General features: G+C 36.1%; 7 protein-coding genes across 8 annotated transcripts; 3 read left to right on the forward strand and 4 right to left on the reverse strand.

Annotated features, from left to right (window-relative positions):
• Positions 1-31056: 31056 nt before the first annotated feature.
• Positions 31057-36856, forward strand: LOC144434284 (UDP-glucuronosyltransferase 2C1-like). Its single transcript, XM_078122740.1, has 5 exons — positions 31057-31824; positions 32997-33216; positions 33906-34125; positions 34381-34527; positions 36610-36856. Exons 1-5 carry the CDS (start codon positions 31057-31059, stop codon positions 36854-36856), a joined length of 1602 nt encoding a protein of 533 aa, XP_077978866.1.
• Positions 36857-40567: 3711 nt separating this feature from the next.
• On the reverse strand, positions 40568-44952 carry LOC144434295 (UDP-glucuronosyltransferase 2C1-like). Its single transcript, XM_078122750.1, has 4 exons — positions 44098-44952; positions 43431-43650; positions 41592-41811; positions 40568-41172 (listed from the first exon to the last, which is right to left on the reverse strand). Exons 1-4 carry the CDS (start codon positions 44950-44952, stop codon positions 40890-40892), a joined length of 1578 nt encoding a protein of 525 aa, XP_077978876.1. The 3' UTR covers positions 40568-40889.
• A 2759-nt stretch (positions 44953-47711) lies between these two features.
• On the forward strand, positions 47712-52370 carry LOC144434306 (UDP-glucuronosyltransferase 2C1-like). The gene is made up of 4 exons (XM_078122761.1): positions 47712-48569; positions 48963-49182; positions 49720-49939; positions 50348-52370. Exons 1-4 carry the CDS (start codon positions 47712-47714, stop codon positions 50628-50630), a joined length of 1581 nt encoding a protein of 526 aa, XP_077978887.1. The 3' UTR covers positions 50631-52370.
• A 1740-nt stretch (positions 52371-54110) lies between these two features.
• LOC144440255 (uncharacterized) lies at positions 54111-62426 on the forward strand. 2 transcript variants are annotated; one of them, XM_078129593.1, is made up of 8 exons: positions 54111-54217; positions 57287-57442; positions 58089-58174; positions 58704-59123; positions 59675-60106; positions 60486-60899; positions 61617-61708; positions 61995-62426. In XM_078129593.1, the coding sequence occupies exons 2-7, from the start codon at positions 57438-57440 to the stop codon at positions 61688-61690; spliced, it is 1431 nt and encodes a 476-aa protein (XP_077985719.1). In that variant the 5' UTR covers positions 54111-54217; positions 57287-57437; the 3' UTR covers positions 61691-61708; positions 61995-62426. The 2 variants fall into 2 exon arrangements, with proteins under 2 accessions (XP_077985719.1, XP_077985728.1); XM_078129602.1 differs by having other exon boundaries at positions 59675-59791.
• A 3313-nt stretch (positions 62427-65739) lies between these two features.
• Positions 65740-110061, reverse strand: LOC144442487 (guanine nucleotide-binding protein G(i) subunit alpha). The gene is made up of 8 exons (XM_078131850.1): positions 109728-110061; positions 78034-78076; positions 75524-75665; positions 74009-74295; positions 73141-73270; positions 72565-72718; positions 71002-71200; positions 65740-70191 (listed from the first exon to the last, which is right to left on the reverse strand). The coding sequence occupies exons 1-7, from the start codon at positions 109843-109845 to the stop codon at positions 71010-71012; spliced, it is 1065 nt and encodes a 354-aa protein (XP_077987976.1). The 5' UTR covers positions 109846-110061; the 3' UTR covers positions 65740-70191; positions 71002-71009.
• Positions 110062-113684: 3623 nt separating this feature from the next.
• LOC144436552 (uncharacterized) lies at positions 113685-115476 on the reverse strand. Its single transcript, XM_078125409.1, has 4 exons — positions 115398-115476; positions 115068-115109; positions 114458-114619; positions 113685-114032 (listed from the first exon to the last, which is right to left on the reverse strand). Exons 2-4 carry the CDS (start codon positions 115099-115101, stop codon positions 113908-113910), a joined length of 321 nt encoding a protein of 106 aa, XP_077981535.1. The 5' UTR covers positions 115102-115109; positions 115398-115476; the 3' UTR covers positions 113685-113907.
• A 16148-nt stretch (positions 115477-131624) lies between these two features.
• LOC144438635 (L-arginine-binding protein-like) lies at positions 131625-140386 on the reverse strand. The gene is made up of 9 exons (XM_078127752.1): positions 140326-140386; positions 138123-138424; positions 137602-137674; positions 136899-136948; positions 135696-135824; positions 135044-135240; positions 134508-134585; positions 134018-134231; positions 131625-132958 (listed from the first exon to the last, which is right to left on the reverse strand). Exons 2-9 carry the CDS (start codon positions 138415-138417, stop codon positions 132924-132926), a joined length of 1071 nt encoding a protein of 356 aa, XP_077983878.1. The 5' UTR covers positions 138418-138424; positions 140326-140386; the 3' UTR covers positions 131625-132923.
• Positions 140387-144179: the final 3793 nt, after the last annotated feature.

Below are 144179 nucleotides of genomic sequence, written 5' to 3' on the forward strand. Positions count from 1 at the left end.
GCATTTTTGAGTCATACATTTATTTTCTTTTGACATTATATTGAACTAATTTACATCAAACAGGAACGGGATACATGGCAATGCATTTTATTAAGAGTTTTTTCAGTGTTTAATATTTAGACCAATTTGATTTCTTTTAGCACACATTTAGGAAACTGAACTGGAACAATACAGTATAAAACTCTCTTTAGATAACATGTGCATCACAATATTTGCAAATACAACTAAAATGACATTCAACTGTAACACTACTAGTATAATGTACTAAATACAATATTGAACAGAAAACAAAGACTCAGTTGGTCTGCTGATCATTTTACAAGAGTTATTCAAAGTGTAATTCATTTACAAGTATATGTTGTTTTTTTGGAAAGGCAATGCACTGGTTAACATAACATTTTGTTTTAACTGGTGTTTGTGTATATATATACACACAATATACAAATTGATTATATATATAATGGACAAAGTTGGTATTAAGTGTATTATGTACAGTTTTGTACTTGGTATGGAATGTTAACGCACAGGAAGAGTATTCCAAAAAGAATTTATTCGGGTGGGGGTACTTGAAAATATTCGGGTAGGGGGGGGGGGTACTTGAAATATTTGGGGCTTTGGCAAGGGGGGTACTTGAAAAAATTTGGAATATGGCAGGGGGGGTACTTGAAAAAAAATTAGGGTTTTACAAAAAGTCTCCCGACCCCCCCCCCCCCCCTAACAAGTTTTTGTGAAAGCAGCCTAATCGAATACAACATACGCTCTAAAGTCTACGTCAATCGTAGATAAATGTTCCTAAAATGAAATTCACAAAGTAAGAGAAATACTTTATCAAGTAATCGAAGGCTGAAAGTGTTATTTATCGGTCACCATATACTCACCCTAAGAGTTTTCACGGGTGTGTCAGGACTTTATAATAATAATAATAATAATAATTATAATTATAATAATAGTACATGTACATAGAAATCATAATTTTTATAATAATCGAGTTTATTCGAATATTAACCACCCTACCTGGGGTAGTTTTGTATGCTGAGTTCAAAAAAGGGGGTCATTTTATGAACATATGTTGCCATGGTAACCAAAATCACCATAATATGTTAATCATTTTTCCAAAAATTGACATAAAACATTGAAAAAAAAGATAATACAGTGAAAAAATGTCCTTGTATTAGACATGTATGAGTTAGTGATACCTGGTGTAACATAAATTGTATAAAATTGGATGGCTGTTTCCATGGAAACATAAGGTAGACGTGAAAATTATGTATTTCATGACATACACATACATCTCACAAATAACATTATAAATCTGATAAATATCTTTTTATTTGCACATTGACCCCACTACTAAGGGTAGTTTGTCATGCTGAATTCAAAAAAAGTGGTCATCTAATGAACATCAGTTGCCATGGTAACCAAAATAACCATATTATGTGGTTTTTTGAAAAATTAGACATAAAACACTTTAAAAATTTCAAATTTAGGAAAAAACATCATTGCTGTTTGAATGTATGGGTTGGTGATATATGTTGTAACAAGGTTTCATGAGTTTTGAAATTATCTGTATCAAACCTATGCAATTCTAAAACTCTAAAATCACCAGAATAAATTGTAAATACCTAAAATATACCAGCAGTCCTTGACAATTCCATTTACGCAGCTTGGTTCAGTCTTTTATCACAAAATCTTCAAAGTAAGTGTACACACACATTTGAGTACAAGTTGACATGATCGTTGACTCCAACTGTATATTATTGTTTGTACTTGGATTTTATCCAACAAAATATCGTCTGCTTTTAATTCTCAAACTCAACTGACAACATCATGATGTGCATATGCGTACGTACATATTTCCGGGTCCCAGTGACACATGCCAAATTCAAACGATAAGGACACAATATAGTTGGGATCGATCACAGTATCACTACATCGATTGTTACAGGAATATCAATATTATTATCCAGAATTTCTCAGTCGTGAAGCTTGCTGACATAAAGATGGCGACTGTTATATTTTGCGTGTGCAAGTCGACTGACGTCACTAGAATGTATTACAATGTAGCTATAGTTATCACGCGAATCACGCATGTCATGTGCACTGCATTTATGTGTGTATGCAACGGTATACGTGTGCCATACACAGCAGTGACCAGGTCACTACTTTATTGTTTACATGACTTTGCCGAACGACTAGGAATAATCAGTAATTTACAAGTTGCTAAAATTTACACGAAGTTGACTTAAAAACAGAAATGGGCATTGCAAATATTTTGTAATGCATGCGTAGTCCGGAATGTTTGTCTTGCCATTGTTGCGTCTACCTGGAAAATTACATACATCTCGGCGAACACACATTCATATGGACAAAGCACAGTGCAGTGCATATGCCACGCTCCCATGTCAAAAATCAAAACAAAATAAATAAATAAAACAAAAAATTGCACTGTAAGACATGATAATCAAAAAAAAAAGTGAGTACATAGTTATCAACAGAGATAGTACATCCGACCACATTTCCGATGACTTTGCTATTTGTGAGGCTAGCTAGCCACTTCGCTGTAACACTGTGAGTATTAATCTTAGTATATTGTACTGCGAGGACACATGATACGTCTAGATCAAAGGGGGACCTAGCGTTCGTTCGATACTGACGTGGTCATTGAAAACCAGACTGCCGTATTTTTTTCAAAAGTAACAAATCAAAGAGATGCAGCAACTTTCATCTGACATACACCTAGTACAAACGAAGCCCATCTTGACATATTCTTGTCCTTTTCAGTTGCGCTGACATTACAACCATGTACGTTAACGAAGTCATCAGCTCTACATACCTTTTGCTATGAACAAAGTTCAACTTTCCTTTCTTGACAGTGTAAATCATATATACATATATATATGCACACGTAGTACATAAACTTCAGTTGAATATATGACATGATCGTGATGGATAAGCGATGTAACATTCGATTACGTAGGTCTTTGAGTAATAAGGTCCGGTTTGACACAACATTGACAGTCGTGTACCAAAATATCCAACCAAAGTTGCGTTCAAGGAAACCGTTAGTTGTGTTATGATTGAACACAGTGCCGCTTTATATAGTTGAGGATGAGTAGCCTTCCATGCCTTCCATTTTTAAGGGAATATTGATAAATTATCCATGATTTCGCAGTTGTGTCACCATCAAGGTCGTGACCTTTTATTTGCGTTGTTTTAGTACACACACGCTGTGCAGATGCACACGTAAACACCTTGTGAATGTGATACAATGTTACACAGTGTAACAATATCATCATGCCTGGAATGACCTATATCACGTGCACTCCACATGTATGCCGTACATTTCATAATTATTACATGTTATCGGCTATTCATGAAAGTACAATTTGTAGTAAATGAAACAATATTCTACAACGTTTTACAGTAGCAGAAGACACAGGTCAAGTCAACTTTATGGCATGTCAGCACAATGACATTGCATTTTGCGATTTGCGATTGCGATCAAATCAAATCAAAACCATACGATTTTAGAAGAGATTCAAAAGACTAAAAATCTCAAAATTGTATCGCAGTAACGCAAAGATGAAAAAAATTAAATTAAACGATTGTAGGCTGAGTGCGAATTTGACATTTACTTCCGAATACTATGTCAGATTTCCCATAGAAAAACAATGGCCGTGTTCTTTTATGACAACTGAACTTTGCTCAGTTCAACTTTTTCAAATGCGCACCAATCGGTCTGAAAATTCATAAATAGAGACCAAAGGGGTTTTGTAAAAAATCTCTTGGTTTTAGATTTGTCATTTTTTAAATTCTTTTATGGAAAATGATGTGCTATCAATGACTATGTTGTTAAAACTCATTAAGAAAACCATAATGTTGTAATCTGTAAACCGGCACATTTTACCATGTACATCTACATAAATATAGACCTCTAACTTCGTTATTCTGTAAGTAAATTACACGTAATACATACAGACTGACCTAGCATTTTACTTTCACAAAAATCAGTCTTTAATTTCATGAAAGCTGTGTGGCAAATAAAATCGAGAGTTTCGAGTTATTCCGTATATTTTAGTTTAATACCCGTCAGCAAATACATGTAATGCTATCAACAGGTCAGCGATATGTGTTCCACGGACACTCACCACAGTCAGTACAGTACTACTGCGCTCATATCAGAAAAACTTGAAATCGATATTCTTTTCACTAAACTTTGCAACATTATTTTATGACAACTAAACTTCGCTCAGCTCATGTTCAACTTTTTCAAATGCACACCAATCTGTCTGAAAAATCCAAAGGGGATTTGTGAAAATCTGAGTCATCACTACCGCTACCGTAGCTGTCAATCAAATATTAGTGCCTAAATGCTTCGGGGAATACTGGACAATTGAGATCTTCGCTGGGCCGCAGTGCTCGTGCCAATTTAGTCATAAATAAAATAATATTGTCATACTTTTATTCATATACATGGCAAGTACCAAGCTCCCAATTGTTACGACTTGAAGCTTGAATGGGAAATGTTGAACAATTAGTTATGGGTATAAAACGTCAACCTTTACACCTCCTACGTATACACACCAACCATAAGTGATATTCCTCTAAAGTTCTCCCAACACTTTTCATTATTATGTACTATTTAAACCCATCCACTTGTAATAATAATAATAATAATAATAATAATAATGATAATAATAATAATAATAATAATTATAAAATAAGTATATAGTAATACTAATTTTTATAATAATCAAGTTTATTTTAATATTAACCACCCTACCTGGGGTAGTTTTGTATGCTGAGTTCAAAAAAGGGGGTCATTTTATGAACATCTGTTGCCATGGTAACCAAAACCATATGTTAACCATTTTTTCCAAAATTTGACATAAAACATTGAAAAAAAGATAATACAGTGAAAAAATGTCCTTGTATTAGACATGTATGAGTTAGTGCTACCTGGTGTAACATAAACTGTATAAAATTGGATGGCTGTTTCCATGGCAACATAAGGTAGACGTGAAAATTATGTTTTCATTACATACACATACATCTCACAAATAACATTATAAATCTGATAAATATCTTTTTATTTGCACATTGCCCCACTATCAAGGGTAGTTTGTCATGCTGAATTCAAAAAAGTGGTCATTTAATGAACATCAGTTGCCATGGTAACCAAAATAACCATATTATCTTATTTTTTGAAAAATTAGACATAAAAAAAATTTAAACATTTCAAATTTAGGAAAAAAACATCATTGCTGTTGGAATATATGGGTTGGTGATATCTGTTGTAACAAGGTTTCATGATTTTTGAAATTATCTGTATCAAACCTATGCAATTCTAAAAGTAAAACTCTAAAAATCACCAGAATAAATTGTAAATACCTAAATACCAGCAGTCCTTGAGAATTCGATCTACACAACTTGGTTCAGTCTTTCATCACAAAATCTCCAAATGTGTACATATACATTTGAGTACAAGTTGACATACGCGACTCGATGCTGTATATCATTTGTTTATGGATAGAAATTCAAAATCCGACAGTTTCAAAGATCGTCTGCTGCTCCAGCTGACACTGTAGTGTAGTATTGTGACAACTCGATGTGTATACATGCGTATGTACATATTTCTGGGTCCCAAATTCAGACGATAACAGACACCGATATCATTCATGTCATCGGGGACAAGTGACATCACGATAGCATTCATTGTTACAGGAATACTTATGAATTATCCAGAAATTCTCAATCATAAGGATTGCGAAGTGTCGAGTGTGAGAAATGGCGACGACTGTTAGTTACTGTTTGAGCGCGAGGTGAATGACGTCACTAGAATTAAATACAATGTAGCAATGTGCGTTACATTGTCGTATGTGTGCATGCGGTACCGCGGTACACACATCACATACAATTACTAGTACAAGTGAGATAGACAACGATAGAAACAAACTCGCCAGCTTACAAATGTATTGTTTACATGACTTTGCCGACGATGAGGAATAATCATCATTAATTTACATTAAACTTAGTTGCTAAAATTATGGATGAGTTAAAACAGCAAGGGACATTGCAAATATTTTTTCCGACATTTCATAGGCGAATGTTATGCAGTGTTTTTTCGGAGTGTCGGCTGATCGACGTATGTTACCAGCACATTGTGCTGGTGACAGGTGTGGGATATTTATGACATCAATTTGAGGAGTATTTCTAAGAATAATAAGCACTGGTTATCTTTGATAAATGGTTGCCTAATAAAGTACACTGAATCCACTGAACTTTAACGATGTCTATATCGCGAGCAAACGTGAAACTGAGATGACGTGGGAACGGTTATTTATGTATACTTTCTAGGGAATTGCATAACATACATGTATATCCATGGCCGATACATGTACTTGACCTAAAACCCGTTGTTCTGTATCTCTTTGTAGCGTCGTTATTGTTGTTGTTGTTGTTGTTGTTGTTGTAAAGATTCAGTTTGCTTCATCGTACATTACAGTATAGCAAGTATAGTATAGTATATTACAAGTTGAGAACTACACGTCTGTTTACATGTAATACAGGCTTCAACATGTGCCTTATGCACGAGTCAATGTCACCCCCCCCCCCCACCTCGGGGCATAGTGGGGGATTTGGAAATTAGTCTTATAAAATTTGTCAAATTCCCCACTCCCTGGGACAAGACATTCTGGAAAATCACCACCTAAAAGAACTAAAACTCCCAACATTTCCCCCACCCTAATGGGTGGGGCATTCAAAAATTCTGACTGACACACAACCACTCTTTTACGTCCGTGAAAATGACTAGGGGGTGAATATGAGGCAATTGCCCCACCCCCTCGGGCATTGTTTCATGGCAAGGAGTATGTTGCGTTAGACTGGTTAGTACCTTGCCTTTACCACGTTTCCTACCCCAACCCGAATTAGCAATTACGATTTTATGTGCATTTCACCCGTTTCTATTTCAATCTGCACAATGAACCAAGAAACACAACACTCTAAAAAATATACACACTATACTTGCCAATGGTCATCACAATAAACTTTGCCGATGCAACGTAACGAACGTTTTGAAGGCCAGCAGTAAATGTAACTGGTTCCCTGACCAATTTAGTAGTTCCCCGCTTGTGGCTCATGATCAAAGTGAAATCGAAAATTGTGTTTGAACTGATATAAAGAAGGCAAGTCAGCTTCATTATGATATTTTTTTTAACAATAATGCGTAGTCCGATTGTCTGAGCATGATTGTCAAGCAGACTACCGAGAGTTGATTGCTTTTATTTTGATACATAACATGTATCATTGTCGAAATCAACATAAAAAGACACAACGCTGTACTGATGTTGCAATTCAGTGTTGCCATTATATTGTTGTGTCTACCTGGATCATGGCAAACACAGGTTCATATAACATATATGGACACAACACAGTACAGTCAATACGTCAAAACAAAATGATAAATAGATAAAACAAACATAAGACATTCCTAGCCATAGTTCTCTTCAGCATGTTCAAATTTTATTTTACAAGACAAAAATAGTCGTAGACGATACACCATGCCACATGTACAGTGAGTCTTCAGTACACGCACGGGACGGGAAGTTTTTTGAAAGACAACGAAAATGCTTCGTGTCACTCTGTGGATAGTAATGAACGCAATCAAGAGAAAATCAAATAAAGTGAGTACATAGTTTTCAAGGTGGCTGGTTATCTGACAAAACTAAAAAGCCCAAAGTGTAAAATAAGATATCTAGAAAATATTTGACGAATACCCGGCAAAACAAGACTAGCAATGTTATCACTAGCGAAAGTGTTCTCGGTGAATTTAACCCTTGACCTATTTTCATAAGGACGTCGAAGGAAACGAGGTCAGTGTGACATCTCAAGCATGATCAACAACGTTTACATGAGTGAGTACAACTAAATGTTGTCTAAACTTTAGTGGAAGAGAAATTCTGTTGATCAGACACAGACTATTTTCAAATTCTTACAACATCTTGACGATAAGAAGCAAAATATGACACTGACAGACAGGCTAGCCCGTCCGTACACCGTACACATGTGCATCTGGTTGACTGGGATTGATTGTGATCACGTAATATTTAGCACTAACTTTATGCTGTTGCTTCCAAATATTATTGAACTGCAATCTTTCTAAACAAGTCATGGAAATTGCCAGAAACCTGATTATTTTATGACTGAATATGTTACGATCATAAATTCCCTTACTTTCAGTTAAATTTTCTGATGGGAAGCAACACATTTAGTGTGAAATCTGATGAGCGACATTGATGGGTACAGTGACGTAATTCGTAAACAAATCTAACGTTGGTAACTATTATTTTTGTAAATGGTCCTTAAATATCAAGTACACCTGTCTTCATAGCAAACAGAAATCTGAGGCCAAATTTTGCCACGAATGGATACATCATTTGACTCGACCACAATAAAATAAGCACGGCAATAGCTCAAAAACCTGGCTCTAAATTTTATAACACTCACACAGCTCAGAGCGCCTGCAGGGGGTCGGAAAAAATCGATTATCTTTTCAGTAAACTTTGCAACACTGTATAATCAAAATTTTGTACCTGTCAATGTACTGCTTCATAGTAGAAATACTACTACTAAACACTTCATGGAATATTTGTAACAGTATGTTGTGAAAGTCTACGATGATTTGAAAACAGCAGTAATTTCGGAATAATATTACAAATATTGTGAGGCCCATTGCAAATATTGTTTTCAGGGAATGTCATCAGCAACTTTATAAATCATTACAGAACAATGTATTTCAACTATTTGTCTATAACCTTGCTCGGTCGTGATGCGAGCTGTTCAGACAAATATCGGGGGGGGGGGGGCTAGTCCCTTATTTGAGTATACAGTCATGTTCCACACTTTTGGGTTCGTTTTCTAGCCATTTGGTCTAAAATGGGGTCGGGGTTTTTTTCGAACTCAAGAGTCTAAAACGGGTCCACTTTGCATTATATTTGATTTTGTTTGGTCTAAAATGTGGCCCTTTGTCCTTTGCCAAATCGTATTTGCCATTAGTTGCCCAAAAATGTTGCCCCCCAGGAAAATGTATTTTGTCTAAACTTTATGCTAAAAAAAACCCTGTAAATTAATGGTCTAAAATGGGATATTGTCAAAGTGGGTCTAAAATTGGGCCTATGACGACACACCCCTATTAGAGATGGCCACTGTTTTCGCCCCGGGAGAAATATTGGTAAAAGTCAAACTAGTCCGAAACATGTGAAGTCACAGTCAGTTACACTGGCATATAGAAATAAATAATTTAGGTTCGAACAAACTCTATAGATTCCTGAGGATATTTCACACTGATCTATGTTTTGTCATTGCACAGAGTTGCTAATAGTATATACAAACATTTAGACTTTTGTCGACAGGGCACACTCCACAGTATTATGACATACATTATATTTGAATTATTAAAAGTTCAGTTATTAAAGTGTGGAGTGTGCATAATTAGTAATACATTAAATAATACTTATATTTATATTCATATACAGAGGAGTAACCAAACTCCAAACTGTTATAACTTGAGCTTGAATGAGAAATGTCGCAAAATTAATTGAGTAGTAAACTTCAACTTCAGTGATATTCAACTAAAGTCCTCCCAGACATTTTCATTATGATATACTATTACACCCCATAACTTTTTCGTTTTCCTCACATGCAATTTTGAAATTACTTTTACTATATTTTAGACTCTCACAAATTGAATGCAGAAGTATGTACAGATAAAGTTGTGAAAGGGCGCCCTCAAACGTCAATCAGCATAGCAAATATGAGCCGGCATAGCAAATATATGCTCAAACTGATACATTTTATTGACAATAGGACCAAAAGGCACCATTCCTCTAAATTGTCTCTCACACAATGCTTTATTACTATATACTATTTAAACCCCTTCACTTGTAATAATAATAATAAAAATAATAATAATAATAATAATAATAATAATAATCTTTATTTTGCACTATAGGCCACCGGCCCTACGTGCCTTAAGTCAGAACAGAAAGGTACATTGACAGTCAAAGGTGTGTTATGTTACAGAGTGAGCATCATTGCGTAATATGAAAGCATAAAATAGAAATTTACTGACATTACGGGTAATTTCTGTCTTATTTGTGTTCAATAATTGTACAAATTTATCCATATTTGATTGGTAGTGGTAGAATTGGGGAATATATTTTTTTCTAAGCTCGTTGTACAAAGGACATACCAGCAGAAAGTGAAATTCATCCTCAATTGTTGCATTGTCACAGGAACATACCCTTCGTTCTCTTGGACAACCAGTATATCTCCCCTTTTCAATATTTAGTGTGTGAGATGATATGCGGAATGATGTCAGTACAATTTTGAATATGGGTTTCATTGAGATGTGGAAATAGCTTTCGATACATAGTGAAGTTTTAAATACAGAGTACGTTGAAAGCCTACAATAATTACTAATAAGATCGTGCCAATTTTGTGCATCTATATCTCTGCATTGCTGTTTGAATTGGGATAAAAAGATGTCTTCATTCCCTACTCCCTGGTTAAACCAACACTCAGCAAAACTATACGAAAAAGGTATGTTTTTAAGACTTGACGCCCAGCAGTTTTTACCATTTTCTGCCATTTCGTATTGTACATTATATGCATGGTAAATGTACCGCTCAGATTTCACTTTTAAAAGCCTTAGCCAATATTTGACCATTCTGGGCAGTCTTATCGATCTCAGTGGTGATCTCCCGAGTTCTCCTCTGGCAGCTGCATCTATGACATGTTTTCTTTGTCTAATTAATCTCTTACAAAATTTTACATGAACAGTTTCAATATTTCGGCCTTCAATGTGTCCCCAGATTTCACCATTGTAACTCAAAATAGGGAGAATCTTTGTGTCAAAAAGTTTAAAACATATGTCAATAGCTTCATCTCTAAAGAAATTGATCTTAGTACAAATCAAGAAAAGAGCTTTCGAGGCTTGATCTGCCAAGACCTCTTGAGCTTTACTCCATAAACCACTGCAAGAGAACACAACTCCTAGATATTTAAAATATGACACAACTGACACCCGTTTTCCCCTATAGAACCACTTTTCGTAATTACGTAGCGGTCCACGATTTCTGAAGACCACTATACTGGTTTTATCCAGATTGACTTTTTTGTTTTATATTTTCTACAATACAACTCAAGTTGGTTCAGAAGTCTCTGTAGTTTGATAGCACTTTCTGCTAATAGAACCAAATCATCAGCAAAGAGGATATAGAAAATTTCGATTTAACCCAACGAACACCCACCTACCCATGCATCTTTCCTAAACTCTTCATACAAGTCATCAGTAAAAAAGGAAAACAAAAAGGGTGACAGTATACATCCCTGTCTAATACCATATGGACAATTAAAGAAATCAGTCAAACTGTCATTAACGAGGACACACGATTTTACTTGCGCATAAATTGCCATCAAAGCTCTAAACATTTTACCTTTAAGACCCGCTTTACCCAATTTATAAAACATAGCAGTTCTGTGCACTCTGTCAAAGGCTTTTTCAAAGTCTATAAATGAGCAGTAAAATCTGCCCCCTGTTTGACCAATATATTTTTGTATAAGGGTGTGTAATATAAAAATGTTGTCCACTGTGCTGTATCCTTTTCTAAACCCGGCTTGCTCCTCACGGAGAGGGGCAGCAGTTTCCTCCCGGAATTGCAATCTATTATAAAGAACTCTTGTATATACTTTACTAATTATTGGTAGTAGCGTGATACCTCTATAGTTTTTTCCATGGTTTTTGTCCCCTGTTTTGAAAATTGGAAAAATTATACCTTCGCACCATGATTCAGGAAAAGTACCATTAGTGAAGATCTTATTGAATAACTTACACAATACTGAGAGGCGTGATTAAGTGACAACACTGCTTAAAAATTTCTGCGGGGATGCCATCAATACCAGGGGATTTGTTATTCTTCAAAAACTTAATACTCTGGACGATTTCAGCTTCAGTTATGGGCTGATCAATTATATCACTAGTTATATCATCAGGGTCGTTGGTTCGACAAGTTCCCGTCTCGTCGTTCATAATCTTGCTCACTTATGTTTCCATTTCCTCCCACAAATCGCTAAAGGGCTCACCATCGTTACTGTTTTCAGGGTTAAAAAGCGAATAGAAATAAGAAAACTAGTCGCTGCTTGAGATTGTTTTTGGGGGAGTACTACGAAAAGTTTTGAAAAAGGACCACAACTTGGAAGAATCGTTTGCCTCAAGCAGCAATTTAATTTCGGCAATTTTCATTGAATTCAGGCTTTGTCTTTTCTCTTTAATCAACTTTTTTGTACTCTACTGTCAGATTCTTGTAGGTTTGAAGGTCATGACGATTCTTAGTGGTTCTATAGACTTTCAGTTTGGCATACACTTTACTTCTGGTGCGACGGCATTCCTCGTCAAACCAACCTTTTTCTGACGAACAAACTTTTCTACGATGGTAAAATGGTTTCGAAATAGCATAAAATAATTCAATAAATTTACAAACAGAATTATCGACACCGTCGTCTGAGTTGACAGAAGCATGAAATGCTGCTACAAGGGATTCCATTTTTCTTGTTGAGTAAAATGATTTATAAACGTTTCAGCATTAAAGCTATGTTTTCTTATCTAATGTAGTCACATGTATAACTCTAGCATTGTTGCATGAAGTACATTCATTATTATCGTTGAAATCAACATTAATTGTAACTATCAATGGAAAATGGTCTGAGTCCAGCCGGTTGCCAATTTCTAAACGTATAATCTTATTGAACATTGAAATAGAAACAATTACATAGTCAACAACGCTTTGACCTGTTTCTGAAATGTAAGTAAATTCACCTGTTTGGTCTCCAGGAATTCTTCCGTTGACAATGCATAACGACGATGATTTACATAAATCAACCAGATGCTTGCCGTAAACATTACAATCAGTGTCGCAATTCATACGATTTATTTCGAGGTATTTGAATATATGGGTAGATGGTCAATGCTATCTAGTATGATTCTGTCATCCAAACCACCTGTTCTTGCATTGAAATCTCCTAGTAGCATAATTTGACAATCTGTGTACTGGCTATGAAAAGAAATCTGGAAATGTGATTTATAACTTGTCAAAAAAGAGTAATAAAGTTGATTGATTGATTGATTGATTGTTTGATTGATTGATTGATTGATTGACACTGTGACACTTTTTTCTTATTACTTGTTCTTGACAAGCCAAATTTTCTTAACAAGCTCTTTAGTTCAGGTAGTTTCAATTTTTAAATATCAACCAGTTTCTGATAGTATACCTTGCACCGATATGGATTGTTGTCTGTCTTTGAGATACGAAGAGAATCACTCTAATGGAATGCCTGCAATACCAAGCTTGGGTAATCTTGAAATTAGTACACCATGATCTATGTTATCGAAGGCGGTCGACAGATCTAAGGGGACCAGTAGTATGCATTTTCCTGAGTCTAGAGCTAGAGCCATGCAAATGTCATTGTTCACTTTGATAAGTGCTGTCTTGGTAGTGATATTGCCTATAAGCTGATTGAAAAGGTTCCAGTACTCCGTTGGATGATAGTTATGTATTGAGTTGTGCAGCTACCACTTTCTCCAGTATGTTTGATCGGAAGGGCAAGTTTGAAATGGGTCTTAGTTCTTGTACATGTCAGAGTCTAGTGACGACCTCTTGAGAATGGGTGTGACAATCGACATTTTAGTGATTCTCGAACTATTCCATGTGTGAGGGACAAGTTGAATATTGCGCATATAATCACCATCAGTTTTTAATTGCATTGTTTCCGCAGCAATATTGGAATTGGGTCAAGTAGACAGGTTTTGATAGTGATTTTGCGATAGTTTCTCTAATATCGTCTGCACTGACATGTTGGAAGGTAGAGAATGTTGCTGAAGTAGCGATTTCCAGATCATTGTAAGTTGACGAGGTGTCAATAGTATCATAAGGTTGGAGCGTATTGTTGTTATTGTGTTGATGAAATAGTGACTGAATTGCTCACTGAGCTCCTTGACAGATGTATGATTGGGGAGACACTTCTGTTGCTGCTTGCCGGATAAGCTAGAAAATATGCGAAATAGTGATCTCTGGTTATCCTTGTTGTCAGTGATTAAATTTGACTAACATTCCTTCTTCGCTTTCTTGATTACGCGGCTAACATTTCTGCATTCTTCTTGGAAAATCTGGCGATGTACTTCTAGCTTAGTGGGGCACCACAGACGTTTTGCTGTTCTCTTCTTCTTGGCCATATCAACTTTGAGTGTATACCTGAATGTATAGTGACAGTCCACCTTTTCAGAGGTCTGTATCGAGGTTAGAAAATAATTGTTGTTATGCTGTTGATGAAATAGTGACTGAATTGTTCACTGAGCTCCTTGACAGATGTATGATTAGGGAGATAACTTCTGTTTCCGAGCCCCTCAACCACATCAACATTGGATTGTCCTCTGTGCAGTTAGTGGATTCTGCACGTAACATTGGTGTAATATTTGATGACCGTCCTAATCTCAAGAAGCACATCTCTTTGACATGTAGATCAGTTCTTTTTCACCTCCGAAAATAAGGTCGCATACGACAATATAGGGAGTTTGTCAGAAACTTGTACATGCACTTATATCATCGAAACTAGATTACTGCAATGCCCTTCTGTGTGGGCTGCCAGCTAAAGACATTGTCCCTCTTCAACATGCCCAAAACACAGCAGTTAGGATTGTGTCACTACAAAGAAAACAGATCACATCACTTTTCATTCGGTGAGCGTGCGTTCTCGTGAGCAGCGCCAGTCTTATGGAACAGTATATACCACTTGAACATCGTTCTTCGTCAACTGTTGATAAAGTCCAGAAGGACATCAAGACACATCTGTTTGCAAGAGCTTTCTCTAACGTTTTACATTGATCTACTATTGTTCCTGTTCAGTGCCATAGAACATTGTGTCGTATTGGATTTTGGCGCTATACAAATACTTTTGATTGATAATGTATGAAGATTTAGTGATTTGTCGTTTCATCATACGATGTAGTACCATACAGTGGATAGCATAACATCTTCCTTTACGTAGTATGCACCTTGAAATAATAATGTTAACTATTTTGCTTACTTTGTTCAAGACATTCCTAACCATTCTAACTTAAAATCAAGAAGAACAAAATCAGAGGTCACCATGTAAATTTTCTAAAACATTATTTTAACAAATTTCAGTGAACAGACTGTGGTTGTCTGATCGAAAAATGATACTACAGTTACGAACTAATTCAGTTTTAATATGGCGAAAGGTTCGAAATCAAGTTTTCGTTCAACTTTTAAACTTGCCACTACACTACATACAGATAATGTTGACCATTGATTAACAGATACAATGTCTTTTTAGATGAAGGAGGTCCGTTAGTTTCATGTCAACCCTAGCTTTGAAACGAAACTTGCGTATAGAATATATAGCAGAGGAAAGAAAAATCATTCTGTTATTTGAGCGCGTAAGGGTGGCACGTGCCGTGATTGACCTTTGACCTTATTATGGGACCATAATGTAGGTCGTCTTTAATATGTTGTGCTAGTTTGGCAAGTTGCATCTCAATCGTACTGAAAATAAGTAGAATAATGTAAACTTTAACATGGCATACTCATTCATCGCAAAGAGTGAAATGATATATGAAAATCAGTAAACAATTTCCCATAAGGCATGGTGTTTGGAACTGGTGGCAGCAATGGGATGACCAAAAACCCAACAATTTTAGACAATACAATGAAGTAAAGTAAAATGGGACCCTCCCCTAATTTGCATTTTCTAAAATATAGCCCTCCCCTGTGAACCGATTTGTAAAAGTGACCACCTAATGCCGCCGCCCCCCCCAAAAAAAAACCCCCCCCCAACAACAACAACAACAACAACAACAACAACAACAACAACAACAACACACCAAACAAACTTGTAAATACTCAAGACTCCCTTATTTCCAAATGAATCCATGGTCTAGCTGTTATCCTGCAATTTATGTCGAGGCTATACGGCATTGACTTGAATTTAGTCCTCTCTAATCCAATTCGTTAGATTAGAATAGTACTATGCATGGGCTATCAAAATAACCAATAATATTAATTTTGATGTGATTTCGAGGATGTAATTATCCACTCACCTACATTTATTGGTTGATAGGGACAGAAAGATACAAGCTTTTCATTCTTTTTACAGGTATAAGCAGAACGCAGAGCGTTTGTCCAGTATCCATAGGGACAGACTCACGTCACCTGGTGATACAACCACATGTATTTTGGATTGAACACGTCACCAAACATGGCGGACAACATCTACGATCACAGGCTGGAAATGTGAACTTTGTTCAGTATTATTTAATTGATGTTATTCTGGGTTTTTTTTTGTTCTTGTGATATGTATAGTCGTTAAATGCGTCAGAAAGATGTGTTTGAGCATATGCATATGGTTATGGGTTCTTGAAGCAAAGGCTAATTTACGTATATAGTAATCCTTGTCTAGTACCCTCTCTCTTGATTGGCTAGAGTAATCTGTTCACCTGTCTAGCATTCTATCTTTGTTCGTAGTTTAGTGACCACATTTCAGGTCGACAACATCTCGAGTGCTAGTAACTGACACTGGTCCCTTGGGAGAATAATAGTTACTGGGAAAGTTGACTACATTTTCCTTCCCATAATTTGAAATTAATGACAAATTCAAAACTTTTGAAGATTATGAGACCAAACAAATATCTCCCAGTCTAGGAATCGGAAATAAATTCTTATTTACAGACGGACCTTAATTATGAATGTCCTCAAACTTTAATAAATACATGCACTGGAGTGTGAGAAAGGAGTAAATAGAATACGTGGGGAATGTCACCGTGTGTCTTCGAGTGCTTACTTTGTGAAGTTTAAGAATATTTATCATTCAATACTGCGAAATCTCTCCTTTTGAAAAGACACGCATAAGTATAAATGTCATGGTCACCAGTGGGGGCGCTTTGCTATGGTGTAGTTTGAATGACCTCGCTATTATAAAGATACACACACTATAAGAAAATGAGAACTCTGACAGGGTCACTACATATGTTCGCGCTAAGCTATCTTTACCTTACATTTTTGCCGATTGTTACAGAAGTATCATTTAACATACTTGTTGTCCCAAAAATGAGTACGGGAAGCACTATCATGTACATGAAGAAAATCGGTAGTCATTTGGCTGATCATGGACACAAGGTCACACTATTGGTCAACAGTGCCATTTATGTAAAATGGCTGACGGTACAACGTTCAATGTAGAAACGTATACGTATTACAAGGTCAGTGACAGAACTGCGACACTGAGCGATACGTTTAAGAAGTATCTGAATGGCAGTGCTTCATGGATGGATTGGTTACACGTTTGGACTACATATATGCCAGAATGCGACCATCTTCTCGGTGACCGAGTTCTCCTGAGTAAACTTAAGAAATCCAACTTTGACTAGGTAGTGGCTAATGGTAATGCAGTTGTAATGTGCCCTGTGTTGTTAGCGCATCATTTATCGTTACCATTTGTGTTGGTTAGTAGCAATAGAATCGATCCAATTCTGGATGGCGATATGTATAACATTCCCAGCAATCCAGCATACGTTCCAGCAACCGGAAGTGGTCTGACGTCACAAATGTCATTTCTCCAAAGACTCGAAAATGTTGGACAATACGTATTCTGGTATATACTTTACAATTTATACATGTTACCTCACTATAGAATCTTACAGCACAAATACAATATTTGACCTGATTTGACCTTGCATGATATTATGGAGGCTGCAGAACTGTTCATTTTCAATACAGATTTCGCATTTGATTATCCACGTCCGTTAATGCCCAATGTAATATTGATTGGTGGAATGATGGCAGGTCCCGCAGCACCTCTTCAGAAGATAGGTCATATATATTTACAGACCTTTCCACGAAAACATATCAATTTCGGATGCACTCCCTTGTCCATTGCCAGAAATCAAACTGGCCATATATGGATTAGCAATTGGTATTATTTCTTGGAATTTGTATTGTTAAATCAAATGTAATAGTCAGTAAATACCAATGAGACGTCGGTGGAAATTTGGGATTCCCCTCAGAGAAATTGTTTGACTCACTTCACAACAATACTTTCAATTTTACAATTTTATAGAAATTTTATGTTTTAATTAACAACGCATTTGCAAAATATACTATCAAATAACTGTTTAATCCGAAAACCAATCAATAAATAAATAATCTATGTACCGATTTCTTAAAATATGTATCAATATGTACCATACCCTTATGGGAGGTAAAAATCGACAGGCTGTCATCATCGCTCATTAGTATTCATTTGGTACAGCTATCGCGGGACTTTAGCATGAAGTAACAAGTTGTTGTTCATGTTTTCATTGGAATAATGCACTAGAAGCGCTCTAATCATCTTAGAATGTTGGTTTTGTTGATCTTGGAGGGGGAAACAACTTTTACCAACACATCCCATTATAGTGATAGTCATTTTGAGGTAGATGGAAAATTTTCAACTGCAGATCACTAAAATGTTATGGGTTGCTGGTTGTTGTTGTTGTTGTTGTTGTTGTTGTTGTTGTTGTTGTTGTTTTCGACCATGCACAACATCAGCACATGCCACTCTCCTTCCTTCCCTTTGACTTTCAGGCACTGTTTTAGTTTTAGTTTTGTTTAGTTTAGTTTTTTATCAAAAAATTGGAACGATATCTGCAGGAAATGAAGTAGCCAAATGATTTTGGCACCGATATACGATCAACAGTTTACTGTGAACCGTAAAAACGTAAAAACTGAACTCCACCTCCAGTCTGCTGAAACTAAAATCGTGTGGGGAGAAACTTTGAGAAACTTTGTGCACCTGAGTGCATCAGAGGGCACACTTAGACAATTGAATATATTCTCTGTAACATAAAAACGACCAGAATTATGCCACATGTTATGTTTTTTCGGGGAGACTAAACTACCACTGTGGTAGAAAACGCCAATGTAGGTCGCCCTGGCAACCATTGTCTGCTGTACAAGAACTCAGTGCCAGCTGATGCTTACTATAAATACCTGAAAATGTTAATGGGCGAAAGTATAGCCTAAATGATGTCCTTTCTTAGTCCCTGGTTTATGAATATTAATGTTTTCTTTAAAGTTTGAGGGCAGTAATCCCTTCTGAAGTCACTATTGTGATCTCACATCTGCAGCTGACCTGCCTCAGCAGGTCATATCCGAATGACAATAAACATATAGATGAACTGCACTAAAATTAGTATACATACTAAACTGTCATGTCAATGAAAGTAACTGAAATAATAATACTATCAAGTGGTTACACCAACCCCATCAAATGTACAGAAATTCTATTTATTTTAAAAGTAAATTTTGCACTTAAGCAACAAGTGAAAGATACATGTATTATATCAAATCATCCCAGAAAAGGAAAAGAGTAAAACAGGTTAAAAAGTACCAACATATTTTTTTACATATAGTAATTTACTGAGTATGTGAATTTTTTGCAACCATAATAGTTACAGCACTCAATCCAGTGTCCTTGAGAATAACAACTGACATACATCATAGACCAGCAATGTATATGCATTTGTCTGTCAAATGTCATAAACAACGTGAGAACAATACACCTGTACTCTATAGCCCCACTGAGATATCTCAAACAGTCTGCGAACAAACAAAAGGTGGCTGTGAAGCTGAAAAGACTGTATAAATTAGATATGCTTCACTGGTGTCGTGTTGGTGGTTGAATTCACTCAAAGGCCACTGAAATGGCCTTTTAACTCAAAGAAATAGTGAATGTTAGCAAACAATTTCAGAACTATTACATAGTATAGTGATTATTTTCAGATGTTCACATCTATTCATACAATTCATATTATTGTTTATCTGTACATGTACATGTATATGTATGGTTTGGTTTTAGGTCTTTCATTTTAGTAAGAACACAAATTAAATCATAATACTGTGTAATTTATCATATGACAACTTCATTGTTTCCAGTGAGGCAGGTGGTAAATGGAGTAAATTTTTCATAAATTTTCAACATAAATTATTGAACTGACAAGGGTATGTATGTATTATATACAATTTTAACACTTCATTGAACATCATTTGCACACCATGTTTAATTCTAATAATTTCAGCTGCAACAATAGTATTAAAGATAAATTACAAAAAAGTCAAGACGACTGTTGACAGGCTAACATCCATCCATCCATCCATTCATACACACACACGCATACATACATACATACATACATACATACATACATACATACATACACACACACACACACACACACATACATACATACATACATTGTACATACATACATACATACATACATACATACATACATTGTACATACATACATACACACATACATACATACACACATACATACACACACACACATACATACATACATACATACATACATACATACATACATACATACATACATGCATACTTGCATCCATCCATCCATCCATCCATCCATCCATCCATACATACATGCATCCATCCATCCATCCACCCATCCATCCATCCATCCATCCATCCATGTGCATGTGCGCTGGTGCACACACACACACAAACTGTATGTATACTTCTTGGTAATATTCTAATTTGACATTACAATTATAAATTTCTGCAAAATCTGGTCAAAATGAAATACAAATTAATTTTTAGACTTCCTACTTTTACAAAAAATCAACTAGTTTATGACTTTGAATTAAAAATTTAATTTTCAACATAATTAACTGATTTCAATTTTTACAAACTATAGATTCTAAGCAGACTTGAGCCATCAACATAATACCCCTGTCTCATAACAATCACATAACATGAATATATTAATTTGACCAATAAACATAACATTACAATTTTATATTGTGTACAATTCACTCTCACATCACTTTCATTTCACTCCCTGACATGAGGGGATACAGCCTCCCAAAATATAAAATGTACTGTTTCATCAATTTCAATAGTTTGTGCTACCAAATTATCTTGCCATAATCACTTTTCGATATAGTTCTGAATATGACACAAAAACACATTGTGCCCAAACCTTAAAATCAGCTTATTATGTAGATCCCAAGCACCATTTATGATTGGATTTAAATTGAACAGAAAAGACCTAAATGTGTAACAAAACCAAAACAAACCGATTTTGATTTCAACAAAACGTAGATTTCAATTACATTGAAGAACATAAAAAACCATATCATGAACAATTGCCTCAATTTGACATAAGAAACCTAGAAATCTGACAGAAACAAGTAATCATGAACACATTTGTATTCACGTATGAAATTTGCATGTGTGCTACAAGCTTGCAATGGTACTTTAGAAATGCTTATATCACTACTGAACCTAAGATGAGGACAAACAAGCAAAAAGGCAATTCATAACTTTATATACCATTTATACACGTCTCTGTACAAAGTTCATGCTCCGCATAATTTATCGTAATTCGCAAAAGTGTTGGTTTAAAGAAGTCAAATTTCAAGGGTTTATATCCTCTTTGACGACGAGTACGCTATGTGGGTGTGGCCAATTATGTGTTCATTAAGTCGAGTAACAGGGTCACGTCCGACATTACTGAATTTCGTTTCTTGTTAGCCACTGAGAAATGCTCATGGGAGCCACAGCTAATATTGACCTGGCTTGGACACTTCTTTGATAAGCATAAAGGGCGGCCGGTGCATGTTACCATGGGTCGAATCATTAAGCTAGTCAGCGTTCAGGGAGCCTTCAGTATTTTGAACGGTACACTAGGAATGAGACCAATGACGTCTGGTCACGGGTCGAGAGCGAACACATTTCGACATGAAGAGAGCTTGAAGCAGTTTATAGTGTACTGCAAAGTGTGAAAGCGAATATACAGGGTTCAACAGTGAACTCAAAAACTGCCATTCAGAACGAGACAAGCAGCTAGCAGTAGCAAAGTGCTCGAGAGTTGCACGAGGCGGCTTAGGGACTGGACAGAAATTACAAAGGGGTGGGCCGGTGTTTTTAATGTATGTTGGTTGTCCTCTACCTCTAAAAGCAAGACTGAAAAACGCCTTGCAGATCATATTGTGGTCGAAATGCTAGCATCTTTGTTTGATGAACAAAATTAAAAATTAAGCCAAACATATGCAGGAACAATGTCTTAGACGGAACCCAACAGCCGGTCCGAAATGTATTAAAACAAGGGTCAACTAAGTATCGACCAAGGGACGTAACGCCAATGTCTTCCCTGCAATAACCTTGACAAACTGGTCACTTGGCCAGCTGACTTTTAAACCAATTTATTATACCAAACAAGATAATCAAGTTTGAACCAGCTTTGGAAAATGCTTAAATTTATTAACAAACTTGATCTAACAACCAATAGTTGGTTATGGTAAACGCAATGTCATACACGTATTTAATATTGATGGTGTTTGGATTCCTTCCCTTTATTACTACTACACAAACACACACTTTAGTTTTGAGGTCATAAAAGATTTTTTTAAATTTGAAACCAACACATTTGCATAAAAATCAGTGACCCACCCCTACATGCATGCACAAAAATCAGTGACCCATCCCTTACACAAAAAATAGTGATCCACCCCCTAAAAATACCGCCACGCCCCCGTAATTTCTGTCCAGTCCCTTAGTCTTACTTGCATACGGAGTAATTCGGGACGCGATTCTGACTCTATTGTCCTTCCCTTATACGTCACCTATCACCAATCTCGCATTCTGATTGGTCGAGAGCCCTGCAGATATGCAGGTGAATTTTTCACCAACGGCCGTATTGTTGTTTGTTATATCATGTGATCACTGCACGTCCCCTTGTAAACAAAACCTAGCAGGCAACTAGAAATCCAGATATAACCAGCATTTCCAATTGTATGCCAAATTTGTTGTCAACCGAACAAAATATCACTTTTGTATACATTGTAACAAGTCTTTGAACTGTACTTTTCGTGTCGCAGGGAAATAGTAAAAAAAATGCACACAGAACGGTGAAAGTCCAGTGACAGCGAACGCACGTCACGCGATCGTAAACATGAATTCCTAAATTTATGAAGGATATCAAAATTACCGCCACAGAGGGTGCAATTTTTGCTTAACTAGAACAACAAAGCATATCACAAATGTTTCTGTACATTTAATGGAATACAGTACGCAAAACAAAGACGCACTCATTTTTCAGCTGAATGTTATAAGTTTGAAAATATAACTGAGTGATATGCAAATAGTAAACATTACGTCATACTACTGAGCAAACGCGCAATCTGATTAGATGTTAAAGTTAAGGCTAACATGTAAACAACCGCATTACAGTTATCACAGAGGTGCGTGATATACGCTAAACAGTATAACGCGGAAGTGATTTTTATTTTAAAATGAAACAGCATTTTTAGACATTCAAAAATGAATTCGTAGTCGCAAATGTCGTATACGTATACATGTATGTTATTTGCTCGAAGTAAATTTTCCGGTATAACGGCTCGCCTCCAGCTCTCTATTATTACCGGAAAAAAATTACCGCTCACAGCAAGATATGGAACGGTATTTGGCAAATAACATATACAGTACTTCTTCGTCCTTCGACGAACCAGCCATGAAACACGGGCTTACCAAAAATACCGGTAACTAAGGAATAAAATCACCCAGTGGTCAAATATTATCAATAAATCGATTATTTAGTCTGTTTACCTCGTCTTGACGGCAAAAGTCCTATTGCGGATGACCAAAACGCTTTAATCACAGCTCCTTACGTACGCCGCCATATTTGATCTAGAGAATGTGTTGCAATGCTTAAAGTGAAAGCGTTTGTATTGTCTTCACGATTTGTACGGTGACTGTGTTTTCTATTTACAGATCTAAAACTGGAAGAAGCGGTTATGAAAGCGGTCGGTGATGGCGCTGCTTCATTAGCAAACCTGAAACTATTGGCGCTTGCTAAGAAGTTATAGTCATCTTCTAGCCTCAAAGAGTGACAACACCATCAAAAAATATTATAATATTATTATTATATTATATAACTACAAGAAGTGCAGAAAGTTTATTCAATACCAGGGAGAATCTGCACTTCTAGCTAACACCATTCACGTTGCTGTTTTTATAACTTTTCTTGCTGAACAGAACAGTTCATCCAATGTCAGTCAAAGTTATATTCGTGCAATAAAGTGGGCTCATGAACCTGCAGGTCATGCTGACACAACCACCCATCCTTTCGTTTGAAACTTCAAAAAGCTAATGTAGTCCCTATCTTTAAATCAGGAGACAAACATAACGTGGTTAACTACAGACCAGTTTCTCTCTTGTCTTCCATAAGCAAAGTATTTGTAAAACCTGTTCATCATAATCTTTTTCTACATGTGAAACACTGTCTTTCTGTTCGTCAACACGGGTTTATGGAAACATGTTCTATCCAAACTAACCTAGTTGAATACACGGATTTCTTTCCATTTTAACTATGTGTTAGATGGTAATGGTCTTGAAAGAGTTTATAAAATCAAAGACCTTGGCATTTTACTTTTAGCTTTTAGAATGCAGGGTTTTATAAAAAGAAGTTATAATTATTTCTCTTGCATAAGTTCTCTTAAAACTCCCTAAGTATTCTGGATTACGACTCAATCGTTTGCTCCCCTCGGCAAAAAATAACACAGGCTAGCATTGAAAGGGTTCAGGAAAAATTCATCAAATTTCTTTGTTACAAAACCGGATCAATTTTTAACTGTCATAATTCTGCACATTTATGCGAATTTTTCGATTTGCCCATCCTCTCTCTCAGCGGAGGATGTTCTTAGACATGGTATTCTTATACAAGTGTGTACATAATGTTTATGATAGTCCGTAAGTTTAACGTTTTAATGTTCCACAGAGGGTAACTAGAAATTTTACTTGTTTTAGACCTGATGTCAGTAGAATTAATGTTTTTAAACACTGTGCAATTCAGAGATGTATGACAACTTATAATGGTCTTTTTCGTTGTATTTTGAATATTGACTTTAAATTATCGCTGAGAAATTTTAAAAATGCAATTGTGCAAAATTTTAATTTTAGGTCCAACTGGCAAGATTAATTTTGGTGTTTGCCTTGTAATATGTTTTATGTCCAATTTGGAAGATCATTACAAAAATATTTAAAAGGAGAAGCTCGTCCACCCAAATATATTTGTACCATTCAAGTACTCAACTAGGAGACCTTAGTCAATATGTATGGGATTTTTCAGATGTAATCAAACATAGTTAAAGTTTTGGAATGAGCTGAATATGAATGATGACCTGAATTGCAATCTGCCATTTCACTGCAAAGGATCTCAGGAAAGTAACGGCATACCCTTCTAGTCTCATGGTTTTCCAAACCAGAGTTGCCAAGTTGTAAACAATAGTGTTTGAAAATATACCAGTCCTTCAAATACTACAGTTGTACTAACTACCTCAAAATTAATTAGTTGTGTAGTTAGGAGACCTTGCTTTCCACCACATGCAGATGTAAATCCTTTAGTTAGAACATTTAAAATTTCAATTTTGTAGTTTATGACCCTTATAAAACTGCTCACTTACCGAATGATTCAACAGCTTCTTGCAAATTTACAAAATAAACACCATTTTAATAGGTGTACCATTTTGTTTTAACAGGAGATGGTTAACACATTTAACTCCAAGGTGACAGTCAATTTTAGTCCCAGCTAGCGAGCTATTCAAATTATCAATATACACCGTAAGAAGACGAGGGGATAGAATGCCACCTTGTCTAACACCGTTACTGATAGGAAAACGTTCAGACAAAACGGAGCCCCATCTGATAATAAACTTTTGATGTCGATACCAATAAACTAAAATTCTGACAATGAAAATAGTTACATTTCTATCCAGCAATTTAAGAAATAGTGTTCAGTGATTTACTCTATCAAAAGCCTTAGTGGCATCTAAAAACACAGGAACACAGGGGTATTGTGACGGTTATAAAAGTCAATAATTTCTTAAGGTAGAAAGACACACATATCGGTAGAATGACTTTCTTTAGACCCAAATTGATAATCAGAGGTACATAGAGAATTATCACATTTATAGAGTTTCATCATTTCATATAGTTTCGAGATGACGGTAGCAATGGCTATAGGTTGATAATTACCTGCGTCGGTGACATCACCATTTTTGTTTTTAACAATAGGGACCAAAATAGTGTCTAGCATACGAGTCAGTAAATAACCATGAACATGTGCAGCTGTAAACAAACATGAACGCAAGATATGAAGGCGACCATTAGCATATTTAATGTCCAGTGGCAATACCATCAGGCCCTACTGCTTTCCCATTGATCAAACTGTTCACACACTTACAGATATCAGCTGCTGGTGTGACAATCATGCTATCAGAGAGGTGATATCAGATATGCCGTCCTGAAGATGGCATTCATTATTGTTGTTGGCCACTGATGACAGAGGACCTGCAAAATGATCGCGCCACATATTTGCTATGTTGTGGTGACCATTACAGCCGCCTACAGATGACGACAAGGGTTGCTACTGACACTCTTCCAAAACTGTTTGCTGTTACCATTAGAGATGTTTCTAGCCAGAGCATCAGCTTTCATTTTATTCTCATTATCTATACACGCCTTTTTTAAAGCATATTTAAACTTAGCTCGTGTTTTTCTCAAAAATGGGACCTTGGCGCGGACTGCCATTATCCCTCCACAAAATATATGCATCACGAGTAATGGCATGACACTTTTTAACATGATCATTCCATCCAGGGATACACTTTTTAAAGAGTTTATTTTTGCAGAAATACTATAAGAAGCTGCAGACGTCAAATCCTTAATAATATCATCATAAAGTTTATCAATAGTCATCAAGTGTGAGAGATGCTGAAATGAACTGTCACGACAGGTAAAAGCCCTTCTATTCAAACTCATATTTCTTAAATTTTGTTCGGTCCGATTATAATAATTTTGTGTTATGAAATATTATCCACACATGGCCAGTTAATCTTGTTAAAAGATGTACTATTATGGTGTTGGGACTGAAAATCATACTTCTGGAGGCAGTGTCAGAGTTCGTAATAATTTTGAATGATGAATAAGATTCATATTTCGCCTTTATGGGATAATTTCAATTCATGAAAGCATAGCTTGTTATGTCTTTAGCCGTAGTATGTGAAGAGAGACGACTTACAAATAACTCAGCAGGTGAATGGTATTCACAGCTGTAACCGACGACATTTGTGTGTTGCTTCCTGTAATCTCTAGAGGATTGACTTCTTGATTTTTTGTACAGTAATCTACTGTCTCCTTGACAACATCTACAATAGATGGCACTTCAGTCTCTTTTTCTTGTACATCATTGTGTACAACTGGTACAAGAGTCCTTCCACTCCATCATTGCTGTCAGTTATTGGTTGGCTACCCTTTCATTTCTAAATATATCCTCCCCTCACCCCCAACACTGTTGGTTACCAGGAACTCTTTCCCACTATCTACATGTACAGCACCAACTTGTTCTAGGGATTCAGTAACATCTCAGTCACGTACCTGCAATGTATAATAAAAGAGTTTTTGTCAAAGACATAGTCCCCAACTTTTTAACTTACAATTCATACTTTGAATCTGTATGGTCTTTACAATGAAGGTTGATCCTACAATATTGAGTCAGATGTGCATTATTAGTACTTCACCTATTCACCACATCATTTCCAAGAAACAGAAAGTTAACTTCGTGCTGTTCTAGGGTTTCATTTCCTATGGGGCATGAGCTTCTTGGTGGCCAGCTAATTTAAAAGTGTATTAGTATAGATGTACATTGAATGTTCATGAGTATTCATCTACAGGAAAAGAATGCCCATTCCCTGCAGATGAATAGACATGAATATCAATGAGCAACTAATGCACATTTAAATGAGCTGAATACCAAGAAGCCCATGCCCCCATAGGAAATGAAGCCCTAAAACTGAACAACTTCATCTTCTGTTTCTCGGAAATGATGCATAATGTAGCTGAAGTAAAACCATATTATTGTAATGAAGCTCTGAAACCTATATTTCATGAAAATATCTGTATTTCCTGGAGTTACATCGTCCTTTAAACAAATCGGCACATCTATGTCATCTATTAAACATAGCATTTTTAACTTGTCTATTTGTCCTTGAAGATGAAGGTCAAGGTAAAGGTGTCATTAGAAGCTTGTTACTGATAACATGGGTGTAAACACTAAGTTAAATAACTGAATGATTTTTCTTTCCATTGCTATATACTATACGAAAAGTCAAATTTACCCACCGGGTAAGAAACCGTTTGTCGCACTTGTCGAGATGATCGACCAAGACCAAAGCCCAACGCTAAAAACTTTGAGCTACTTGTGCATTATAACTTTTATATATAAATCATGTGATCTACCAAGCTGATGAAAAGTTCCTGTCATTTATAGAATGTGATACAACTCGTTGTAGGTGTACTTCCCCTTCATATGATAAAAGAAATACTTCATATGATAAAAGAATCTACACCATCGCTATAGCCATAGACCCTCCACCCTCCTTGGTGGAGGGTCTAGCTATAGCCTATAGATACAATCTCAGATCACTAGTCGTCTGAGATACAATACAACAGCAGTAATTGCAAGCAAGGTAGATTTGAATATTCATGTGGTTACTACGGTTGAACCATAGACCCTACATGAAAGGTCTATGGTTGAACTCATAAATATATTCTGAATCAATGCAAATGTATTCAAATCTCTGCCGCCTCGCAATCTGAACTATTTCATAATCCGAGTCAGGCTTGATAATCTAATTTTTAGCAAGGTGTTACAGGGATTATAACTAACATTGTTTGAAAGAAATACATGGGTTTAAAAACGATTTTTTTGTCATTTATTCTTGCATATTTTGTGATTGATTAATTGATTGATTGATTGATTGATTGATTGTTTGTTTGTTTGGTTGTTTGTTTGTTTGTTTGTTTGTTTGTAGCACGTTTCCTGTGCTCCCTCCCATCTAAGAAAACCCATCGGCATTAATCATACGATATACTACCTATCATACATTGAATAGCATAACATCTTCCTTTATGTAGTATACACGTTGAAATAATAATGTTAACTATTCTGCTTACTTTGTTCAAGAAAATTCAAACCATTCTAACTTAAAATCACGAAGAACAAAATCAGAGGTCACCATGTAAATTTGTTAAAACATTATTCTAACAAATTTCAGTGAATAGACTGTGGTTGTCTGATCGAAAACTAAGACTACAGTTACGAACTAATTCAGTTTTAATATGGCGACAGATTCGGAATCAAGGTTTCGCTCAAGTTTTAAACTTGCCACTACACTACATACAGATAAAATTGACCATTATTTAACGTCTTTTTTTATGAAGGAGGTCCGCTAGTTCCATGCATATGTTAACCCTAGCTTTCAAACGAAACTTTGTGGGTGTATAGAATGTACGTACACACTACACGAAAAGTCATATTTGACCATGTCTTTCCGAAGGGTTAAATCTTGGGTAGAGGATGTGTAAATGTGGTGAGTATGAAACGAAGTTCCACCTTTGACTTAATTTCTCCCGGTGATCTCTCACCTGGGGGTTGTAGACAGTCAAAAGTGGCACTGTGTCTCGTACTACCCCTTGACAGAGTTGGTGGGTAGGTGGGTCACAGGTAGGATAAATTTTGGGTAAAGATGGGTAAATTGGACTTTTCGTATATAGAAAAGCCCCCCCCCAAAAAAAAAAAAAAAAAAAACCCAACAACAACAAACAAACAAACAAAACAACAACAACAACAACAACAACAACACACCAAACAAACTTGTAAATACTCAAGACTCCCTTATTTCCAAATGAATCCATGGTCTATATGTAGCTGTTATCCTGCAATTTATGTCGAGGCTATACGGCATTGACTTGAATTTAGTCCTCTGTAATCCAATTCGTTAGATTAGAATAGTACTATGCATGGGCTATCAAAATAACCAATAATATTAATTTTGATGTGATTTCGAGGATGTAATTTTCCACTCACCTACATTTATTGGTTGATAGGAACAGAAAGATACAAGCTTTTCATTCTTTTTACAGGTATAAGCAGAACGCAGAGCGTTTGTCCAGTATCCATAGAGACAGACTCACGTCACCTGGTGATACAGCCACATGTATTTTGGATTGAACACGTCACCAAACATGGCGGACAACATCTACGATCACAGGCTGGAAATGTGAACTTTGTTCAGTATTATTTAATTGATGTTATTCTGTTTTTTTGTTCTTGTGATATTTATAGTCGTTAAATGCGTCAGAAAGATGTGTTTGAGCATATGCATATGGTTATGGGTTCTTTAAATCAACTTGAAGCAAAGGCTAATTTGCGTATATAGTAATCCTTGTCTAGTACCCTCTCGCTTGATTGGCTAGAGTAATCTGTTCACCTATCTAGCATTCTATCTTTGTTCGTAGTTATTAGTGACCACATTTCATGTCGATAACATCTCGAGTGCTAGTAACTGACACTGGTCCCTTGGGAGAATAATAGTTACTGGGAAAGTTGACTACATTTTCCTTCCCATAATTTGAAATTAATGAAAAATTCAAAATTTTTGAAGATTATGAGGCTAGGAATTGGAAATACATTCTTATTTACAGACGGACCTTAATTATGAATGTCCTCAAACTTTAATAAATACATGCACTGGACTGTGAGAAAGGAGTAAATAGAATACATGAGGAATGTCACCGTGTGTCTTCGAGTGTTTACTTTGTGAAGTTTAAGAATATTTATCATTCAATACTGCGAAATCTCTCCTTTTGAAAAGACACGCATATGTATAAATGTCATGGTCACCAGTGGGGGCGCTTTGCTATGGTGTAGTTTGAATGACCTCGCTATTATAAAGATACACACACTATAAGAAAATGAGAACTCTGACAGGGTCACTACATATCTTCGCGCTATGCTATCTTCACCTTACATTTTTGCCGATTACAGTAGTGTCATTTAACATACTTGTTGTCCCGAAAATGAGTACGGGAAGCACTATCATGTACATGAAGAAAATCGGTTGTCATTTGGCTGATCATGGACACAAGGTCACACTCTTGGTCAACAGTGCCATTTATGACTCGCATAGTAAAATGGCTGACGGTACAACGTTCAATGTAGAAACGTATACGTATTACAAGGTCAGTGACAGAACTGCGACACTGAGCGATAAGTTTAAGAAGTATCTGAATGGCAGTGCTTCATGGATGGATTGGTTACACGTTTGGACGACATATATACCAGAATGCGACCATCTTCTCGGTGACCGAGTCCTCCTGAGTAAACTTAAGAAATCCAACTTTGACTTGGTAGTGGCTAATGGTAATGCAGTTGTAATGTGTCCTGTGTTGTTAGCGCATCGTTTATCGTTACCATTTGTGTTGGTTAGTAGCAATAGAATCGATCCAACACTGGATGGCGATATGTATAACATTCCCAGCAATCCAGCATATGTTCCAGCGACCGGAAGTGGTCTGACTTCACAAATGTCATTTCTCCAAAGACTCGAAAATGTTGGACAATACGTATTCTGGTATATACTTTACAATTTATACATGTTACCTCACTATAGAAACTTACAGTACAAATACAATATTCGACCTGATTTGACCTTGCATGAAATTATGGAGGCTGCAGAACTGTTCATTTTCAATACAGATTTCGCATTTGATTATCCACGTCCGTTAATGCCCAATGTAATATTGATTGGTGGAATGATGGCAGGTCCCGCAGCACCTCTTGAGAAGGTAGGTCATATATATTTACATGTACAGACCTTTCCACGAAAACATATTAATTTCGGATGCACTTCCTTGCCCATTGCCAGAAATCAAACTGGTTAACTTATAGGGATGAGCAATTGGTATCTTTTCTTGGAATTTGTATTGAATCTTAAAATCAAATGTAATAGTAAATACCAAAGCGACGTCGGTGAAAATTTGGGATTCGCTTCCGAGAAATTGTTTGACTCACTTCACTACAATACTTTCAATTTTACAATTTTACAGAAATTTTGTGTTTTAATTAACAACGCAATTGCAAAATATACTATCAAATAATTGTTTAATCCGTAAACCAATCAATCAATAAATAAATAATCTATGTACCGATTTCTTAAAATATGTATTTAATGACTGAATAATGACTGAAACAAAATAGACGATCTGTAGCTTTTTTTAGACCAAAAGTGGGAGGTATATTTTCTTAGAATATGATGCAATGTCCAAGTTCTTTCAAACCTGGCACAAACGTAATATATAATATGATACATTAGCACACATCACTTTGTTTCACGAGATAAGAAAATTTGACCTCATATTATCAAGTGCAATGCTTTTTGAGACATTGACCTTGTTCTTGTCATTCGAGGTTAATTATCATAATCAACCCATTTCTTGCACACCACAGACACCTTTGCTGCCAATTTCTTTTAAATATTTTTTTGCATGTAATACAGAATTGAATAACGACAAAAGCATCACTTTTGTTGATCACGTCATATTGTACTGACTGGCAGTCATACTTGTCCTTACAAATCAATACATAGCTCAAAAACTAAAATACACAGAAAATCTATTCACCCAAGCTTTCTTTGAACATCACCTTCAGGGTCATGTATAAAACTCAAGCAATTTCTTACATATCACAGATACTGGTTTTTTATTGATTTTTTTTCATTAAACGTTTTTATTTATTACAATTTTGGCATAGCAATAACTAGGGAAACACATGCATGCATTTATTTCACCCATTAGTCATACAGAAATAGTGTTTATGAGTCTGAGTTAAAGACTTTTTAATTTTTAGAATGCAACACATGATTCCATCAAATGTTGCCTTCCTTCCTTCCTTCCAGTTGATTTCTTCACAATTATCTCTATTTGCTTAAAGCTCTTTTGTCTATTTTGGTACCACTCAGGATTTGGAAGAATTTATGCAATCATCAGGTCATTATGGTGTGGTAATATTTTCATTGGGCTCAAATGTAAAGATGACAGGAACAGATAAAATGGCAGTGATGACATCAGTACTTGGTAGACTTCAACAAAAGGTCATCTTGCAATATCCAGGAGAGCCGCCAACGACCATTGGTAACAATACTAAGGTGGTATCATGGCTTCCACAAAATGACTTACTTGGTGAGTGACAACGTCAGCGTTATTGGGGTCAAACCTGTTACTATAGTAACTGAATGAGATGATTTTGATTTTGCACCCCTGATTGATTTTTCTGTAAAGAAATAGTTGAAGGTGGGAAATATTACAACTTTTCAGAATGCTTTTGTTTTCGTCCATATCTTCTGAATACAATTAATGTAACATGTAATTGCTTCATGTGAAATATTTGCAACGATTGTTAAGGGAATTGATCAGTCAGTCCAACATGATGACGTCAGACTTAACTAGAGCACAATTCATACTTTACTCTTAAACATATATATTCCATACTAAACCTTCATGTTTGATCTTATGCACGTGATATTTCGATGATAGAGACCAATGACAAGCTAAAACATATATAGTGTGAATATAACCAACCCCAATCGAGAAGAAATATCTACTAAATGTAGATCCACGTAATTTTAATGACACTGTTACCTTTAGTCACAGACGTTGAACTCTCCAACGTCTACGCTATAACCTTGACCATTATGTTCAAGGTCAAATGACTGACAATAACTCGAGAACTTGAATATTCATAGTTGCCAATCAAGTGACAGTGCATAGTAGGCATGGTAGGGGTGCAATGAATTGATACAACTGCAAGTTCTTTCAGTTGATTTCAGTTAACTTTCGAAGAACTGATTTAATTTCATCATGTATGTTAGGTCATCCTAAGACTAAGGCCATAATCTACCACGGTGGTTTGAATGGTGTGTATGAAGCCATCTACCACGGTGTACCAATAGTTGGAATACCCCTCTACATTGACCAATATGATAATATCCCGTGGATGGCTGATAAAGGTATGGCTGTGACTTTGGATGTGAAAACACTCACTGAAGACAAACTCTATGACGCTGTACTGAAAGTTGTTACGGATTCGAGGTACGTCTGTGAAACTATACATAATTACGTAGGGTACGCCTATCTCAGAAATATTTAAACAAGGTTGTTTGATCGAACTGGCCATGGTACACTGTCAAGTCGAGCCACGCATTGTACACATATCGTGCAGATATAAAGATACAAACTGTTCAGTGTATGTTTTCGATTTTCCTTTCATCCAATGGTGTCAAATTAATTACAATTAACGTTTTAACTCGGCGAATATACAACACATGGCATTTCTTTCTCTTCCAGGTATAAACAGAACGCAGAACGTTTGTCACGTATCCATAGAGACAGACCAATGTCACCTGGTGACACGGCTGTATTTTGGATTGAACACGTCATCAAACATGGCGGACAACATCTCCGATCACAGGCTGGGAATTTGAACTTTGTTCAGTATTACTTAATTGATGTTGTCCTGTTTTTTGTTCTTGTAATATTTGCAATCGTGTTATGCCTCAGAAAGATGTCTTTGAGCATGTGCAAATGGTTATTGGGTTCTTTAAATCGACTTAAAGCAAAGAGGGATTAAGGAAATTGACAATCAGATCATTCGATTAACGGCACTCTTCTTAAATCTCTTCAGAAGATTGTTTCTGAGTTAAACTATGCGATGGAAAGGTTCGACTGGATGAATCACCAAGATAAACTCTTCGGTTGCCAGGTGTGAAAACCTGAATGCTTTCTGTGATCTCTGACCTGTAACTAGTATGAGTATTGTAATTATTGTAAGGTAAATTCAATAAAATATATTTTGATATAATAACATAATATTGTGAAGTTATAGCTTGAATTTCTGTCTTCGTGTATTATAATACATGGTATAGCACAATACAATACAATACAATACAATACAATACAATACAATACCCATATCATACCATACCATATAGTACCATACAATACAATACAATACAATACAATACAATACAATACCCATATCATACCATACCATATAGTACCATACAATACAATACAATACAATACAATACAATACAATACAATACAATACCCATATCATACAATACAATACAATACAATACAATACAATACAATACAATACAATATAATACCCATACCATACCATACCATACAATACAATACAATATAATACATTACAATGCAATACAATACAATACAATACAATACAATATACTAACATTACATGACCTCACCTAGCTGGTGAGCATATATATTTCCATTGCCGACTACTCCTAGGTTGACTGGCCATGGGGGCACAGTCGTCGTTCAAATCTTGCCCAAACACTTTGGCCATTCAGAAACGAACGGCTGCGACGAAGCGTGAATCCAAGCAGTCCGCTCTAACCTTTCGACCACCATGACCGAATATACCTACATTTGGCAAATTGGCATTGTACTGTATCCATTAAACTCCAAGCCTTGAAGGAATGGTGGGGATGGGGAGGGGGGGGGGCTACATACACAGAATTACCTTGGTGTCTTCAAGAGTCTATTTATGTAAAACAGTATAGATTTAAAATAAAGATAATGAAAGAACTTGACCCCAATACAAACACCAATAAGACCATGCGGCTTAGGCAAAGTAAAGCGTGTTTCTGATAACCCACCGTCGACCCTACACATTTTTAAACGTTTAAAACACAACAAATAAGACATATATTTCATCAAAGTATCGCAGAAGGGGCATTCTGACTGATCTTTCATTTGTTTTTGGGTCGAAGTAATTTTTTGTCAAAAATATGAACAATTAGACAGATGAAAATGAAATACCGACCTACCTGCCCTATTTTATGAGGCCATGTTACAAAGCTTGAAAATATTGTATTCTTATGGGGATCTCAATATCGATTTTGGTAAGCCAGATCATAATACAACGAATTCCAGATCCAGAACGGAGTGCTTTCTCCTGGAGCAATTAATCACACTCCCAACCAGGGTTTCAAATACGTCCATGTCACCAATTGATCATATTTATACCAATATTAATACTTGTCACATCAATGCTGGAACAATCATTGCAGATATCTCTAGATCTGATCACTTTAAGTATTTTCGATCTTTGAAAACTGTAATATTCATTTGTCAATTTTACAGACTGTGTATTCAAGAGGGATTTCAAGAGTTATAATCGAAATAATATTGTTTCTGATCTTCGGAACGTTGACTGGAGTTGTGTATTAAAATAACAAAAGTAACGTTGAATCTGTTCAATTTTGAGCAATTTAATGATTTATTCACCCAGGTGTGCAATCACCATACTCCATTGACAGTCAAGACTGTCAAAACAAAGAAAACAAGGACTCCTTGGATAACGAAAGCCATTAAAAAAGTCAATTAACACTAGACATAAATTGTATACAAAAGTTATCTCCAGTCAGCATGACCCAGGTATAGTTTCTCATTACAAAACATATAGGAATACTCTCACAAGTGTTGTTAGAATTACTAATTATAAAAAGAGTTACTATGTAATTTATTTACGGTGAACCATGACAGGTTATGGAATGTAATCAATGATGTGCTTGGCAAGAAGACCTGCCCAGATAAATTACCAAACCACCCGAAGGTAAACATGAATGGAGGTGATTACATTATGACAGACCAAGCTGATGATGTCGAGAATTTAAATGACTTCTTTGTCAGCATAGGTAAAAAGAATGACATCCCTGTCAAGATAAAATGTAATTCCTTATATCGTTTCAAACAAATCTTCAAGCAACATCTACTGGTGCAGTATAACTGATCAACTGTATATTTGTAATTTTAATCATGTGTACATAATACATTATATATGTTGAGTCATATTGAGTACCTTGCTGTGTATTTCTGTTAATAGATATGTGAGTGGACAGGCTCAGACTAGCTGTAAGCTATTTCCTGACTCCACACTACCTACTTATATTTATTTGGGGTAAAAAATAAAATGGTGTAGTTTTGAAGAATTTATTTTTTATTTTGGTTTTAGAAACACTGTTATTTTCTATTAAATCTAATTCAGATATTAAGGGTATAAGGGTCCCAGGTTTTGAAGCCAAAGAATTTGCTTTTGCCGATGATCTGACATGTTTTTTAGACTCTGTGGAGTCAGCCAACGTTCTGTTTAAAGTCCTTGGTAAGTTTGACGATATTTCAGGTTTAAAGATTAATATTGAGAAATGTGAAGCTGTCTGGCTTGGTAACTGGAACACCCGGAAGGACAGGCATTTTGGGGTCAGATGGCCCACCTCAACCATTAAAATTGTTGGTATACATTTTTCACACAATAAAGCTGCTGCCCAATTGGAGAATCTAACAAAACCAACAGAAAATCTAAAAAATATATTAAAGCAATGGAAATGTAGAAAATTAAGTCTTATTGGAAAAATTCAAGTTATAAAAACATTAGCGCTCTCGAAACTGACCTATATTCTGATTAATACGACGATACCAAATGACATAATAAATGAAATACACAAATAAATTTATGATTTTCTATGGGAGGGGAGGGATAGGGTTGCTAGAAAAGTTATGATTGGGGAGGTGGGCCATGGTGGTCTAAAAATGCCTGACCTTTTTCTTATGAAGAGTGCTCAAAGGATTCTTATACTTAAGCAATTATTTTGTAGTGATTGTATTCACCCTTGGAAAATGTTAGTACTTGATAAGATTAAGAACGTTGGGGGGCCGCTTTTATTGAAATGTAACTTTAAAAGAACGGCTTTTATCTGTGTACCTGACAGATTTCATCAGTGAGTGTCAGTGAGTGTTGGTCCGAAGTAAATAACTTGGGGGATAAGGATCATGATCAGTTGATTTGGAATAATAAACACATCTTAGTAGATAGGAAGTCTGTGTTCTATGGCAAATTCCAGGAAGTGGGTTTTTCCTCTGTGTCGGATTTTTTTCATGGCCAATCGTTAGTTCCATGGCATATGTTTGAACAGAAGGGGTTGACTTTAAATCACAAACTGAAATGGATGGGATTGATACATTTTTCTAAAAGCTAAGCAGTTAGGGCATTCAACTAACGATATCTATATTAATATTGGAAATGAAAGAATTTTGTTTGAGTCAATTTCAAAGACGGTTCTAAAGAGTAAACTTTTAGAAAATAGAATTGTTAAGCCAAACACTGAGGAAACCCTTGAGAAATGTTTAACTTTCACTGGCCTAAATTGGAAAAAGTTGTATGAGCTTAGTTTTAAAGTTTCCAATGAAAGTAAGTCAAGAAAATTCCAATTCAAGCTTTTACATAATATTCTTTATACAAATCAGCAACTTCATCATTATAATCCAGCAAAGTACCCAAAATATCTTTGTGGGATTTGTCAAGAAGAACCAGAAACGTTGGAACACCTTTTTTTTAAATGTAAGGATACTAAGGCCCTGTGGGGCGAAGTTATCAATGTAATGGGTAATTCGCTAAGTTTGTCGTCATTTCCGTCTAAGCTATGTATGATTCTTGGTGACCCACAAGAAAGAATGATTATAAATTTGTATGTACTTCTGAAGTATTTAGCTAACGAATAATATGTCATTTATTATTTTGATTAAAAATTGTCGGCAGTGCTATCTGAATATTACTTAATATTTATTTGCCTTTCCATAGCCCTGACTTTCTATCTCATGACTGTATGCTGTAATATCGATAGCTTGTCTCTGTTTAATTCTTTATCAATTTTATGACTACGAAATATAACTAGTTGTCCGGGGGGGGGGGGGCAATTTCCTATCTTCACAAACCAAACCAAATCATCAGCATGAACACGTCACACATTTTCTATGTCCGATTGTACACAGTCTTCTTCATCTTTGACCCCATTCATGTACTGACATCATAGTTCATACACTTTTAGAGTAATCGTATACGTATATGGTTCAAACGCAAACGAAAGATATGGCCAGTTCCTTATTGGCTACTGGTAAAGTTAGTCTCCTCTCAATCTCTAGTTAAGACTATATACCATGTGTAGCGTGTACACTTGAGAGAGTGGTTCGTCAGAGAGAGAGAGAGAGAGAGAGAGAGAGAGAGAGAGAGAGAGAGAGAGAGAGAGAGAGAGAGAGAGAGAGAGAGAGAGAGAGAGAGAGAGAGAGAGAGAGAGAGAGAGAGAGAGAGAGAGAGAGAGAGAGAGAGAGAGAGAGAGAGAGAGAGAGGACGAGTGGCCCAAATAAGAGAGCGAGATGCGTGGAGTTCAGTGTCTAAATCACATCTGAAGTTTATTACAAACTCTACAAGTTTACATAAGCTCTAAAACTACAAGTCAAGGGGGTGTTCTCATTAAGAAATGAATTGCCATTACATCTGCTTAATCAATCTAGAGACATCCGTTGCAAGGATGTTTGAGGTTGGATGCACGGCATCAATCGAAGGAACTACATGTTTGTATAGACTACATATTATAGTTAATAAAGGAAATGCCATTTCTATCATCAGCTCTTCATAATAAACCGAGGATGATGTAATGTGCAAACTATACTGTCGGGAGTGGCATGATTGGTAATGAATATGACGTTAAACTAGTAATTAACATAATTGACAGTTGATGGGAGGAGTTAAACTACACGTGGTTTCCAACACCATGGTACAAAATATAAGATATACATGTATAAATACTGTACATAATCGAACTAATCGCTGAATCCATGTATGATTTGTGTACAAATGTGAACCTTCAAAAACTGTTGAAGTATCAAACTGCTTGTATCTTATGGTAGTCCAATATAAATGTATATTGATCATTAAGACCAAATGTATGTATGTATGTATGCATGTATGTATGTATGTATGTATGTATGTATGTATGTATGTATGTATGTATGTGTGTGTGTGTGTATGTATGTGTCACAGATGACATATTTATATTTCAGTAAACTTAATATTTTAACAACATCGCATGTCCTAGTTTGACTGAAAGGTCAATAGACTGTCTCAAGGATATCGGATTTAGACCACACAGGATTCCAAGCATACTCGAATACATGAGACGACGGTCTGCATTTCATAAATATCTAGGATTCATAGTGATCATTCATCAATGTTTTAAAATTACTTTTAAGGGCATGATCACGCCCAGAAATAATTATTTGGCCATTGGCCATGCGTTATGTAAATTTAGACTTTAAGGACGTCACAATAAAGAACACGGGTCTGACAGGCACTTCACTCAGATTTGGCAAGAGGACTTGGCTTCGCGGGAAGTCAATGAACGAGGCACTATGCTGGGTGTTTGCCTTCGTCTCGAGTGTAGATTTATACACAAACTGTGTAGTCTGAGCTAATTCCCTTTAAAGTTCAAGTGTGATCCTGGTACGTACATACAGAAGTTGAGTCAGATATGAGATATGAGAGTGATTCGGGTGTTATTACTTGGTCTATCAGCTGTGTGCGAAGATCAGTAGTAATATATGTATGTATGTATGTATGTATGTATGTATGTATGTACACACATACCGACTGTCAAAAGTGAGAGATTGTTGTTCAGATGTGAATGTAAGCTGGGAGAGCACGATAGCAAATCATAGCCAGTAAACTCATCAAACAGTTGTGCATTTCGAAAACAGTAAAAAAAAACATTTTCGTTAGAATGAATTTATAACACTGCGATATTTACATCTAACTCACACTGATTGACTTTTCAACTTATCCTTGCAAGATCGCTTACACTTGTATTTACTGTTTTATTTTTTGGAAAGTATACAACAGGCCGACTAAAAACACATATCACCTCAGGTCGTTATATTATAGATGTCAAATTAAGCATCAAACGAGGAGTGTCGAACGTGCAGTCGGCATTTTCTTAATCTGACTTTCGTTTTTCTCGATCTGAAAGACTCCGACAGCTTTTATACAAACATGAACAGGTCTTCTTGATCAGGACAATCACTGTCAATGTTACTAAAACTAAAAACAGCATCACATCTATCAAGTAGTACTGAACAAAGTTCAGATTTCCAGCCTGTGATCGGAGATGTTGTCCGCCATGTTTGATGACGTGTTCAATCCAAAATACAGCTGTGTCACCAGGCGACATTGGCCTGTCTCTATGGATACGGGACAAGCGTTCTGCGTTCTGTTTAAACCTGAAATGCAAAAGCAATAAGCGTTTGTTGCCTTTCTATCCGCATTTATTCAATCAATAAAGGGTCGAATGCTACATCCTCATTATCACATCAAAATTATTCTTATTGGTTACTTTGATAGTCAATGCTTTGTAAGATTGCCGTATGGAATAGGAAAAGTGGTATGTGCACGTAAGCAATCAACCCATTCCCTCAAATCAATGCCCTTCTAGTATACTGTTTCATTCTTAACAATTCCATTTGTCTGTTTTTGAAATAAAGATGTAATATCTGAATTACTACATGACTCTCACAACAAATGTATTGGATACTCTGATAGCAAATATTGCAGCTGTTACCATGGTTACTGCTTGAATCTCTGTATGGTAGGCGCTGGGGTAGAGGGCGTTACTGGCCACTCTTACTCAAATGTGACATACCTGGCATCAGTAACTACTTTCAGTACAGCATCATAGAGTTTATCTTCAGTGAGTGTTTTCACGTCCAACGTCACAGCCATACCTTTCTCCGCCAGCCATGGGATGTTATCAAGTTGGTCATGGTAGAGTGGCATTCCAACTATTGGTACACCGTGGTAGATGGCCTCATACACCCCGTTCAATCCACCATGGTAGATAATGGCCTTGGTCTTTGGATGACCTAACACACACGTTTAGAGGAAGTAGAAAGTTAAAAGGAGGTGTTCAGAGACTTGTTTCAAAATATGATGAATTTAAAAGGAAATTCTCATGGAGTGCTCAGCACACAACAGCACTCGTTTTTCACTGAATTTCGGGGTTATTAATTTTGATATTTATTATATGGTTTCAGGTAGCCATCACGACTTCAGTTAAAATTTATAATGATTTTGGATGTCTTTGGATGACCTAACACACAGGTTTAAAGGAAGTAAAAAGTTAAAATGAGGTGTCCACAAGCTTGTTTTAATCTCAGACAACTATAGAAAATAGATATGCAACGCAATGATTTCTATTGTACTTAGGATTGTCTGTGTTGGGATTAGCGCTGGAATATATTAAACACCATCACTGTCGGTGTGACGCCCTGATTTAACATACCTAGGTGTACTGAGACTAGCCCAGCTTTCACAAGACCACGAGATCTGGCCGCGAGACATGACGTCATATACGGTCAGATTTCAGTCAGACGGCATCGTTTCAGAATTTGTAAATAAGGTCTTCTACCAAAACTGTCATACTTCTCTGATTTCGAAGATGCTGATCATTACAAATACACTCTTTCATAACACTGGCCCATTACAATACACACATAAGTGCGACAATACGCGTGAGACAAACAACATACGAATTTCTCATTTCATTACACAACTCAACTGGTCAATGACTTGCTTGAGAGATCATGCTTCGAGAAATTCGATCATTACTACTATGTTTTGCTACATTGTCCAGTTGTACTGAAATGTTAGTTAGAGATGACTCATTATAAATTCATATATTCGGAGTCAAAAGCGGGAATATTCAAACAGCTGTAACTTAACTAAAAAACACGTCCAATTTCAGTGGTATTTGCATGAACGTGTTCCTTGAAACATAAGGTATCTAATGGTGTCTGCTTCGAATGTACCCGAAGGATATCCGAAGTGCAAATCGGCAAATTACGAAAATGCACGAAAAACGAGCAATCGGCAAATTCGGAGAGAGTTCAACACAATAGGCTCAAAACAAGAGTTAGAAGGATACTGTATTAGGACACTGTATGTGTTAGGAGGCAATCATTCATCTCGATACTTACCTATAAACAATACACATTGTATATCTGTTTTCTATAATCGTGGTCTGAGTTTCAATATACGATTTTAACATTAAATGTGCGTGGGGTCCTTGTGTTACACGATAATGATAGTTTTCCAGAGTTTCAATTGTTTGCAATTGCTGGGTTTAATTAAAGTCAAATGGTTCACAGTATCCTTTATGACGTCACTAAACATTTATAATGATTTTTAAGAGATCCAGACTGTTATAGATATGATTTCAAATTGGAATATTCGCGAACATGTGCTAACACACTTACTTTTCTCTTTTCCTTTTATTGGCCCACTGACCAACCCATCATAGAAAACACCTCCTAATAGTTCCTTTCACATCTTTTGAGTTATGTTCTCCGTGTGATTGTCAATATTTCAACAAGTCACGTTAACGTTTATTTTCAGTTTAGCATACAAATAATCAGACTATGGGTGAATTTTTTTCTTGCTACTACACTTCCGATAACGGTAACACTTTAAACACCAGACTCACCAAGTAAGTCATTCTGTGGAAGCCATTTCACTGCTTTGATGTTTCTCCCCATTGTCTTCGGTAGATTGTCCGAGTATTTAAGGATAACCTTTTGTGGAAGTCTACCAAGTGCTGACACAATGATATCTAACTTATCCGTTCTACTGAATTGTACATACGAACCCAATGAAAATATCACCACACCATGGTCTCCTGATGATTGCATGAACTCTTCAAATTCCTGAGAGGCACAGAGAAAACATGAGGGAGGCTTCATCAGTAAAAGGAAGGGGCCGGGGGAATTAGCCGGGGTTGGGGTCAGATTTTATAAATTCATTCTCAGGGAGGGCCATAATTCAGAAAGAATTTAGGGGAGGGTCACATCTTACTTTGATTCATAGTATTCATAGTCCAGACAATGGGGCAGTGCACCCATCTAGTCTTTGGGAGTAGTTCTTTCCTTCATTTCTGCCAATTTGATCAAAAGCCGGGAATTAATTAAAGTAATGCATGCCTTCATGATACAATTGCACTCTCACAGTGGCCGTATATATAAGGCTGACCGCCAGATGATACATAATATACAAATAAAGACCGTTCTTGCAACCATCTCAATATATTTACTGGTACGATCATTATTCGATATACATTTTATTTTCCTGACATACATTTAAACAAATTTCCCTACCTTCTCAAGGGGTTCAGTAGGACCTGCCATTATTCCAGCTATTAATACGACATTAGGCATTAATGGACGTGGATAATCAAATGCGAAGTCGGTATTGTATATAAACAGTTCTGCAGCCTCCGCCATTTTATGCAAGGTCAAGTCAGGTCGAATATTGTACTTGTGTTGTAAGTTTCTATAGTGAGGAAGCATGTAGAAATTGTAAAGTACATAAGAGAATGCGTAGTGTCCAACATTTTCGAGTCTTTGCAAAAATGACATTTGTGATGTCAGACCACTTCCCATGGACGGAACATATGCTGGATTGCTGGGAATGTTATACATATTGCCGTCCATCATTGGGTTGATTCTATTATTGCCAACTAAAACAAATGGGAGAGATATGCGATGTGCAAGGAGTATTGGACATATCATATGCACGTTTGCAACAAGCAGGTCAAAGTTAGATTTCTCTAGCTTGCTGAGAAGGACTGCATCATTGAGAACGCGATCACATTCAGGCACAAATTTCAACATAACGTCTAACCAATCGAACCATGTAGCTTCGCCGCCTAGGTATTTGTTTGACGTGCTCTTCACTATCACAGGTCCCCTCGCTTTGTACGAATACGTTTCAAGTGTGAGTGGCGTTCCACCATCTTTCGGTTCACTAGGGACGTACACAGCTTCGTTGACTAATATGGTGACCTGGTGTCCTTGCTTCGCTAAATGTTGTCCGATTTTCTCCATATACAGGATTACGCTGCCTCTACTCATTCCTGGGGCGACGAAGATCTTAAAAGACTCGACACCGCCATTCCTAAGTATTGCCATATGAATGCAAAATGATGCAAGAGCGGTTACAAGTCTCGCCATTGTTTGTCGTTTTCCTTTTTTTCTATGTCACTCAAGCCTCCGAGCCTCACGGTAAGTTTGTGGAGCGACCTCTGTAGTCTGTAACTTCTGTAAGGCATTGCACTGTGTCGTTTGTTCGTTTGTCTACATCTATTTAAATATCACAATGTTTCACTAAAAGTATGTTGCGCTTTGGGGCAAAACACTTAAAAGTTAATCTGTAACGGCTTTAAAAGTAATGTTCATGATATAATCTATTTTTAAAAATGTTAATCAATAAGACCAAAATGTTCTGTTCTTCAGGTACGGTAAAGGTTGGGTAAAAGTGGGTAAATTTGACTTTTCGTATAGTGTATATACCCTGGATATGTGCTTCGTATATTGGACAATATTAAAATGTTACGCACCCTACATGTTACACACTATAAATCACTACATCTCACAGAGGCTTTGGGTGCACATACTAATCTATAGAATCGATAGGTAGATATGGCCACCTAAAGTTCTCCAAAACGATTTACTTTCCCAAGGTTACGGACACTTACCAGGTTTGTGACATGCGATACTGATTTGTAGAACTTCTTGCTTGATGTCCATGTAATAGTTTATTTAATAGCTTCAAATGTTGGTTTAATTTACTTACTGTGTTAGTCTATTTAAAGAATCATAAATGGTAGTTTCAAACTGTTGACAGACCTAACCTGTAAAGTCATATCATCTAAAGTCACATTGATGAATATATATATGTTACACCCAATCCGTGAAACTGTCCAATTCATGAAATGTGCAGTATAATTTTGCTCAGTTTAGTTCATGAAATGGTTTACCTTATGCAATGAGAGTATAGTTTACGATCTAAAAGGGGCCAAATTAAATTATATATATATATATATATATATATATATATATATATATATATATATATATAAATTAAAATTATATATATATATATATATATATATATATATATATATATATATATATATATATATATATATATATATATTACGCTCTGCCACTGCGGTATAGAGCACTGTCTTAGCAGATTGATACTCACCGAGTATATATATATATATATATATATATATATATATATATATATATATATATATATATATATATATATATATATATATATAACTTTACACTGAGGTTCTGTATATGAATAATATCATGAACCATACAGTTCTAACCCAAATGTTTCGCTTATATATATATATATATATATATATATATATATATATATATATATATATATATATATATATATATATATATATATATATATATATATATATATATATATAAGCTCATCAACTAAAAATGATTACATCTAGATTAGACATACATTTTGAGTGTAACAGCATAGGTTTAAAATAACTATTTTAAAGACATATTCTGCAGGGCGAACAGGTGTTCTGAAACAAGGAATAAACTTCCCTGCCTTGCTTTGAAGATATAGTTATTATAACGTAGAGGGCGCTATATAATGTTTCTTGGTATGAAATGAAATTGATGAAATTTAGCTTTAACAATGCATTAGTGGAAATGAAACATTGGTTGTGATATAGCCGCTATCTCTGTCATGTACGCAAAACCTTGTTACGATCGTCTATGCAATTCTTACCTGGTGGACAATGGGAAGTACAATATTTGAAAAATGTGCTGGAAAAATTGTGTAATAATAATAATAATAATGTTGGTTTCTTATATAGCGCTTTCCCAAAGTGCTTTACAATTATTACCCCTGGCTCGGATCAGAACGGCACAACAGCCCTTTAGTCTTCCTCAACTCCCCGGGGAGCATACAATCCATTGCAGCCATTTAAGCGCATAGGATTAAAGCCTTTACATTGCAACCTATATCCTACCAGGTCCCCAGTTATACAGCTGGGTTGACTGAGGCACAGTCGTGGTTCAAATCTTGCCCAAGGACTTTAGCCACTCAGAAACAAACAGCAGGAAGCGACGGGGCTCGAACCTGCAACCTGTAGATTCCAAGCCGGTCACACTAGCCATTCACCCATCATGACTCCACAATGTAATGACATGCGCATATAGAACTTCACTATTGATTGCATGGGTATTGAATAGTTGATCCTCAGGGTACACAGTGCAAAGCTATGATCCTCAGCATCCACAGTCCAAAACTCGTAGCTATAAACACCCAACTTTAAGAAACAGAGCAATCGTGTTATGTCGTGCGAATGTCCTATGGCTTCTAAAGTATCGATAATAGAAAGTGTCATCGAAATGTATTGTTATACAGAGTACATTGTAAATATAAGATATGGGTTGATGGGTTTCAGGCTCAAGAGCTGAAGATTTTACATTGATTTTTTATTTCAAAACACCTTTTGTCATATATTGCTGTTTGATTTTGATGACCTGTACTGTAAGTACATAAGTCTCAAAATAATTTTAAAGTAGCTAAGTAGTATTTGATGTTAATAATTCTCACATGATGTGATATATATCAAACATAAATCGATAGTTTGTTGGCCAATCAATAGATAAAGCCATTGTATATCACACATTTTTTACGCGTATTTGTCAATGAAGTGACTTCCCATTGATCTCAAGATCAGAGTTCAGGAGTTGCACATCTAAGTAAGTCATTCGACACGTCATGCACATGAAGAAGGATTGTCAGTCAGTCAAACGAACGACACAATGCATGCGGCCTTGAACAGTTTCAAACGACTGAGGGCGCTACATATCGACCTGTTGAGAGGTCTATATCTATTAGGTTAGGGTGACATAGCACAGAAACAGCTACAATGGCTAGAACTGATCTAACTGCCATTCTGCTATTTTGCATTTACATGACATTTCTAAGGAATGACAGGGTCGACTCTTTTAAAATCCTCATCGCCCCAGGAATGAGTAGCGGAAGCACAAGCATGTATATGGAGAAAATAGGACGACATTTAGCGAAGCAAGGGCACCAGGTCACCATGTTGGTCAACAGTGCTGTGTACGTCCCAGGTGAACCGATGGATAACGAAACATCACTTACGCTGGAAACCTATTCATACAAAGTGAAAAGGCCTGTGATAGCGAAGAGCACGTCACAAAAGTATCTAAGCGGCGAAGCTACATGGATTGATTGGTTAGCTGGTTGGTCTGGATTAGTTCCTGAATGTGATCATGTTCTCGGTGACCAAGTCCTTCACACTAAGCTAGAGAAATCCAACTTTGACCTGGTAGTGGCTAACGTGTTTGTAATATGTCCTATACTTCTTGCACATCGCATATCTTTACCGTTTGTTTTAGTTGGCAACAACAGAATCCATCCCATGATGGACGGTAACATGTATAACATTCCCAGCAATCCAGCATATGTTCCATGTATGGCAACTGGTCTGACGTCACAAATGTCATTTTTGCAAAGACTCGAAAATGTTGGACACTACGCATTCTCTTATGTACTTTACAATTTCTACATGCTTCCTCACTATAGACACTTACAACACAAGTACAATATTCGACCTGATTTGACCTTGCATAAAATGGCGGAGGCTGCTGAACTGTTTCTATACAATACGGACTTCGCATTTGATTATCCACGTCCATTAATGCCTAATGTCGTATTGATAGGTGGAATCATGGCAGGTCCAGCTGAACCTCTGGAGAAGGTATGTAATTTTGGTTAAATGTTTGTCAAATGGAAAAAAAACATACGTGTTCTAAATTGAGATTTTGCCAGTATACACCAAACAAAAATCAATGGATTGTTAGATCCATTGGTCAATCAATAACAAAGTTTTGTATTTTATATTTGATCAGCACATATATTTATTAAAGTACAGTTTAAAAAAAAAGCAGGATGTACAAATCATAGCTTTCGCTTTAAAACTCCTACACAAACTTAAAGTATTTGGTATCGTAGTATAAACTATGCCGTTAAGAAGTAGAATACCAATATCTGTATACTAAAACAGCTCAAAGGTACCCCGACATCCGTGATATTTGGGGATATGTGCTCATTGAAGACTTATTCTAACTTGTGTTTTCTCTGTGCCTCTCAGGAATTTGAAGAGTTCATGCAATCATCAGGAGACCAAGGTGTTGTCGTATTTTCATTGGGTTCGTATGTACAATTTAGTAGAACGGATAAATTGGATATGATTGTGTCAGCACTGAGTAGACTACCACAAAAGGTTATCCTGAAATACACGGACACTTTACCGAAGACAGTTGGGAGTAACATCAAAGCAGTGAAATGGCTTCCACAGAATGACTTACTTGGTGAGTCTGGTGTTCTTGAAAGTGCCACGATCATCACAAAGGCAGTCGCAAAACTCAACTTTTCACAAACAAAAGGGTTATCCATAGTTTCATTGTTATGATCAACTGGAAAACAAACATTACCATGTTAAATTGTTGACACACGTATAGACAACATAATCGTGCATTGTCAAGGGGGAAATATTAAATGATGGTTTTTATTTTTGTTTCTTGTCGTAACCTTAAAATGATGGGTCGATCGGATGGGTTGTGAAACGGACAAGAAAGAAATGTATGTTTGTACATGTACATTATGTATTCACTGTATATTCACACTTTTAACAGTCTAGAAGTCTTAGAACTCATTATCAATGTTTACTAAAGTCGTGATGGCTACCTGAAACCATAAATATCCAAAGTAAAAAAAAACGAAATTCAGTGAAAAACGATTAATGTTGTGCAACGAGGACGCCATGGAAATTTCTTTTTAAAGTTATCATGTTTTCAAGCAGGTCTGTGAACACCTTTAACTCTGCTTCCTCTAAACGTGTCTGTTAGGTCATCCAAAGACCAAGGCCATTATCTACCATGGTGGATTGAACGGGGTGTATGAGGCCATCTACCACGGTGTACCAATAGTTGGAATGCCACTCTACAATGACCAACTTGATAACATCCCATGGCTGACGGAGAAAGGTATGGCTGTGACGTTGGACGTGAAAACTCTCACTGAAGATATACTCTATGATGCTGTATTGAAAGTGGTTACTGATGTAAGGTATGTAAAATGAAAATTAAGGGTGGCCAGTAACACCTGGCTATTCCCACACCTAAGCCATATATTCCACCAGTAACCATAGTAACAGCTTGCAATATTCGGTACCAGAGTATCAAATAGGTTTATTTTTGAATGTCCTGCACCAATTCAGATATCAGATATTTATTCCCCAAAAATAGGTAAATTGGCAAATCGTGAGCTACTCCCTATCAATTGTGGACAATACTGATTTGAGACATTAGTTGTCACATGCACTTGTCACTATTCCATGCAATAGTACAAAGTATACACCATCTAAGTAACTAATAATAATAATAATTTTGATGTGATTATAAGGATATACCCTTCCATTGAATTAACTTAATTAATGCAAATATAAATATACACGGTTTCCGTTGTTTTTTGCAGGTATAAACAGAATGCAGAACGTTTGTCCCGTATCCATAGAGATAGACCCATGTCACCTGGTGACACAGCTGCATTTTGGATTGAACACGTCATCAAACATGGCGGACAACATCTCCGATCACAGGCTGGAAATCTGAACTTTGTTCAGTACTACTTGATAGATGTGATGCTGTTTTTAATTTTAGTAACATTGACAGTGAGTGTCTTGATCAAGAAGACGTGTTCATGTTTGTATAAAAGTTGTCGGGGTCTTTCAGATCGAGAAAAACGAAAGTCAGATTAAGAAAATGCAGAGTACGACACTTCTCCTTTGGTGCTTAGAAAACTGTGGGGGAAGTATATTACAAAGGGTTCATAGCGTGATAGCGGTAGTCCTATTTTGACAATGGTCGATGGAGACGTACTACTTTTATCGACAGCACACCCTTAATGTAAAGCAAACTTGATTCATGAATACAGATCTAGTAGAAGGGACGTTATTTTAGAAACCGCCTTCCTTACTTGACTTCCTCTAGAGTAAGATACCGATCAGAGATGATATGTTTGTGTTTTTTACTGAATTGGTCAGTTCTACAAATAACCAGTAGGTGTGAGTGTAAGAGAACCAGTGTGTATGAGAACTTGCAAGGATAACTTGAGGGCCCTCAACCGGTAACCCTTCCTCTTCCCCACTGACCATGAAAAGAGACGTGGTGAGGGGCGCTCTGTAGAACTAACTCATGAATAATTAATAAGGTTATCATAGTAAAGGTGGTTTATTAAACCAACAAAAACAGTTAAAAGTAATTTAGAAAAAAACACAACACCAGCTTTTAGAATCATTACTTTATTACATGGTAAGGAAAAGATTTAAAAAAATATATAAAAGTAGACAATAAACAAAAAGAAATATAATCATTTATATAATTATGGCCAATTCCAAGTCCCTGTGGTACAAGGCCAAAAAGTCACCTACGTTTGAAGCAAGTGCGCCACCATTTAGCACAGGTGGTTAATCTGAAACGTTTGTTTACAGTTTGTGCCTCTTTTTAGCAGCGGTAGTCAGGTCGTACACTTGACAGATCTAGAGTTTTTGCTAAGGTTGGGGAACCCCGATAATGTATAACAGAAAGGGGGAAAGTGGTAAAAATGACAGCGTTTCCCCCATAGAGTCTATGGTAATTTTGTTTGGGAACCTGAGTAAAATGACATCGGAACCCCGGTAAATTTTACCCACTTGCCACCCTTACCAAAAACACTGCTTGAGTAATATTATTAACGCTATAGTTGAAGAAGATAATTGAATGGTTAGAATATTGGCCAGCAGCCTCACCAGATATAGATCATATTTTAATGTATTTAATTTCCAGATGTTGAAAAACTCACTTGTAGCAAATAGGATAGCTAGTCTGTAACAGTGTAAGGTACGCCGTGACGAGGCGCCCTCACACATCGGTTAACCCTCAGTGAGAGGAGGTCGGAACGGCGCGACGTATCTGTCTATAGGATGGCATCTGTAGAATGATTTACTATGCAAGGCCTTGAAATTGAGTGAGTATATGCTCGGTTAACTTTATTTTGTTAAAACTATTGTCTAGTCTCATTTAGACTGTTGACAGTCGTTCGTGCCTTTTTTGCTACGTTTTATCTAAAACTAAAGTCGTCGCCTCGCTCCGATCCGGAGCAATACTATAACCGCGTACTGATCAGCGAGTGCCGGAGGCACGAAACGACAAATTGTAACTTGTTCAAATGTAGACTAAATGGAATACATCGAAATGAAATCGTACAGTAGTGAAATAGAAAGTTAGGGCTATGAATAAGTAGATATACGTAATAATCGGATATCATCGGGGACGTGTTTCTTTTTATGAAATATAATTATTTGTTAGCTGAACATTTTGACTAGATGAAATTTGAGTGATAATGACATAAATTTATTTTGGGATAGTCGCTAGTGCATCTATATGTATATAGTTTTACAACGACCTTGAAGAACCTAAGGTCATTGCATACATTTTGTACTGTAGCTTAATTAGGTCATATAGCTGTCTGTGGTTCTATTCATCAACGACTCAGTATTCCTTGATGTTTATGTTTTAATTATCAACCGCTATAAAGACACATTTTTTTTCTCAAATATATATGTAACGTGTTTTCTTTAATATCGTATCCTGAAGTGTGTTTAGGACTACCTTCGTCAATAGAAGAAGAAAGTGTGTACAATTTTCCTATGTCGGTGATTTTTGGTAACAGTCGTATAGATTATAGCAATTTGACCTCAGAAGTTGTCATCGTTTACATAGAGTGATAGAGGTGGAGAAACGGAGACATACAAAGAGAGACAGAGATATAGACATAGACAAATATAAAGAGATGAATGCCTTATTGCTATCACAAATCACATTGCTATAGACAGGAGAAGTCTTTAATAATATTGTGTTTTGTCAAAAATGAATTGATATGTTAGTGACCCCCCCCCCCTCCCCCAACCACCCTCTAACATGACATTGAAATACCATGAAGGTCATGCAGTTTCTGCTCCGCTTCTTATTTATCATGATTTTTTCCCAAGTGAAGCTCGAACAGTATTTGGGATCGGGTATGAGTTATTTCGTCACAGTTGGAGAATCATGATACTTTGGCATACTATGCATGGCCCAATAAATAACACAATCTTATATATACAGCGAGAAGTTACAAGAGTGTTAATTTCCAGTAATAGTACTATAAAGATGTAAGGTCATCGGTTTTAGTTGGCCGGGTAATAAAAGTAAACATAGACTTCAGGGAATATTCAAATTAGAGATGATGATCACCGTCTGTCAAAACAACACGCACGTTAAACCAGGCTTTAAGTTTAGGGTTTTATATTGTGTGCACGTGTGCAGTACTATATATGTGTACTTTTTAGCCCCCCCCCCTCCCCCCGGGTGTTATTACAATGGGCTCAGTCCGTCCGTCCGTCCGTTCGTGCCGTCCGTAATACGTCATTTCTCAGACATGCAATATTCGATTTCCTTCAAACCTGACACAAAGGTGACATACCATGTGGGACATATGCACCTTTTTTGATATATGAAAAATTGACCGAATGGCGGCCATATTTGTAGTTAAAAAAACAATATTTACTGCATAAGTCAAAAACTGTAATACATAGACACTCAAATAGAGTGTCTACTCCCATATTATCAGATGCAAGCTATCTGTGGATATCTTGACCCCTGACCTTGACCTTCAGGGTCAATTGTCAAAATCAAGTCAATTCCTGCCAATCACAGACACATTGTTGTTTTTTACATATTGCCAATTTTCTTTTGAATCATGTTTACAAGTAACATTGAATAAAGGAACTATACACAAGCCCACATCACTCTTACTGAATGAAAGCCATATTTGTAGTTAAAAGTTAAAGTGTAAAAATATTTGTCTTTGACATGCACGAAAAAGTTGGGGGGTTTTCAAAGAAACAGTGAAAATAAACAGTCGATTACGTAGTACGCTGACCATTGAATAATGACTTTACAAGCATATATATGTAAACGTACGAAAAAATAACATGGTGGGATTACGAAGTACGAAAATATCCCTTTAATACCCAGCTTCTGCGAAATGTGTTTAGGTTCATTTCATGATCAGGGGCCCAAACAATGTTTGGGTACTAAATCGCAATTCGACAATGAACAACATGAGGTATTAATTACAGACATTTGATATTCCTTGCACGTCTTACTGAACAGCGTAGCATATCGTATCAATATAGGTCAACCCTGGATTTGTTGCACTCGTGAGTTGGATCATCATATCCTATACATTCACATTGATTCTGATGGTCGCATGTATACTCTGATTTGGTTTGTTCAAGACTGCCTGCAACAGTAAGAAAGAAAGGTGAGGAAGGTTTTGCTATTTTGTTGATAATTTTTATGACATAGGCCTCAGACCACTATATAGAATTTCTCATAGTGGTCTGAGAATAGACATAGTGCTGATCTCAGACGCCATCACCGTCTAGACAGACGGGGACTACAAAGATGGACAGAGACAGATACATAATTATGCTTTGATACAGATGTACGTCTACACAAAGGCAAATAGACTGTGTCATATTGCTACCACAACTTCACGTTATCTACCAAACGACGTCTTTCATAAAAGTGATTGTACTAGCTACATATTCTGATCCCTAAATTATGCTAAATAACCCCCCACCCCACCCCACTTTCAATTTTTTGTTGTTGAAAGCCTATATATACTATAGATAGAATGGAATTTCTTAAATCAAGACCCTATAATATAATTAGTACATTGCTGCAATGACCTAATATTGCAACGACCGCTGAAACATGTCAAGCATTAATAGTCCAATGTCTCATTATCTTGAGGCATAGTTTAAAGTTCATTGACATTCACGAGATACATTTGTGAAATGGCCTCATGACCTTAGTTGGGGTTTATGCTGAGCCTCGTTTTCAGTCACACTAGGTAAAATATTACACAGTAATTTATGTTGTTCTCTCTTAGAGAGCATCCAGATGGACTTTAATGACTATTTACACGCAAGCCAAGTTGAACAAAACAAAGTATGAAATGTCTTACCTCGTCTTTCTTAGTCTCGACAACACGCGTCTACGTCACTGGTTCTGCTGTCCTCGAAATATGAGTTTAAACGTTCAAAATCCTCATTACTTTTCCCGATTTTCCATAAATTACCTGTGCTCATGTAAATATTTCATTCCCAATATTTACTTCATTCAACCGGAATGATCTAAGGGGTTTATTACACGTCGAGTATTAACTCGTAGTGACAATAATGCCCCTTAGGTTACTCATATTTTCCTTGGCAGAATGAAGAAAAATATGGGCGAAAATGTGTTATTGGTGTAGAAATTGTGTGTAAAAGTTCTCTTCTCTGTATCAATATAGCATTGTTTATTTTTCAATGGACAATGACAGTCCGTGATGTTACACACCTTAACAATTTAAATGGAAAAGAAAAACATTCAGCTTGAGGCATAATAAAAAAAAATTCTGGTTCCGATTACGCTCAATTTTAGAATAGGTGGAGTAGGTAGATTTTTTATTTTATTTCATTATATATTTTTTTGTTCATGTCAGTGTCTAGCTCTCCTATCAGATGTGCAGTCAGAAGAACAGTTTTATATTGTCTTTTTATATAAGTTGATGCCAGTTTCCGCATCCACTGTTTCTCGTGAGACTTCACAATTTTTGCAATTTTACTATCTTTTTCTGGAATACGTAAAAAAAAAGTTTGGGGTCGGCGGTGAAAACTAGGTGGGGTCGGGTAACCGGGACCAAACGATTATTTTTTAGGCCTGACCATTGGGTGACAGTAAAACAAATGACAACTACAATGACATCCTCTACAGACTACAAGAGTGTTGGTATCCCCTACTCTACTCTACTCTACTCTACTCTACTCTACTCTACTCTACTCTACTCTACTCGTCTCTGCTCTACTCTACTCTGCTCTGCTCTACTCTGCTCTACTCTACTCTACTCGATTCTGCTATGCTCTACTCTACTCGACTCTGCTCTACTCTACTCTGCTCTACTCGACTCTGCTCTGCTCTACTCTACTCTACTCTGCTCTACTCTACTCTGCTCTACTCGACTCTACTCTGCTCGACTCTACTCTGCTCTACTCTACTCTGCTCTACTCGACTCGACTCTACTCTGCTCTACTCTACTCTACTCTGCTCTACTCTACTCTACTCTACTCTACTCTACTCTACTCTACTCTACTCGACTCTGCTCTACTCTGCTCTGCTCTACTCTACTCTACTCTACTCTGCTCTACTCTACTCTACTCTACTCTGCTCTACTCTGCTCTACTCTACTCTACTCGACTCTGCTCTACTCTACTCTACTCTACTCTACTCTGCTCTACTCTACTCGACTCTGCTCTACTCTACTCTACTCTACTCTACTCTGCTCTACTCTACTCTACTCTACTCTACTCTACTCTACTCTACTCTACTCTACTCTACTCTACCCAAAAGTGAAATGACCTATTTCTTTATTTACACGTACCTAAAAGTTCCGTCTTAGTTACCAATCACGAAGACTAATTAGTACTGTTGTAACCAAATTGCAATTTCTTGTTAGAAAAAAATGACAATTCCTCTCTGTGTATTATTTTACAAGCTAAGGGAGTCTTCAGTAATTACAAGGGGGGGGGGGCCGGGGAAAATCAAGCCTGGGTCGTTGTGTAAAATATGACCCTCCCCCGATTCTGTCGCGCTAAAAAGGGACCCTCCCTCAATTTCCTTTCTCTAAAACATGACCTTCCCTCCGTTGAAATATTTCAAAAACGTGGTTTCAATGCTATCAGACATTGAAAAGGATACTAATCATAGAATGAATGGATTAAAGGACTTAATCCCACCGCTGCCACCATGTTGAAAGATTTAAAGTCATTGGTTATTTCCCAACTACTAGCGCAATAGTGACTTTGTGTGAAATCGTCACTAACCAATATCTGTGTTTGGATCTCATTGGCTGAGCTGAAAGCCAGGGCATTAACTCCTGTCGGGCATTGTTGGGACTGAGGTCAACATCTCCACAACATTATCCCTAATATCCAACCCAACTTTTCCCGCTTTACTCCTGTGAGACCCACTTCTCTCCCCAAACATCGCAGCTGATAATTAATTACCTACATGGTTGTCAGCAGCTATTTAATTGACTATATAGTACCTAATTTTAATCCTAACCCCTAACCCTACCCAATGCAGCCGCGATGGGATACTAAAATCACAAAAATAAGACAAAATTAAAATGTCCCCCCCCCTATCCCATTTTCTAAAATATGGCCCTATCCCGAGAACCGATTTGTAAAATGTACCCCTCCCCCTCCCTTTCCCCGGCCCTCTCACTTGTAAGTACAGAAGGCTCCGCAAGGTAACATTTACGTCACACAACATTTATTTCTACTAGAGTGGTAAAAACTACTTGAAGTTGAAGTAAACAGTCCAGCCGCCCACAATTCTGACCAGAGTCTTGGTTTATGTGCCAGACATCCTGATAACAATATCTCTTTGGCAACTGCACCAGAGTATTTGTTGAACAAGGAAGTGTCTGCAACAATATGAGGTAAATATTTTGTGTGTGTGTCCTGTGCAATTAATTTGTAAAACAGATGCTTATTCACATCAAATAGTCTTTTAATATAATTTGTGTATCAGCTGATCGTGAGTCAACTTTACTCTTAACATTTTGATTAAATTCAAAAATTAAAAATCTATCTATCTATCTATCTATCTATCTATCTATCTATCTATCTATCTATCTATCTATCTATCTATCTATCTATCTATCTATCTATCTATCTATCTATCTATCTATCTATCTCTCTCTCTCTCTCTCTCTCTCTCTCTCTATCTATCTATCTATCTATATCTGTACATGTCTATCAATCTATCTATTTCATGTATATGTATATACATATGTGTGGGTATAATTTGTATGTACATTCTACGATCCCTAATTTATTTGATCTATATCTTGAAACTGGTTTTTTGTCTGCATGATGATAAGACTTTCAACAAACCATTGTAATGCCCTATAGTATAGTATAGCATAAGTCTGTCTGATACTATATCTGTATTATGTAATAATTAGATTACAATCATATCTGTTTCTTCTATCTGCAAAATAATTATTTGTCTTCTTAATTTCTACCCGTTAATCTAATTGATATAATTGCTTACAGCTAATTAGCCTAGTTTTGACTTTTCAGGCATCTTGGTTCAGTTTTGGTCGTTTTTGCCATTCTTGCTCTCATAATACCAACATCAAATGCTTCGGATGGATTCAGAGTACCAGGTCCGTTGAATTCCCTTATTCAACTTGAACTGAATTTTAAAACAAAATTAGTAGCAGTAGCAGTTTTAAGGGAATGTTGTCATAAATACGTGAGAGAAAGAGGGAAGGCGAGAGAAAAATAGGCAGACAGCAGGCCGGCAGGCAAGCAAGCAAGCAGACAGGCATGTATGGACAGACAGACAGACAGACAGACAGACAGACAGACAGACAGACATAGAAATATATATGCACATATACATGTAAATACAGTTAATTATGAGTCCGACAGACAGACAGACATTGTGAGCGAGATAGAGAAAGAGAAAGAGAGATTTTTAGGGTAACATTATTATTGCTGCAGACGGAAGAAACTCCGAAAGAAATTCAGTTTACATCTAGTAAAATCTGCAGAATGGGCGTCAGATGTTTTATCAGTATTATTAGTAGATACGGCAAACGCAATGCCATTATTTGCATTATCTCGGTTGGTTATGCCGAATTTGGTAAATTTTCTAACTTAGGTAGGTTTTTGTTTTCGTCTTTTTTTAAGATGGCGATATAGCTGCAGGTGTACTGACCATATCAACTCCAGACCCACAATCAGGTGTATTCATAGCAGACGATGCGATTCAAACAGTGTTCACCCTGACGTATACTGTAACTGGAAATACTCGCTATCTGACACCGAATGCAGTCAAGCTTTACTTCGCCAATCCTGATAGCATGATTAAGTCACCCCTCGTGACCGCTGGTGGCGCTAATGCTCCTGATGGAAAACGCGAAGCATTTGCTAGTGGTGCCTATGTTGACCTAACTGCAACACTTACACTAGATAATAAAAACTGTCAACAGTACACTAAACTGTGTGCTATTATTACATATGTACCTGGCATGGAGGATAGCGACTTAAGTGACGACGTGGCCTGTTCTGATTTTGGAACCAATACTGTCGGTGTGAAGGAATGTACGGGTAAGTTGACCCATTCGGAGTACACCAAGTTCTGAGACATGAAATGTCATAATTTATATTGATAGAGTCTGGTTGCCATGGAGAAATCGGTTTGTCAATACAGATTTTATCTTTTACTCCTTATCCCACAGTAACCAATGCCAAGTTTGATCAATGTTATTTTAACCTGAATCGTTTTATTCGGGCTTAGGGGGTCATTTCCAGTTGCCATGGCCACATTTCCTCCATGACGTCATAAAGGGGCTGCGCCAATATTTTAGCAAACGTTGGCTTTATATTTTATTACAATTACATTTCGATCAGATCCATCGTCATAAAACCACTAGCCATTTTACGGCAGCACTTAACAGCTCCCCCCCCCCCTCCCTCTCCGCTTCATCTATTCACTCTGACTATGACAGTTATCCGATCCATCACCAAAGTAACAAATCGTGTGATAAAATTAACATATACTAACATTATGTATAGTCGTGTATAGAGTACACATGAACTTGATTGTGCTACAATACCATTGACTCTATTTTTTTTACCTTATATTATCTTTATATCAGATGTCGTTGCGATTTCATTGAGAATGACAGAGCCTAATCCAGATTTAAGCGGATTTACCGAAGGAACTGTTACTCTAACAAAAATATTTGTGACAGTGAAGAAAGTTGGACCTGATGGTGGGTACTTTAGACTTAAAGTATACTTCAGTAATGATGATGGGACCGTGACGTCATCTAAAGTGACCGCTGGTTATGCTGATGGAACTCCGTTAGAGGAATTTACCTATTGGTTCCCCTCTACTAATCCTTCTCCGTTTAAAGTCTCTGCAGTTCTTACTTTAGATGCCTCCAACTGTGACGAGTATACTAAACTATGTACTGTTTTTGTGTTCGGTGACGGATTCTATGAGTATGATTCCAATTTAGATAATAACGAAGTTTGTATCAACTTCGGAACACAGGGCGACATAGCTGGTATTAAAAAATGTGCAGGTAAGGTTGTATTCATGAAAAGTATACATGAAGTTCAGCCGGGGGAGGGAGAGAGAGAGAGAGAGAGAGAGAGAGAGAGAGAGAGAGAGAGAGAGAGAGAGAGAGAGAGAGAGAGAGAGAGAGAGAGAGAGAGGGAGAGAGAGAGAGAGAGAGAGAGAGAGAGAGAGAGGGGGGGGGAGGGAGAGACAGACAGACAGACAGACAGACAGACAGACAGAGTGTGTGTGTGTGTGTGTGTGTGTGTGTGTGTGTGTGTGTGTGTGTGTGTGTGTGTGTGTGTGTGTGTGTGTACTCCGACTCAATAGATTGAAAGTTTTAATAATCATGCATTGTAACGTATATTCAATTCACGTGGCATATTCTATTTTCTCTTCTTAAGATGACATGGCTGCAGTCGACCTAACCGTAATTTCTCCAAATCCATCACGAAGTGGATTCTTCATGAGTGGGGGAATGACGGACACGATTGTGAACCTTGGATACACAGTACGTGGTGCGCCCAGAGATCCCGAAGCTATCCACTTGTACTTCAGTAATGATGACGGAACTACGAAGTCCACAGAAGTGACCACTCATAGCTGGGGTAGTAGGCTAGTAAATGGTGGTGGTACTTACACTGGTCTGAAGGCATCACTTACACTGGATACTGAAAACTGTGACGTGTACACCAGGTTGTGTGCAAATATGACCTTTGACTCACCCGAAGCAGACTTTTATGCGAACAACAACGAGATTTGCGTTGATTTTGAAGCTGGTGGTTCTAAGGTTGTCATCAAGACATGCCTGGCTACTGGTATGTAATGTTTAACTAGTATTCTACCATGCAATGAATGAGAATGAATAGGGATTGATTTTTTTTATCCCAAAACCACTCGTACCACGTCACTAGACCAGTAGTACATGATCTTCTCTGTTGTCATCTATTTATCCCTAGAATCATTAGAATATTACGATTTTTGAGGCATCTCTCTTCATACAGGTAAGTTGAGGAGTTGGTATTTTTTATATCCGCTGTAACTGCAGCCTACGCACTGAGACAATCGTAACGTCATCGCTTGAAGACGGATCAATAATTTCACAATTTATATTTTTACCTTCTATTTCTATTTTCATAGTTTTCTATTTTTTCAAATTACTTTTTTAGCTAATAATAAAACTACTTACGACATCAGTAGGGTTAAGAAAAATTCAACTGTTGCCATGATGTGCTGTCATCACATTCCCTCTTTTTTTTCTTTTTTTTTCTAGTCATGAAATCACTAAATGTAGTGATTTGCGATATTGAAGGGCTTTCAATCACATAGTATCCATTGACAACCCTTGAGGAGAAACACTAGTTTTCAGCGCAACTTTGTAATCGGCCAATAAGTTTTATAGGATAGTGACAGTTCATGGCCGTTGGGGGCGTGCTACGCACAGAAACATTCACTTGAAGGGTTGCAAACGAAGCCTCCTTGTTGTATGTATGGCAGTTTCACATTTATAATCTCTGCATTCCTTTATATCCCAGATGGTGCAAGTTATATTCAAATCAGTATGATGACGTTGATAGGTACTTATTTCCTCTGCTTCATGTTGTTCTAAACATGACTCAAGAACGAGGTAAATTCCAAGTTTGTACTTTTTTTATATTATTATAATATATTTTTTATAACATGTCAGTTGACTATCACATGAACATCAAATACGTACCGTAGCTGAAATAAGGTATTTATTTGTCTAGTAAATCAGTAATGTATTTATCTGCTTCTAAAACTTCATTTTGCGTGTCTACATCCATTTTGATTTCGATATTTAATGTAAATCGTACACAATCCTTATATTTCGTTTAAATCTTTGATTAAGCACAAAACAAAGTAAGTACTTCCCTTTTTCACTTCCATTTCAGTGGATACCAGGCCTTGCACTGTAACCATGGTAACGATATGCGCTGTTCTTCATCACCTGCCAACTACCATTGTCGCAAACCACGACCTGTTTTACGGCAACGTTCTTAACGAGTCTCCCACTGGTTTTATTTCGAAATGTAGTGGTAGAAATAATAACTATGGTTTGCAAGAATGTAATATACCCACCAAATATTATGGCAATCGGTCCAGTGGTTTTTGACTTTTTAAGTTGTTTACACACACACACACAAAAAAAAAAAAACAACAACAGACAGACAGACAGACAGACAGACAGACAGACACTTGGCGATGCCTATAGCACTACTGAATGTTATCAGTTCAGTCAGTGCTAAAAATTCAATGAGTTTGGAATCAACCATAGATCCTACCAGTACCGTAGCCTGCGGGGGCAAGGGGGGCAGCTGCCCCCCCCCCCCTGAGATTTGGGAAAAAAGAAAGAAAAAAAGCTACTTTTTGAATACATAGCAATGCTATTAAAATCGTTATTTACGTGACGATTCCTAGCATGCGCGATTTCAATGGATAGTTCACTATTAAAGTGACTGTACACTGACTCATGGCTAATATGTATCTTATATCGCTATTGTACGCTGGCTTAACTTTGAATTAAAATGTGTCCTGTTAAAAATTGTAACATTTTGCAGCAAATTAAAAAAAAATTGCGCGGGAAAGTACAAAAGAAGTGCGCACATGCACTGTGCATTTTCCGCGAGTAACAGTAGTCTTGAAAGTCTCCTTCATTTGAAGATAGCAAGTCGCAATTATAATGTCAGCGAGTGAAACTCAAAAAAAAAGACGGAAAATGTCGTTCAACGTGAGGTTGCCTGCTATGCTGCATGCAGTGACTCGTGACTCCGAAGATACTCTCGATCTCATTTACATCTTGTTCATTAAAACATTTCATGCTGATAAAACGGCAGATCTCTTTTTGGAATATTTGGTGACCCTGAAAAACTATTAAACTAGGTATGCAGTTTAAGATCCACTATTTGAAGATATTGCTTTCAATAATTGTGTTCGACGTTGTCTTTGGTTAAAATGTTGTTTGATATATTAAATTATCTCATTGCACACTGACACTAGCGTTATTCCGCAATTCATTTTGAAGCGACAATTTGCTATGGAAAGCATGGCCCTGAATTTGTAAACAGAGCTGTACCTTCGACATCAAAATCCAAACTTCAATTTCTATTATAATGATAATGACAAGGACAATTCACTGAGTTCACCTTGGGTTCGACATAAACGAGGCCATAACAGTTTTGGGAGTTCGGTAAAGAAAATGATTATTTTGTTGTGTTACTTATTTGAGAAAGCACCATCCATTTTTTTTACTTTGAATGTGACATCTTTTCGGCAACTACTTTGAAAGATACGACATCAGGCCAGAAAAAATGAAAAAGCTATATTTTCTGAATAGTACATGTAACAATATACATTTGAGTCTATTCCAAATTATATAATATCTTATACAGTGGTTTACTTGGCTCTGATGTTGCATACAAGCATGAATTGAGATTAAATATCCAATGTGCACTAAAAAGAATTGAACAAAAGTTTACGACCATTGGGCCATCAAAAGTCTGAAAGTCTTGAAATTTTTTGCTCTTTATTCGGGATTTTTTGGAACGAAATCAAACTTTAGGAGAAGTCATTTACTATGTGCACATCCGCATAATATATCTTTCAGCTTTGCCACTTCCAGATAATATGTAATACAAAGCATAATTGTTTCAATTCTGGTATTTTATTATGTCTATGGTTTGATATTTTATGCCTCTAAATGGCCTCCTACACTGTCTTATTTTCAATTTTATTTCACATTTGGAGTTGTCTCCTTCCAATGCATCATTGTACTATATTATTTTATATCTCCACTGTAGCCGTAGGTGACAGAAGCCTGAGAAGGGGTGGCTAAAATAATGCTTGAGTTTCAATTGGCGGGGCTTAACATTTTTTGAGAAGAGAGGGTGAGAGGAACTACACCATTTGTTTAACCGTAAATTGTGTACATTTCCTAACTGTAGCTATGCAGACAAATTACATGAGATAGTATCAAGATGACTGAATAAGTTCTATCTAAACTCGACCTGAAATATGGTTTGTTTTATCCTTGTCAAAAAAATGAAATTGACCTACTTACCCAATGTGATTGGTTAGGTTACCCGTTGACAAGCATTTTTTGTTTTCTGATATGATATGATTACATATGATATTTAATTGCGTATGCTAAAATATATATTATGTAAATCGCATGCAAATTTATGTAAATTAGAACTATTCTAAATTTTAAATGCATGATTGCACCAAGACAAAGTTCTGCCCCCCCCCCCCCCCCCCCCCGGCAATTTGGTCAGGCTACGGCCTAGTCTATCAGCTAGCCCTCGGATGTTCTTCCGATAAAATACGACATACAGCCGAACAACTCTATCGAGGATGGAACATTTTCGGGCAGGCCCTCACATGCGAACTTCGTTCGCTTATAGTTATAGCATCGAAAGAAAGCCCGAACGTCTAGCAGCAAGACTAGCTACGGCCCTGCCCTACACACGTGTAGAGTCTATGAATCCATGAATCAGCTGAGCGAGCTTGTTGTACTATTATAGCGCCCTCTATAACCACTCTGTGCTACACTGGCATTTATACTACCTTTGATAGTATGCACATGAAAAGTGTGGGTGATTCTTCACTATTCACATCATTGTTACTCACAGTAAGCAATTACAAGAACATCCACAATGACAGACAACAACTAGCAATCGTATTTTACAATATAACACACACCCTCCACCCGCTAGTAATAATGAGGAATACAGAAATATCTGAATGTATGTTTATAACGTATGGCATGAAACCTTTCATATGATACATATTATAATAATAAAGTATATACTGTCCAATCAGTGGGAATCTTACATGTAAGAGTGACTTCACATCATCCCCTTGATAAAACTCACTGCATGTAGAATGGCATGGATGGAAGGTTAACATCATGGGTAAAATCTTGAATATACTTCACATGCAAAAATGAAATGTTCATTATTATAGGAACTCTGAGTAGAATGTAAATCCTAGGAGTGCCCTAAATGATAGTTTAGTAAATATACATGTAGTTGTTTTCGTTGTCAGCGATCAGAATGTCGTATTAAAGAAAGCCATTTGACTATACGGTGGAGATGATCAAAGCAAAGTGTCTAGAGGGACTAAACTACCTAACTGGCAAATCTTCTGATCTATATATACACACTCTCTTTGGATTCCATTCACTACACAGACTCAATTAACAAGACAAGTAGACAATCTTTGGTAGTCCTATTGGGCTACCAATTTCAGAAAGTGGTAGTCCAAGGCCAATTTCAGAAAGTGGTAGTCCCATATGCCTGAATTGAAAACAGAGTTCCCCGATTGGAAATATATGTTATCAAAACAAATTCATGTCTGTAAATTTTCCATCATTTAAATCACCACAATAATCAGTGGTGGTCTGAGTGGGCTACCAGCTGCAAATTATGGTAGCCCAATGACAAGAACTGGTGGTCTGTGGACACGGGACTACTGTTAATTTGGGGCCCTGTATACAGCAATGTGATCAAAGCGTACAGAGGGACTTGACTACCTAAAATGGCAAATCTTCCTGTCTATGACAAACACACACTCTCTTTGGATTCCATTCAATACACAGATTCAAAAAAAATGAGACGAGTACACAATCCTATACAGCAATGTGGACTTTTAATATATTGAACTAGACTATGATAACAATTACATTAAATGACGCTGAGTATAATAACAATCCAAAAAATAAATTTACTGAACAGGTATAACATGGACACAAAATGTATACAAGAAAGTTGAAATGTTGGTCAAATATACAAGTGATCAGTGAATGTAAAGGGCTGTAAAGGCAAATCTTGGATTTTTTCGATGCAAAATACTCCACAAATATTGATGTCACAGATTGTAACGAGCAGTTAAAAAAAACAGTAGCTAGTAATGAACCAGACCATCTAGGACCTTGGCTGCTGCTGTTGCTGCTGTGAGTAGGGCGCCCTCTAGTGACAACAGTTTGTGGTGTATTTTATGATCTAGTGTTCTCCCCAGGGAGTGGCTAAATTTTCACACCACACACAAGATTGGTATGTGTAAATAATTGACTTTTGCAAGTAATGTGGCATAAAGCTGTTACAGCCTCGATTGTTTACATTACGTTGCAGCATGGAGGCATCCAAACGAAATGAAAGCACAGCTGCTCTACCTGTGCTTGCTCTACGGTTTACACAAAATGAACTTATAGCATCGAGGCATCACTTGGTCACGTGAGTTTATAGCATAGCAGCAGCCATTTTTTTTTTTTCATTGAAATTACAGCCTGTATGCTATAATTACTCTGGGGAGAACACCTGTATTCCTAAACATTTAGTCATGACTACCTTTTTTTTATATGATAAAAACAGTCAGTTTTCATTTAAAATAGTCAAATTGGTTTAGGATGTTGAGGAAAAGCAAACAGTTGCCCATCTGAGCTGTGTCATGTCTATTCTTGCCCTTTTTCATATCAGATATATACCTTAGTAGTAATTCACATATTGGATTATGTTCAGCAAGCAGAAAAATCGACAACACATAAATGACTTGAAATCGCATCCAATAATGTCTTGATCAAATAATGATGGATGCCATGACAACAGTACCAGATGTCTAGTTGCTGGGGTCAGATAATCACGGTTTCTATGACGACAGCATCAGTGGCAACTAGATTTCGTGTACATTTGTTGGTTAAATCATGTCTTAATCATTGATTAGTCTGTGAAATCTTCACCTTTTTTTTTTATCTGATTAACATCATAAATTGTTTGGAAAAGAAAGCACTTATCTGTATTATATTATCTTTGGTTGCTATCAATTTCAGTTCTTAAAAACTTGTAATTTTTGGATCACAACAGAATTCTCATCAACCCATGCTACCTCACCCCCCTTATTCCAATCAAATGGACCAGTCCAATGTATTACAAAAGCATCGGCTGGTCCATAATGTACAGGAAGATAGGGGTGTGCAGAAATAATTTGAGTGAGTGTAATGGTGTGGTTTCTGATATCACAGAAAGGAAAGAAGACAGTGGAAAAAAAAGGTATGTATGATTTAGTCAACCATGTTTTGAAGAACATGTTCGGTTTTCGTTGTTTTAAAAATGTATTCCTACTATATTTCATCATTTTTTTGTATTTTTTTTTTTTTTTTATAGTTTATTAAAGATTGCATGGCAGAGTAGATGTCTTCACATTATGAAATTGATACCAGTTCACCTATTTCAGTCAGACTCTGCTTGCCGTAACTACGTCGCTCAACACACACGATAAATTAAAAATCCCTAACCTATGACAATGAAGCTTTACTTCAAGCTCAACAATCTTGTATCTAAGAACTGACAAATTTTCGAGTAAAATCGCTTCATTTTATGCCTAGGCAAATAACTGTACAGTGAAATAAAGTCGAGACTGAAAATTAAAATACTGACTATTAACTAATATCAATGGCCGTCTGTCTTGTATTAAGTCACTCATCCTGACATTTCTTTTTTAATATAGAAAAATTCATCTTGTTCAAGTTTGAAGAAGAATCTCACCTCAGAAAAAAAGTACGCTAACATACACTTTGTAATTGTTTTAGTCCAGTTTTGTGTTTGTATTGTTGTTATCAAACCAGCACTGGAATGTACTTGTAGTATTTGCTGGTCTTCCTTGCTTTTGGTCTTTGGAATGCTGTACCCCTCATACACTACCAGTCTAGCCCACAAAATAATGCATCAATCCATGACTACATTACAAGCAAACACCCTATTGTGGTCAATTCTATTATCACCAGGGATGGTAAGACAACTTTGTGAGGGGCAGAATGCACTTTTTTTATAGAATTATTGCACAGTTATTTCATTTATCATCTTTCTTTCTTTTTTAATAGTCTAGGCACCATTTCTCAGTAAATATTGTTGAATATACTCAGGCAGTGATTTTTACAACAGTTTTTATGTGGAATATTTTCAGTAACAACTGGTCGTTTATTGAATATTTGAATGTCCCTGAATCAAACACAACGTTGACTTGTAAGACTGTATTCCTCTTTAACAATTGCATCTTTTACAGATTTTTTTTGTTCCAACTTCCATGGTGAGATTTTTCTTCAAACTCAACATTACATATTCATAAGTTGGCAATCATGTGACTAAACAGGGATGGCTGATTGGTTCAAGACTGTGATTGACATATTACACCATCCACCCATCCATACTTTAGTATGTACTTATACAATGTAGATAGTAGAAAGCATCAACAACTACATCACAATAATTTTCTCAACCGGTCTCACTTTTTGAAATCTGTTGACATTATTTCTTCTCTTTTTTTCATAATTTTGATCAAATCAAATCAGTGGGGATTTTTCAAGGTCAAAAGCAATTAATTATAAATATGATAATTACACTGACAAATTGAAAAGTAAGCAAATATCGGGGGTCTTGAAACCTCTTAAATTCGATTTACGGCTGAAAGATGGGCGGAAAAAGATCTGGGGGAAGAATAAAATACGATAACACCTACCAGTCCCTGTGGCAAGAGATCAATCTTTAAATTTTCTCTCTCTCAATGTTATCAATAAAAACAATTATTGAAAACCACCTAAACTCAAGTCAAAAATTCTGCAGAAAGACATCATGACATTACAACTGTAACGCAATGGACAGAACAGAACAATCCTGAAGTCGACAAAAACACAAAAACATTTCATGACATAAAATACACATTTACAATATGCCGATAAAACACGAAAGGTAGTAATAACATCAATTTTTAGTTTTACAAATAAAAAAAAAACGCCTTCGTCTGTATTTTTTTTTGCTTTTCCCTGTAATCTCATTCACCTCTGAAAAACTACATTCAAAATTGCAATCACTGAATTTGTCAACATCACGTATGTACGACGGCGCCGGCGACTCCAGGTCCTTTTCAAAAAATTTTCGTTACTTTTTTTTTTGTGATGTCTTTTTTTTTTTTTTTAAGTATAACGTGATCTTTGTAAACAGATACATGCTCTACATGTACTAAGTATAATGTACGAATGTGTTTATATGGAAAACTACCTCTGGTAAGGGGAAGAATTGTTACATGGAGGGCATTATTATATATGATGTACATACCAGGTTCACTAAAAGAAAATTAAATAAGACTAAAAAATGTGATCAGCATGGCGAGAGAGTGTAAATACAGATGACGCTGCTGTTGTGCATGTGTTAACTGGTCTAAAAATTCCTGCGGAAAAATGTGAAAAAATCAAGCCTGTTACCTCTCTACATTTCAAAAGAGAGAGTAGTCATTTTAATCTAACACTGAATCTTTCCAAAAATCTTTTTTCTTGTTGTTTATTGATTTTTTTTTTTTTTTTGCAGAGCCAACCTTCCTGTTAAGAACACGGATGTGTTCAAACTAAGAGGAAGTGGCAGTGAAAAAATGTCCACTATTTAAACAAGTACGCTGTTGAATACACATGTAATAATATATCAACTTAGCATGGTTCATATAGCTTACTGTCGGCATGTCAGAAAAAAAAAACAGTTTAAATCTGATACATCACAGTTCATCCAAATTTGAGCACACTCCCTCCCCAAACTGGTATGAGGAAGAGGACAGAAAACACAGAATCTAACTATGGTTTGTCTACAACCCCCCTCCCCCTTCCCATCACATGGTGCTCATATAGTAAACACAAATACCCACTGAAGCCAGTGATGTCCCTATATACTGATCAATACTGCCCAATGGCACTGTAATATCTTTAAGTGTTCTCCTACGTGTACAACAGTGTCTTTACTAAATCCTAAGCTCTCTTTTTTTTTGTGTGTGTGTGAAATTTCTTTTGTGAATAAATTTTCTTCTTGAAAAATCAAGAAATGATGGAGTCTTCCTGCACTGTATAGTCAAACAAACAAAACACCTTTAAAGATGACACTTGGTGGTACTTATGTTGGTTAGATAGTTGACGGTTGTTGCCATCATCATCACCAATGGTTGGTCTCTCCTCTTCAAATTCAGAAAGAACAGATATGTTTTCTTACACGGTGTCAAAGCTCAAGACTTCAATATTTCATAACATTAATAAAAGCCAATATACACTTACAGAGAGATCTGTTGATGAAGAGACACACAGAATAATAGCTTATCAATTCAGAGATTTCAAAACATCATGTTTGAAATGAAATTCTTAAACCTGCATGTGGAACATTTTTTTCATCAAATAACCAAGATATATTCACTAGAAATTGGTCAATTACTAATATAAAAAGACACTGTATCTGTTAATCAGTGGTCAACATTATATGTACGTAGTGTAGTGGCAAGAATAAATCTTGAGCAACAGCTCGGTTTTGAATCTGTGTTTTTTTGTGGCAGTGAATATTCACTTTCTGAAAATATTTCATCTATGAAATGATTTTTTTGGTTAAAAATCACATGTTATGTCAATCACTCATGCTTACAACTATTATCAACTATTATCAACTATTATCAACTATTATCAACCATACGTATATTGATCTAAGACTCACTGTTACCCATTGATTGCATTCACCCCATATACCTTCTATCATACAAGACTCACTGTTATCCATTGATTGCATTCACCTCATATACCTTCTATCATACAAGACTCACTGTTACCCATTGATTGCATTCACTATACCTTCTATCATACATACATTGATACACGACTCACTGTTACCCACTGACTGCATTCACCTCATATACCTTCTATCATACATACATTGATCTAATACTCACTGTTACCCATTGACTGCATTCACCTCATATACCTTCTATCATACATACATAGATCTCAGACTCATTGCTACCCATTGATTGCATTCACCTCATATACCTTCTATCATACATGTACATAGATCTCAGACTCACTGCTACCCATTGACTGCATTCCCTCACCTTTGGATTTAGAAGAGACCACAGTCTTTGAGGTTATTCTTGATGATGACATCTGTAACGGCATCGAATACAAACTGAATGTTGTTGGTGTCTGTGGCACAGGTGAAGTGTGTGTAGATTTCCTTCTGGTCCTTCCTCTTGTTCAGATCTTCAAATCTCATCTGAATGTATGCAGCTGCTTCCTCATAGGTGTTGGACCCTAGGTATCAAACACACAACAACCCACATTAAGTTAGAACTCATAGGCGTTGGCCCATAGCCAAAGAACAACGACCAATGGCAAGTTAGAATTCATAGGTGTTGGACCATAGCTAAGAACCAACGACAATGGTAAGTTAGAATTCATAGGTGTTGGCCCATTGCTAAAGAACAACGACCAATGGTAAGTTAGAATTCATAGGTGTTGGAAGGTAGCTAACCAGCAATGACCAATGGTAAGTCAGAATTCATAGGTGTTGGACCATAGCTAAGAACCAACGACAATGGTAAGTTAGAATTCATAGGTGTTGGCCCATTGCTAAAGAACAACGACCAATGGTAAGTTAGAATTCATAGGTGTTGGAAGGTAGCTAACCAGCAACGACCAATGGTAAGTCAGAATTCATAGGTGTTGGACCATAGCTAAGAACCAACGACCAATGGTAAGTTAGAATTCATAGGTGTTGGACCATAGCTAAGAACCAACGACCAATGGTAAGTCAGAATTCATAGGTGTTGGACCATAGCTAAGAACCAACGACCAATGGTAAGTTAGAATTCATAGGTGTTGGACCATAGCTAAGAACCAACGACCAATGGTTAAACTTTACAAATGATTTATTTGTTGTTATCTATCAAACAGTGAACAAGACCGACAGTTTGCTGTCAAAAGCACTCAGCTTATAGAGATATATTCCACTTATTTATTTGAAGCAGTTTCCTCTTAGTGATAATCAGTCTTTGGAATGCATCGTTCTGTCTCCAATATCTCCATCAGTGAAGAGTGGTACACTAAGTGTCACTTGACAATAATCTGTCGGATGACCTTACCTTCACAAAATATGCACTCACTTTGCAGTAGATGTCAACAGACACAAATAAATGATACTGTGTGATCAGGTAGGTACAATGTATCCGTCAACTTGTTTGTTGTTTAAAATTCTTTTTGGTTTCCAACATTTTCTGTTTTCCGGAAGGCTAAATGACCAATTATTAAGACCCACTGTCTTTTAAGATTGCCTTGTTATTCAATATTTTCAGGTTTCAATAAGGCTAAGCTAAATGACCAATTACTAGGTCCCTTGTCTTTTTAGATCTCATTATTTTCCAATATTTTTCTGGTTTCAGGAAGGCTATTAATATTATTAAGACCCCTTGTCTTTTTAGATTGCATTGTTTTCCAATATTTTCTGGTTTCAGATCAGGAAGGCTAAATGACCAATTATGATTATAGACAGATAGGTACTGCTATCACCCACTAGTGTTATCTACCACATGCAAGAAACTATACTTTTAGTTTGTGTCTATCTTGGTATGCCGATAGTTTGCTTTCCGTGGTAGTACAGTTTGTATAATGTGATTTACCTGTGTATTCAGGGAAGCAGATGGTCAAGGGAGATTTGACAATCTTCTCTTCGAATAAATCCTTCTTGTTCAAGAACAGAATGATAGAGGTATCTGTAAACCACTTGTTGTTACAGATAGAATCAAACAGTTTCATTGACTCCTGCATACGATTCTGAAATACAATAAAAAGGGAAGGAATGCATAACATAACAAGTTAGACACGTAGTTGTGTTTGGTTAATGAAACTATATGGTTAACACTGTAATTACATGTATTGTCTTCATACTCAGTGAAACTCCACCTGGCACAAGAATCTTTGTCTCTGATTGGTTAACCACACCATGCTATTGGCTATTATGAACCTATCCCCAAAAATGTACCTGGTTACCTGTACACACGTCTTTTACATGAAATCGCCTGGTCTTGAATCTTTGTTATAAATTTGAAATTAACTTAGGCTCCGCAAACCTTGACAAACTGCTTGCACAAGTTCCTAGAACTGAAACATCCACAATGACTGTTTTGATTGGGCAATTAAACAGCAGTTCAAACTTGCTAGTGCCCCAATGGATGAACAGTTTACAAATAACTTACCATTTCTTCATCCTCTGCCAAGACTAGATCGTAGGCACTGAGTGCCACACAGAAAATAATGGCCGTCACTCCTTCAAAGCAATGGATCCATTTCTTACGTTCTGATCGTTGACCACCCACATCAAACAGTCTGTTGATGCAAACAGAGAATCCATTTTATGATTACCATGATGGCAAAGACTTTATAAAGTTATTAACAAACCCTAATCTCTGCAAACTATCGGGGAAGTAAAAGATGCCTTGATCATTGTTCGATGTGTCTTGTGGTATCACATGGGTAGTAAGTCATCAAAATGTTCTGGAATATTACATGCATACATCATGTGTAATAGAGCACCACCAATAATCATTGTGTGACAGTACAGTATGTTACACTGCCAAGACTGACAGAAACATATGTTACATATGGTTTATACCTACAATTTAGGTATAGTACAATATTGACACCAATTCTAAATCAACCTTTTGTGTTTCTGAAATCTGTTTTTTTTGTTGCCGAGTTCATAATTTTACACATACACATACATTTACAGATGAGGTTTAGTGTCGGCTCAATGTTAGCACTGAGCCAGCCTGGTGTTAAGATATAGCTGGTGTAGGCATTAATCCTTCTAATTATTAGCACACGCTGATGTGGTGTTAGTGCCAACTCCATGTTAGCACTGAGCTAGCCTGGTGTTCACATTAGGCAGGTGCAGGTATTTAACCCTTTACTTGCTAAGTACAGCCTGGTGTTGGCACGAAGCTAGCCAAATGCTAGCTCTCTATTAGCCTGCTAAGACAGCAATTCTAGAGCTGTGCGCTAGGACAAAAAAAGGGATGATATTTATAACATCTGTATTCATATCAAATGGATTTTGGTACTTACTTAAAATGTAGATCTTTGTATGTAAAGTGTGTCTCAACAATACCAGTAGTTTTTACTCTGGTTCTAAGCACATCTTGTTGGGTGGGTATATAACCAGGAGCTGCTAACCGATCAAGGGCATTCAAGTAATACGATGCTGAGTCGTTCAGTTGGTATTCTCTTGATCTATTGAAGCATGCCTGTACTCCAGAGTCTTTCCATAGCCTCTTCATACATGCAGCGAGTTCGGGGCTCAATTCTCCCTCCTCTGCCTGGCCAGCCAAGGCAAATAACTGCCGAGCATCTTCCTGCAATTGTACAACACAAAATATGTGTTAAAAGTTGGAGTTGCATGCAGGGTTCTCACCAGTTTTAAATGAGTGCTGGTTGGTAATTGATATTCAAGAGCTTTACTATTCATTAGGCACATCAACATTAAAAATATGTCTATTAGTTACGGCTAACACTGGGCTACAGCGTTCACATTAGATTGGTGCAGGCAATGACCTGTCCGGTTACTAACACATGCTGGTGATGTACAAGTAGTGCTAAACTGGTCTTAACACTGAGATGGCCCAATGCTAGCTCAGTCAGAAAGTGATTCTGGCCTGAATCATATTCTATTCTCATCACAAATAAGGTCACACAAGAATAACACAAACCCATTGCAGGTTGTTACATAGTTTAGCAAGCGCCGTGCCACACACACAACTTATTTGTTATTAAGATGAATCCTCTCAGGCATAAAAAATATATCTGTAGGTAACCAATGTATGAAATATTATACACTATCTGCCAGCACGGCGGGGTATAGTACGTGCAAATCTACATCAGCTTAGGGTAAAACTTTGTGTGTATACCATACTTGAGTCATAGCCACCGGATATCAAATGCCATGATCACATCTTGGGAAAGGAAAACTAGGATAAAGATCAATGCTTCAGGGAATATTGTGGCTCTTTTTCACATGTCATGAATTGTGTATGTCTGACTCATATTGAGGACCTCCTGCAATCTCTCCTATTCTCCTTCATGTTACAAACACATACAAGCGGTTTACCAAGTATCTGTACTGTGATATTTCTAAAACATGTCAATACATATGTTCTGATTTCATGCGGCATTACACATTGTAACCCAGCAGATGTACATTGCACATGCATTTAGTAAATTTAATGTTTTGAAAATTAATATCTTACTCATAACCTGAATATTTCACGATTGATAACGAATACATGATCACTTTAACAAGATACATGTGTGCATATGTATGTGTGTGTGTGTGTGTGTGTGTGTGTGTGTGTGTGTGTGTGTGTGTGTGTGTGTGTGCAAGCATGGGTGTGTGTAACTTCTTGTGGATACATAGATGCATTTGTATATGCAATGGTGTATTTAATGCTCCCAAAATGTGTTTGAGTTTACAGCAACCCTTGAATACCTTGACATCCTACATTGTATATAGGGTGTATTTACAATGAGTTACACAAACCTAGTCATTATTAAAAGGGTTTAATAAATTCACATGCTATAACTTACTGCTCTATCTGGATGACCAAAATCAATTTTTAGTGATCCCATGGCACGGATAATTGCTATCATGGATTGAATGGTGTTACTATAGACAACTGGTTTATACTGCAAACAATCTTCTTCTGTGTAGCCTTCTTCATGGATAATTCTGTTAGACAAAAGAAAAGAAAAAAACATAAGTTATTAAACTTTCGTCCTGGGGGGGGGGGGGGGGGGAAATGCAAGGGAATTCATTGAAATATCCATAGTACATCATGTAATTATTAATAGTTAATATCATGAAAATTTTGCAAAAACAGAAAAATGTGTCTGAGGGGAAACAAATGATGATTTGTATGCATCATACAACTTTGAAAATTAACATTGAGAAGTGCAACGCCACTAGTGCATACATTTTAACTAAATACATGTTTTCTTAGAATTGAAGGAAAATGGAAGGACATAGTTGTTGAAGATTGCACGATGTCACACTAGCTCATTAAACGAACTATGTTTGCTTAGGTTGGAGGGGTGGGGGGTTGTCAGGCATCATTGTGATTTCTGAACTTCATTTTCGCACTTCTAACCAACACAAATGTAGAAAGGTTTCACACCCTTAACGATATCAGGTTCTGTATTTAATACTGAGATGTTGATAAGTTGATTAAAATTTACTTCTAATGTGATATACAGTACCGGGTTTCTGTTAATATTTTAATATGTTTATTGTATTTTTACACTGCATGGATTGTAATTGTGTATACGTGTATCATATATACATGTAAGTGTGTCGATATCGCACTTGGTGAATGTTCATTTAGGGGAGGGGTTTGTGGACTAAATGAACAAAGTTTGTTTATTGTGTGGTTATCCCTTAGCGTGAGAAATGTGGTACATTTAAAGTCTGTAGGGCTTGTTTCTTGTGATAGTTCTTTACTGGCTTTACAAGTCATGTAATATTATGTAAATTGAAAGACACCTTACAGTAAAAAAAAAAATTTTATATAAGTTTTCAGTTTGGCTAAATCTAAGTTATTGTATGATAGATGATTTCAGACAGATTTGCCATTGTTTTGGACTACTGCATCACATCACAATACTGTAGATGTATACAGTATTGTAAAATAACCTCTCTGAACCTTTCCTTCACACTGTATATCTTATAGCTTCATTTTTATGAGCCATATAATTTGATTACCAAATCTTTATGTCCCAGACTCAAACACATAAAAGACCATATTAAAAGGTCTACTCTATAGGTTTTAATATACCACTACAACATACAAGGATCTCATTTTTTTTTTTGATTTCATGACTCAGCCTTAAGAGAAACTTTGCATAATTTGTAAATGTCACTAAGGAAATTGTAAAGCGTTAAATATACGGTGTCCTTTCAAACATTTAATTGTGTTATTTTGTTGGTCACAAACTGGCTCAATAAAAATGGCACTTGCTCTTAAGGATAGCCAATGTGTGGTTCATAAATGCTTAAATGGCCAAGTTCAGATTTGGATTAAAATATAGGACTGAAAAACATTTGTCCGACAGATTTACAAAAAGAGTTAGTCCAGTTCAAAATAATAATCGTATGTAATCCTTACGGCTTCACTGATAAGATGATACATACATGTATGCAAGAACCTGGGATTGAAATCCTGGCCTTTATTACTATAGTGTATGTACCAGAGATTACTTGCACTGGTGCACACGCGCATATTACTAGTTTTGGTACATTTGTATTTTCACTGCAGTGCACTACCGAAAACATTATTGCATACCTGCATGCAAATGATATGCAAATTTGGATACGATCTTTCGGTACACACGAAATCGCATGATCGCGCCTGCTGTATGATTTTTATGGAAATTTGCCGTTTCAGATAGACATATGTAATAATAACAGAACCCCCATGCCATGTGAGTTCCAGTGTGGGTATTCAGGAGTATTTACACTCATGCTTACAGTGTTTTCTGCTGCACTTTCACTAGCTATATGCTTGTGTAAGGACAGTCCTGTATGAGTGCAGAGAACACTGCAAGCACTCATAAATGCAAATACCCCAAGTACGCCTCACTTGCACTCACATGACGTGTCATATGAGTTCTTTCATATTATTTTTAAGGATAACCCATCAACATGTATGGCTCTCAATGCTTAAAATGTCTACAAGTACATGTAGATGCAGTTCCAATTACATTATTGTAAGAGTAAAAAGCAGCCTAGTAGAGCTAAAGAATAATCCTATGTAATCCTTATGGCTGCACTGATAAGATAACACTGATGTGAGAAACTGGGATTTAAAACCCGTGGAAGTTTAATGATAACCCATTTCGTATGGTTCAGTAACACTTAATGGTATTGTTTATATCTGGATTATTAAGTAGTGGAAAACAGTTGTATGTCAGAGCTCTAGAAAAAAGTTGGTCCAGAACAGTAGGTGGACATGGATTAGAAATGTTACACGTCAAGTCATTTTAACAAGACAACATTTTTTTTTTTAAATCAGGAATCTGATGAAATGAAAATACAGACTTACTTCATTTGTTTGACAATTGTACTCTTTCCTGATTCACCAGCACCTGGAAATATATGAAGACATTATACATTATTAGCATAAAATTACATCATTTAAAATTACAAATGTAGCATTGAGTTAAGATTCAAGAATTATATCAAATCAAAATTACATCATATCAATGCAAATTATCATGTCAATCAAATAAATAACATGATATTAAAACAATATTGATCTTTCATACATACATGTATGGGAGAGGGGAGGTGCATATTCATTATTGCAATATTGATTCCATCGTTAAAATTTGTTCATTCATCATATTTACTGCTCAAAAAGTTAAAATTACCAAAACAACAATTTTTTTTTTTACTACAAAATTGACAAAAATGTGTGGGTTTTTTCTAAATCAGCTGTCAACATGTTTGTCTTAGTGCAGATATCTGGGTCTGTTACGGTCAAGTCACTGAAAATATATCAATTGGTGTTACTCTTTCTAATGTAATGTAGTTTTCAAAGACAACAGTGTAAATTAAACCACGTCTCAAGTATACATACATTTGTACATGCACTGAATTCTTAAGTCATTTTTTCTTAACTAATAACACATGCATGTCTGTAACATTTATGACTGTAAAGTGGAAGTTTATCTGAACAAACACTTGATTACACAGAATCACATTTCAATGTGATTTATCTATCTCTTTCCTTCACTTTGGCACCAGATTTTGACTAATTATTGACAAATTGAACACATCGTCACATTTTATATATATACCATGTATGCGATTCTCAATAATCTCACTGATACACTCAAGATGTACTTAATCATTTTTCTTTGATTTAAATGTCTGGCATTAGGATGGTAAAATGTGCAGTCCATGATACATGTATGTACATTGTACATGTACTATGCATGATGCAATACTGTACATGGTGATATAGCATACTATGTGTACATGTACATGTCCTGTCAGAGACAGGTATTCAATCAAAATCTCATGATGTGCCTAATTAAATCAGTCTTACTATAGTAGAAAATACCATATTGCTAATGCTAGCTGAAAATGAAATCAAAATACATTTTTTATAAAATTGTCTTTCCGGAGTGACGATTCTAAATTTGAACGATAAATTGTCTAGTAAATTAGATTGGTTAGTTACCATGGAAACATGGCTTACATTTTTTATTCACCTGACTTTACATAAAGTTCAGTGCTTGCAGTGTGTGACACACATACAAATGTACACATACATATTTCCAGATATTTAATCAAAGTCCTCTGACTCTGACTTTGACTTTGACCCCAACCCCCTACCACTCTACCAGCATACATGGTAATTCTGTACATAGTACATGTATTGATGTAACTATAGGAAGACATCACTGACATTCACATTTACAATATGTGAACACTTTAGTGCACATGTATTGTAACATACTGAGTGAATGTATTCACTGTGCATTATATTCATATCAAATAATACATTTTCAGGGGAAATTTTAGCTTTCTTGTACGAATGTACGACACTACTGTAAAATTTAATCCCATTATAGGTTACTCTTTTGTTTGGATAACATTTGTTCAGTGTATTTCATTATATCTGCAATCTATATATGATAATCTAAAACATATCTGGCAATGAGAACATTCTAGAAACTACCGGTAAACTGGGTTCTGCATAAAAGCTCATTTTTCCCTTTTTCGCTCTGCAAGATTATCAGTGATAAAATGAGCAGAAAACTACTTCCCTGAAGGTTGTACAAAATCACACAAAAGGAAAATGTATCATATGATGTTGTCATGACAACTCAAATGACGAACAATCTCATTTTAAACTCTATCATAGTCTGCAAAATACACAGGAAGCAGTCATTCTCAGTTACAGTTCACTATAGAATTTTAATAATAATCAGACTAAATAAGTCCATCAAATGCAAATATTAAATGTACGGAATACGCCTAGTTTGTAATCTTTTCCTCAACGCTCAACCGGATTAGGAATATTTTAATACAATTCGCATTCTTTGTCAACAAAAAACATATGGTTTCTGCAAATAAAAATGGAAAGCTCAAGCCAAGGACCTCAATATGTTGCTTTAATTAAGGGTTTTTTATCAGTGAGAGTAATGCAGTACTATTTATAAACAAAAATAAATTTATAAATAAAAATTTCCAGTGGTATGTACATTTTTGTGTATACATGTATGGTTTCACGATCAAATTAATTACATGGCAGCTTATATATATCTGTATTTTTACATTAAAATACTTCAGACATAGCAAAAATGCTAAATTCTCATTATTATCCAAATATAGGTTTTCTTTACACATCTGAGAAAAATATGAGCACTGGATCAAAGGTGTATATTTTTTTCCGACTTTTATATCATTAATATTACAGCACTCTGGATTTACAATTCGAATAATAGGTTACATATTTACATATTGATCGTACCATGACACTAAAACGGAAAACACAGTTTTTTTCTCTCCGTTTTTTGAGTCAGTAACGCTTAGATATACACATACATGTAATATGCCATCAATTATTTACATGTGTACATCTTATCCTTGAAAAAAGAGTGGCTGACTAACGTCATAGCAACAAGTGTCTTAACTGAACAGCCGTATTTACTACGTATGTAATTGCAGTGAAATATCTGAAGAGATAAAATTCCGACTTGTCGGCAGACATCTGATCATAAAAAGTGTGTAGTCACTACTTATCCTTCAGATATGGTTTACTAGACTATTGCTAGTCGATCAATATATTTTATACAAAGTCTGTAGTAATGCAACATGAATAATCTCATGACAATGTGTGTGTGTGTGTGTGTGTGTGTGTGTGTGTGTGTGTGTGTGTGTGTGTGTGTGTGTGTGTGTGTATAAGGAGGGGGGATGTGGGTGGGGATCCAGCTGCATCTGAATCATCAACAAAACCATTACAAAAGTGTTCTTATTAAATGTACCAGGTAGTTATCTACTATTATTGACGATGGATATCAGTTATACCATACTACACCCAGGTACATGCATCTAATCCTTCAACATTTCCCAGTGGTTTTTTGGCTAAAAAATTGGAGAACATGGTAATGAAAAGGGATAAAAATGACAGTTTCTCCATACAATCTACCATAATTTGTTTACGAACTGTGCTAAAAAGACGTGGGAACCAAAGTAGATGTTACCTACTTACTATACATGTAACCTGAGCCAAAATACTGGTTTCCTTAGTATGAAATCGTAATGTGAGTGAATTTATCAAATATCCACCAACACAGCTAATGTACATTGTACATGTACATGTATCTGTTACCCCTGTACAAAAACCTCACAGAAAATATACCCAACCATCACCCCCCCCCCCCCTCACCAAAAAAAACCCTGCTATCACTATACTGTATCAGTGACCACTCAATAACTATGTACATGTACGTGTACATCTACATGTACACATCACCCTAAGGGCCCTAACAAATCTGTATGCAATGTTCACCACCCTCTAGGTATTCTCACAGCTGCCATGGTAACCATAGGTACATGTATATAAGTGACTGATTCTGCTCATCACACCTACACCTACAGCAGGATCATCTATTGAATTACACACCATGAAAGAGAGAGAAAAGTGTCCCTAATATCACCTATCAGTCAAGATAAAGTAACATCAGACAACCGTTGACGTCAAGCAGAACGATCAATATGGGGGCCACACTCTCCAACGTGCACAAACCTTGAGGATAAAATTACAAAGATATGGTGACGTATCTGATCTGCAATAACAAGAAAACGGGAAAGCAACAGATAATAACCTTTGAGGTAAAAATAGATGTTGGCAGTGAAGATGACCACTGTATTCATAAAATATATTAACAGCTTTCCATCAAATAATCTACCATTGAACACACGAGACATGGTTGTATCTGATGTGTGATGTGATGTGATGAGGGGAATGCAACAGATGATACATTTGTGAATGGACAGCATTGATGATGAAGACAGCTCTCACCAACACAATTGACATGATATCAAATGACAGAATTAACACCTGTATTGTTAAATAGATAGCATACTGAAATGAATGTCATACCAAGAGAGTTTCTGTATATTTATTAAATTTTCCACCAACATAATCTCCATCACTATTCACAGGAGATGTATTTTTGTTGTTATATCTCGTAACCAAAATAAGCCTTAATTTTCATGAACATGATTGGTACATGGACTTTGATTAGTTCCTCGGGAACTGTTTCCATGGTCCTCATCAGAATTCAGTTTTGTATTACATATACCTTCAAAAAATGTATATTTTGATCATCAACTAGCTATTTTCTAGTCTCTTCAAGATGTGTAATATTTTCTTTTGTCTGCAAATTTATTTATTAAGTGGGTAATAAAGAAAGAAAAACATTTTGAGCAAAGATACAGTAACATACTTCTGAAGAAATATGACTCACAAAACATTTTAAAATCAAAGCATATCTGTTGAAACCTAAAACACTACATTTTTTGCTTGTATGGAGATCTACATCATGATTCAAACACAGTACTGAGCAGGCAGCCATCTTGCTTGCACTTTCCTGGGCAAAAATAAAAAAACACCAACACAACATGTACATGTTTCTATGCAACCATCTGCTGCTCTATGTTTACCAAGGTGTAATTGACAAGATATGTGTAATATTGCCAAGATATGTGTAATATGGGTTCTCCATTACAGATAAGGGGGCAGATAGGAGTTGCTATCTGTTTATCTGTTTTACAGACATCACCTACCTACATGTGTACATATTAAGATACTGCTGCTACTGGTATTGCATAATACTTAATAGTATACAGACCCATAAATAGCTGCCAGTGTATACATATCATGCCACAGTGTTTATATATCATGGCATACACTATCACCAAGAAATCATTCACATGTACATGAAAATTGTTTCTGCCACCAATTTAATTAAATTAAAACCATGCTGTTTTGAGCAGACTTCTGTCTCTGCTCTGTGTTGATAAAAAACCACAGTATAGTACATGAACAGCATCCAAGCAGTTTACATCACAGTGAAACAAAATAATCAGTAATCTATATGACAGTTATGTATAAATATAATTAAAATCATGACCTTCTTTTCCACTTAAAAAAACTGCCGCTTTATGAAATTTGGACTGTAAACATAAGATTACGTTTGTAGTCTAAAAGAAGCATTGCATATATGACTTGGTAGGGTTCAGAGGTCAAGGAATCCTGTGACAAGATATTTCCCCAGGCCATACCATTGTACAATTATTTAGGCAGGAATTTTGGCAATGCAGACAGCCAAATTTCTGTACTAAACAGCTTCCCTTAATTAACATCTTTAGCTCATGATATCTCAGTTTTCATCTGCTTATTTTTAGACTTTTCTACACATTTAATATGTCTGTGGATATCGAAATGCATATCCCCTCCCCTAGCTTATACTCTCTGCAATAAGTAATGGCTTGATAGCAGCAATCATGGCACATATTTTTGTATGTTGCAAAAATTTACTACATATGGTGCAAAGATACATTTTTTTTCTAAATAAATTTAAAAAGATCACTTTTTTTTTTTTGCAATCAGTGATTCCAATATTTGTAATATTCGACATAATATTATACATCATATTTATACATTTACATTTTAGTATCTGAGTATCTTTTACACCAACATTTCTTGTTTTGACCCACACATCGGAAAAAATGTGCTGTGTGCCATTAGAGGACACTCTAGTATACATGTGTAAATGTATGTAAATGTATGCAATACATGTACATGTTTACTGGTATTATACAAGGTGATTTTGTTGCATTAAAATAACAATTTGTCCATGAACCGAAAAATAACTACATAAGTATGTTTAAAAAAAAAAGATGGAAAAGTCTTCCCTTTATGGAAGGCATACAAGCTTTGTCTCGGTAACTGTCTTCAGTACCCATGCAAGCTGTCAGTTGTAGAAAGATTTACACTATAATGATGACATGACATTTACAAAGCATATGATTTGTAAGCTCTATGTAGTACAACAGGAGACTTTTCAGTATATGTTACACTACTTAGCTACATCTTACTAGCATCAGTGTACAAATGACCATACTTCACATTCCACATGGGAGCACATTTCACTGATTCATGTTATCATTGTCATGACATATGGGAAGACTTGTCACATAGTAAATAAAACAGCATCTCCAACAAATTTGGACATACTATATATATATATACAATTATGATATATATATATATATATATATATATATATATATATATATATATATATATATATATATATATATATATATATATATATATATATATATATATATATATATATATATATATACACACACATACACACACACTGTCACATACATGTACGTACGTAAGTACATGTACGTACATGTGTGTGTGTGTGTGTAACAAGACACTCATACATGTACATTCATACAAGTGTAATGGACATCTTTCATAGTTGAGATGCCTTTATCCTCAAGTTTATATGCATACATCATATATTAGTGACCAAACTTGTCATAAAATATTGTAAACACAAATATTTTTGCCAATAAAAACTTTTGCAATTTACAGTCTTCAGCTCGCTCTCAAACTTCAAAGTCTGATTATTTTACCAGACTGGTACATTCATGATGTATAAAAGGGCATTTTAGTCATTCCTTATTTTTGCATTTTTTGTTTCCAGCAAAATAAGCAAACATACTAAGTCCTTAGAAAAAATTTTCCAGGTCTATAGTATTGCGATAACTCTAGCATGTATCAGGGTTAGCTAGCCTACAATATGAAACTGGTATAGTGTATTTGCACCATTCCACATATCATATGATATCTAATGCTGAGAATACCTGTCTGTTGCTATGCAATCATAATTTATATGACTATATTATACACATATGTTCTTTGGCTGTTTACACTGATTACGAGGGAGGTAAGATTATTCATGTAAGGATGCACTGATCTATGAAATAAACTCATTTCAGTAGATTATATACATATGCTGGTACATGTACATGTAGGATCTCAAGGCCATAGCAATGTGTGTCATCCAGGGTACATGTACCTTGTACAATGTATAGGCTAGGTTTTTTACAACTATACAGAAATATTGAACACACAGCCACAAAAACCAACCCCCCAAAAAAACATGTATCCCTTGCTAGTAGCATAGAAAGTCAACCACTTTCTTACTGCTATTGCTAGCAGATTGGTGAAACCACCACCTTCATCGTGCTAACAGCCTGGAAAACCAACCACACATGTACCTGCTTAGTGGTAAACAACAACCTGCTTAGTGCTAGCAGTCTGGAAAACCGTGGGTTACATGTATATCTGTAGGAGAGACAAATCATTGATTTGCTAGCTTGGCATACCAGTAATGTTTATATTTGCATATTACACTGGTGTAGACCCTTCCAGTAGTCTCACTACCAGACTCGTGACTATCATCCCTAATCTGTTTATACTTGTCCCTCTCTTCTCGCGACTGTGCCGTTCGGCATACATAAACAGATTAGGGACGATAGTCCCAAGTCTGGCAGCAAGACTAACCCTTCCAGTTACTACCACAATTATCATGATGGCTACGTATTATTGGCACTAGCAAGCCAATAATTAACACCATACTGTATAGTCTTACTAATGACTTACATTGTAGTTGGCCTGATACAACACCAGGCTTTCATTTCTCATTTATATCAGCTTGAGATTCAGTCTAGATGCTATCCGTGGTTTCAAATCTTTCAGATATATAACATGCGTTTCATTTGAATTAAGCTAGACTTGCGAAGAGATCTGAAGCCATAGATAGTACCTAGACTACATGTAGTTAGATTTAGCTACTGTACAGCAAGTGTTTCAGACACAATTTTTTATTGATCTATTTCTATTTCTGTTGTCTACTTTAATTGATTTGACAGATTACCACATTAGTGGATATTTGGTACATGTAGTCTGGATATGATGTCTATGGGTTGTATGGGACTTGAACAATGCAAATTCCAAGCCCTACACTAGTAATTGAATACATCTCGAAAACAACTAAATCCACCATATTGTATGCGTACCAGGGTGGTCTTTTCTAGGAAAACAATCATGCATGATGCATACATATTTTATAATTTAATCCTCATATTTTCTCTGCATTGCAAAGCATTATTTATGAAGCAATTTAAGAGGCCGCAGATAGCAAAAAATACCACAAAAATGTATCCTCCATTTATTTTTTTTCATTTCATGAGATTCCCTTATCAAATTATGAATTTGAATTAATCTAAAATTGAATGTACGGGCCATGGACACGACTAGTTCTGCTGAACTATTTTCATGGTCCCCATTAGATAACACATGTATATTTCCTTTTGTCCAATTTGTTTGAAAGTGTAATGTATTATTTATTTATTTATTTATTGTTTGTTTTTTGTTATCTGATGAAATAAATTTCAATTCAATTCAATTCAATTCAAATGTTCCATTATAGCCTGTATATGTATATGTACAGTTGTGTTTTTACAGCGTACATCTACCAATCAATGCGTATGTTACTTTTTTTTTTAAACTGTTCTTTCACACGAACACAGAATACAGTAGAAGGCCATTTAGCGTGCCGCCTAGTGTGAATATAGGAAATCAATACCGTCCCCTTTTCTGTTCTCTTCTGACAGTAATGGCGACACAGAGAGTATTGAGTTCTAGCTCTGTACCCAAATAACTTGTTCTATTCATGACTGATTTCAATCGATAACAATTCATGTATGTGTAAGCGGCACACAATTAATGAAATTCTACTCATCATTGAATAGCATACAAGAGTGGAGATAATTAGCATCCATTCAATTTCAGACTACATGACCTTGCTATTCCTGCGATGCACATGTGTTAACGTTCTCATTAACTTTCATATGAAATGTGTATATGGATCTGTTTCTCTATTAAGCATACTTTTAAATGGAGAAAAATAAATACAAATGTAAATAAATGAATAAAATGGGCATACATTGTATGCTGAAAATATTTTCTTTCTTTTTTATTGAAACTGAGCATATTGCATGATTGAAATTATACATGCATAATTTATGTACAATGTACATGGATTGTACATTTTGTACACAACTTATGAAATTTTCCTAGTTGAGAACGGCACATGTACAAATTACAATGTACACTACAATCCACTTTGGAGAATTGGTGCAAGTATAAAGGGTATGAGAGATGTTCAGCTTAGACTACATGTAAAAAGTTACAGCTGGGGACTTCATTTTCAAGGGACTCTTTTTCTAATGTACATAATTTTATTTGAGCACAAAAAGACAGTAATATCAGCAAAGAGAATATTCAGCAAAATATTTCCCATAAACAACCATGTGTTGCATCATCATTACACACATAATGTATCATGCACAAATACATACAATGTACACATCATGCAATATGCTTGAGTATGTCTCTGTGTATGTGTACATGTGTATGTATTTGACTTTCATATAGTGAAATTGTATCTCTTTGGTTTGTTCTCTTTCTGTATGCAAGTGATCTTCTTTATACTTTATTGTATTCTGCTGATGTCTGTTATTAGTGTTAATATGGATAAAGTTGCAATAAAGTTATTAGTAGTACCAAAGATGGATGGACAGACAAAGAGACATATAGACATTTACAGACAGACAGACAGACAGACAGACAGACAGACAAACAAAGAGACAGACAGACATAGTCAAACGGCCAGTCAGCCAGCCAGCCAGTCAGCCAGCCAGCCAGACAGACAGACAGACAGATAGATAGATAGATAGAAATACATAAGCACATACATGTACATTTGTAAATGTAAATGCAGTTAATTATGAGTCCGAGATGGTAAAAATAGTACAAGTACCTACAAAAATACAGTTCATACTACCGGTACATGTACATAAATGTATTACTAGTCATATTGGTCAGCCATACATAAACCACATTGCATAATACTGACATGTAGGAACATGCCAGTCTTGGAATATAAATACATGTAACATTGATCAGCATTTCATAATTTTCCCCACAGCACATGTACATCAAAAGCAGACCAGCAGATACATGTACCAACTGCATTACCTACACCACATCTACATTTTTGTATTCCCTCACTGACCTTTCAGTCAACTCTCCACTGAATTCACAAAATTGTTCTCTATTAAACCTCTTTGAAAATGAGACGACAACTTTGGCATGCCATACACGTTTACACGAAATTATAAAACTAAATTAATCATTTTCCCTGTAAGTTAGTTTCTGAAGTGTATTACTATTAAGCAGCAGTTCGCGCTTTACAACATTTACTGGGATCAACCATTTTCTCCGGGTGTTTCCTAGAACCCAGGCTTTTTTTTCTTCAAAATTACATTGTATAATGTATCATTTCCCTGGCAGTGACACTGACCATTCCTGTGTTCCACTGAGATGATAATGTCTATATTGAGAATTTGCTAATAACTAACTACATGTAATAAACAAGTGATTATGTGACCTGATCACAGGAGACAATCATTAATTTCTCTAGGGAAATTCATAATGATAACTTCTGTAACTAATTAGATGTTCTATAATCTTTCCCTTTAGAAATAGTGATGTATTGATGCCATGCACGAATCATCAACACATAGTTAAACCTGACATGAAATATATTACATGCTGCTTCATGGATTAGTCCATCATCAAAGAACCTTCAATTTGACATTTGGAGTTGACGTAATACTGCTTTTAGTAATAGCACACCCTTTTTTTTAGGTACATGTATGTATGACTTCACCACAATCATTTTTCATTACTTTCAAGTGTTTGTGTTATACTGCACGTACATGCATTGTGTCTGAGCAACTATTAATTAAGAAAACACCCCCTTCGGCTCACCAGTGAATTATAATTTCGTACATGTACATGGATCTTACTTTTTTTTTCAGAATAGACCTTATTTTGAATGTTGTGTCAGCAACTTGTGATATAAATCAACTAAAAATATACATTACATGCAATAAATGTATTCATATCTGAGCATACACACATGTACAGGTAGGCTGAATGAGATTCAGTGACACTTCTTTAAGTACATGGTACATGTACTATCGGTGTCTTTTTTACCAGGTTCCCTACAAAAAAAACATGGTATGAAAATCTATGCACATTTCACCAGATTTCTCTACTCTGTTACCAGGGTTCCTCCCCACCAAAATCATGGTACATGTATAGAAATATACCCAAGTTTTACCAGATTTCCTTACTCTGTTACCTGCCAGGGTTCCCCACCAAACATATGTTACGGATGTATAGAAATTATGCACATTTTACCAGATTACTCTCTTACATGTACATGTACATTGTACCAAGCAAGGCTTGGCAAAAAAAACAAAGTGTTGTATTACATACATGTATTTCAGTAATATTAAAAATAATGACATGTTTGAACTTTGCATTATTTTCCAACATCACAAATCTGTGATTCATGCACATGTACATTTGTACATGTACATTTGTACATGTGTATTCCTCTCTGTGACATTTTTCCTTGTCAAATTTGCATTTTATTTTTCCTTGAAAAAAACCAAACAATTTACAGTGACACTTACATAAGGGTGGGAACTGAATTGGACAAGAAATGAAAATTGACATTTTCTAATTTACGTAACATTTTCGTAGATATATGTCATCATTTTGCTGATTACCAATGAGTTACCATTAGCAACGAATACCATGACATTAGATAACAATGCACTGTGTATTTATATACATTGAACACGAAAGGAATTATATCCCATTCATATACATTTTGTATTTCCTTTCAAATCTGCCATTACTTGTTGCCTGGAAGTCTGTTTTCTTGTTGCCTCCGTCACTCTGTATGTACAGTGTAAGATGGATATTTGGAATAAATACATGTGTGTGTGTGTGTGTGTGTGTGTGTGTGTGTGTGTGTGTGTGTGTGTGTGTGTGTGTGTGTGTCTGTCTGTCTGTCTGTGTGTCTGTGAGTGAAAGCTTTCTTACTGGCAATGCTTGATTTAAAAAAAAAATTCATCTGTGTTGGTAAATCAATGTAGTCTATTATACTGTAAGATACATCGTGTCGTGTTGTGACCAATTGTCACGTGTGAGGGCGCTACGCCGTGTCGTGTTATGACCGATGTGTGAGGGCGGCCCATCATAGCGTACCTTACAGACTATTCAATGTGTTACATTAAACTTTTGATCCAAACACAAACTTGCAAATTGTTACCTGTTACCTGCACTTACATCCCAGCATACCAACCATCCCTAAACAGAGACAGAGGGCAATACACACATCCAGGCACCTATGACCCCTTATCAAGCTCACATGTCTGTAAGGTCAGGTGTTCTGAATAATGGTTCAATCTGTTGACAAACACTGCAGTCAAAAATTTCACGTAACAATTTTCAAGTTTGTGTTGGGATCAAAAGTTTCATGCAACACATCATGCTTGATTTGATTTTGCAATAGATGAAAAATTCTGACCAAATTATTTCAAAGAAATTTACAGGTAAATGTCTGTCAAAGCTGGAAGCTGTTTTTTATGTTAAAATATCAAATATGATATTGACTACTGATATTCAAAATATTACCATGATAGATGCACATTTTTTCATGGATTTTCATAAGCTGTTATGTTGGGTGAAATTTGCATATGCAAAATAGCAGTAAATGTGAATGACCAACGTCACTATTACACTAATGAAATTCTCTGCAAGCCATTGCTGACTGCTGAGTAACAGATGTAGAAGAACATACTGAGGTACTACTAATACAATTTGTGGAATGCCTCATATAGTCCAAGTATGAATGAATGGGGGGTCACAAGGGTCAACACAGACTACTGCTTGCGAAACAGATCCTGTTGTAAGTTTCACACCATTGGCATTCTCTCTGTAATTGCACAAATATGGCCAAAAAAATAGAAATAGTATAGCTTATGTGTTATTACATCATACTGATGTACATTTGTAATGTCTCTTATTTATGTACATTTAAATTGCAAATTCAATATCTTTATTCAATACTGACACCCCTGACTGGAAATTGTGTTAATTGAGTAAAATATGTGAATTCATTACAACAAATGCAAGCTGGGCAATTCCATTGTATAATAAATATATATGTTTGTATCTATTTTATTTCATTTATTTTTTTAAATCAGATCAAGCATCAAAATTTATAAGACAGATCAAAAAACAATACGGCAGACATTTTCCAATCATCCCCACTGCATTGTACACAAATGTAATTCTGCTAATAAATTACATGTCTAGTGAAATGTGTGTCACTAAACATGGAGGTACAAATAGGAGCTCTGATGCATTCGTTTACATGTATGTACATGTATATCATCAAAATCTTTCATTTTTTAAATTCAGATGTACTTTTATTACTAAATTAGTGATTGATAATTGATTTTTCATGTAAATTACTAAATTACTACTTATTTAAATTTTAAAGAGGTCAACCATGTAGAAAGGCACTCTTTCACATTATCAAAAACTAGTGTACCAGAATTTCTGAAAATACATGTATGTCATGGTTGACATATTTTCTAGTGTTAGTGTCCAGTCATTTTCATCCATATCTACTTGAAAGTTATTACATGAATGAATATAACATGATGAATGTTCTTCCGATTGAAAAAAAATCCTGTCACAGAGGCTGTGTATCTTTTTACAGCAAATATTCTGTCTGGACTAAACAAAAATGCAGTTTCATGTTTCATGTTTCTCATCCAGTACTGCTGTGGTAATTTATGGTCAGGTCATAAAATGCCTGGGATGGTAATAAACTGACTTTAATTTATGTGTGTTTAACAACCTCTCCAAAGAATAAATGTTGTACATCATCACATTTTTACCCTGAGAACAGAAATAAAATATACAACAATGGTGTCTGTTGGGTTTTTCAAAGTAATGACCTTGAAAGTGGGCTGTGTGGAGGTTTGATTGCTTTCCATTCTAATCTATGTTTGCATCTCCCCACTTGACCCCAATTAGACTAAGCACAGACTCTCCTAAAAACATCATCACTGCAGTCACACAGGACCAATAATCATCCCATTGTTAGTAATGTTACATTAACCTTTAAGTATCCAAGGGCTTCAACACAGTAACATTAGCAATTGGGGAATTCAGACTACATCTATTCTGTCCTTGCTAGGTTCAACACAATATCATCACTGCAAAAACACACAAGACTTGATGCTTTCGAGATAAATTGCACTGTTGCTTTTGTTTGGGGTTTTTTGCCAAGGGTTTTGAATATTGGTAACACTAACAGAGAAGAAATTCTGTCCTTGATTGGTTGACCACAATATTATCAACACAACGTACACAAGACTGTTTGAGATAAAATGCACTTGCATTTTTTTCATTTTTTTGCCAAGGTTTGGGAATATCAGCAACAGAAGAAAACCTGCCCTTGGTTGGTTAGTTGACCACAACACAGTATTATTATCAAAACAAAACAGACAATATCTTATATTTTCAAGGTTAATTTCACAGGTATTTCATTTTTCATTTTTGCTAAGCTTTGGGGATATCTTCAAAAGAGAGGAAAATCTCTCCTTGCTCAGATGAACACAATAATTAATATTATCTTGAGTCAAAACAAAACACAGAGACTACATTTAATATTTCAAGGTAAACTGCACTGGTATTTTTTTTACTAGGGGATGGGAATAATGGTAACATGAGCTGGCAATGTGGCAAAATTTGTCCTAATTTCCATACCCTGCACAAATTTAATCTAATTTTGGCAGTAATTTCCAATAAAAAACGCGACAACTCTAGATTTTTACTGGTTTATTGTCCTTTCTAGAAACATATTTAGGCCTAACAAAAAAAAATTGTGTGGTTCAGATTACGCTCAATTTTTAGAATAGATGAGGTAGGTAAAAAAAATTTTGTTGATCTTTTCAAATATTTTTTTCCGTTTGTGAGTGTCTAGTGCAGGTAGTTATGTTTTGTGTTGTTTTCCATATGGTCTCTGTGTTATTGGTTCTTCTCATCAGACGTACAGCCATTACAGATTGGAAGAACAGTTTTATTATATTGTCTTTTTAAGTTGATGTCAGTTTCCGCATCCACTATTTCTTGCGAGACTTCACAATTTTTGTGATTTTATTATTTTATCATTTTGTTCTCGAATATATAAAAAAAAGTCTTCGGTTGACGTGAAAAACTATGTGGGGTCGGGTAACCAGAAGCAAACAATTTTTCTTTCACACCGTGAAAAAAGCTGGCAGAAAAATATTCTAATCACCTGAAAAAGATGTTTCCTTCACAATTCACAAATTTTCATCCTATCAATAAGTAAATAATTATCAGAAATATCACCAATTACCAGTAATTCTTCGGGGTAGTTTTCCAACTGATTAAAGTACACCTGTATAATTTCTTCATTTACTGCCACTAATACACCATAAAAAGAATTCTAATTTGTTTGTTCCTTCTATAATCCCTGAATTCATATAGATTTTACCCTTCTACTAGCCATCTGTCAAACTCATAATTCAAATCCTGAAACCCAATAAACACATAATTTTTTTTTTTTTTTGTCGTCTCCCCCCCCCCCCCACACACACACCTTGGGGTGTAGTCAAAGATACACGTGTACTTGGATACACTTTTCACCAAACACGACTTGATAAATATAAAAAATACAGAATTGAGATAGCATACAGCTTCAACATATGATGCCAAAACAAAATGTCCAATCGCCACAAAATCGACCATACAGATATATATCCACATAGTATATTGATTTGAGCATGCCCAGTAATGCCCAATAATTTATAACTGGGTTGCTATGACGACCATAATTATATATGTCAAAATACATCCATAGTTTATTGTTTGAAAACAGATTACGAAAGCCATTATGCTTCTTCATTGTGTTTGATTAATTTATTTCTGTATAATACAGTATATGATTAAATTTCCCACAGAAAATGTAAATTAATACATCAAGCCCTATATCCCCCATGCTTGGAAGTGTGTTATTACAAGTGAGGCCCAAGTTGGGTTGCTCGATCACTCGAATATGAGAAGGTAGCCATCTTTAATACACAACGATAATTTTACACAGTGATATCACTACTAAATTTCAATATTTTCTTGTACAAAATATACATTTTTTCTCTCGTAATTTCAACTTTTGTAATGTAAGTTATATTTTCATATAAAGAAATACCGAGATTTGGCACACATGTTGCGAGACATTTTCATCATCTTGAAGTGGTAGTAAAATGTATATAGACACAGTACATGTGTAAACACTATCCAATATGGAGGCAGCCATATGACATTCATATCCCCAGAGATAGAATAGGACCTGTTCATAACCAGTTCAAATCGAAATCCTGCAACAGATCCACCATTACAAATCTAAAACAACATACAAGTAATTATTTCACTGGTATTCAAAAGAAAACCCTAGTAAGCTTCTTGTTTTAGTACTTGTTGAAATGAAGAAGGAATTCCCTCTCCTTTTGTCTATTCACTACCATGACAAGCACTTTTCAATATGTTTCAAAGAAAACATATTACAGTGTTTGTAATTTATGCAAATTTATGCAAATTGTACTAGGATTACTGATCCTTGACAAGTAAATCTTTCTTATTATGCAAATCCGAATGACAGTTCTTTGAAGTATTAACCCTATTTATTGCTGTGCCTGTATGACCTTTGAAAACAATTACCACATTTCAAGCACCTTGAAAACACAACAATTTCAATTACATAAACAGATAGAGTGAATGCCACAGAAAACCATAAAGTTATTACGATGCCATCTTTATTGTGTTCAAATTTAAAGGCATGGGTTTCAATCTCAGGCTCTTGCCTTAATGTTGTCTTAACAAAGGAATGATCCGTGTACATGTAATCCTTATGGCTCCCACTCATAAGTTAAGATGAGATGTGTGTGAGAATCTGGGATTGAAATACTGACATTTATGTTTCCATGTAAAGGTGTTTACAACCTGAAAATTTTTGCTAAAGGCCTAATAAAAAAAATTGTGTGGTTCCGATTATGCTCAATTTTAGAAAAGGTGGAGTAGGTAGATTTTATATTTTTTTTATTTTTTTTCAGAATGTGGGTGTCTAGGTTCAGCAAGTTATGTTTTCTGTTGTTTTCCATATGGTCTCTGTGTTATTGGTTTCTTTTCACCAGATGTACAGCCATTACAGATTGAAAGAACAGTTTGATATTGTTTTTCAAGTTGATGCCAGTTTCCACATCGACTATTGTTTGCGAGACTTCAAAATCTTTGCGATTTTATCATTTTTTTTATCAAATACATATATCCAGGTTTACAGTATCCTGTAGTACAGGTGTTGACTCCTAATGGTTCTGAATCACATATTAAACCTAACAGTTCATACAAAAATACTTGTGTTATACACTACAAGCCGTGTTTATGAATTTAACGTATCACTTTTATGTACAACTTTGTATATGGGCCACAACACATGTATGATGTAGTATCATTCTTTTTGTTCTCATCTAACTTTTCTATACCTCTGCCGAACAAGTGTTTTCACATCCAAAGTTTAATCCTAACCTAGATTTTACAATTTTTTGTGTAATCCTAATATAATCTTGAGTGAGCCTCTTAAGAACAGTTTGAATTAACATTAAAATTTAGGTGGGTAAAACAGTTGTCAGGCAAGCTGTAGAAATGCTAGGTCGAGAATAAAAAAAATGAATCCTATGTGATCCTTGTCTGGCTTCACTGAGAATTGAGATATGGAGATGATACTAATGTAAGAACATGTGATTGAAACCATGGCATTTATGGGACCACTTTCAATTATACTACATTGGCTTGGTACTATGTTCCAGTAAAAAGCCTTGACAATTATTACATAATTCCCATTTTTACTCCATCTAACTTCACTATGTGCATGTACATAATGAATTACTTTAAAAAAAAAATATCAACTTGTTTAAAATCTTGTATTAGGATGTAGTTATCCCTGTAAATAACAAAAAGGTGAACGATATAAATTCAAATCACGTACAAACTAACTGAAGAGATTTGATTCTGGTATATATCATTTTCGACTAAAACCTACTGTTTATGCATTAGTAATTAAGTATCACATTAGCTAGCTGAATGGCTGCCCATTACAGTTCTGAGTTGCTGTGTCAACATGCCATTAAAATGATGGACACATTTAGGTGAAATGTGTGTTTGCATGCTTTCCTAGCAGCTTTGCTGTTCAAATACTTCACTCTTAATATGGCTGAATGGTTGGTTGGTTGGATTCCCTCCATGCTGTGCAACAGAGAGGCAAAACATTGCAGTATGATGTTACATAGTAGTTAGTACCTGTGTGTCTGGCTTTACACTTCAGGCAGGACCACAGCTGTACATCTAGTAACAAGAACTGAAACACACTAGTACTACACCCTAATAATAGTAACAATTTTTCTGTGAGAAGATTACGCAATTTTAAAGATGTTCAACTTGTTCCCTGCAAAGGTTACTTTTTACAAATTTTTGAGCCTGGTGGTAATGCACAGAAAATATTTCAATCACTACATTTTTATTTTCACATTTTCATCCTGCGTCAATATTTCAAGGTTTTAGAGTACAGAACATTTTACAATACGTGTATACAAGATCCCGCACTTGACCTCAAAATCCATGTGTTTCTTAATTTGATATTTCTGAATCACCTGTATCTAATAGATAAACACAACACAAAAATTAATTTGGAGTGGAACCCCTATCGTGTTATCATTGTGTTATCCCATGCAATGGATGGATGGGCAAAATGACACAGTCCTGCATGTACCAATCATTTTTATCTCCTTCACATCTGCCGACTAATCCTGTACTTAATGACAAAATTACAATTTAGTGCGATCAACTCCATAAAATCATGTACTTTTCTTGGAATACATATAGAATAAGCCAAACATTAAATATTTCATATTTTTTATTCAATTCTAGAAGTTCAAATAGTTGGTTTTCACAATTATCCCTCACTGGAAAACAAGAGTTTTGGCAGTGAGCCAAATAATCATGTTCACATTTCCTATATTGTGAAAACAATGCTTCATCTGCATCACTGATTTCATGTTACCATGGCAACTTTTGTACTCGTCTGCAAAACATTATTAACGCTTAACAATACCAAGATACCATAGCTGTTATAGATTAAATTGGTGTGGGTTTTTTTAATTTAAAAACTATTGAACCTTGTACATGTCATTTACAATTTGATGTAAATATTACAAAAAGAAATAAAAATTATATTTACAATAACATCAAAAACAAATATTTTGGCAGGCTTATTTTTCTGTTTTTTTGTTTTTTTTATTTCTTGCGCTATGTTGGTTTGTAAAGAAAAATGCCACATCAGTTTTACTTTTACATGTAACATGATATGAATATATATCTATGTGAACATAGACACAGATACATAAACTGCCAGCTTTTTGAGCTTGCAAGGAAGGACAAAAACAGCTCGTCAAAAACAGTAAATTATATTTCTCAATCTTGATTAATGTATCCTGTTGGTTTATTTCACAAGTACATGTATTTCTCATATGTGTTTGTTTACTACAAGAATGTAGTGTTGTTAGTGAAATGATTTCTGAAATCCTAAATTGTCTTTTATAGTCTAAGAGTATATAAAATACATGTAGTCTATCCGTCAGTCCTACAGCATAAAACACATTTATTCTTCTTGTAAATCAGTAAATCAATCAGTTAACATTTTTACGACATGACAAAGAACTGTTGATTTGAAATCTTCATTTAGCCTGTCACGAAATATTCATAATCCCGAGACTGTTTCATACACTTCAGAAGACACACAGTCTTACACATATAATATAAAATAAAGTTGGTCCTCAGACCTCATAAAGACTCCTGTGTAGAACTGTTATCCATTTTTCTTGTACATCAAAATCAATCAATCTACCTTTTCACAACAAATTCACATGACAAAAACCTTATTGATTCAAATCTTTATTTAGCAACAACCCTACTGTACTTGCCTTAAGTCCACTTCAGTAACTTTACCAGGGATGCCAAGATTGGAATCTAGAGAACAATACAATTGTCAGTTGGCCTGTCGCACCCACCTGGACTGAAGACTACACTTCCACTATTGTCAACAGCTGATGACCAGACAATAGTCTTGGTCATGCATGGGTGACATCACAGCTAGGCTAGTGTTCTCACCTTTTATACTGGGAAGTGTGTACACATTGACTTCCAGTTCATAGGGTTAGGATGGACACAATAAAGGTGGCAGAGCTGCCATTGTTTACGGTTTATGATAACTACATATTGGAGTCAGAAAGAGTGACAGATGATTAATAAAGAGATAAGGTTGTGTGCAGCCAATAACACACACAGGTAAACTTGAATGTTCAAGACATGCAATGTATGCAGTCTGCAGACAGTAATAGTAGTCTAGAGATTATCTAAGAGAGATCTTGGGATTCACAGCTACAGATTGCCTTTCTTGACTATCAGCAACATGAAACACAAGACACAAGGAGTAAACTTGAATACACTGTACATCCAGAACAATGGAACATGTATACATGTACTGCCAGTTTTAAGCATATATGTCAACTCTGTCTAGTCAGTTTCCAAGCCATTCTCAAGGAGTTTTCATGAACAACAGAATGCCATTTTCCAGAAGCATTTTGTAATAAAAATTGCAAACAAAACAAACTGCCATTTGACCTTCCAAAACAGGAAGCTTACTGTACACGACTTACATTACATGTTCTGTGTATACATGTAGGAAGAATGGTCGTCAACCTGAAAGTCTGGATACAGAATCTGCCCATAGCAAGTGATTCATTTCTGAGGGTATATAAACATATTCCATGTTCATGATATAAACAAGTGTCAAGGAGTGGTTTGAAATAGGACTTCCGGAACTTTCTTGAAATGCTGACATCTTTGCATCCAACAAACACACCTCATTTTTACTACAGATAATTTTAGACAAAAATATTTTGGTTTGGATAGTAATTTGACACGGAATTCCAGAAAGCAAATGTAGATATTAAGTTTTACCATATCTTTATCAAGCCAGACAAAACAAATTCCCTCAAACTAAAATATCCAACATTGGAATTCAGTTGACTACATTCACAACTGCTGTGGCCATTCTGCCTTAGACCTTACACAAACATGTAACTCTAACAATTTAGTACATGTGTACAATTAGATATTATTCCCCAATATTTTTCTTCGTTTAGCCAAGGGAAATATGAGTGACCTAAGGGCCCTTGTCACTAGTCCCTGGACAAGTACATGTACTGACAAATATTTTCTGGCTACATACATGTAGTACATGAAGAAATATATTTGGGAGTAATATAATTATACCTCTTCATTGAAAGCATAATTTATGAAAAAACAGTATTTGGAACATTTTGACTCGTATTGAGAGCACCACAGAACCAGGGACGTAGAACAACCAGGGTATTATAATCCATATTTACTGTTCGATAGAAATATCTAGGCTTGTGCATGGTATAATAAACATTATAATAATTTATACTTCTCTCTCTGGTTTGTGAATTGTTACCGACCTACATCATAGTAAGTTACTACACATGTAGTAGTAGTTACATGTAAAGAAACAGCTGTCTTCATACTACTGGTTCTGTACATGTACATGCATGATGTAGCTTATGAACCTACATAAATTTCTTCTAATTCCATACAATGTATGTATTGATGCACTTGCCTAAGTTCGAAAAGGGATAACCAAAGAACAGATGGAGACATTATTTGACATTTTAACCCCTACAAAGTGATTTGGTTCAAGGTACTGGCTATTCCTTGAATTCCCATTAAAAAATCTGTGTCTAAATCTTGGATTTTCCCATCATCACTGGAGTTCGAAAACCTTAGTATCAAGATACATGTACCACATGTGCCATTTGCTACAAAGTGAATCATGCACATTGTACATACATGTATGTGCTGCTGCAGAGCTAGCCAAGAGACTTGTGGTTGTCTGCATTGACATGTCAATTTTACAGAACTCTTCAAAAACTGGTACATGTATGTTGTGCCATAGTTGTGGTTAACATACAATGTATAGCTTATTTAGAAATCCCTGGTACAAAGCCTTCAGTATATCTATATGTACATGTAGGTTTAACAAATAATTTAAATATCTCATTTATTTATAGATACCAGCAATACATATTTCATTCAATTTAAGGTTTCTTTCTACAGGAAATTTTAGCCACACTCTCATTTTACTAAACACAATGTATGCAGTACATTGTATCAACCTGACAGAGAATTGAGTGGAGGCCTTCTGAAAGGCAATATCACAGTACTGCACACTAGTACCAAGTCCAATAGCCTTGTGACTGATATGATCTTTCCCAAGGAGGCTGTGTAATTCTGACATGATGGATTGATGGCTTATTGAATTCCAACTGCTATCTTAGAAGACATATCATATCAGTAACATCTTCAATCACTGCATTTCCATGGCAACACCCATAAACTATCAATCTAGCTACGATAAATTTAAGGTGTACTTGGTTATCACTGATTAAAAAATAATTTGTGATAAATTTTCTGATTTTAACATGTTACATACATGTACATGTATGTATGGCCCCTGGAAATTGTGTGATGGTCACAAGTTGATTGCAAAAGATCAAGATACAAGGCTACATGTATGTGAAGCATGATCAGATATAATGTACATCATAACATGTAGTAGATGCTTGCTTAGGCCTAATAAAAACAAATTGTGTGGTTCAGATTACGCTCAATTTTAGAATAGGTGGGGTAGGGTAGATTAATTTTTTTCAATATGTTTTTTTCATATGCAAGTGTCTAGTTCAGGTAGTTATGTTTTCCATTGTTTTCCATCTATGGTCTCTGTGTAATTGGTTACTTCCCATCAGATGTACACCCATGACAGATTGGAAGTTTTATATTGTCTTTTTACATTGATGTCAGTTTCTGCATCCACTATTTCTTGCGAGACTTCACAATTATCACGATTTTATAAAAAATTTTCTCAAATTCGTCAAAAAAAAGTTTAGGGTCAGCAGTGAAAAACTAGGTGGGGTCGGGTAACTGGAACCACACAATTTTTTTTACACCTTATGTATTGTATGTATCCTGGCAACACACAGGCACAGACATACAAACACTGGACCCAAGTTACACAATGTACGTATTAGAAATGTTATGATGAATGTTGTCAAGTCTGAACTGAACATGTACATCATGTCTCTCTATTTTACAGTGCCTGTATTATATCCAGGGCATAACAAAAAAATGTCTTCACTCAAAACCACGCCAAGGCTTTTAAATCAAAACCATTCAGGTTATTTATCATAAGTTGGTGATAGAGACAGGTCTGAGGACACATTTATTTTTTCCAAATGAAAATCTAAATGTACGGTATCAATGAAACCAAACACCAAAAATGTTGTTTCCTTGCTCTGGAATCATATTTTGTAATAGAACTGAGAATGTACATAATTTACCTAGTATATTTCATATGTTTCTACAGTCATCATGTGGTCTACATCACTGAACTATATTATACATGTATACATCACATCTGATGAAGGTTGTGTGATTAGGTCATAATGTAATGCTGATGACACAAGAGCTGAATTAATTACAGCTCTGAGTGTGGAAATATTACAAACAGTGTTGTACTTCTAGTGATGTATGTACAGTCTGAAAGAACCTTAGGTTTATATTTGTAAATGACTACATGTAACTCTGAAAGGTCCAAAGACCAGGCAATCATTGCTACACTTGTAGTCCACCGCGGCCTCAAAGTGATTGATTGAGGCTCAATATCCAGAAATTTAAGCCTCCACTTCACTTCAGAGCAGCCATTATCTGGATAATGACTACACAGGCTGTGTGTAAAAGTTGAAGGGTGATGGGAATATGACAGAATGTCCTATAATTTCAGGTCAGCGTGGTCACTGTATATGGCACACACTGTATAGCATTTCAAAGAGTAACATTCCATACTACCAATCTCAGTTTACTACCATACAGTGACGTGAGGTGAACTAGTCAGTTTTTAATGCATCAACATGTAAAGTACTGCAAGAATTTTTATAGCCTTGTTTTCCTACTTTTTTCTATTTAAGGTATTTCATTGGATGACATTCAAGAGTCAACTAAAACAGCTGGTTCTTCAAATTTATTTCTGTATCTAGTCTTGAGACTATCTGTGGATTTGAAGAGAGATGTTGAGATTCGCAGCCACGAATTGAGCTCCTACTAGCCCTAGACTGCAGAGTGTCAGACAACAACGAACCATTTCCAATATTTCACAAACCTATGAACAGCATATTTTTACGTGTACAAATGTAAGTAGTCTGCAAGATACAGACATTCGTGCCACACTCAGCTAGCACTCATCATCAGTCGTGGTTAAGAAGCCTGATACATGTAGGGTTATCTTACAGTTGGTCAATTTAAAGTACATGTACATGTAAACCAGGCTGGCCGAATAACTTACATTTATATCAACATCCAATGGATGTAAATAACCCACATTTTGTCATGTCCTGATTTATGTGCAAGTCATCAGCAAACTGGCTATCCCTGGATATTTACATAATCTAATAATAATGATCTTTTTTTTCCACTTTGGTAATCGACTTATGGTCTGGCAGAAGTAGTTCCCTGTTCAGCTAGCCTCCCTACATCATGATTGTGATTTTGCTTCCATTCTCACCGACAACTTGTGATACTTTCAACTGTCAACTTGTCAATTTAGCCATGTCCACTTGGCCATTATCAACATGCTGGCTTGTAGACATTTGCATATCTATAGTATTTCCCTATATGTAAATTAAATTACATCAATGTTAGTTAGCACCTGTGTTCATCTGAGCAATGAGTGTTCATTAACATAATGACTTCATTTGAATATGATCAAATACTCTGACACAGCAGTTATCACTCCCCATTGTGACCAATCAGTTTGATATTATCACAAGTAGATAGTGAAAAATGTACCAAAGCCACACATCGCAATAGACCGACTTCTGCTTGAAATCAGAAAATGAATTATGTCTCCCAGCAAATTGAGTTACTCAGTTTGTTTCGTGTTGTTGCAGTATGAATTCAATTCTGTAAAGTGTAATTTTCCAGTTAGATAATTCAATTTGCACTGTGTTTACAGTAACAGACCCGTTCCTGGACATTAAGCATGTTGTTTCAATACAACCCATGACACCTGAAATATGCAGGTCCCTTGTGTCAACACATCACATTGTGTACTCCTAACTGCAGTTTGCTGTCATCATACATGTACATGTATAACAAACTCTTTTTATTTCAAAATCAATATTTTCTTTTAGCAGCTACTAAGTCATATCTATCACAAAGGAATAATTTATTCAGGACAATACAGCTCCATATGATATTTTGAAGATTCAATATCATATGCAAATATCTGCAGTATGACTGTGAAAAAAAAATGAGAAAAAATTGCATATATTACACTAGATCAACATAACATTTTGAATATCAAGCATTGCATGTACATTGTAGGTACATGTATGGTTCAACTGCCGCCAGACTTTGTTGAATTGCAGTCACTTTTCAATCATAACAGGCTAAAATTTAAACCAAACAGTTTTACATTTTAGGGGTGCTTGACTGCTCGTACATGTATGATTCTTTGAAATTAGTCTGTACATCTTTTTGATCAGTGAAGACAAAAAATGTCTGACAACAGAACAGACAATATTTTCACTTGAAATGTAAAATGACTCATATCTTGTACTTTCCATGTCATTTCATATCAGAGTTGACCTCTTGCTACCCAATTATAAATCACAACTAAACACTGTGACACTTGAGTCTAAAATGACATTGAACAGGACTTTCTTATCAACAAGCACAATAAGGCCTCTTCATGACTCTTATAAGCCGATAATATTCTCCGATCTCAGATGGCCTTTGAGTAAATTTTTCAGGCAAGATTTGCAAGTATGTTTGTTGTCAGTAGCAACAGTGTGTTTACTGCGATTGTGACAGTCAGACTCAGATAAGATAAAAATATCCATCGGATTTACTTAATGTATATGTACAAGTATAAATATATATCTAGCCAACTAGATGTTTGTAGGACTAACAAAGCTTGGGAAATGACAGATGCAGAAGGACACAAATCTGTGATAGACAAATATCAGGCAGTGATAAATTATGATCTATAACTATACATGTGTGTATAAAGCACATATCTATCTTGAACAACAAATATTCCATGACAACCTTTATAAAGACCTACATGTAAATCATATAATATATCATATGAATGTATGTGAATTATTGTCAACAAACAGGACAACAAAATATGGCGGTTCAAGTTGGTAGTCAGATTCAGACTTAGCCAAGTGAAATGTTTCAGCTTCAATTTCTATCAATTCTTGTTAGTCTAACAGAATACTGTACCACTGTATAAATTTAGCAGCCTTCACACAGTTTAGTTGCATCCATGTACATACTTGTACATGTACATGTCCTGTATGTGTCCTGGACCACTTCTCTTTGCTGCGATCTGAGGTCCTTTCATCATGTACATGTATGCTGTGTGGTGGGTATACTATAGATTAGTCATAGTGCAAACATGTACATGTATATCTAAATTCATGTGAGGGTTGTTACCATAGAAGGCATCAGAATTAATAATTTATATACATATATACATGTTTCTAGGTAAAAATATGAACTGCCGCATTTGTTGTCCAAGTTGCATTACAATACAGCATTTACATGAACCTCAATAATAAACAACTTCACATTCAGAATCAAAACAATTCCTTTTGAATCATCAATCACAATTTTGTGTTTGGCTAACCATAGAACTCACAGGGAGTGGATCTGATTACATCTTTCTGTAATTGTTAGGTACATGTACACAATAACATCTAATGTTCCAAGTTGAGGTTTGAAGATGTGTAAATCTGTGTGACTGCTCTAATACATAGGTACATTTGTATACATACATGTACATGTACCACCAGTAGTACAAATTTGAACTTGACAATGAACAGTGCACTAATATATGAAAAGGGGTATTATTTGACTCAAATTTTGAGAAATATGTCCACAATTGGGAGGGGGATGACTATAAATGTATCAGATGTTCCTACAGGGGGTATCAGTATGGTGTGTACATTGTACATGTACATGGGAAGAGAGGTGATTTTAAAAGATGCACAAGACACAGGCATGTACATGTACACATAGTCTTAGGACTACTTATGGCTAGGGGTTTTTCAATGAAATCAGATCATGATATTCAAAGCCACAGGTGGGGGGGAATGGGGGACGGGTGTTGTCTGATCAAATATCTTGTATACTAATTCTCACACTCAATGTGTAAATAACAAAATACATGTAGACATATTCAGTACACATATGCATACATCTATTGTGGCAACCAGATATCATTTAAATATTCAATATCGTCGGTTCAATAATTATTGATATCATAAATGCTACAAAAATGACACTATGGGTGGTACTTCATAATCCAATATTGAATACAAAACATTTTTATGCTGTACTGAAATCTTAATTCTAAAGATTAAATGGTTGGCATGACAACTAATCCATTTTGTATACCCACATACAGGTAAACCTTTACAACAGGACAGAGGAAATGCTGTGATCAGTTTCCCAATGCATATGACGGCGATTATACCATACAATTGTGTATATTACATTTGTATCTATATTATACATACATGTATGTATATATAGAGAGCCACTCTCTATAACCATTGCTGTTAATCAAACTCCATATTTCAATCTCGAGTTGTCAAGGAAACAATACATGTATCCCCTTTGTCTTCAACGGCCGTGCGTTATTGGAAATTGAAATTAAGATTCAGTGAGAATAGACAGCAAGTAATTGAATTCATTTCATTATGACATGATTTCAAATTGAAATTACACAAATTAGTTTTAATGTCATTCATTCATGGAGTCTGGGGGAAAAAAATTTGAATCAGAATGGACATGATTCTTCATCAGCTGCACTTTTACAGAAAGTGACTGCGATAAAGGAAAGAAACAGTCACAGCAGGAAATGTCTGGTAACCTTTTGAAATAGAATTTAACATCCTTTTAATAAACCAAAATTGTCATTCTCTCCTCTTTGTGTTTTTCCTGAAATGTTCACACCCTGGAGAAAACCCACATCCAAAGGATGACATTTGGTGATTTTTTTCCTATTGTATCGAAAATAATTCTACAGGGGATTCCAAAACCCACAGGTTCTGAAAAATTATCTGACCTATAATAAATGTAATATACAATGTACTATGTATGAACAGAAATATGAACAACATAAATTAATTTTCAACATGTAAAAATCTGACCTCTTTAGCACAAATAACCAGGACTCCTCTTTATGAAATGTCAAAACCATTACAGGCGTCTTGGAGATTCAATTTTAATCTACATGTAGGAAATTATTCAGTAAAGATACATGTACATGTATATCATTATATGACATTTACTCATATACTTTAACACAGCATGAACCACACCCCACTATGTTCTACAATTTACTTCCAAGGTCCTTCATGACTTTTCTGTTTCACGTGAACCCTATCAAAATTGTCATTTTAACTGACAATACAAGCTTTATGCAGATCTTTCAAGTTCACTACCAGATTCATATGCTTTTCTTGACCAGTTTGCTACATCAGAATTTCATCGCAACTCACCATAAATATGTATCAAAAGTCAGACAAGCAGACAAAATCAATGCAAGGATGGCAATATAATTAAAATAATGTGGTGTTTTTTGTAAAATACTTATATGCACTTTTACAGAATGCATCCAAGTTTCCAACAATTTTGCATATGGTTTCCCATCAAAATAACAATATACTACTATCATGTACATGTAATCACAGAACGTATTACTTTAGCCTTTTTGTTACCATGGCATTCTAACCTTAGCAATAATCTGGAATCAGTGTTCTTCTATATGTTAGAGACCCCTGTAACAAAGGGGGGATCTAATGAAAAGTTGCATACATTTCCACACGTAATCATCATGTCCCATAACTTTTGGTGAGGAACCCAGTAAAGCAGTTCTGAGAAGTCAGATAGATGTTACCTACAATGTACTTAGTGCCATTGGCAAAAACACTGGTAATTGAGGCTTCAGTTTACCAAGATAGACACAAACTAAAACTTACATGTACATTGTAGTTATTGCTTGATGGCAGGTACATTTGTAACACATGTGGACAATAGTGGTTCTTCTGTTATGTGAATCTAATCACCCTATGATCAAGATACTGTAACCAAAATGGAAGTCCCAAAACAGTACACTACATGTACAAGTTCACGGAACTGACTGTGTCAGGATGGGTACATTTTGTATGTCTTTACCACTTGAAAGACTGTAACTGAGCCAACATCCATTCAATATCTTATCAATGTTGCATCAATACTTCAAGTTTTTAGTTTGTGTCTATCTTACTACTTAGTAAACTGAAGCCTCGATTGCCAGAGTAAAACCACGAAAAGCAACTCTTTTTGTAAATGACATTTAACTTAGACATGATGTGAAAATGGAATGCACAGCTCTGTCTCCCTACTTTACACAATGATGTGTTCATTGCAACCAACATCTAGTATGACTGTAATATGACACCTTGCTGTCATAAACTGTTATTACTGAAATACAGAAGAATGCTGGTGAAGGTCAAGGGTCACCTGTTCTCCATATGAGGCAGATCAGCCATTGTCCTGGGGTACCCTTTTCCCCCCTTTTTGCATTGTAACAATCACGCTTTTCTCTAATTAGTGTTATATACATGTACATGTAAACTGATATTTAAAATCATATTTAGAGTTGAAATGGCAGACAGTTGTAGGGTTTCCCTACTTTTTATGATTGTAATTTTGGCAAAGTAACTAACAACAATGTATTAATAGTAATACTACTTGCACCTGCCAACTTGATGGATGAAACCAAATTTTCACTGTTGCAAAACATGTGTACGTAAAGCGTGTCTGGAAAAACAGTTGAAATTCATATCACATGAGATCATTGACATCCTGAGCTAAAATTCACACCACTGTACACGTAGATACAATAAACCGGTGTTCCAAATGAACTTAAGAGTATATGTACTGTAATTTATTGGATTATACTTGTCGTAGTACATGTAAGAAATTGTACCAGACACCCCACCCCACCTCCATTTCTCATCACTGCATATATATTATAAAATTATCAGGGTGAAATAATCATGACGTGTACTGCAGTGAGTAAAATTTCACTAGAAATCTATCTAAATTGTATCAGCTTTTCCTGCTTCAGTGCTGTCTGTGTTCACACTAAAACCATATTAGTAAAATACTGATTTTAAAATCATACATGTAGACATTGAAATGACAGCTTTGACATAATTCTCATAAATTATTATTGTGATCCTAACATGTGATCCTAAAGCCAGCTACATTTTGTAACAGAACAAGACTGTAACATTTGGAGTTAGGGTTTACCCATTAGTGTGGGTAGGAATCTTTATTTACACACCCCTCGGTTTTTCTCCTTTTCTTGTACCCAATTTGACACATCTCTGCTAGGATCACATTATCTCCAAACTCCAAATACATGTAATTTACATACGTGTACATGTACCATGTCCTCAATACCCTGATCAAACCATGTACATTTTACTCAAGTTCTTACCAAAATGCAAATACATCTAAGGTTTCCATTTCAGGTTTACAGTGAGGATAACATTTGCAGATTGCAAAGGGAAGGCTATCTTGAGTCCAAAGGTATTAGTTGGGAGCCAAAATCACAAATAATCTTGGAAGAATCAGCCATCTTTTTCAAACATAGAAATTGAATACTAAATAATTGTCCAACCGTCACTGTACATGTACACGTACATGAAATGCCCATGAAAATTATCACAGCCAAACATATTACACATATATTTTTCATGACTGTGTATTTTCGTAATACATGACATTGATACATTGTATGTCAATGCACTCATTAGCATTTCTGTGTATGTGCTACATAATATTATGTAAAATGTATAGCAGTATTGTTAAATGTCACAGCGAGGTATTGAATTACTCAATACCTATTTATTTGTATTTATACATTTAAACCTGCCAAATCCGATATGCTTCCTAAGGAATCGTTTCAAACTCTACATAGTCGATTGTTGCTGAACAATTTCCTGTAATACTCAATATAAATGTGAACGCATATCCGCCGTTGGTTGGATGTAGGCCATAACAGTAGCCAATTTTCAAATTTTTTTGAAGCACCCGCGATGGCCCCCGTGACCCTAGAATCGTGATAAGTAAGTCGCGACAGTACACACAACATGATTCGAAAACCGTCAAAAACCGTCATGTCTGTACAAAATAATTTTAGAATTGGTTTATGTCTATATCAAGTGACTATCCATATAGCTTTTTAGCCATTAGGGCTACCAGTAGAAAATTACAGAAAAATCCGAATGAAACCGAAGCCTATATAGCGATCAACAATGAAATTTCAAAATTAACGCCTTCCATAAAAATCATGTTGACGTGCTTCTGATGCTTATGACGATATTTTTATTGAATAAATTGACGGAATATCATTTACTTACCCAACAGCAATAATTTCACTTCCCTCGCTGCTTTTTCTCCATCTGCTCTGAGATTTTTGTCGATCATTTTTGACCGCTCGGCAGCTGCTTTATCCTCGGCACTCAGAGTGCACCCCATGTTGGAAAAATTGCGAGCGAGCTCGTCAACCGGCGACTAAAAAAATGTTTCGGAAAAGCTTGGAATGCTTGGAAAATACGTCCGGTATACACTTGAAGTCTTTGGCAATAGCTTGACAGAGTTCCAAAATAGGAGATCGTTGCTAGACGATGAAGAAGGCGAATTTTAGACCATATAGACGCAGAAATCTAGTAAGGCGTTCAATCGCTAATCAATGGGCGACTGCCTGTATTAGCATAAAACGAACCTTAAATGATTGGCATGCTGGGTAAATTGCCCGGATGCTGTAAACCGTTACCTGTAGCTGACTGGGCATGACAAAGAACAGAATTTCAATTTAGAGTCACAATTTTTGAAATCTTTCAACTTTTTAACGTTTTATTTTGGATTGCAAATTATATTTTAATGAAACAATATCCATAAAATCACATTTTAGTGAGTTTTCTGATTTTTGATAGCCTGATCAATGATCTCGAAAGGTGTAGCAAAATCTCGTAGCGTTGTTCGAAATTTGCGAGATTTTCCGTGACTTAGTGATCATATTCGAGTAAGTTGGTGGCGCTAAGGTATAGTGATAAATCATAGAATTGAATAAGTCCACAGAAAAGAACAACCAATATTTCAATAATTATATCTTTCATCATCAGTATGAAATAGAAAATTTAGTACGTGCACGTTGTTCAACTCTAGCAAAAAAAAAAAGGACAACATGGCGGCCCAAACTGGTGTCTTAGGTATTTCTTTTGAAGGGAATCGTATAAATTTTGCAATTAACTTCTTTTACGGAGTATGTGGCCCGTGAACCTTTTCGGTACTATCAAACGAAAAGAACACAATACTGTATGGATAATAAACCACAGGTGAACAACAAACATGTCTTTTAAAGGCGTCCTAGTTCGATCTCCTTGTGGGTTAATTACTCTTGTTTTGGTGGGCTATTGTTTTAAATGTCATTTATTTAGTACTGTTTATTCTCCCACCTGACGAAAAGTACCCTGATTCATCATTGTTACACTTACCATCGACAATGTGTTCCAAACAGGCTTTATAACTCACTCAATCAAAAAGTGTTCTTGTCACACTTACGTAATGTGACAGAAAACGTGAACTAAGACTAAGAGAGTTTTAAAAGCATTCTTGAATATAAAGAGGTTACCGTGTCCAGTACAGTACGTAGTAACTTAGATAGATAGATAGATAGATAGATAGATAGATAGATAGATAGATAGATAGATAGATAGATAGATAGATAGATAGATAGATAGATAGACAGACAGACAGACAGACAGACAGACAGACAGACAGACAGACAGACAGACAGACAGACAGACAGACAGACAGACAGACAGACAGACAGACAGACAGACAGACAGACAGACAGACAGACAGACAGACAGACAGACAGATCCGTCCGTCTGTCTCCACCTACCTACCTATGCACCCAACCGCAACCTCATAATACTATCAAAGATTAGTAAAAGGAGATTCATCTTATCATACAGAGTGAATTATTCATAATAAATAATTTTCAACTACATAAGTTTCGCCCACCTATTTTTTATTATTTTTTTTACACAATTCGTCTGTACAGGAGATGAAAATGTGTTATATACTTTTATTTTTGCTGAATGAATATGCTCTCTATCTAATTCGCAGTGGCAATGGTGAAGGGTTCCAAATAAAAAAATAATCCAAAAAGTCAAAATTAAAAATGTGACTGATCGAGATACTTGAGATTTTCGACTCATCTTGATTTCATTGCCTTGACACTATGCCGTCAGTAAGTACACTGAGAAGTGGGAGAACTGAATTAGAAGATGGGTCAGATTTTCTAAATCGGTTCTGGGAGGGAGGGCCATATTTGAGGAAATTGAACTAGGGAAGGGTCAGTCACATTTTAGATTTTGACTATTGGATTTTTTTTTTATTTGGAACCCCCATCATTGCCACTGCTGCCATCACCATGGGTGTACCGTAATTATATCAGAAAGTGTTGAATCATGGCTGGCAACCGTGCGACGAATCAATACAAAATATGTTAGTTGTGGTGTTGAGAGTGAGGAGAGTGGGTCTAACAGTAGAGAAAGGAAAACAGAAAGGTAAAACATTGATTCTCCTGGAGCGGGGATATTGATTTTGGTCCATGCATGCATGTCGGTATTTTACGGCGTCGAGTCTAAATTTGGTATGCTTGGCCTTCAGTTTTGCCACTGACATATATATATATAATCACACTAGATCCAAACACAGCAGTTGATGAATGCAGTATCACGGCTGACCTTAATTTACACAAATGCACTGTGTTGGTAGTACTGGTAGGGAAATAACCAACGCTTTTAAAGTTATCATGTGGGAACCTTGGGCCAATGTCATTAACATCATTATCAATGTGGTGGCAGCGGCGCGATTGCTACAATAGCTGCAACTAGGATATTTTTTTTCATCAAGTACCCAAATATGTATTCACTAATAATTGGTCTAATACTGATAAAACGATATTGTATTTGTTAATTGGTGGTCATTAGTATCCGTGACAAGTTTACACAAAAATCTTGGTTTTACATTTGTAAATCTGTCGCCATGTTTGCAGTAGGTTTGTAACTGAAGTATCGTTTTTCGATTAGACAACCACAATCTATTCACTGAAAAGTGTTAAAATACTAATAATCAGACACTGTACATGTTAATCAATGGTCGATCTTATCCACCAGTATTGTAATAACAGGCTTAAATCGTAATGGCCGTTGAGGGCGCTGATTTTTTAGATGCGGACCCAAAATAAATTTGATATGATTTGTCCACAATACAGCTTCACAAAATACGTTCATCCACAGGTGATTCGATGCTGTTCAGGGTGTACAGTATTACGAGTAACGGGGTAAGTTATTGTATCTAAAAGAAACCCCACATTTTCAAAAAATACATTCAATATAATTCTTCTGACAGATTTTAACCCAATATTTTTTTTTTGAATATTTGAACAATGGCGGGGAAGGTCATGTTTATGAGAAAAGAATTTTAGGAAGGGCCACTTTTTAGAAAATAGACTTGGAGGAAAGTATTAAATAAATCTCCATCCGAAAACAATCAACTATATTCTATGAATCTATAGATTCGATGGCAATGCATTCCGTATGTAATCTCGTGTACTGGGGTTGTATCTTCATTTTGAACTGTGATGGCGCTGTTCAAGGTTGGGTAGCAGTAAAATAGTGAACAACTTGCTTTTGCGTTTCCTTTATACATTCTGGACCAAACATAAAACTACCGACATGCTATATCACTTTGCTTTAAATTTGTCACACAATTACTACGCTTTAATACCAAAAAAAGATATATTTATAATAAAAAAACATATTGAGTACAATAAGATAACCCATTGAAAAGAGGTTAAACATTTCTCCATCTCTCATGGACTCGCTATCCAAATGGTGGCCACGCACTAAACTACAGGGAAGAAGGGTGACATTACAATACAAAAATTGACACTAATTCTGTACTTCTTGCAACTTGTTTAAATCGTGGATACAACAAACATTGGATGTGTGCTCTTCGTTGACGTTGGCAGCACTATAGACTGAAGTCACTCACACACACACACACACACACACACACACACACACACACACACATACACACACACATATACACACACACACACACGCCCACGGTCCTTGACACGTTGATGTCGTCCACTCTTTTATTGTAAGAGTGCCCCCCCCCCCGCTCCAAAAGAACATTATTAATTTCTCTGCGCAAACGTAACTCCAGAAATTAAAATTTTATCAGTTGATAAGTACGAAATACATTTACACTGACACCTTCTGAATACACCTGACATACATACACTTCCTGCAGAGGTGATAACACACAGCGCTAGCTATCAACTCTCTCCAAATATTGTTTCCTCAATAATCAAAATGAAATCCACAGTTAGCCTCCATCGGATGTAGCGATTTTTCCAAAGCTGGTCACCAAGTAAGTTTAGTAATCATACGATAATTGGTGCGCAACACAAGATACCAAACACACAAATAAATATCTCTACAGTAACTAACAAGTCTAACACTTTGTAATATCAACAGAATGACCATTTGAGTCTTCATAATATGTAACGATAGTTGGCTGTGCTGATTGATGAGGTGTTGGCAACAGATTGTGATTGGCTTCGTTGATATCTCCATTACCTATCAATTCAAGGAAAGGCCCAGTCAAATGATATTGCAATTTCTATCGATAAAATAAATATGTGACAAGTGATTTATACCATTTTTTAAAAACTCAGTTGTATTTGGTATATAGCTTAAAAAATCGGCTTTAGCTTCCGATATAACAAGGTAATGTATGTCCAAAAAAAATCCAAAATAAATAGCCAATCCTCATCCATATGGCCACTTTAAAATCATTAGAATTTCAGCGGAAATCTTTTTTTGAAGTTTGAAAGTCAAGCCATTTAATTAGTTATGTAGGATCATTGCTGCATGCGACATTGAAATGTTGACCGATCTCAGTTTATCTCACAGCAGAGAAAACTGAACTTATGAGGAAATAATTACACATCATCTTTTACTTGCCGACATTCAATATGCAACTTATATATGTATATGCTTACATTTGTTTTCGGCATCTGCTTTTGTTGTTGTTTTTCTTCCCCTCTTGTGAATTATTTGTCTTTCGTTCAACCACAGTATCAAAAGTACGCCAGATAGACCAAATGCTGCAAACGCTATTACAACTATAAGAACATCCCCCTGGACTGTAGTACCTAAAAACCCTGTGACATATAGCAAAGAATACACGTAACTAATTTGCAAATAATTAGTATAATCTAAAACAAAAAGCTGTAATGGTTTAAATTTCAAAGTCTTCTTACTAACATATGTTACATATTGGAAATCACGAAGAACAATTTGTACATACCATTAGAAGAATCTTAGAATATAAACTACCGTAAGCACACACATTGTCTCTGTCTCTCCCTCTTCCCTCTGTCTGTCTGTCTGTCTGTCTGTCTGTCTGTCTGTCTGTCTGTCTGTCTGTCTGTCTGTCTGTCTGTCTGTCTGTCTGTCTGTCTGTCTCATTCATCAGTCATGCACCCCTCTCTCCCCCCCTCTCTCTCTCTCCCTCTCTCTCTCTCTCTCTCTCTCTCTCTCTCTCTCTCTCTCTCTCTCTCTCTCTCTCTCTCTCTCTCTCTCTCCCTCATTCAACAGTCATGTACCTACCGTTTTGCGTAGAAGATTTTTGTTGGTAATTCATTATGTAATCTACAAAGAATGCACAATAACAACGACTCTGTTAAAACACATTCAGAGTATGGAAGAATGAATGAATGAAATCTGTAATGGATAATACAAAACATCAAAATGATCATATTACAAAACCATAATCGTCAACTGGAAGCAAACTAACGTGAAAGTTGTACAGCCTCATAAATTTCCCATAATTTTCTCTGACTGACTATACAGAAAGGAAGGTTTTGGTCGTCCAAATGATAGAACGAAAGGTATACTTCGTGAAAAAACTAGTGCCTGCAAACGCGTAAACATACTCACCATGGCACTTTGATATACACTCATTTGACACAACTTCACCTGCGTCTGCAGTAGGGGAGGGACATATATCACTGCAATTTTCACATCGCCATCGAGGAGAGATATATTCCCCATGGTCTCGACAGAAATTTCCTGGATCTTGTACACATGCCAGTGTACACTCTTTTGTAATCGCTAGGCTGCGAACATCGCCAGTCAGTGAAACCAACGCACATATGGCAAATACAGTTTTTGCTATAAAACAAAACGAAATAGTCCATCGTGTTACTTTATGCAGATATAATCAAGAATCGTAAAATAACTTTACTCATTATCTCTCCAAACATTTGAGATATGTAGAGAGCGGTGTACGTTTTCTCAGAATGTAAACTTATCATGCATAATCGTGAGGGTATACAATTACAACTTACTCAGTGGCACGGCTCCCACCGAGAGGGCGCCCTCTACCCTCTGACAGATTTCGCAATAACAAGATATCTTATAATATCAAGTCTTGTGACACAAACATGAAATCGACTTTAGAAATTAACTACAAAAATTGGGTAAAACATAAATAATCCAACCGACAAACAGCTTTATATCTCAACATTCCTTCTTTCCTTGTGTCCAATAAGAAAGACAAGGGGTTTTTATACTCTGGGACATAATCAGTGAATTCTTGTAGAGAGAAAAGGTCATAGTGCCGTTGAATTGTTTGGATACCGGTAAATATGACAAGCTATGTTTTAGAACATGTGTTTTGGTTAGTGCGGTCTGAATATGGATGTATACGCTGCAGGGTTTCGACAGAGGGGAGAAGACGTGTCGAACCCCTCCCCAATAGTGGACTGAGAACTATGGCCTTTATGACAAATAAGGGAACGAGCAGTATTCACCCCCGGGGGGGGGGGGGCTGAGGAGAAAAACATATTTTGAACAAAAATTTGTTTTTGTAGCCCTCATCCCAGCACAAATTTCAAGACTCTATTCTCCTACTTGAGACTCAAGAATTGTCGTAACCACACCTCCAAGGGAATGCTACACAGGTTTTGAGTTGTGGCAATACCCCATTTGGTACCCCAACTCAATTGCGCATGTTCGAGATACACGATCGTACGATATAACACTTGAGAACCGATTGCAGAGTACATAAAAGCTGAGACCACGTGCACTAACAAGATAAAAGCGATATCTTCACAAAATAGATGTGGGATTTGCAAGGAGAAACAGGAGAAGTCCCACATTGAGCTCTATCATATACTTGGAGATACTAAGCCGCCAGCAGATCCTTTCCCTATTGTGGGGAAATATCCCAAGGCAGCATAAATTACCATCATGACATGGCTGCATGGGGATTGTCTGGCATGCAGGGGGTTTCCTATAGTTTCTCTCACACTCCTCGGAGCTTCGCCTCGCTAAATAGCCCCTGTAACACGTCAACGAATGGTTAGCCCTATGTGGTCGATGAGGGCGCACAGTACAAGGATATTGGAATGCAGTTAACGTTGATATCGGTACATACAAAGCAACCGTATTAGCGATGCGATGCTCCTCCAAGGACTGTGAGATAATCTAGGGGTTTCCCCACAATGACATCGAACAATCAGTCTGGGTGGGGTACAGCTTAACTGGGTCAGAGTGTCAGCTCGTGTCCTAATGTGTGAGGTCGCGACAGGTCACTTGCGCACACTGCTGACACCTATCTATACCATATGCCTTTCAAACATATTTACTCACGGATAGTAATACAGAACCGACCCTTACAGCACAAGCGACTATGTGTTGAAATCAAATAACACAAAACTTCGCTTTGACAGTGTCACAATTTATAGCCTATACACTTATCGAATCATGCCAATGATACATTCGATGACGATGAAGTATATACTAGGAGCATGATTCAATCGCTTGTGAAAGAAAAGTAATAATCATTTGATTATGTATACAGCATGTAGCAAACAAAACTGAAAATTACAATTTATTCCCACTGTTTATATGTGTATATATTGTTTCAAGTACGACAAACCATAGACAGTGGCGGAGAAGTTTCTTCCCCACTGTCTATGGACAAACTACACGTGTCTATATACTTGTCATGCAGGAGACGTTCACATTTTGTTAGGTGGGGGGGGGGAACTGCCATCTCAGGGCACAGCTCGAAATGAGCTATACCACTCTAATGAATTCATTTTCTCACATTCAGCTGCCCTGTACATATAATTGCAATCCATGAAAACAAAATAGCTAACAATCATAGAACAGAAAATAATCGTATGACCTTACAAAAACTATGATAGTAATTAGGATCATAGCTAGACAGAGTGAATATTACGTGACACTTGATATGCTGGTCTAGTATGGGAGGTAAATCCATACGAAAAATCAATTCCACCAGCCCTGTAGAAACTCATTTCTTTGTCAAACTAGAAAGCATTGAGAAAAGGTTTTTAAAGACTGCGATGTGTTACTTGTAATATTAAAATTTTCAAATCTTACTACTATAGACAACACATGTAAACCTACTTTCACTTACTTGCAATTTTGAAATTTAAACTTATTCAAACTTATTGTCTAACTGGTATACAAGTTGTAAACGAACAAGATTTTAGATACATATATTTGGACTCACCATTACAGAAAAACATGTTATTTGTCTTGTCGTGTCTTCGCTTGTTAATGTTGAGATGCACTCGCAGAGGTGTTACCACACTAGCTAAATGACGTGATTGTTACAAAACCAGTCGTATTGATAATCAGCGGATGTGAGGTGTGTTACTAAAATTATTGATTTATCAATTACATCCGGTACTTACATTTCTGCTATGGTTGCTATGACAGTGACATTTCTGTGTGGGTCAGAAGGTCATACTACTTAGATAAGCAAGTTGACAGAAGAGTTTATAAAAAAATTATATAGCTTTGTACAAATGTTGAATTTGTAACTAAACGCATAGGTTCTTGAATGCCAAGGTGTGATTAATTTTATGAATACGTTAGATTTAATTGTGTACATGTGTGAGTGTGTTTCATTTTTTAAAATGGCAATGCCTAATTAAACCTATAGGCCTACAGCAGGACGTTGCCTAGTGATAACAGATTACCACTCAGACAACGCAAACTATAGAAAATTACAGTGACCTAACATGATGGCAGGTATCAAGACCAGTCCATTATTGAAGATAACATACATGTATATACATAGTGTATTACATGGAATACAATTTATCATGCGTATATAATTCTGTGAAAATAGAGTTAATTCTCCCATGATTGAATGTATGTGGTTGTTTGCACTGTTACGCTTCCCGGGTATGTTTCCTTCACACATGAGAAGCAGGCAGAACCCTGTCATAAACTTTACGAGGAAGCCATTGGTGGCGCTATGTAATATAACATTGTCATTGACAGCTTATGAATTGAACTCTCAGACCACTATAAACAAATTGAGCGCCGACTCCAGCGGTTATTACCGTTTTATAGCTAAGTCGTGAAAATCGAATCCAGCAGGAGAGGATAGAACACACACACACACACACACACACACACACACACACACACACACACACACACACACACACACACACTGTGACACAGTCATTGGGACTACTTGCTTTGCACTGCTAACATTAATTGTTTACAGATTGGGTATGGTTTTTCACAAAATAAACGTATTTACAGACTGTAATGTGTGTCTTCATCTTTTAGAATAAGTAAAGTATAGTCAGTAGTCACATCACATCACATCACATCACATCATATCACATCACATCACATCACACCACACCACACCCCACCACCTCACATCACATGACATCTCATCATATCCATGTGTACACAAGTAAGGTTACATGTAAGGGACTGGTCAGTTTCTTCAGCCTGGGGGGGGGGGGCGGTGGATTCTTATATTGGGCCGACAAAAAGTCACTGACCCCCCTATCTATAAAACCAAAACAGGCTGACCCCCCCCCCATCACTTAATTCTAAAACATGATGACCCCCCCCCCCCCCATATATATAATATTCACATGACAGGTATTTTTTGATCGTGACTTGGCGGGGACTGCCTGACTGTCTTGCATCTACTTTATAAGATCCCGGGTTAGCACTATCATAATTATAATTATTGGCTACACGGGGTAAATATATTCCAAAAGGAGTTTAATAGCATCTTGACAGTGAAAGGTATGGGAAAGCTTAAGCAGGGAATATGTATATCGCTTATGGGGGGTTCTATGGGGTATCCCCCTAGAAGCCCTGGAGGTTTTTTACTCTGAAACGTCAATTAATTTTGAGACTATTCAGGCCCTTTCAGACAATAATTCCCAAGCTTTACAAGACAACACCAACATGTAAAAAGAAAAAATATTTTTGAAATATTAAGTTTGATACCATCTTGACAGTAAGGGGTAGGGGGAAGAGCTAGACACTGGGATGTGTACAACTCATCTAGTGAGGGGGGGGGGGGGTCCTAAGGGGTCTCTCCCTAGAAGTCCTGGAGGTTTTTTACTCTGAAAAGTCAATTTTGAGACTATTCAGACCCTTTCAGACAATAATTTCCAAGCTTTACAAGACAGCACCAACATGTAAAAAGCAACTACACAGGGTTGAAATACTTTTGAAATATACTTTGATAGCATCTTGACAGTAAGAGGGGAAGAGCTTGAGACTGGGGATATGTCCACCTCATGTGGGGGTCCAAAGGGTCTCCCTCTAGAAGCCCTGGACGATTTTTACTCTTAAAGCCAATTTTTTAGGCTATTCACACCCTTTCAAGCAATAACTCAATCCATGCTTTACAAGACAGCACCATCAAGTATCAGAAACTATTCTTTATAACTTACATAGGGTTGAAATATGTTCTTAAACAGTTAAATGGCATCATTATATACATGTAAAGGTCAGCACATCTACTGGTAGTAACATTGGTAGGGGAGATTTGGAGTTTAAGGCAATTTTAGACTACCTTGGCAAACATTTCACATCTTTAAAAGACAATATCATCTCAAATTAGAATTGGGTGAAAATATTTAAGAAAAGTTTAATACCATTATGACAGTAAAAAGGTTGTTGGTGCATCTGATTGTTGGTTAAATGCATGAGTGACCTCTGGGTGTGAGGGAGTCCTTGGGGGTTTTCCCCCCGGCAGATCTGCAGTTTTTTGCTTCTATTAAGGCAATGTTTAGGTTATTCATAGCCTTTGAGGTAATATTTCTAAGCTTCGAATATAGCTAACGTAAATGTAAGTTTTAAATGAGCTTCCCATGTCACATAAAAATGGCCCCGTAACATTGGTATAGTGGCATTAATATTGCATGTATAGTAAAGTCACTGGTATGTTAGAGAACTTTAGGTGGTCATACCTAGTGTATAATAGAAACTGGAATCTGATGAGATGTGGTGATTTGTAGTGTCAATAACATGTAGTGCCCAAAATAGGAAGTGTATTAATCCCTTCTGACAAGTTCATAGTGACGAGTAGGGAACATTTTAGATTAGCTTCTTTTATAAACTATCTATGAAGATTACCATTACGAAACCTTCAAGTTCACTTTTGCCCCAAAGTGCAATATAAGTGAAGCACTGATTGTGAAACAGCCAAGCATTTACATGACATGTTCTGTAACTAGTGTGGTTGCTAGGTAATACATGTATATGTATATGTATAGTTAGGTTTGAACTAATAAGTAATATTAAAAAACTCATGTAAGAAACAGGGAGAAGAACAAATATCTACATGTACCACATTTCAGACAAGGCTATATGTAGACTGTAAGATACGTCGTGACGTTTCGCCCTCACCGGCCTCCTCTCACACGGTTGGCCGATGTTTGAGGGCGCACCGTCAAGGCGTACCTTACAGACTAGGCTATATGCCATTGTAGAAAAAGGATTTTTTTCTTCCATCACAATCCAAAATACAATGACCCCCCCCCCCCTATCCACAATTTTGAAAACAGCATGACCCCCCTACAGCCAATTTCAAAAACATGGTGACCCCCTCCCTCCCAATCCACCGCCACCCCCCCCCCCCAGGCCGAAGAAACTGACCGGTCCCTAATACAGGGTGTTATGTTTTTGTTAATGGCACCACTCATCTACAATATCATGAATATTGAATGACCTACGTAGAACCTGGGATTGACCTTTAACCTATCACCTCATCACTGTCACTCCGGGCTTTCACTTGACGTGTGACGCTACTGTAGCGACGCCAAGCTAGACACTCTACACGTTTCTGCTGTACACTGACTTGAGGAGGAACTGCAGGGTAAGTCAGAAATATATGGAAATAGAAGATATCAACCGAATATACCATGTTCAATAGAATACTGCTGTCAACAGTTCCTATAAATTAAGAACACATATAGTTACACATTATAAATTGAATAGCACATCGCATTAAATGGAGAACGCAGTTCGTGACATTTCCTCGTTAATAGTAAAACCCAGTCTGAGAGACACAGACTCACACATTTGAATTTCGACAATGTAAGTGTGACCATGTTTACTCTATAACGTACTCTGTGTGTGTATTCTGGTTTGACGAGGTACTGAAATTTTAATTAAGGCCCAAGTGTCTATTAGTTTTACCCCGTATAGTTATACAAATTATTTAAAAGTTGGTCAAGAACAAACAATAACCTAATGTAATCGTTATAGCCCCCATCGATTGAACACCAATAGGAGAACCTGGGAATGAAACCCTTGTTTATCATGGTTGTTGCCTTTCATTTAGATTCATGGAGGTATATTTTACTCGGTATCACTATCAGCCCCCTCCGATGCATCAATCAATAACTGGATTCAATCGTCCACATTTGTCGCTTGTATTGTTTTGTTTCATTTGTAAGTTTAATTTGCATTGTTGATATAATCGAGTCTTGATTGCCTCTTTATGAGCATATATATTCAACTATCCGAAGTCTGCATTCTGAAAAAAAAATTGTGAACGTGATGCTGACTCATACTAGTAACTTGAACTCCGTGTACTGAACTCCATGTGCTACTCTACGAGTTACGTAACCATTTACTTCACATTGATCTCTTGCTGTGTCGTTTCGGTTACTCTTTTATCGACCCCAACCCTTTCATTCTATTTAGTACAAACTATCCATATTTACTGCCTCCCTTTCTATGAGTTGTATGACGTCAGGGTAATTCACATTTTATGTTACCCTTGACTGGCAAGTATTGCATACAAACATTCATTGAAGAAATAATACAGTTTCATTACGACGTGTCTTGTAACGTTATATCACAGTTGCATGTAGGTCATTCACATCATTACTTTTAATTATACATTCCGTCGACGAACCATATAATATACTACTAGACATAATTCTGCTTCTGTATCCTACATGCCACTGTTCCCTTTCTCAGCTGGGGAAACTGAGATGGCAATTCCTGATGATTGGCCGACTATGGCATCTAGGGATGACATGGGGATCATTTACATCAGTCGTGATGATAGTGCAAGCAATATACACTACACTACACTACACTACACCTACTACAGTCACTATTACAACCAGTGACAGGCAAGCATTGACAAGCAGAACTTGTTACAAACAGGGAAAATAAACAAATGAACTGGATTAATAACACTTGGCACAGCATATACTAAATAAATAGGAAGAGACAAGACATTCCACCAGTTGATAAGAACAGTTTTATGGCCTCTTTACATACAAGTTCAAATTCACAAACAAATTTCCAGTTCCCCTGGCATTTCATGTACACATAAAGCGGCCATAAAACTGTTCTTATCAAACCATACAATAGAATACAAGTCTCTGTAGTTCCAACATGTTGTGCCAAGTGTTATTAATCCAATTCATTTGTTTACTTTCCCTGTTTGTAACAAGTTCCCGTTGTCAATGCTTGCCTGTCATCGATTGTATTTTAGAACGGCGGCACGTGACCGCTGCAGTACGAAACGGATGTATGTGATTGTGACGAAAAGTGGTCGCCTTACACCATATTTTGTCAAAATGTATTTTTCAAAAATAGTTTAGACAATAGTACATTATCTGCTTTGACTTTTCGCTTTCATGTACTCATTTCTTATTTGTTACCATTGTTACGATTTCATTAACCACAGAAGTCCCATTCTCGCAAACCAGAGTTATTATTTCTAAGAACGTTGCCGTAAAACAGGCCGTGGTTTGCGACGATGAGAAGTCTTGCCCCTCTTCCAGTTTGTGAATGAATTCACACTCAGACTACTGCAGTCCATAAACATAAGTATGTTTTTAAAAAACCAAAAAAACTACGCTCTGTCATCAGTCAGGTGTTCAATTTTGAGAAAGCAAAGACACGTACGTAATTACATGTGTACATATTTGACTATGTCTAAGCTGAACCCAGGCTTTCTTAAGGTTCCATCCCTCGACACTCTCGTGCAACTAAACTTTTAGTCAATGTAATGTTGATATTGTGACTGGTGTTTATAGTATACGAAAACTGAACTTTTATTCACCAATTGAATACAATGGAATATGTCGGTAACTGTATTTTGAGGTACATGCATCATTTCGAAAAACACTAAACAACTGCAGTGATTTAAGAAGATCTTTAAAAAGCACAACCCTTACATGTTACTGTTTGTCAAAGTTTCTGAGAATGTGATACAATGAACTTGTGTTTAGTATTGAACGAACACTAATCTCATGTATGTAAACTTATTTTTTTTTCATTATCAAAACATATGTTTCTCTGACGTCTTTCTCAAAAACAATATTATTGTTTTAGTTTATTAGAACGTCGTATTTTCAAAGTGGTATGGTCTGTACCCGCGACCCCATATTTACTTATAGTCTGGGAGTTGGTGTGCGAAATTCATATACGTATTATGTAACCTGATATTTTATTCACTCCAAATCATTTCGACTTTGTGGTCAACGATAAATATACTTTCAATTTGGTATGCACAACAAGGACACTCAAGGTTTGGTTATTGAAAAGTCGTTTTTTGTGTTAACCGAAATATTGCGCCACAATATAATGTCATTTTTGTAATCACATTTGGATTCATGATGAAAGTTTATCATGATGAAAGTTGTTTTAGTATAACCAAAAGCCCACATGCCACTGTGGTTTGCTGGCATTGAAGATCTGTCTCACATCGAAGTACTCTTCAAATATGATGCAGGTTGTGAATGGCCGATAGAAGAGGACATTACGCAGTGCACACGGACGAAGGTTCTGTTAATTTCCATATGCAAAGTGATCAAGAGACGATGATGACTGGTGGTTCTTTCGTAGGGACCAGCAGGTTAATCCTAGCGTTGTTTGCCCTTATTGGTGTTGTTGCATGCGTGGCTCTCATACTAGCCGCCGTAGGTTTGACCAAACACTCATCTATGACGTTCAATGTTGGTGATAGTGCAAACACGAAAGGTAAGTGTATGTGTCAGCGAAACCAAAGGTAATATTTTAAGATTTTGCACCTAAGGTGACAACGCCTCATTTCCCACCATTTCTTGAAGTTGCATGCTGCCTCCTTAATGAGTCTCAACTCTGTCTCTCTACTTTCGCGGTTAAAAAAACCCAAACGTACTTTTAGTCCGAAGAATATTAGAATTTCAGAGACTTAATTCATTGCATATCTGCACTTCTTTTTATTACAGGGGACGACGAAAAAATATGGACTTTTGCTATTGGTCACGATGGCTCCAGACTGGAATACATGTAAGAATGATTAATTTAGCGCCGATAGAAAAAATTGCCAAATCATAGCAAAAAGTTTGATGCATCATGGCAATTTGCATGGTTTAATATTATCGATATCTGTATGCATTCAAATCTGAAATCGCTATCTTTTTGATCTGCATACCCTAGCCTAGTTTCGAAAAAGCAGTGTTTTCGGAACGTTTATGGATTTGCGTTGTTAACCAGGTGTCTGCGTGCTTCCATGATATTATCGTACCTGCTTTTCAAGTAAAATTAAGGGGAGAACATAATATAAATTCCTTCTGAAACCGCGAGTAGAATTTTGTTTGCAATGTATTTGGGGGATTTTTCCAGTGAAAATCGTCCAACTGCCTGTGGGGTAGTACGTATGGCTAAATAAACAGTATTAGTAACTGAAAGTACACATTATACAGTAATTATGTGATGTCAAAATTCAATTTCAAATAACATTCCGTAGTGACCGTTTAAAGGCTAAATCTACGCCCTCTTCAAAGTACATATATATTTAACAACGCGTTCTTTTTCTTGGTAGAGATGAAACTGGTGGTCTGAGAGGGTTTCATGTAGACACCATTAATGCAGGTAATATAATCATTTTCAATTTAAAACGAGGATTCATGTACACCCCTCCGAAGCACCTCAGTCTTGGAAACGCGGTCAGGGGAGTGGATGTTAGATAGTACTGTGTAAACCACCCAGTCCATGCATTCATATTTTCTTAACTGTCTTCAATGTAACGATTTTACTCCATCAAATTTTGTGAAATGACGTGTAAATGACATTTTTCTCAAAATATTCCATGTGCATAGATCATTAACCAGACATTACGTGTACTAACTAAACACCATTATAATAATTTTACCCTCTGTTTACTTGTATGTGATAACCTTGTCATTACTTGAGTTTCGAAAGTCAAAGAATTAGTAGTTTGTAATGATGATGAAAGTCATTGCAATATGTAAAAAAAAAATTACAATAACTCAGGCTGTCATTTACATTAAAATATGATTTCTTTTGAATTTCAGTCAAATGATATGTTTATGTCCGAAGATCACCCAGCCTTCTTGGCCTTACAAATGTTAATATGTGATGAAAACCACAGACAACTAACAGTTGTATGTCTTAAATGACACAACTATCAATCCTCGTAGTCGATTATCTTTGATGAATTCTGCAAACTTCACTTTCTTTCAGTTTGTGAAATAGCTAACAAAGACTGTCGGCTGATGTTCGACATCTACGCACGTTGCTGGGAATCGGAAGCTGGACATTGGCCGAGAATTGGAGAAGGTTTGGCAGATCGTTGGTATGACGCATGCACTGGTAAGTAATGTTACCATCAGGGTCTAGCCTTATATGATGTCGATTGACTTGGCATTATGTGAAGTCGCGGTATCGAGGCTCGGTGGTGTGTTAATGTAGTATTCGCCGCGAAAATAAAAATATTACACTTTTCCTCTTACTTTGTTCAAGAAACTCGACTCTATTATGATCTCAGTCAAAACCATAAAGTAAGGGGTCACTGTAGAAATAGTTTTTAAAATAGAATTCAAAATAATATTAAAATGAAGCCATTTTTCGATCTAAAATGGCCGTCAAATGGGAAAATATAAAAGATTGTCAATTTCTTCGACGATGAACCCCAGAATTTCATTTACTTTTCCAAAAGGGACAGGAACAAGCTTTTATTTAACGTTTGGAGAGGTTTAAAGAAATGTGATTTTTAGCAAAATTGATCCCCCAGATGCAACTTATATTAAAACTGTAATCACTGATAGTGAGACTGATTCACCTACACACATCTATACGTTTGCACGAGTAGACAGTGACCGTGTTTTAATTCTTGTTTACCAATCTTATCGCTATGGACATGTTGTTTTGTCCTGTGTGTGATTGCAGGTTGGTACGCTACATATGAACGTCTCCGCACTGTAGACTTCACAGATGCATTCCGTAAATCGGTTGCCGCATCTTTCTTCGTGAAAAATGGAAATCCCAAAAACTTCAATTGGCAGGATATAACTGGAAAGAAAATAGCCATTGGCGATGGTTATGCATCGGATGAGTTCTGTATCAAACGGAACTCTGATAAAATAACGGTATGACGTTGTTAACGAGTTTGAGATAACGAGAGAGAGAGAGAGAGAGAGAGAGAGAGAGAGAGAGAGAGAGAGAGAGAGAGAGAGAGAGAGAGAGAGAGAGAGAGAGAGAGAGCTAGATAGATAGTGTGTGTGAGTGAGTGAGTGAGTGAGTGAGTGAGTTGTTGTTGTTGTTGTTGTTGTTGTTGTTGTTGTTTCTTTATTCCTCCTCAAAGAGAAGAGTTACAACTCAGTTCACAAATATACAGAAAACAAAATAATAAATAAATAACTATAGAGTGCATGACTTCATTAGTCAGTTAAACGATAAACTTAAGGATTGTATCTTGAATATTTCCTATTTGTTCGGTTGCTGAAATTTATACTTACTGTCTTCTAAAAAATTGACAGTAAGAAATAGGAGTGTGACGAGACATCATAATCCAATCAAAAGTCTAAGCATGTGTCTATAAGCTTATAGACTATATCTTGAAATATTACCCATTCGTATGGTTGCTGAAAGTGTTTTTTGCTATCTTCTAAGATGCTGATAGTAAAATCAACTTCATTTAAGTTGTACAAACGTACAGCAAAGTTAACGTTGATATTATCAAACATAGTTGACCAGAAAATGTCTCTTCGTACAGCCGTATTACGACATGAAGTCAATAAATGAGTTAGATAATCTCCAACGAGCTCTTGGCATTTAGAACATTCAGTTTGTCCTAAAGAGGCTAGGATTTTCATTATTTTGCAAACTATTGGCCTGTAACGAGGAAACTTACGTGATTGGAAATACAGATGAAACGGTACAAGGCTCTGATGTAATTGAGAGAAGAGTAATAGTTCGTCTCTACTATCTAGTCTCTGTCTCCAAAGATTGTGCTCGTTTTCATTAATGGCTTCCTTTACAATGGTTTTCCATATTGTTTTAGGAGGAAAATAGCTTGTTGTACAGAATTCATCGAGGAAGCATGAAAGATTGTATTTTGACAAGATTTCCACAATATCAGGAATGAAACCCATACATCTTTTAACTGAAGAAAGTTTGAACTCAAAAAGACGTTGTAGAAATATATGGTTCCTGGTCGACGAATTGTCACTGTTGCATAGAGTTCCAAAAAAGCGTAATTTGCACTTATCAATATAGGCTCCTACTGACAGGAGTGAGTGAGTGAGTGAGTGAGTGAGTGAGTGAGTGAGTGAGTGAGTGAGTGAGTGAGTGAGTGGGTGGGTGGGTGGGTGGGTGAGTGAGTGAGTGAGTGAGTGGGAGAGGGAGAGAGTGGGGGAGAGACAGTGACAGACAGACAAACAGACAGACAGACAGACAGACAGACAGACAGACAGACAGACAGACAGACAGACAGACAGAGATAGAGACAGAGACAGACAGAGAGTATTCACTTTGTCTAATGGATAGTTACACAAAAATATATTATACTATACCTGTACTTAGATAAGATAGAAATCCGTTTTCGCAATCACATGTACGCGTTTATGCAAAACGGCGTTTTCATTGAATTAGCTCTATAAAGAGTGTGATAAGTAAACTTAACTTTCTTCTAAAACTTGGTAACATCACGGTCGCCTTCTTCACAGAAATAAAAATGTTTCTTCTTTTGTATATGTATACAGGGTGCTGTATTGGAGAGTGATCAGATGGTACATTATCCTACTACAGAAGCTGCAGAACAAGCCGTACTTAATGAAGAGGTTTGTCATAATAAAAGTGCTATACTCAAGTCCTAGGCTAGCGAATTGTGATGAAGAAAATGGCGACATATATTATTTCCTCCGTGGAACATTCTGACTCTTAGCGTTTTCAGTGCAATGAGTGCAGTATATCAATCACTGAATTCGACTATACACCGTACTCGTTTCGAGGTTCGGTACTCCATATGCATGTGCATTTAAGTTCAGGACAGTAAAACAAAAAAAAAAGTGTTCCGAAGTCCCCACAATTTGATAAGGGAGCTTTCAGTAATTACAGAGGGGGGGGGGGGTCAGGCCTGGGAAAGCTGTTTCGTAAAATATGACCCTCCCCCAATTCCGTCGCCGCGTGTTAAAAAGTTACCCTCCCTCAGTTTCCTCTAAACCACAACCTCATTAAAGTATTTTAAAAAAACATGGTTTAAATGCCAGACATAGAAAAGGACAGTACTCCCAGAATCAATGGTTTCAATGTTATTTAAAGGTATTGGTTATTTGCCAACAACTACATACGACCGCACTGTGAAATCGGTGCTGCATTCTGTGTTTGGATCTCACTGGCAGAGGGTGAAGGTCAGAAAATTAACTCATATTAGCGTCATGGCGGAGAAATGGGATATCTCCGACAAACTCTTAAACCTATAACTAAGATTATGTGTGTATATATGCATACATGTATTCGTATTCGTATTCGTATTCGTATTCGTATTCGTATTCGTATTCGTATTCGTATTCGTATTCGTAGGTGGATGCTGCTTTCATGAACGTGAACATCTTTGCCGGGACTTCCCTGACCAAAATAGGCGACGAGATCACCAATTGTTTGAAAGATGGTGGCGCTATGATGACGAGGAAGGATAGTTCATTGGCCAGTTGGTGGAATCCAGCATTCGCACGTCTAAAGGAGACATCTCAGTTCAAGAGAATATGTGACGATGCAGATAAAAACCATGGTAATGTTTAAAATATCTGCAAAAATATGCATTTAATTTTTGATATGCTGTATTTAAATTACCACTTGCATAACGACTTATCTTGATTGGTTTTATTTGAAATCATTAAACGTCCAAGATAAGTTATAAATGACAAGGACAACATCGTTGAAAACTTGAATATATAACATTGATACCTTTAGTCGACAGTGTATCAATAATCCGGTGACTGCAAAGGGTCACTCGTTCTTCAACGTCACTGATGCTACTAGTAAGATACGCAAGTGGCTCACTCGGTCATTATTAGGTGACCTTAAAGGGTCACCGACTCTTCGATGTCACTGATGTGATAGTGCATTTACCTGTCGTATTGTTTTTATGTACCGTTTGTAGTTTTGGGTGAAATTTGAATTAACTACATCTGATTGGTGGTATTGGTAGGAATATGAGTGTGTTGGGATAATACATACATCGTTAGCTTCTCATATTGTGTATTTCCGCTTTATTCTCAATAATTAAAAAATAGTGACCTCTTTCCCTAACCCACAGGTCACATGCCCGGACCCATCCAATGCGTGGATTAAGCTAGGGTTTACTCTACCAAAGATAGAAGACTGACGTCACTATATCTCAGTAGTGTTATGGCGGACGAATTTACTACAGTTTACTTCGCGTGTGATTTTTATTTGTAGATTTTATTTCAACTTGTGACAGAGAAATTCATTGTAACATATCACCTTGATAAAAACAGGGTACAGTAGTTTTTTTTATCTGAACGAAATATATTTTAGCAGACTTTGAGAAATTTTCCAATTGTAATATGATGTACTTCTTACTGTGCGTCCCGAAAATGACCGACAGACACCTATGTATGTACAATTTCGATCATAACAACACATTGTGCGCTGTTTGGTTGTGTTTTTCTTTAGATAAAATATGAACCATTTTACACCATATTGTGTTTCCTCCCTCAGTGGACAAACTTTACTTTAGCATTTCGTAACAAACTTTTCGTATTACAATGACAGTCAAACTTAATACACCCTTTTATGCGAATAAATAATAAACAATATCACCTCAAATCACATTCCTAATTTGTGTGCCAAGTAGAAAACCTACCCGTTAAACGTTTACGGGACTGGTCTACGCATGTGCAGTCTATCAATGCGTACGATCCTGAAGCCAATCTTTTTAATACCTACCGTAAGGAACTGGCATGGTCCGGTCGGTTTTACTGAAATTAATGCTCTCAATAGATCAACGTCAATGTGAGTAATGACATACATACATACATGCCTGCCTACCTACCTACCTACCTACCTACCTACCTACATACATACATGTACATACATACATACATACATACATACATACATACATACATACATACATACATACATACATACATACATACATACATACATACATACATACATACATACATACATACAGACAGACAGACAGACAGACAGACAGACAGACAGACATACATACAGACAGACAGACAGACACACATACATATATACATACATACATACATACAGACAGACAGACAGACAGACAGACAGACATACATACATACATGTACATACATACATACATACATACACACACACACAAACACACACACACACATTACAGTATCATATAATTGGTAACATGATGCATAGTACACATGACTTATATGAAAGTAAAGATATGTAAATGAGTTTATTGTTGTATTGACCTTAACCAATTAAAGACATGATATTAGTTATGGTAATGAAATATGGATTCGAATTATGATAATTTGCTTTAATGATATTTATTTTATGGGAAAAAATTAAACAGACTGAGTGACTTATTCTCCAATTATTCAAAGATACATGATAAAATGACATCAAAGTTTGAACACTAACACAAGGTAGAAATATATAGATGTACGTAGAGTATTGTCCTTTATTCGTAAAACTGATTATTTATATTACTAGTATGGGATATCTCGTGTAGTATGCATTTTCCCGCCAAAACGTATACAAATTTTATTTTGTGTGCATGTCGCAACAATCTCGTTTTAGACCAAAATTTTAGAGACTGTACTTGGTTTTGAAAAGGTGCTAAAATTGGATTAATCGAATTTACAGAATTTCTCCAAAAATGAAGTATTGTTTCATTCAACATTCAAGATATTTATCCCCCGATTTCGGAAAACACAAAATGAGCGCTACAATTCTATAACACTCCGACTTTTTTGCATAACGTTGGTAGGCTATGATTTGTTTAGTTTAGCTCCTAATTTTGAGTTAACATTGTCAACAAATGGACCGAGAATTTGCCTTTTCATGGTGACATATTGTATCATTTTGGAATAAAAATGGATTCCCCGGTGACACACAACATTTACTTATTGCGGAGAGCAATTTGAAGTTATGTAGAGGGTATGATGTATCGTAGTTCAGTGTATTTGTGTATTGTATGATTGTGTAGTTATGTGGTAAACCGCAGTGTACTGTAATTATGTGTAGTGAAGTGTAATTGTAGTATACTGTAGTGTAATGTACTTAAGTGTAGTGTAGTAATGCACTGTACTGTACTGTACTATACTGTACTGTACTGTACTGTACTGCGCATGCACTGTATTGTACTGTACTGTGTACTCTACTGTGCTGTACTGCGCATGCACTGTATTGTACTGTACTGTGTACAGTACTGTACTGTACTGCACTGCACTATACTATACTGTACTGTACTGCATTGTACTGTACTGTGTACTGTACTATACTGTACTGTACTGTACTGCACTGTACTGTACTCACAGTGTACATGCCGTAAGTTCATCAACTTAATTTGCTTGCATATGGACCCTAATACTACTAGATAAAAATACATTTCTATAGTCATACAGGACGTAGTTAACAAGTAAACAACAACATATCGTCTCGTATAAAACACTAACATATCATTCATCGATTCCAATGAAATAGTCCCTCTCCCCAGTTGTGATTACTATAAGGTATACCAGTTAAATTGTATTATTTTACACTGTCACTTCTAATCATTTGGTGCACGTCGTCTGTTCTCAGTGGTAATAACGTTACATGCGATGTAGGCCGACCTCCACCAGTAGACGTACCATGGCCTTTTATCCTCGTGAACTAATCAACGCAGAGGATATCTCCAGGCATGTGACCTGCACAGTAGTAGAAATGTAGGAGAAATGAAAACTTTAGTTTCAAAGTGCATATATGTATTAATGTATGTATGTATGTATGTATGTATGTATGTATGTATGTATGTATGTATGTATGTATGTATGTATGTATGTATGTATGAAATGTTTAGATAATCATCATGAATGTAAAATTATGTTTTAAATTGAAAGGTTTTTATCATTTTTTGTAAGACAACCTGAAGTTAGCTTGTCATCGTTTCATAAACGTAGCTACTCAGATATTATGGTGACATGGAACAATAAACTCATGACGAAGTCGTCTAGAAATTAGCAATGATTAAACAATCAAAAAAACAAACAAACAAACAAACAATCAATCAATCAATCAATCAATCAATCAATCAATCAATCAATCAATCAATCAATCAATCAATCAATCAATCAATCAATCAATCAATCAATCAATCAACATAGAGGTCATAACGTAACTTGTGTTCCTGATTAACTCCACTTTTTTGTCGTTTAGTTGATCTGTCAGATTTAGGAATGGGCGTTGTTTCCGGTTCCAAGATGCATTGCGCGAAACAGCGTCGATTGTGTCATTATTTAGGTATATTTTATCTTTATTGCATTTGAAACAATATGAAATGATGGAAAGTCATGTTGGCATCTTTGATTGTGGGTGATTTTATCGAACAAAGACTAAACTCCAGCAATGACAGAGAATGGATTGTACTGCTAAACTCAGGGTATGGCCAAGTGACAACAATCCTCCTGAGTAGCGTGCAAAACTACCTACGCGTACAGACTGAAGGGAAGCTAGATGTATCTTGGAACCTGCTGTCTATGATGACAAGCGAAAAACACACATAAGCAAACAAACAAACAAACAAACAAACAAACAAACAAATAAATAAATAAATAAATAAATAAATAAATAAATAAATAAATAAATAAATAAATAAATAAATAAATATAATAAGCACAAGTCAAAGATCGAGGACTATATCTTGCTCGATAAAAAAATCACGACTACAGTCGGTAGGATTTGCGGATTAATAAGAAATACACATGTACCGTGGTTTTCATTTGCAGCATCGCAGATCTGCTTGTACCTAGAGCTTTCCTTTAGACGCTCAAATGCCGGGTTCCACCACTCAGACAGACGAGTGTCCTTCCTAAACATCATAGCGCCACCATCCTTCATACAGTTAGTGATTTCCTGGCCTACTTTATCCACAACATCCAGGACCGGAGTAAAGATGTTGACGTTCGCGAAAACAGCGTCCACCTTTGACGATAAGACAAGAAGTTTGCCGTCAACATTATATTGAATAAATTACATATTGAATGTACCCTCCCGTCCCTCCCACTATATAACACCCCACTTAATGACTAAGCCACGTAATACAATCTAGAAGACAAAATCAAATCAAATCAAAATCAAACATCATCACACTGTAGAGAGGAATCGAAGTGATTCCACACTGTCGCGAGTGCTAAGAACATACAGTACTTGAGATTGACGCAGTGTGCAATTTTACAAAGGAAAAAAAATATTTCATACCTCGTTGTTCTGTAAGGCATCTTGAAGACTTTCTACGCTCGGATAATGAATCATTTGATCGCTATCCAACTCGGCACCCTGCAAATCACACATACAAGGCATTAGTTCGACTACAGTTTCAAGTTGGTCCTTTCTTAACCTTATTTTTTAAGGTTGTAATTTTGTGTGAACGCCAAAATGTTGTAACCGGGCAGTTACAGCGCATTGCAGGCTGCTGTTCACTGGCGCTGTCTGCTACAGTCATACAAAAAACTATTCAGAAACTTCATATGCTACACCGTCCCTTATGAAGATTATCATCAGATGAGTAATCTGTCCGACGTAACTTGAGAAGGTCGGATAACATGAATCACATCCGAAGGCTGAAACGTCTGTGGAATCTCAGACCACTACTTTAGTTGTCTGTGGTCTGAGGTAGAAGGTAAAACAAATATTTTGGTTCTGCGTGATTGTATAAAAAAGAACCAGACTGGTGAACAATAACCCAAAACGTGTTGTACTAATATACTGTATAACTGTATACTAATATATCATACCGTTATTTTATCTTTGTTCCTTTTCAGACAATATTCATCCGCCGCCCAGCCATCAGCTATTCCTATTTTTTTGCCAGTTAGATTTGTCCAATCGAAGCCAGTGTTGCCCTTTTTCACATAGAAAGATGCAGCAAACGATTTACGGAATGCATGGGTGAAATCTACCGTACGGAGACGTTCATATGTAGCAAACCAGCCTAGAAATTAGTAGGAGAAAAACATAACAGCTAATTAAGGTAGAATGAGCTTTGAGGACAAATTTTACTGAAAATCGAAGTTCGTAAATCTCTCCAAATTTTGCAGTATGGAATCTTGCTTCTTGTACATTTGAAAAAAATAAAGAAATTGAGGGTTTACCATTTTGTTGTCAAGGAAATCAATGACCTTTTATTCCTTTACAGAGTTAACACAGTAGTCGGCGGCCATATTGGATTCTACTGCCATATTGGATTCTAAAATGGCATAATTTTGATAATATTTTGACCTCTACTTCAAAAATGTGTACGGTGACCCTTGAATTTTTTTCTTGATTTTAACAGAGAATCACGAGCGACATAACATGTACACGTACCTCCACGAAAAATGGTGCATGTTGAAACACATATCATTTTAGACTCGTTTAACAAACTTCAAGGATACTTTTATATCTCACCTGTGCATGCGTCATACCAACGATCTGCCAACCCCACGCCTATTCGCGGGAAATGTCCCGCTTCCGAATCCCAGCAACGTCCGTAGACATCGAACATGAACCGACAGTCTTTGTTAGCGAGCGCACAGACTGAAACAAATGATCAAGTGTACGACATTAGTGATGAGATTTTTCAAATTCTAATAAAATTCTGCATGTTAATCATAACACAAGTCAATCTGGTTTTAAAAGTCTTTATTCGTTATCAAAAACTGTGTACCAACATCACACACCAAGACAACACATGTGTATCAACCTAGGGGTCCACTTTAATAGGATGCATATAGTTTCGCATGAGCACCCTCAACACAAAGAATCATATAACTTTTGTTTGCTACATACGTTTAGTCATAGACAATTTTGTCTATGGTCTACTAAGACCGTATTCGAAGGATTTTCACTCAATCTGTGTGCATTCTGACAGGATGAGGTCTATATCCTCACTAGAAATAAAAGACTGGTACATATTTTAAAATCTCAACACACTTTCTGAGGTATTGTTCTTACAAAGTGTGTCTGGGAATTTTGCAAGTTCGCTCTATTACGTGTGAAATTGATCTCGGATTAAGTGAGAAAAATCTGTCAATAAGCTTCCCATTATAATTTGTCAACTTTCGAGGCATGTTGTAAAAGTAAAAATGAGACACCCTTTTGTTATGTGTAAAGTGAACAAATATTCTAAAACACCAAAGAAATGGAAAATCGGGTGACAGGTGGTCTCTTCCGAGGAATTTATATTGGCACCATGAGATAATCAAGACACCTCTATTCATACCTTTAAACAAACTCTCACTTTCAGTCAAAGACACAAGAAAATACAATAGCATTTAAGAGGAGAGAAAAACCTTTCAGAAAATATTTGGGTTGATGGTGTAAACTTTATTCATTGTTGGGAAACAATAACTTGAAAATATGTCACCCTTAAAATTCCCCCTTTGTGCATCTCCACCTTAAATATGCAGTCTGTCCTGCCAAGGTCTTGGCAAGGCTTTGGTTTCATATAATTCGATATCTCTATATTATTTCACATTTTCTAGGACTATTCCAACGTCTAAACCTAAAATATGTTGAACAATACCAGTAATAACAAAATGGCAGTTAGTAAAAAAATGAATATCGGTTTTCAAATTTAAGCATCTGGATAAATTATACATTGGCACTTACCTTCATTGACGACATCGACATGAAACCCTCTAAGACCACCCGTTTCATCACTGACAACAAATTGCATTAGAAAACATGAGTATTTAGTAGTTGCACTAATCGAATTGTAGTATCTGTAGCCTACCTTTAGACATGAAGGTATTTATGTTAGTTAGAATAGTGGAATTGATGTATGTACGGTATGTATGTATGTATGTATGTATGTATGTATGTATGTATGTATGTATGTATGTATGTATGTATGTATGTATGTATGCATGCATGCATGCATGCATGCACGCACGCACGCACGTATGTATGTATGTATGTATGTACGTACGTACGTACGTACGTACGTATGTTTGTATGTATGTATGTATGTATGTATGTATGTATGTATGTATGTATGTATGTATGTATGTATGTATGTATGTATGTATGTATGTATGTATCATGTGAAGTACTATTAATTTAGAATATAAACTGGTTTGTACCTTGCGTCAGAAAATTGTAATTGCAATTCCTTCGTTTATGGAGAGCGCACTCATTTCAAATCTTGAAAGCATCATTTACTAGGTTTATGTTTCATTTGGTTGCTTATTATGATGACACCCCTGGCATTATTTTTACTTGTTCATGTGTATCTTGAAAAATAAAACTACTACACTTTAATCACTCTAAAAGACTAGAGATACGTATTCAACATAAAAAGCCCACAACCTACATGTATTCCAGACTGGTACCATCATGACCAATAGCAAATATCCAAGTCTTGTCGCGATCGTCTGCTGCTGGGACTGAAATGAAAACAAATGCAACTTTGTCATATCACTGAGTTGTTCTCCACAAGGCTGTAGCTTTTGGAGAGAGAGAGAGAGAGAGAGAGAGAGAGAGAGAGAGAGAGAGAGAGAGAGAGAGAGAGAGAGAGAGAGAGAGAGAGAGAGAGAGAGAGAGAGAGAGAGAGAGAGAGAGAGAGAGAGAGAGAGAGTGTGTGTGTGTGTGTGTGTGTGTGAAAGAATACAATCGAAGATCGAAGACAATAGATAGATAGATAGATAGATGGATGGATGGATGGATGGATGGATGGATGGATGGATGGATGGATGGATGGATGGATGGATGGATGGATAGATAGATAGATAGATAGATAGATAGATAGATAGATAGATAGATAGATAGATAGATAGATAGATAGATAGATAGATAGATAGATAGATAGATAGATAGATAGATAGATTGATTTACCTCCACTATTTTCATCGGTACGTTGACCGGCACTTTGTTCGGCACTACTACTATCCATACCACCGTCAGCATTGCCAACATTAACCGACATTTTGGGGGGTCTGGTGAAACCGATGATGGCGATGACGAGTGCAACCACTGCCACAATAGCAATCACAGCTATCAATGCAAGAACGAATCTGTTTGATTCATTGGAAGAATCTTGGTTAACCATTCTGGCCCTATCACTTGGCATCTGAAAGTTGACAGAACTAGAGTCGGTCTGTGTTTCGTACTTCCCGCTTGGTTCAGCCATTCACAACCTGCAAAATATTCATACGTATTTGGATGAGTAAACGGCAATAAGCAATAAGCATAATTGCAGACATGTGCGTACAGACAGACAGACGCACGCACGCACATACACATACACATACACATACACACATACATACATACATACATACATACATACATACATACATACATACATACATACATACACACATACATACTTGTAAACTACTATTTTGTATTGCCACAAAGGTTGACCAAAGGTGAAGAAATGAAAATGGCCAACCCTACCTCCATGTATCTTATGCCCTTTATTGTTCTATTTGAATTGTATGAATTGTGGTGTACAATAGAAAGGGCCTATTGTTGCTATATTAAAAGACTTCTATTGCGATAGTTGTTATGCGACACGACAAAACGAAATCACGTGACTTTTGGCGAAGGTCCATGAAGTGAATTGGCATTTATGTACAACCATTTTAAGCTAGGGAAAACATGTAAAGAAATCGGTTGGGTGGTGGCCTTTGAAGTAAAAAAGATTTAACGGCTATATAAAAGGTCTTCTTTCCAGAAGGAGGTCAAACAATGTCCTATAGGCTGATTTCAGGGTCAATGGCTGACGATAACCTTCCCATTGGTAAACGTACATATCGATATACCACATCACGTCACGTCGCATCACATCGCATCGCATTGCATTACTACATTGCATGACATGACATGACATGACATTACAATACCTTATATTACATTACATTACATTACATTACATTACATTACATAACATTACATTATATCATTGCATTGCATAAGGACATTCCTTGAATTCTACCATACCAGTCCTTACTATAAGGAGTTCCAACAAGATGATGATTTTTTTTTATTTTATAATATTTCTCGACGATCTACACCTGTCGTTACGTATACCTAATTTAGTCGAACTGAGAACAAGTGAACTTTAGGCGTGGCCGCTTTCTCCATTACAATATTTTTTCTCGGTCCATACCCAGCTGTACACAAAGGGGGGGGGGAGACTTTTTTCTTCGACTGTATGTCAATTGACCTCGTTTCACACAAAATGTAAAGGACACACACATTATGTAAGAAATGAGATTTACTGTCTGCTGAACCACAGACCCTGGCTGAACGTGATAAGTATATGTACACAGACATAAACCACGTGATCTAAAGAGACATTATTTAGGAACGTAATTAGTACCACCTGAAAGATTTCCCTTTTACTAAGTAGTAATTTAAACTAACACACTCTACAATGTATATAGTATGTTCGTCTTTATGTTCTGTTGACGCAATTTTGTTTGTCGTGTCTGTTAGTGTCGAACACAGAAATACAATGTAGTTTCAAAAATGGGTATAAACTTAATAATAAAAAAGGGAATTTTGTTATTTATAGATTTGGTGGAATATGTTTGATGTAAGGGTAGCATAAATTTGACACTGTGACTGGTTGCGTGTAAATACCAATACGTAGGTAGCTGACAAACACCAATGGTAGTATTTTCTAAGTCAAAGAACAAATGGTCAAGGTGTACTTTCCATTGAAGCGCAAACAAACAAGCAGGCGGGCAGGTAGCTTTATAGGTAGTTAGGTACGAAGGTTCAATTAATGTGACTCTCATTGCCACAAAAAACCCTCCTCAGTCAGCTACAGTTGCGTACTTTCGGTGAACATTTCAAATTTGTTACGTCCAGACTTTTCGTTTGTGTCCTGTCTATTGTTACCGATCATGGAGACAACCAATATTCCAGGTGTGTGACAAACACGAACACGCTAAAGTTCATCTTTCATTTACAAAAATCAACCATACAAACCATTCTAATTAGTTGTCCAATCAAATCATTCAAACACAAAGACTCCCACAACCCTGTTTTATCTTCTTATCAACTTTTTTAGTCCTCGAAATCTTACCTGGTACGTAGCTAGCTGATCCGAGTCGCCGAGTCACTCTCACAAGAGACGATTGTTTACTGGTATTTGCCTATACGACCACCTTCGGGCTGACACTGCCTAACTCTTTTGATATTCAAAATTCGTGAAAGGTGAAACGCACCCACGACACCATGGACAATCTACCAGATAGCTGTACTGTTTGAGTAGTGTTTTGAGACCATCAACTTAGTAACCGTATAAAAGATGTGTACCTGAGCTTAAATGCACTAATATATTAGTCAGTAACTTAAATTGAGAGACAAAACCATTTCAACAACTGTATGACACTTTATGGCTACTGTAAAGATGCTCAAACTTGACATTGCAGGCATAATGCTGAAAATGACCTCATTACATCGCTGTAAACCAGTTTTTATTCCCCCAGGAGTCTTTTGACCTAAACTATGTAGAAGTGAGGGTTTGAAGGTCATAAGATGAGGTATCATCACCTTAAGTTGTGTAATGATGACTATTTCAGCATTGACCATTTTACGTGATGTGTTTCACCATATTTCTTAATTCGTACTTGTAAGGGTCACTCTCCAGGTGGTAATACGTAATATGCTAATAGTGACATGCCCTTGATGTGTTAGTCATATACTCAGCATTCACAAGAGCGCATCCGTGAGGTTGGTTCTGTTATTTTGTATAATCTACACATGTGTGTCCCAAGGGTGTCAGAAAAGCGAGATTTCGCAGTCACGTGAGATTTCGGTCTTTTTATTGGCAAACATATTTAAAAAAAATTACAGGTAGATAAATGAATCAGAATGACTACTTTATTAGCCTACATTTATTGGAGCCATAGACGATTATGAACTGGAACAACATTTGCATATCTGGTGGTATTCAGAGTTCATTAACATAATATATTGTTTTTGAAAAGATCATAAGCAAATAACACTTGTATGTACACACCACAAGATGACGACCCAGCAGTGTGGTAGAAGCCACGATCGATGTAGTAAGTTTAAAAAAACACTGTATCGCAAACTGTACTATAGTTGCAGTATCACATTATGTAAAGTAAGTTACATGTACCATCATGGATTGTGATGTATGTATATATGTATATATACATATATTTACTCTTAATTAATGTTATGGTATTCAAAAAGAATATTGAAAAGAAATTGAGAATGTTATACATCCACATAAAAGTTACCCTGCTATGTAATGGAATCACCCAAAATGACACAATAGTTGTATGCCTATCCCACTGTACAATATCTTACCCACAACTCTCTCTGATTGGTATGCTTGGAGGTTCCTTATTTTATAAGTTTTTCAATAATCCATACTTTTCAACATTTTAAGCATAGTAATTAAGTTTAATTAATATGTAGAAAAAGAACGCTTAGGAATCAAAAATAAAGTTCTAAATTTTGTATAAAAATGAACTAACAACTAAATTAAGCATGTGCTGTGAATAAAACACTTTTCACTGTCAAAGTGTCAATAACTTGGGTAATCAGTGTGTATGATGAGTTTTAGTATGTAAATTTCTTTTGTCATACCTATTCAAATAAATCTATATCTTTGGCAAAGTCATAACAGGTGCATAATGTTTAGCTTTTCGAAGCTGTGAAAAATTACCTTAAAGGCTATGAATAACCTACAAATTGCTTAATAAAGCACAAAAATATCCAGATCGGCTAGAGGGAGACCGTAGGATCCCCTCCTCACCAGAGGTCACTCATGCAGTCAACCAACAATTAGATGCACCAACCGTTTTAAATTTCCTGTCATAATGGCATAAAACTGTTCTTCAACATTTTAACCCTATGTATACAGTATAGAGATAAATTGCTAATTTTAGACGACATTTTCTTTTAGAGCTGTGAAATTATTGTTAGGATTGTCTAAAAAAAATTTCCGTAAAAGACTTTTTAAGTAAAGAACTCCTCTACCAATCATACTGACCTTTACAGTAATGTATAATGATGCCATTTTACATTTTTAAAGAACATATTTCAACCCTTTGTATAAAGAATAGTTTAATTCCTGATACTTGATGGTCCTTCCTTGTAAAGTATGGACGTTACTGCCTAAAACGTTCTGCATAGCCTAAATGTTGGCTTTAAGAATATAAACCTTCAGAGCGTCTAGGGGGAAACGCCCAGGACCTCCCCACAACGATGGAAATAGAGGTAAATAAAGACATATAGCCGCCTTCACCACATCAGATGTAATTCAGGCTGAATCCTCAGCAAAATTTATCATAATTTGGATAAAAAAATGAATTGCTACAAAAAAGATTTAAATAAGTCATTTTTATAAATATTTTTATCGTGTCAATTTTCTTTCCCAACCTGTTGGAAAGGAGGGGGGGGGGGTCGTTTCTCATGCCAGACAATAATTTTGCCAGACGATAAATTATTGTCTGTGGCACACCACACTAGTAAGTTTAAGTTGAATGTTCACTTTGCAGGTTTTAACACAGTTGCAAAATTAATGTTGCTATCAATAGCGGATTAGATAAGATCTTTTATGGCTTATCAGTTGGCTTTGTACAGTATATATTTCTTCTGTAGCCGTGCTTTAAAATTTTAAAAATGGCGACTTAACGTCATCTTAGTGATGGCTTGGTACACTAGTACTATAGACTGAAATTCTTTTACCACTTGCTACACCCGAGTGATTACACGAACGCAAACATAATGTGATTCTGTCAGTCTAAGTATGCAAGTGGAGAGGAAAACAGCCCGAGGGTCCTTTGTCTAAAATCATTTGAATCTGGTTCGTTAAGTAATTCTGATTGAAGTAAGGAAACCAAACTTTCAGTATTAACGTTCGACACTCTGATTGCAAACAATTTCTATGACAACAACTTTAAAACATGTTCACCTGCTACTAGTAAATACTGCAAGAAGAGGCCCAACAAAACCTAGTCAAAAATAGACCTGCAAGTACCTGTAAAATATACTAGAAAGTATTTCTGCATACATCACACTATCTTTTACATAATTCTTTGAAGGGATAAGTTTACATAGTGTGAATATGAGCTATCTACTTGGTACGACCCAATCGCTCCGATCTGCAAAACATAAACAGTCCAAGACCGCAGCAAAACACGAATTTCCGTACCCAAAAACATAGCTTACCTACAACCAAATAAGGTGGTCACTGAACCACTATTACGAAATCAAACTCTGGCAGTCTAGTGCGGCCTTACTCTAATTATCAGGCTTGCACATCAATCACTGACAAGACTATAACAATATATGGGTGTCTTATATCACTTGCTTTATTGAATGCCACTAGGGCAAGGTATCATTTCTCGACCTTCTGCCATTGTGTGATCGGTAGTATTGTTTGTCACTGTTCCTATACATACTGAAAAAAAACCTATGCTGTTCTTATTATTTTTGAAATTCATGATTATGATTTTCGCTAACAAAGCTTTGGTCGAAGACACTTTATTATTGATAAGTGTGTGTGAATAATCGGATGAAATGGGCACCTTGGAGGTTAAAGGTCAGGGTCAAATATGAGAAACTCAGAAAGGTCATATCTCCTATTGGACAGCGTGTACTTGAATAAAGTGTTCGTGTCATTTAGTTCCTGAGCTATTGTTACGATGGTGGATTTGCACACCAAATATGGCCGCCATATTGGGTTTAAAGTGACATACGCAGCAACATGATGATGTTTATGTATGTGATTGTTCTGCATCACATTTTCAAAGTATTGCAAAGGAATTGATCATACCTAAATATATACAAATAACTCAATATGCTGGACATGACTTGACCTTGAAGGTCAATGTTAGAGGAAAATATCAAGGTCTTACAAAGAAACCTTGCATGTTAGGGAACATACTTGAATGGAGT

This window comes from Glandiceps talaboti, chromosome 1, assembly GCF_964340395.1.
Source record: "Glandiceps talaboti chromosome 1, keGlaTala1.1, whole genome shotgun sequence".
Taxonomy (NCBI): Eukaryota; Metazoa; Hemichordata; class Enteropneusta; family Spengelidae; genus Glandiceps; species Glandiceps talaboti.

Coding starts and splice junctions, on each gene's coding strand:
- LOC144434306 (XM_078122761.1), top strand. CDS start 47,712: ATGGCTAGAACTGATCTAACTGCCATTCTGCTATTTTGCATTTACATG. Junction 49,183..49,719: donor TCCACAGAATGACTTACTTG/GTGAGTCTGGTG, acceptor CGTGTCTGTTAG/GTCATCCAAAGACCAAGGCC. Junction 49,940..50,347: donor AAAGTGGTTACTGATGTAAG/GTATGTAAAATG, acceptor TGTTTTTTGCAG/GTATAAACAGAATGCAGAAC.
- LOC144442487 (XM_078131850.1), bottom strand. CDS start 109,845: ATGGGGTGCACTCTGAGTGCCGAGGATAAAGCAGCTGCCGAGCGGTCA. Junction 73,271..74,008: donor TACAAAGATCTACATTTTAA/GTAAGTACCAAA, acceptor TTGCATCAACAG/ACTGTTTGATGTGGGTGGTC. Junction 71,201..72,564: donor CTGCTTCCCTGAATACACAG/GTAAATCACATT, acceptor TTTGATACCTAG/GGTCCAACACCTATGAGGAA.
- LOC144440255 (XM_078129593.1), top strand. Junction 59,124..59,674: donor CGGTGTGAAGGAATGTACGG/GTAAGTTGACCC, acceptor TCTTTATATCAG/ATGTCGTTGCGATTTCATTG. Junction 60,900..61,616: donor CAAGACATGCCTGGCTACTG/GTATGTAATGTT, acceptor TTTATATCCCAG/ATGGTGCAAGTTATATTCAA.
- LOC144438635 (XM_078127752.1), bottom strand. CDS start 138,417: ATGGCTGAACCAAGCGGGAAGTACGAAACACAGACCGACTCTAGTTCT. Junction 137,675..138,122: donor TACCGATGAAAATAGTGGAG/GTAAATCAATCT, acceptor TTTTCATTTCAG/TCCCAGCAGCAGACGATCGC. Junction 134,232..134,507: donor ATGCCTTACAGAACAACGAG/GTATGAAATATT, acceptor TTATCGTCAAAG/GTGGACGCTGTTTTCGCGAA.
- LOC144434295 (XM_078122750.1), bottom strand. CDS start 44,952: ATGGCGAGACTTGTAACCGCTCTTGCATCATTTTGCATTCATATGGCA. Junction 43,651..44,097: donor CTACTGAACCCCTTGAGAAG/GTAGGGAAATTT, acceptor TGTGCCTCTCAG/GAATTTGAAGAGTTCATGCA. Junction 41,812..43,430: donor TCCACAGAATGACTTACTTG/GTGAGTCTGGTG, acceptor CGTGTGTGTTAG/GTCATCCAAAGACCAAGGCC.
- LOC144436552 (XM_078125409.1), bottom strand. CDS start 115,101: ATGAATTACCAACAAAAATCTTCTACGCAAAACG. Junction 114,620..115,067: donor AAAATCTTCTACGCAAAACG/GTAGGTACATGA, acceptor TATATGTCACAG/GGTTTTTAGGTACTACAGTC. Junction 114,033..114,457: donor AGCAGATGCCGAAAACAAAT/GTAAGCATATAC, acceptor TTGAATTGATAG/GTAATGGAGATATCAACGAA.
- LOC144434284 (XM_078122740.1), top strand. CDS start 31,057: ATGAGTACGGGAAGCACTATCATGTACATGAAGAAAATCGGTTGTCAT. Junction 33,217..33,905: donor TCCACAAAATGACTTACTTG/GTGAGTGACAAC, acceptor CATGTATGTTAG/GTCATCCTAAGACTAAGGCC. Junction 34,126..34,380: donor AAAGTTGTTACGGATTCGAG/GTACGTCTGTGA, acceptor TTTCTCTTCCAG/GTATAAACAGAACGCAGAAC.